The sequence below is a fragment of the Oreochromis niloticus genome, linkage group LG7 (genome assembly GCF_001858045.2).
Source record: "Oreochromis niloticus isolate F11D_XX linkage group LG7, O_niloticus_UMD_NMBU, whole genome shotgun sequence".
NCBI classification, from domain to species: Eukaryota; Metazoa; Chordata; class Actinopteri; order Cichliformes; family Cichlidae; genus Oreochromis; species Oreochromis niloticus.
The window spans coordinates 12,331,200-12,474,078 of record NC_031972.2 but is presented as its reverse complement, the minus strand read 5'-3'; the positions used below and the strand labels follow the sequence as shown (position 1 = coordinate 12,474,078).

Genomic DNA, 142,879 nt, shown 5'->3' with positions numbered 1-142,879 from the left:
ATACTTCACACAAGCTGAGAGACTATTTGTTGACACCCCTTCAAGATTCAAGATTCAAGATTTACTTTATTGTCATTCAGCACTACCTCAAAGACGCAATGCAGAACGAAATTACGTAGCACAAGCTTACATAAAGACATATAAAAAATGTCAATACAGTTAAAAAAAGGCAAATATAATAAATAAATAAATATAAAGTCAGTGGTACATATTTAGAAAACACAAATAAAAAACCAATTCAATTACTGCAAAAGAGAAATGCTGATTGCACTGAAATTTTTTTGTTGGCCGATTAGTAGAGTATAATAATCTAGAGAATAGAAGCTGTTTCTGTGCTTTCTGATGGCTGGTGGAAAGCAGCTTCCACAGAACCACATCGACCTGCACCTCAGGCTAAGATACCGTCTGCCTGTGGGCAGAAGTGAGAACAGGCTGGGGTTGGGGCGGAAGGTGTCCCTGATGATGTTTTTTGCTCTGGATAAGGAGTGTTGTTTGGCTGGACCCTCAATAGATGGCAGTGTGACCCTAATAGTCCTCTCAGCTGACCTCACCTCTCTTTTCAGGGCCGTTTTGTCTGAAGCACCGCTGTTCCGGTGCCAGAGAGAGATGCTGCTTGTCAACACACTCTCAATGGTGCCTCTGTAAAAGGTGGTAAGAACTTCTGGAACCCTGGCAACCTCTGGTCACTTAGGAAAAATGTCTACACCCTAACTAGTTGGCGAATAGTTGTTGGAGGTTGCTATCAGTTACTGGAAATGGACAACATCAGCCTTCAGCATTAAAGCTTCAACCAAAGGTGTAACTAGAAGGCATTCTCTGTTTCTGGTTGTCCTCAAAACTCTTTACAGTTTGATTAGTTGCTTGGTAGTGTTTGCAGACAAATCCACATCAATCAAAGCATTATCAGTGTGCTTTTTATAGCTATGTGCAATTTTCATGCTAGCAGCTGCCAATAACCTCCAGCAACCGGTTGTGGAATACGTACTTTTCCTAGCCATTTCTGGTGGGTCACTGAATGGTCTCTTGGCCTGCGCAGCTGGGGCGTTAGCAATCGCTTTCACAGCTACTGCCAGCAACCATGCGCAACTGGTCTGGGAATATGTTTTTGTTTTTCCACATGACTGGCCTCTAGGCCCTATCCCTGTGTGACTGAAGCCTAAGACTGCAACTATAAAACTTACTGTTCCCGTTGACACTGTAGTTTGTATTCATTTAACCTGACAGTGGTTTTAAAATATGTGGAACATATATGGTGCAATTCAGATGACAGGTGGCAAAAGATTAAAGGGACACCTGCAGATATAGCCTGGTTGGCCATATGTCTCATATCTATATAAGTAATTTTAATGTATCAAGTCTCAAAATATCAGTTACATTATTCAAAGAACCATGAATAATACCAGTAGAGAGAATGCAACAAACACATATGTAAATTATATTTTCAAAAAACAAAGTAACAAACAAACACACACACACACACACAGACACACAAAAACAGGAATTCAGCGATAAACACCTACATTTGCCACTGACTTCCTGTTATCATTCCACATGGGCTGTTAACATTTGTAGCAGGCTATGTGCAGTCAGTTTGTGTACAGTTGCTAATGCTACATAGACTCTACAATGGTTCTCCCACATTAAAGGTCAGCTGGGGCTCAAAGGTCTCTCTGCCTCTCTCTCTCTCACACACACCCACAGCCTGAGGCACCACAGCTTCGGCTTGTGTTGTTTACATCCTTGTTTCCGGCCTTGTTGACGACCCACACTGCATCTGTGGAACTAACAATGACCCCTGCCTTGTCCTGACAGTGACCCTGGTGAATTGAAAGAGGCTGCATGTGTTTTTTTGTGTTTATGTGCAAGTGAAGTTCTGCTCGGCTGCTTGTCCTTTCCCCAGTCGAGCGATCGTAGCCGACCCCTCCACCCTCATCCCTGCCACTATTTCCCTGACTTCCACTCCCCTGATACTCTTGTAATTTCTCCCCATCCCACTGGCGTTTGGAATCTTTCCGTGACATCAGAGCTGACAGTAAACAAGCTGCCTCTCGGGGAGACTATGCTAAGAGGGGAATTCAGTGGGAATGGGGAACTAGTACAGGCAGCATACTGTCCCGTTCCACTCATCATCACTTTCTCTCATTATCTCTTTCCTGTCATTTTCTTTCCTGCAATCTACAAAGAAAAATGCAGAAATCACTGACGGCAACAAAAGAGGCCAGGAGTCAAGATGGCACTGTCAGAAGTTTTGTTTTAGTTGGACTGAAATGCCTAATTGTTTCAATCATTGCATTTGAGTTATGGAACAAACTGGAAATGTGGGAAGTGATTCAGAGGTCTTAACCCAGACTGGTTTAGTGCCTGTCCCCAAAGAAAGGTTACACTGAGCAGACACAACATTGCAGTAAGTAACATTAATCATGTTACAATGCAATTTCCTGTTGGGACAGGGTAGGTCTTGGCATTCATATCCCCCTCTCCAAAATCAAGTGGGATAATGCATCCCACCACATGCTCAAATACAACTTGAGGAACATTAGAGCTGACCATAAGGGTGTAGTAGGAAGCAAGATTAATAGGTTAGTGAGCTTTGACGAGCTTAGAGGTAGAATCTTCTGCGTCATGAAAGTGGCTCCCTTTCTACCTGGCTAAATCACCATGGTAACATATGCTGAAGAGACAGCTGGAAGAGTCACATTTTCATTAACGCTTTTATTTTCAGCATATTTTCTCTGGTAGGTGAATAAGTTTTACATGTACAAGCTGTTAAGCTCTACCTTACTAATGCAACAAATGAAGCCCAGCTGTAAAGTTAGAGGAGAGCAAACTGTTCAGTCCAACTGAAATGCGCATATATTCATTTGGTGATGCAGAAAATGCATGTTTACATGCTAAGACTCTTTATTTCAGCTACTGGAACACAGAATACAAAAACACCTCCTCAGTCAATAAAAAAATAAATAAAAACAACTTAATTTTGATTTCGCTTTAATCTGCTGACAAACTAAAGAAATTTTTCCATCCTTTATTAGACTATGGAACGGTAACCTTCAATGTTTAAACAGATCGTGTATAACGATTCAGAGCTGTAATGGGTAGCTGTCACATACAAATAAAACAGCAGCACAGAGAGTGCACTTAACATGAAAAGAATGAATTTGAATTAAAATGCTTATTTTACCCCTTGTAAACTGAAGATTAACAACTTTCTGCAGCATTAATCTCTTACTTAAATGCATTTTTTTTTACATCCGTTTTGTTCTTATAGATTTTCTTAACACCATCTGATAACAAACTGGAGCAAACTGCACTCATAGTAATGATTTTGTGCAGCAGAAGAGTTATATGAAACCCCTTTATATGTGAATACGCTCAGATCCTGAAAACTAAAACCTGGCTTAACAGAGAAAGCAACCATTAATACATAAATCAGCAGCCTTTTGAAGATATTAATGGGGGAGCTTCTTTAAACTGAACTTTAAACTGAAAGCAAAGCAAGGTTTATGGTTCAAACAGAAATCATCATCTAGGCTGATGAGCCAAGCCACTGCAGTCTTGCTGTTTTGGAAAAGGATAACTGCAGGACCCTGCACACTCACTGACTAACAATTTATGATTGATCCGTTGTTAGCATACCGTGAATAATTCTCCTTTTTCCAATCCAGAAAAATAAATTTTTCCTGCTTTAGAAATGCTTTCTTAAATGGCATGATAAACCTCTCTGTGCAGATCAAAGACTGTTTTGCTGAGACGGTCCTGAGCCACCAGTATTTCCTAATAATAACCATATTTAAGAAAATTTATATGTTTTATTTCAACATGACCTGACACTTGTGACTGACTGCACAAAGTTATTAGGAAAGTGTTTACTGAGATCGCAGCACAAGAGAGCAGAGGGCTGTTTTCCCATGGACCTCTATGTTACCGGAAGTTGTTTTGCAGAGGCGTTGCATCCTATTGGCCAGTGGTCCCCAACCCTTTTTGCACCACCGACCATGTTATGTCCGACTGTATTTTTACGGACTGGCCTTTAGGGTGTCGCGGATAAATACAACAAAATAAAACCAGTACTGGTACCAAAAAAAGGAAGATTTATTCATAACACGCGGGAAAAGACCCAGGGAAACCGAGTTAACGATAACGATAATGCTGTCAAGTTGACGCCTTTAAGGCTCAAAGTTTTGTATTGTTAATTGATTCATTCAAAGCACCTTGAGGCAACTGTTGTTGTGATTTATTGCAAATTATTAGGGGCTTGGCTGCTCTGCGAGTGAGAGGTGGTTGCTGTTTTGTCTTGTTTGGTATATAAATTTACAGTTTAGGATTTTCAGTTGCCAAATTTAGTGTTCCAGTTAATATCAAGTTGATTTATGGATGCAGCTTTCTATCCGAGCTAGCGAGATAGGGGAAGTATTAGCTGATAACTCTCTAGCTCTAATCTCAGTTTCACTCAAATCTGGCCTTTTCTGGCATCCCAAAAACAAACAAACAAAAGAAAAAAAAACCCTTTTAAATGGTGGTCTATGAACCAGTCAGCGACTGTCCAGCTTATATTACTAGTTTTTAACTTTGTCACAGTCTTTATTTTGCAATCTGAGCAAACCTCACCAGTTTCTGTTGATGACAGCGTTGTCGGGAATGCATTTTTGTTATCAATCTCGCATCTACAGAAAGTATTTAGAAACAAGTGAAACAAGACTGCTTGGACTAACAGAAGCAGGCTGGTAACTTTAGGACATTTACTAAAGATTGCAGTCACGTGTAGAATGTGAAACAATTTTCACTTCAAGAGAAAAGATGCAAAAGATCATTTGGGAAATGGTCTGAGTGAAAGCATCAGAGGAATCCTTAGCAAGCAAATGGCTTCTTATGGAACAACAGGTACTTTTGTTCTGTGAAAGTAAACATTTAAACTTGTTAAGCAGCAAGTCCCAGTCTATGATTTATGATCCTGACCTTTTAGCTGCACAGTCAGACTTAATATGTGTGTAAATATATTCTAGGAACACTCCACTCTATTGAAATGGAAACAAAGAAGAAAATGACTAAGAACACTGCGTGGAAAACCACCCCTGAGAGAGAAACACAGAACACAGCTGAATTTTTTGCTCTTACCATCCCAGGCGTCAAACATATCAGTGATGAAGTAGTCTATGAAGGAAATCTGAGATTTGGGGACACTGCAGGTGTTCCTGTCGAAAACGGGCATCACCACTGGCAACCCTTGTCTCTTCTCCTCATCTGTCTGCAGGGAAACACACGTAATTCAATAAACAGGGAGCTTAGACAGCAGGAGGCCATTTATCTAATAAAGTATGCAAAGTGATTAAGCAAAAACAAATAAAATTAAATGAACAGTTGACTATCTTCACAGTTATGATTCTGTTCTAAGCTTTAAACCCGCTATTAAACTAAGCTGTTTTACTGCTGCTCCCACACCTGTGCAAAGTACTCCTCAGAGATCCGTCCAGCCCACTCGATGCAGAGCTCGAGTGGTCTGCAGGGGTTTGCCACATCTGCACACTTGATCAGCATCCTCTTTATCAGCAGACGGTTCTCTGGAGAGTTTCTGATGTTGGCCTGACCCTCACAGTCACTGTTCATGCTCTGTGGGAAAGACACAGCAGATATAAGCATCTGGAACATACAGAAAAATGAAGGACATAAGACACACAAACACATATACTGAGACACATTGTCTCATCACATATCTGTTTTGTAACTCTGATTTCTAATAACTGCCTGGAAAGTTTCCTGGAAAGAGCTAATTTGGCACCATTCGCATCATTTGCAAAAAAAAAGAAAAAAAAATCCTTCAACAGACTAAGCAAACTACTGCTGAGCAGTTAATCAAATTTTAATCTCAGTCACAGTTTTCCCCTCCAGTATTCACTGCATGAGGTTTTGAGAGTTTTTGCAGCAAAAGGATGATAAAAATGAAAACTAATCAAATTTAAAATTGATATTTCATTTCTTGTCCTTCAATAAACACTCCAGTTTCAAAGATTAGAACATTCTGGCTACAATGATTTCATATTTCAGGCTTTATGGGGTTAACACAGATATAATAGTCAAGATAAAACAATTAATGTGAAATAATTCTGTCTTTTAAAAAGTTTATTACATTCAGTATTTTTCCAAAATTTATACACCTTATTATTTGCTCTTACTGAGTGCCTCTGAACCTATCTGACACTTACACTCGTGCTGGTCTCCTCTATGGCAGCCATTGGCTTGTTGATACTGTTCACAAATTTGCTGACGTGCTCAAAGTGTCTGGTCATCTCTGTGGCCAGCACCATGTCTATGATGGCCTGTCGCAGCGTTCGGAACTGAGTCCTGTATGCAAAGGGTAAAATAAGATCAGCATCTATTCACACGCTGCATCGTTGCTGCATACTAATGTATATCAGCTGTGATTAAGAAGAAAACAAAAAGAAAAAAAAACAACAGGTGTGCTGCTTCTACTGACCTGTCGATGTTCTTGAAAATGTTGCTCTTGCTGTCACGGACAGTGAGCTGGAAGGCGAGGGCTGCGTGGTGGCTCTCCAGAACGGCTGTGTCATTGTAGAGTATGGCCAGTTCACTACCTGCGTTACACAAGAAGGAGTTGGTCCTGCCTGGGTGGTCCACATCGTGGACTGCTGCTGCTATCAGTGCTGCCACCTCATCCAGCTGGTCCAGACTGCTCTGAAGAAAACAGTGGAAACAAAAGGCCACATCAGTACTGGACTGCTCTGCATATATGGATGCGAGACAGAACTTGCTGGAATAGGTCCTGGCATCTCTGTTTAGATTGCTCCCCTCGTGTTCCAAAACCAGCAGCAGAAAATGATGGATGGACGGATTTAATTTAATCTATATAATGAATACTATATCTGTATTGCATGATGCTATATGAGGCTTTTTTTCAGTTGCAATTGCAAATAAAATAAAAAAGTGAATTTAAATCCATCCATCCATCCACCATCATTTTCTGCTGCTTATCTGGTTTTGGAACACACGAGGTGCCGTGAACAGAGATGCCCAGTCCTATTCCAGTTCATCTGTATGTGTATCCCAGCTTTTTTGGAATTGGGATTGTACAATGAATCTTTCTTTGTGTCGTATTCATATTTTTTGCTTGTGTTCCTTTTAATAAATGGTGGTATGCAGGCATATCTAGAGTTTTTTTTAATAATATGCACCAGCAAACAACATCCTCTATCAACAGTATCATTACATTTTCTTGTTATTAGCATAACATGTTTTTTTGGGTGTATTTTTGGTATATTTTCCTTAATAAACCTAAATATACAAGTCTTTAAATGTGTAAATATTATTTAGTATCTCCTGTTTTAGATAGATCTTTTCTCATGTGCCGGTCACCCAGTTTATATGTGTGCTTTTCTTCTAACCTTGACTCTCTCTTTGCGTAGGAAGTAGGCTGTAGCGTGCAGCACATCTGCAGCGTGTGTGGAGTTGTGGTAGGAGTTAGAGGAGTGGTAGCTGGCCTCAATGAGCTGCAGCCAGGAGCGCAGTGTAGCCTCCGAGCAGTTTAAGAACTCACACACTCCAAAACTTGTGCAAATCTTCAGGCCTAGGTACGTCAGCGGTCTGCAGGAGATCACACAAAGGACTGGATGAATATGCGTGGAACAGGTTAAAGTAAGAAAAATGCAGCAAAACAGATCACTACTGGATAACGAAATGAATTGAAGCCAATAAGCATATGTAGCTTTTTCAAATCCAAGGAATTTGATATTGTTTGGACTCTCTGGATTATATCATCTTTGTACCTTTTGTGTGTAGCTGCCTCCAGCTCCAGGATGTTGAACTCCCAGCACTCCTCATCATTCAGCATCTCAGCGATGTTTGGAGGAACATCATTCAAAGTGACTGGGATAGCCAGCTGGCTCTGACTCATGTCTAATAGACAGACAGAATCACAGGAACACACACAGACACACACACACATAAAAATGTGACCATAAAAAGACCAAAGAACTATTGTACCAGTGTTGGCTCTGTAATATTTATAACAATGGCTACAGGTAATTGTTTTGAAAATGTAAAGACTGTGGCAGCAAGATAGTGTGCAATAAAATTATTTAGAGAAGCGAAGGAGCACCGGTGGTGTTGCAGTTACACTTACAAAGACACAGCTTTCAAATGATGACAAAACATTCTTATCATAATGACAAATTAGACCATTTCTCAGAAAATTGACTCTTGCTTTGGGTCATCTCTCAGTTAAGTGCTCTTGTGACTGTAGTCATTATATGGGGTTATGTAATAAACTGAGATGGAAAAATACACACTGTACAATGTTACAAGAACATTGCGACTCTTTCATCCTGCCAACAACAACTTCAAACTTAATATTTATTCAAGGGATTCCATCAAGACAACAGACCACATTCAACACCCAAAAGGCAACACCCAAACATATCTCTAGTCCCACATGTTTTTAACCTAATGCTTCATTAACAGCTAGCTACTATGAAGTTATTGTCCCAGTGTTGCCAATATATATATACATATATTTAAATATTTATATATTGCACAGGATTCTTGTGCAATATATATTGATTTTTCACCCCCTTGTTGTGGATATTCACTCATGAAAACACACCAGTGTGCAATAGTACCCGCTGTATTCCTCTCTGTTTCTTTTTCTTTGTTGCCATTGACATTACAGTGCATTAAAACTTACTTTTGCAGAAAACATATTCATTCCCAGAGAGTCTGCGCAGCCCATCCTGGAGGGGGAAAAATGAAGAAAATGATTTTTTGAAAATGATTTTGTTTCTTGAGACAGACAGTGAACCTATTATTCTTAACATCTGACTATTCCACTAGAACCCCAAAGCAAATAATGTGGTAGCCTTGCTCAATATTTCAACTTGCACACACAGTGCAACAAACTGGAGTGAAAGATGCATTTATTGGGGAGAGTTGGTGGATTGACTAAGCATCAAAATAAACCCAACATGGAAGACTAGAAAACTGCTATTCTTTAACTGACCACTCGAGTCTGCTTCCAGAAGTGAGCCACTCCCCATAGAGATGGTGAAACAAGTAAAACTTCCAAGAAGAGAAAGCTTTTTAAAACTTTATTTTGCAGAGTTTCTTTTTTAGTTGTGCCTCTGTACACCATTAAAAGTGTGTTTCAATTAATGTAATTCAGTGCAGAGCTTTAACCAATGGAGTTTAAAAGTACTGCATTAACTGTTTAGCAATTACAGGTATTTTTATACACAGTGCCCAATCATCAGAAAGTCACTTTCTGAAGCTGATTTTGAGTGTTGAACTTGTATTTGGTGTCTTTGCACTGGAACTCTCAACGATAAGGTCCACAGAGATATTGATGCAAGTGAAGGAGGCCATAATTAAACAGTGGAACTAAAATAAACCCATCAGAGAGATAGTAAGAATTTTTGATGTGGCCAAATCAACAATCTGGTACATTTTTTTAAAGAATGAATGCACAGCAACACTAAAAGACAACTAAAGGGGATAATTAAAGAATTATTTTCTTGGTTAAGGCAAACCTCTTGAGAAGAAGACTCTTGAGGAATAGGTACATCATTCTCAAAGCGCTCTTTATAAAGCGATTTGAGTGCTCAGTGAGAGTAGAAAAGCGCTATATGAGAACCAGTCCATTTACCATTTACCATCAAAGTCTTTAATCAAGAGACGCCTTCATAAACAGAGATACAGGGTTTACAAGAAGGTGCAAACCACTGGTTGCATTCAAGAACAAGAAGGCCAAATAAGACTTTGTCAGAAAGAGCCTGTTTTGAAAAAACTTCTTTGGAGAGATGAATACAAGATGAGCCTGAACCAGAACAATAGGAAGAGAAAAGTAGAGCTGGTATCTCCTTTACCATCACATTGTCACTGAATTGATGTACTTTTGGTAGTTACTAGAAAACACAGCAGATCTATACTGCGGAGAAAAAACATACATTAAACATTTTGACTGATAGACTGCATCAGCGGTCTATAATATTGCTGCTGGAACCTAAAACTTGCTTTCAGAACAGAAATACATGCGTGCAGTGACTCACCTCATAGTTGGGATTATTCAACAAATTCAAATTAAATAAAAACTGTTGGCAGTACAAAAACACAAACGTGATTGCTGAAGGCAAACATTTCTCGGCTGAATGAAAATGCCTTTTTATATTTTATACGCATGAGGTAACAGTTTTACACTGTGATTAAAAACAGCGTGTTTCTTATGTCTCCTTATAAAGTGTCTCAGGCATTTCAACTTACGAACCAATATTTAAGTATGTATACTAACTAATTCTTACACTCATAAGCCCGCCAACCAGGTCGCTTGTGTGTGGGTCATCTTCTTTGGAGGCAAGCTGAGGGGAGTAGAGCTCAGTGGTCCTCAGGATCTCCAACACTCGGTCCAGAGCTTCGGCTACCGTTACTGGACTACTCTCCTGAGCCGCATTGATGATGTTTATTACCTGGGAATGAGGAAAAAGAGTAGCCAGTTAGCAGTTAGAACTTCATGTTATTACTGTGAAAGGTGGTCCCTCAAGCTACTGAATCCTTAATATGTTAGATATTATGAATATGTCTAAACACATCGACTTTGTTCCTGAGTTACTTGGACAACAGCTACAACAGTGAAAAACATTATGAAGTCACAATAAAGCTGACTTTGGAAACAAAATGCCACGATTTCCTCTTTTATGATCTGATAAATGTTTCATTTTATTTGAGTACAACGCTGTCATCAAAAGAGTATGAAATTTAAAGGGTTATAACCAAGAAAAAAAAGTGCTTTCTGAGTTTCAGTGACCTTTAACAGGTTAATTTTTCTAAGTTCTTTGTTGAGTCATTGTGGCTTCTTATAATGAAAAAAAAAAAAAAGACCAGATGGATGAACGTACACGATGAGTTCTGAGTTCTGGACATGTCTCTGGCATCGAGGGATAAAAACACACTGCAAGTTGTGACTTCTGGTCGTTTTTACATAGCATTTGCTATGGTACATTTAAGGTTTATTTTACTGTAAATGATTAACTCCACTGCTTAAAGCAGCATACCTTTGTTATTGGAGCCTCGATGGTCATAGAATGAATCCTGGCCACAGAAGAGTATCTTCGATTTTGTAAACTGGGAGCTGCAATGTAGAAAACATTATGGTAATGGTATTGTGATCACTATATTATGGCTTGTGGATTATCATCTATAGTAATGCTCAGTGATAATAACAAGTTTTTGGCTTTCATCAAAATGCTCATGAATGAAAGAGATAAAAAAGAGCAAGAGAAAATATTTTGAGGGTGAGCGGAGGAGAAGCAGCATGCAGCTGAGATAACTTAAAATAGCAGCTGCGTCAAAGTGAGTTGAAGAGGGAGGTATGCATGTCATCAGCCCTCAACATCTCTCTGTACGATCTCTTTAGTTCAAGTACCTACCATAACACAGTCTGACTCACTCTCTCATTTGCTATCTCCAATCATTCCTTCATTCTTTCTTTCTTTACCCACTCCTATTTTGTGTTTTCTCCTTTGCTTTATTCACTTTTTTTTTTTTTATTATTATTTTCAATCTCCTATGGTTGTTTTATGTTCAAACATCTTCTTCAGATGTTTAGCTGTAGACCATGGCTCCCGATACATTGTGTTGTTTAGTTAGCGCTCCACACTTGCTGTACAGCAGATTTGGGGCCTGTTTTGTTTATCTTCCCCTCATTATAATCTTAACTATTACCAGCTTTAGCCAAGCCAATTGAAAAGATGTTTAGATGTCTGCTTGTGCTTTTAGAGTGGCGCAAACTAGAGCTGTACCAATTTAAACAGAGGCTCAAAAACATAAAACGCATTTTAAATATCCTTACCGTCACTACTACGGGAGCTCACCGATCGGTCGTCCATGGAATCTTTTCTTCTGTCTCTGTGCCGTAGAGAATAGCACTCTGCAGATGGAAGTAATGCATGTAATACTATCAAGTAATTTCATCTTTGAGAATAGTAACAAATGTGGACTTGTTTACTTTGGTGACGCCCTTACAATATCCACTGATGGATAGGACAGCGGAATTTAACAAAGTAGATTTACTCAAGGACTTAGCTCGAGTACAGTTTTAATGTATTTGTAGCTTGTTTAAATTTTACTGTTATTCAGCGTTCTGCTTCAACTCCATTGCATTTACAGTGTTTTACTTTATACTCCACCCATTTATTTTAAAGCTAAAGCTACTTAACAGTTTGCAGTCATAAATACTGGAAATAAGGTTACCCAGCAGTATATAAATACTTCAAATCATCTCCATGTGCAACATTAAAATGACATACACATTAATGAACCAAAAGTTATTAAACCAACAGTGTCATTTATATATTCTGCTTAGATAATACTTTTGCTTTAGCTACTTGATTTAATTAAATTTAATACACTTAACAGCCACTTTACTAGATACACTTTACTAGTACTGGGTTGGATCCCCTTTTTCCTTCAGAACTGCTTTAACTCTTTGTGACAAAGATTCAACAAGGTGCAGAAAACAGTCCTCACAAATTCTGCTCCACATGCATTTGCTTTATGTTTGTTGGCTACACATCCATGATGTAAAACGGTTGGTTATAGAATACCTTTGGGATGCGGTGAAATGGGAGTTCTCTATCATATCGAGACTATCTCTCCACTCGGAATATGTGACAGTCTCTCACTCAGAGAACCAAGGTTACAATGCCTGATGCATTTGAGTACAGTGAACTCACTGTCATATTTAAGAAACCAGTTTGAGATGATCCATCCTATTTTCTCATTGTCAGACCATTGTCGATCAACCCTGTTTTAGCACTCTGTAATTTACCTTCTCCAAATGGAGCCTATCCTAAATCATTCTAATACATTCTACATTTATCTATTAGTTCTACTTGCGAGAACCATAAAATACACCTCTGCAATTAAGAGATAAAGGAACTGTAAAAGAAAAAAAAACAACATTGTTGTAAGATACCTGAGTGAGAATGTTCCCCGCTGTATCTCTCCTCCTTGTTGAACTTGTGGAGCTGGTAGACAGAGAACATGAGACTATTAAAACCTAGATTTTAATCGGATATGCATTTACTGTGATGGATATAATCAGACGCATTTGGGGCTAAAGCAAAATGCTGGATTTATTTTAACGTTCTTTATACTTTTAAGAATTTGTTCCAATCTTATTTCAACTGTCTGTATCATTTTTAAGATATAGCAGTCTATCAAAATTCTTGATTTAGGCAAAAGAACTGCAAGGAATATACAGGTTTGTATTACTATAACAGAGCATTGTGAATACAACTTATGTATGACTGGAGAATTCAGTTATGAATACAGTATTAAAGTCGTTGAGTAAAGTAGATAGCCTACAAAGTGATCCAGTGTGTTACCAACGTATTTGATCAGAATGGATTTATGTAATATGTAAAAACGGCATATCATAAAATGTATGTCTGCAGGATAAGATCTTAATAAATATAAAACCACCCTGTCTCTCTGTCAGTGACATAGCACTTCTTAATTCAAAGATTAAAAACTAGTAACTACTTAGCATGTTAGCACACACTATAGGCTCAAGCACAGTGACACTAGCAGTATGCTAATTGCGTTTGATTCTTTATTTAGTGATATTTATGCAGTTCTTCTGAGTCAAGCTACCGGTAACATACATTTCAATGCACTAAATCAAAGATTCATTTATTTTTTTAAAAAAAGGTTAAGAAATGTGTGTTTGGTGGATTATTTCTTTCTTGTAACAATGCTTCTTGGGAATACATTTTATTTCCATTGGAAAACCGGTTTATTTCCTCTTAAATGGACACACTTGTAAGTAAAATACATCTGTGGGTTGAGCAACAGAGTTGATTACGTGGGTTGTGCCCATTAAGAACTTGCAAAATGTCCTCTGCCAATGCCAAACAGCTTATTCTGTTATTTTCTTTTTGTGCTAAGACCACATACGGGAGTTGCCTGGCCATGCCCTGAAGCTCTTGGTACACAGTTTTCATGCTGATGTTAAAGGAGTCTGAAGTCTGCACACCGAAGGAAACTTTTTTTGCGCTGTGCACTTCTTTGCACTCAGCAACTTTACATGGTCTGCTACTTTGTGGCTCAGATGCTGTGGTTCCCAAATGTTTCCACTTTGCAATAATGTCTCTTAAGGTTGATTATGGAATATCTAGGAAGGAAGGAATTTCATGAACTGACCTAGTACCATTGTCACATTCTATTACAGTAACTACAACACATGATTCAGTGAACTCTTTAGAATGACCCATTCTTTCACAAATGTTTGGAAAGGCAGAACTCATGGCTATGAGCTTTTGTGTATTTTAAACTTGTTTCCTGTGTCTGTCTCTCTCTATAAATATGTGTGTTTGCATGCATACATTTAATACAGCATATTTATACAGGTAACAATTTGCACAGTACATCCTGTTAGTCACACTCAGGTTCTTCGGATGGGTAGAGCCTCTAATCAGGTTAAGAAGATTTTCCTTACCCAGTGACTCACTGCACCTATGCAACTTGCTGACAGCGCAACCTGCATGTTTATGTAATCATTTATGCATGTATACAAACACTGTCTATAACTGTAAATCATTTTTACATATTTAGGAAAGTATAATTTCGCTATGGAGCAATGAAAGCTATCCCTTGAACACTTCAGCTACATGTCATTTTTAAAATCCATTTCAATCTCATAGAATTGGCTAGTTGATCTTTCTTTATACCCCCTTTGCTTAAAAGTTGCTATTAGGCATTGAGTGTGTCTCATACTGAGTAAATAGGATTAAGACAGTGTAAACATGTCTAATGACATGCAAAGTTTCCAGATTTAACTGGCTACAATTTAATGTTCTTCTTGGGCTGCAAAGCACAAGCAGACATCTAAACATCTTTTAAATTGGCTTGGCTAAAGCTTGTAATAGTTGAGATTATAATGAGGGGAAAGACAAACAAAACTGACCCAAAACCTGCTGTAAGTCTGGAGTGCTAACTAAACAACACAATGAAACGGAAACCATGGTCTCCAGCCAAACATCTGGGTGGGAAAAGATGAGGAGTAATGTGGGGCTTTAAGTGCTCAGAGGAAAAGATCTTAAGTGAGGATCCAATGTCACATAAATGGTATCCTGAAATGGCCTTTGTGGCCTTGGGTTGTCAAATAGATAATCGCAGTGAAGATGTACTACATGCCTCGGGTCATGATTTAGTTCTAAAACGCCATCAAATGCTAAGCCTTTGTTGCTTCTTTGCATCAATTCACTATGATAATTTGTGGTAAAAAATGAATAAAATCTAGAAATGACACTGTGATAATACCATCCAGTTTGACACTGCACATTTTAGGTTGTGGGGGATGACTAGAATCGGATCAGTCGCTGCCATGCCTAAGGATTCCCAGCCCCGACAAGCAGGAATGAGTGCCATTTGGCTTTGGCAGTCAAATGTCAGTGGCTGACTCACCTTATGCACACACGATGAAAAGGAGCAATGAGCTAAACCTAGTGCCTGTTCAGCTTTGCCCAGGGTATAAATAGCCTTGGTGCCTGGCTGCTCGCCTTCCTTAGGCCTTAGTGGGAGATCCTGGTGCTTAGTTGTAGCTTAGCATAGTATGACGTTATTGGCCGGGAACCCAGCTGAGCGTAGCGACACCTGCTTCAGAGTAGCTGTGCATGGTGCTCAATAGTGCTGGAAGCCTGTGAGCCCACATGTTCTGTTGAGGTATTGAAGTAAATCTGACACTTTAGCCTACAGATCATTTGAAGCATTTATATAGATGTAACTGCCAGCAGAGTTTGCAATCAGTGACTAAGTGCAGTTTGGACTCTGTGGTATATTTCATCACCAGACTTGATTGGGCCAAAATGCACTGCAGTATTAGCGCTGCTGATAGTTTGACATTTGTTTAAGCTCCACAACACAAATAATATTTTGTAGCTGCCCTTTTTCTTCTTCTTCTTCTTTTTTTTTTTTTTTAACTACAAGCACCTGCATGTAGGAGCTGAATATTTGTCTTTTATGGATGGGTAATAACCAAACACAAGAATATGATTTTTTTTCAACAAAATGACTTTGTTGTTGAGATTGTTCTTGTCTCCTCACCCCCAACTTGGTCGCAGCAGACAGCTGCCCCTTTCTGAGTCTGGTTGGGAGGTTTCTTCCTGTTAAAAGGGAGTTTTTCTTCCCACTGTTGCCAATTGCTTGCTCATAGGTGGTTGACCAACTGTTGAATTCTCCTTGATGTGACTGTTATTGTGATTTGGCACTACATAAATATATTAGAACTGAATGATTTAAAGTTGTGGCTTTAGCAAAACCCAACCAAAACCCTAAGTAAGCAAAGAAAGAGTGTCCCACATTAAAATCTTTACCCAAAGTACCTGAATGAGTAAATATTTGCTTAAAACCTTTAACTTCTAGTTTTTATTGCCAAAGCTCCTGTTTCACTCCTTGTATAATGACCTTTCCTGTGCCAAGGTTTATTTAAATAGCTTCTACACTAAGTACAATATTATTAAAGAATTAGCCATGCCTCACCCATACTAAAATTCAGTTTGGTTTTTCTTTTTTGCGCAGTGTTAGTGACAAACAGATGGAAATGATTGTCCCTGCCTTGGGTGGAAGGAAACTTTTCAGAGTAAACGATCAGATGATGATTTCACCTACCTGATTGTTGTTGTCAATATGCGGTCTCTTGATGGCTACAAAATGTCGAATTTTCCTGTGGGAAGAGGACAGGAATCAGAGATTTCTTTCTAGGAGCTGTGCACTAACAACTTTTGCTTGTTTAACTTGGCTTACCCTCCTTGGCCGATGACTGGTGTTATCCTCACATGCTGTTGTATACTGTCCCCTGATTTCTTTCTGGCATAATAAATGCCCTGCCATTCCTTCAGAGACGACAGGCCAGTTAGGGTATGAAATGCTGTCAGATCTCACAGATAGGTTGGATGGAGATGAATGGGTACAGGACTGACCTTTCCTTTTTTGATACAGTTGTTGATGGTGTCCAGCAGATCAGCTCTGTTCTTGTCACTCTTGGGAAGTTCAGTCAATTCTTTCCCAATCAATTCCCCTTTGTGATAGCCCATCATCCGTTCAAATGCTGGATTCACGTACTGGGAAATAACCACAAAAGTAAAAGAAAAAGTTGTATATTTTTCTTATTGTCCTCTTATGTCTAAATTTGCCTGATCATCTCTTCCCGATGAGATAATCTGTCTATAAGGAGGTACATGTTGTTTTGTGGTGACTTGATTTTTTTATGTAGCACTTTGTTGTTAATGTATGTAAAATCTGTAAATGTGTAAATGTGATGCTTTGTTGTATTTCTATTTATTTCACAATTGCTGCAACAACTAAGAGAAAAATAATTTACATGTAGATGTATTAAAGTCATAAACAGTTTTTTTTGGATTAACAACTACATCGACCATACTTTCACTAATTGCTCAGTGGGTAAACATGAAATCATGGTTCAAATGTTACATTTCAATTCTTGATAACAGTCATTTTTTTTGCTATGAATAGAATTAAGCGGGCATTTTAGTGGCCAATCAGGTTTTGCCCAGAAAAAAATCAGGGCATGTTTGGCGCTTGGTGGCTGGGCTTGAGGATGTGAGCCACAGATATTACACAAATACTGACTATCACTAGCTTTGTGATTTCATGACAAAGTTTGAGCTTTTGCTGCATTGGAAGGTGTGTAATATGTCTACCTGTATTATGTGGTCCTCACTGGTGATCTCCACAGCTTCTTGGCAGTGCTCCAAGGCAGTGAAGATGGAATTACAAGCCCTGTGGATGAATAAAGCCACCAGACTAAAAATTAGGAAACTCAGTACCAAAGAACACTTACACAGTATATGTCTGTGCATGTTCACATAATTGCATGATATGATCTAGGTGTCTTTGCCCTCCACTTGTACCTGAGTTTGAACTGGCAGCGCACCTCTCCATGCTCCATCTGTATGAGCTCATTATAGCATGCTGACACACTGTTGTTCTCCACAAACCTCTGGAGGCCAAACAAGGTTAAGTGACATTTGAAGGAGAGAAAGGGGGGGGGGTGGAAAAATTGAATGAGTCAGTAGCAAATTGTATTGAAACATCCAACGTCATTTTTACACCATTAAAAAACATGGACAATAAGTGCCTCTTTCAAAACTGGCAACACGCTGCTGTTTAAGTGTTTAAAATCTTTAGATGATCAATGAAACGCCTCAAGGAGAAACAAGCATAACACACTGAGGGCTGCATCTGATATAAACAAAGTCACAAGCACAGGCAAAAGTTGTTGGACGTACTCTGCTAAATCCAGCGCAGAGGAGAGGAAGAACAGATGGCTCTTCTTGGTCAGACGGTCTATACAGTGACAAAAAAGAATGATTACCATCTGATTTTTCAAAATCATGTTTGGAGTGGTCTGCTCAAACAATGAATGGAAAACTGTGCAGTTTAAACTCTCAAAAGTCAGTCAACTTTTTTTTATGTGAGTGATTGCATTCAAAATGAACAGCACCAAATGAAAACAACAGTTGTTTCAAGGGAGTTTACAATGTAAGGTAAAGACTCTATAATAATACAGAGAAAATCACAACAATCTGACAACCCCCTATGAACAACCACTTGGCGACAGTGGGAAAGAAAAACTCCCTTTTAACAGGAAGAAGTCTCCGGCTGAACCAGGCTCAGTGGGGCGGAGCCATCTGCTATGACGGGGTTGGGGGTGAGGACACAAGAACATTTTCAACAACAAAGCCATATTACTGAAAAAAAAATAAATCATGTTCTTGTGTTTGGTTAATACCCATCCTTCTTTAATAGAAATGTCTTCTGTTTTGATGCTAAACAGAACACAGAATACTAAATTATAACATCATCTCTCAACTGAAAATGTGTCTGTTTACCATGTGACTAAAATAAAATCCAACCATATGCCCAACCACATGTCATTGCCTCAACAAGTTGCTGTTGACCTTGCGGATTTTAAGAGAATTACATAAAAATATATGAAAATATTCTGAGGATAACATTTTTTTTTGGAATAGTGCTGAATAATAATAAGTTGATGTGCTGATTTTCAAATTAAAAGTCTAGTTAAAAAAATGAACCTGGGAGAGTTCATGGTTGCTTAAAATGGTTCTGGTTAAAAAAAAAGTGGAATGCTGTACATGAACAAAACATTGTGAAATAAAATGCCTTTGAAAGACTACCCCATGCAAAGGCATAGCTATCTGTACTAATGGGATACTGTAAACAGCTTTGTTTTGAAGTTGAGCCTTAAGGACCTTAAAGTCTTATGTGAATAATTTTCTAATTAATTAATAATTAGACAGATTATTAAAATTTACAAAAAGATTAACTCAGACTTACTTTTGTGGCACAACAGCTAGAATAACTGTGTTTTCAGAGGGCTTTGTGGCACGGATCATCCTGAAAATAACACAAATACAGATACAAAGTCAGCAGGAGTTCAGGAGAAGTGGCTTGGACCCATGTACAAGACAAACATGTGGACAGATTTGGGGGTTGATGTCATTGCCTCGAAAGGAGGACAGAACATTTCTGCGCTTTACACAGAAACACCAAACCAAACATATACCTCAGAGGATTGGCCACAAAGCCAGGCCACTGGCAAAGCATACGGGAAAGGGGCCTGGAGGTGGAGGAGGAATGAGTATGCAGTGTCAGAGAATGAAAGCAGGAACAGAAGGAATGGATGATGGAAGAGATCCTCACGGTGGATAAGGACGGGAGGTGGAAAAGGAAAAAAAAAAATACATTGAGGAAAGGAGCGAAGGAGGAAACAGGGAGGAGTTGCCAAACTGTGGTATTCTGGAGACAGGAGAGATAAATGGATCTGTTCCTTTACTTGGGGAAATAATGAAGCACTTAAAATAAATCACAAGAAAATATATGGGCACAGCTTTTTACTATAGGCCAATAACTAAAAGGTCTGCAGGAAAACTAAATCAAACACATAAGTAGTAGTCACTTGTCTTGGCTAAAAATAACATGGAATAAAGTTTTTCTTTAAATAGATGCCAAAAAATCGAAGGAACATCCAGCTTCGATTTATTTATTAAAACAAAGAATAAGCTGACTTGAAAACTTGAAAGTCATGTTGAAATGTTATTTAAAAGAAGAAAATTATAGAAATGTATCCAGAACACAACACTACAGGACGTTCTCAGTAAATAAATAAGTAAATGAATAAACAAATGCACCTAACTCTATGACCAGTAAGGATTTAACAGCTGGCACAGGACTGAGAGTGAACGGGATCATTTCGCAGTCGCATATATTTCTGAAAAGCTGCCAGCAGCTTTCACTTTGGACAAATGGGCAAAAAAAGCTTTTTCAGGCTTCTGACTGATTTCATGTCATCAAAGTGCAGACTCACTTTAGTGCCTGCTCAACTATGGCTTCCTATAACTTGGGATGTCAAATATCTAGTACTTCCGTTTGGAGAAAAACTGAATTAAGAAATCTGTAAATATAACTTGGTGCATCAGGTTTCAAGTTGTAGACTTCTGTGTTGCTATCAGCAAACACCAGATGGCACCAACCAGTTCTTCACAACAGTGTCTCAAAGCTATAGGAGCTTCAGTACTCACTGCTCCTTGCTATAACTTTCGACTGATGTAGTTTGATCTATATATTGCACATGATTATGGGCAAGAAGATGTGGATTTGGTTACATCATTTCTTTGCTAGTATTTTTTTCTTTTTCAGTTTAAGGAGATGGTTTCCAAACATGAAAGAAGTATCAGTATTCTCTTAAATATATAATACAACATCAAATTACTTCCTAAATTGTCTTCTCCCAGCTGCTGGGAGGAAACACTCCCCAAACATCCACTGAAGTGAAAATAGAGAAAATACAGAAACTATAGAACCAGTGACTCTGGTCACAAAGACTTCACTCACCGGCAAACAGCTTCAGGCTCAAAATAGCGTGAGTGACGTCCATCAATGATTATTATCTCATGGTGCTTGTCTAGGAAACATTCAACGGCAGACTCGGGCGTCCGTGCAATGTTGCACCTGAAACCAGCACGGTCACAGGCCCACCAGAAGGCATCACTTTGGCTGTCCTCCTTTGCAAACACGAGCAAGACCTGGAGAGAGATGAGGAAATGGACATGGGGGTAAGAGAGTGCTTCTATTGCTGGGATAATTATGAAATAGATATTTTACTTTGTCTACTACTCAGACAGGACACTATTCAGAACACTAGACCAAGAACATTTTATGTGCCGGTTACATTTTTCACAAGGTTACAGGACAAATGAGGCTACTGACATATATCAGTGAATAGCAACAGGTACAAATTCTGGCTTAAATTATATCCACTCCTCCCTTTTTGCAGATTAACATACTGCACTGTTTATGGAGTCAGTAAGTAACTGGCTGCATGAAAGAAAAATTAAACAGCCTCATGTTGACGTAATGCAAAATTATTATGCTCAAATCCACAGTTTTAATTCCGAATCACCACTTAATCTACCATGCATATCTTTGGACTGTGGGAAGAAACAAGTAGAACATGCAAATGGCAAACAGAGAGGCCCCACCCTAATGAAGAAACCAAAAAGCACGAAATACTGCTCGCATCAGGATCGTTGCCTAATGTTATTCTTACTGGAACCAAAAACAGCTCCTTCCTTTGCCTGTGCTTAAAATGTCAGCAAATTTTATGAAATCCAGCCTGGTTGTTTCTTGTCTTTTGCTAAGAACAATCTATATATTATTATCATTATATTATAAGGCTACTAAACATGATAGTACATAGAGAAACGGTTAAAAAAACAGAAATAATTTATTACCTTTAACATGCATTATTTATAAAATAAGTGTGTTATTGTACCTTTAGGGATAGCTTTAGCTATGGCTTGTCATGGGGGCAGTAACCTCTTAAGTCCTACCACTGTACCTTCTTTCAGGGTATTTATAATCTGGTGGTTTGCACACTGCAGGGACTGGTCTTGGACCTATGGTGACAATTTTGTATCTTAATCTTGGGGTCTATCTCAAGAGCCTTTTACAGGCGACATGGAACAAAATGTACGGTACAGTCCACAGAGGTCGGCAGTTCATCACAGGACAAACACATGGAGGCTGCCTTTTCACATCCACACCTACATCTAATTTTAGAACCACCAATTACCCTAACATGCATGTTTTTGGACCGTAAGAGGAAATCAGAAAAACAGCCTCTCGGCACGGGGAAGAACAAAGATCCTAGAGAGACTTTGCTTGGGAACATCTATCTGTTTGGCCCCTGAAATGCTAGTTCCCTTGAGGTCTAATAATGAGCCCTAAGGAGTATATTCATAGATGTACAGAAATCGAATTTTAACCTTTCTGAGAAAGTAATATAAAAGAATGTATCGGTCATTTGTCTCTAGTGATGGCTTTCATTTTGAAATTAGCACATAATGTTCCCTTAGTGTTCGTGTAGGCTTGACAAAACAGGAAGTTTATCTGGATGTAACGAAAAGCTAAAAACCCCAACTTCATTTGTAAAGCTTGCATAACTGTAAAGTAAAACATAGTATTACCACCTCCTTTACTTGTTTAGTTAGTATAATGATGTGAGTAAAATCAAAAACGGAGAAAAATAAACAGCGGGAAAATGGTCAACTGTGTCATCAGTCTTGATTTTCAGTCTCAGCTCTGTTGCTTTTTCTGGGTTGAGTTTTAATTTTCTCTCTGGCGATTTGTGGATTTCCTCCCAGAGTCCCAAGACACGCACGCAGCTTGGGAGAAATATTGGAAATTGTGTGTGCTCATCCGTGTGCTTGACTTTCCTTAGATAAGCTGGCAAACTGTTCATGGTGCCTCTCTATCTTTTGCTAAAAGCATGCTAGGAGAGTCTCCACCCGCCTGTCCACCCCCCCTGATTCTGACTGGGGAAATTTAAAATGGATGAAATGAATAGCTGAATAACCGCCATCATGTAAACGTCATAGTAAAGCCTTCTCCAAGAGGTGAATTACTGCTTTGGCTGAAACTGAGCAGCACAGAATCATGACAGACATGAAACCTGCAGAGTGAGGACATGTTTTTGATCCCACACTGTGCTTTGACCATGAACACACCAACCACCTTTGGTACAGTGGTGAGGAAACACAACATATACACGCAGGCAGCTGGGCTGCAGCCAGAATCAACAGTACTCAGCTCTGCCTCGCAGCAGCATCACCTCCTGACTCCCTCTAAGGACAACAAAGGATAGAGTGACAGACGGAGTGCATGGAAGCACGGCAGAGAGAGGGGAAAGCTATTGAGTGAGTGGGTGAAATAAGCAGAAGAGAGTCCAAGTCATGATTCTCCACAGTAAAATCAGGCAGAGAGCATTTGAGAGTGTTCATATGCTGTCCTTCACAGGTGGCGACAGAAACAATAGAAAATGAAAAAGAAGAGGTGAGAATGCCAAAAGACGATGTCAGAAGGAGAGGACAGGAGGAGAAAATGGGCTCCCATTTGTGAGTGCCTGTGAAAGATCTACAGTCTTTGATCCTGTGCTGGCTTGTGTAACCATGGTGCTAGCATGTGAAATTCCACACACACAGTACCTAGCGTACCCTGGGACAACACAGACCGCACACATCTCTGACCTGCCACCCAAATATGTCACCAATGACAAGCCTGATAGGAGGCGCCGTTGGTCTTAATACTCCCATCTAATATACACACAGTCAAACATATTTAAACACATGGCTGCACTCCATCACACCAACATCATATCTGCCACAGCTAGACGCCTCTCTAAATGCAACTCACTGTTAATGGTAAATGGATGTATGTTTATGCAATTAACTGGTTACAATACCCTTAAAATACAATTTAAGTTTTAAACTTATCAAGCCACCCAAATGACACAGTTAGTCACAGCCTTCATAGTTTGCATGAAAACACTGTTCAGCTAGCACAGAGGCTTATCCTCCTGGACTGCTGCTGTTGCTGCTGCGGTCAGACTCACGTTTTCAGAGTTCAGAGGTTAATCTGCCATGTTTGCACACCCAAGTCAGATGCCATTTAACACTGGGAGACACCCAAACAGATATGTCACTGCGATAACTACCTTGGCCAATGAAGACTTTTCTTTCAGCTTTCAGCATTTTAATTTAACAATCAACTTTTTTGTGATTGCACTGCATTTTCATCCCTTGTTCCCCTGTCCTGACTCTGCCCGCACTGCAGGATGTGCATTTTTATAAAGTCTGGATTTTAGCCAATGGATGTGAAGAAAGTAGGGGAGGTTTTTTATCATGTTCTCAAGCAGGTTAAGCCATCTTCGCTGGCATTGCTTTGCTCAATGGGGGAAGCTGCAAGTCACTACAAGGTCACAAGCTCTGCAGAATTTGGATGAATATGATGGAAACTGCCCCAAAGATTAGAAAAAGAAGTGATAAAAAATGCAGAACAGGGAGACTGTAGTGTGCAGTGATACAGTATTTAAATGTGGGATAAAAATTAGAATTGCCAGGTGTGGTTCGAAAGAAACTCTACGTGTGCATGCCTATTGAGATCCAAGGTAATTACAAGACAGAACAGCAGCTCAAATAGCAGTTAACAACAGTTTTGACTGAGCTAGATAGTACGAGAGTGTAAGATGACTATCATGTATGACTATAACAAAAGCAACTTTCCTCACTATATGGGGGGGGAGGTTACTTAAAAATGTTTTTTTCCTTCATATGAATGATGTCAAAACTCTAACCTGCATAGTTTATTGTGTATATTTCAGAGTACCTCCTGGCTTCGGTAGCATATCCTACATACACACTACACACACATCCCAGAATTAGTTTGAAACTTGCAGACAGTGTTTAGGTCAAGCTGTTAATAAAACACTGATTTCATGCTTTTCAAATATAATTATAAAGTAATGAATTCATTAAAAATTACCTTTCAGTCAGCATTCCAGTCAAAACCTTATTGAGTTTTTCTTTTCTTTTCACTTTGGCATATTTTAGCTCTGCTACTTATGTTGACATATTACAAATGACTTTAAAGTCCCATTTTAAGATGACTTAATGATGATAATTGCACTACTGCAGTTTAAACAGTTTAAAACAAACTCATTACATTTTGCAGTGTACAATTTTATGTCCTCCCATAAGCATGTTTTAAAAATTAATTAATAAATTAAAGAAAAACAAAAAATAATAAGCACAAAATCCTAACACCGCTTACCTAACTAGTGTTAGGGTTGTGGTAGGATTTGGTTAATGGCCATCAATTTTAATTGGATTTGATCATTTTTTGAATATCCAAATGGAAAATCTTTTAAAAAGAAAAAAATTGCAATAAATAAATAAATGTCTGAGGACTTATTTCTTTCAGAAAAATAAATAACCAAGTAAATCTATGTCAAAGTTAGAGGACACAAAGGCTCTATGAGTAAGCTGTTTTTCAACATATTATATCATGATAAACTAGATGTAAATCAAAGGTGTGATGCCTTTAACTTACATATAAAATTGTCAACGATTAATTAGACACAGAAACATTGCTTTTACATTTAACAAGCTCTTATTTTTACTAAACCAATGGTAAAACTTCCTTCCATTAAGGATTCTGCTGACGAACACATGAATTATTTGAGCAACAGCTTCAACTGTAATTGCATGTTTACATAGTTGTGCTTACACACAAAGCGAAGGCATTAAAAGTTTTTAGATACAAAGCGATAAAAGTTTTCAACAACAGAATTAACCTTCGTGTACATCTGCGATATAATTACTATGCACTTTACATTATTAATTATGTGTGTAACAAGTGAAACCACATGAAGCATTAGATAAGCTGACGGAGGAGGTATGTAGCAAATCTGAAACTCTCCAGGGCCATCAGGCAGTAATAGTAAATGTCAAGGAAAACCCACAATATATAACTCTCTCCTGCAGAACATTTTATCTCTCTTTTCATCTCTCTGTTCCTGTGGAAGGAGTGAAGTAGAGGAGGGGCGACTCAGGTCATGGATCCAGCAGAAGGTTGGACGTACAACTAAAAGAGCAGTTTTAGGGTTTTATGGGCCATGAGATGAAGTCGAAAAAGGCTTTTTAATAAAGCCCTCGGTCCCACCACCTGCTTGCATGCTGCCAGAGATTTCAGCTATAGTGCTTTTGGGTTTGGTAAATAAGGAGGAGGGTGAAGGGATAGAGTGGGATTCTTTAGCTCAGCATGAACACGAGTGGCATGCCAGGCCTCTCACATCACAACACTGGAGTGGGAGCTGAACTGAACTCAAAAACCCCTGGAGATGGGTCAAAGCAGCACAGCTCAAACCAAAGCAAATTAAATCAAAGCAATAAACGAGCAGCTAATAAAGTAGCAGAACTGCTGGAATAAGGAATGCTTTGTAATACCTACATCCTAACCAGCTAGTCACCTCCGAGAGCTATTACTTTCTCTGTTACATAAGGATAAATCTTGTTAGCACGTCCTAATCCCTAACCAGAGGATGAGTACAGACAATCCCTGACTCAACCCTACCTAACCCCACAATATTACCCGAGTTCTTGATAGGCAAGATGAAATCTTAGCTAGACCGACATTACAGAGGACAGACAGGTATTTAAGATGCGTTATAGTCATCTAAAACGGCAAACTATAGCCAGAAAACGTCACAGCAAATAGGTCTTAGAGCACTGATTCAAGAATGAATGCAACGCAAGGGATGGAAGATATTATTTCGGGGACATACAAAAGAAAATTTTGGACTAAAAAGGCAAACAGGGTTTATGTGGCTAAGAACTTATTTTACTTTAAATCAAAAAAAGTAAATTTATCTTCAACCACTTTAGTCAGGTAAATCATTATCACAGCAAATACTGTTAACTACACTTTGGATAAAGTCACTTTACAAGTAAAAATCAATCTGCAAAAGTACTCTCGTCCTTTAGTGGAGATGGAATGATTTTTTCTGAAGAAGTCTTAATGTGATATAAACTATAAGCAGTATAAATGGTATTAGTAGCATAGGCAGTGTATTCGTAATTTTTCCCTGGTTTAAATGAAGTCGCATTCACAAATACCAACTGGACACAAACTGGGAATTCATAGTACATCTTGAATCCTTTTTGTTTATCTAGGAGACTAAATTACACTTAGAATAATATTTATGGGGGTGGAAATTTGGTGCCATAAACTGCACTCATCAGTTGTTCTTAAACATTAGATATGAACACGACTCTACGGGCTGTCTTACTCTTACCTGAATTGGCTCTTGAGACAATCTCATGGGTCCTACACATTCTTCTGTAGCTGAAACCTGTTGAAGAAACAGTGACAGCACTGAGAATGCATAAATCACTCACTTAAAAAAAACAAAAATAGACAGAGCAAAAAGCTGTGAATATTTCTTACCATTTTACCATTAATGTCCAGCAGCATATTAGCATATTGCTTTTCCTTCCACAACCTGTCTGCCCCCGCTGCACTTCACAACCTTTAATCGTCTTTCTTACCACCTACTTTCAGTCCCCAGTGCAACAAGCCAAGTATTTCCTCTTACAAGCCAGATGCGTGAAGTCAAACAGGATAGCAAATAGCCTTTTAAATCTACAACAAATATCTGTACGTCTGGAGCCTTAACTACAGATTTTGTGATGACTCTTCCATGCTGCAAACACGCATATTTTCATGCCACAACGCCAATCCAGAATGGAGCCGTCCGCTACAAACTTCTTTAGAAGGTATTAACCACCAGCCGCAGATTGAACTCACAGGTTTACCTGATAATCCCACTGCAGGAGCATCACATTCTGCTCTCTATATGTGTGTGCGTGTGTTTTTGCAGCTTGTCTGGACAGCTTCAGCAGGCTCCTTAACCACATGCGTCATTCTGATGTGAATAAGCAACTCAGCTACATGTGCATCTCTTGAGCATATGCATGCACACACATGCTTACACCACACTTCAAAATACACATTGAGTCAGCAGTGTACCATATCATACTGTATCATAGTGGTCAACATGTGTGCAATACCCAGTTATTTATTTAGTTTTTTGTATTAGTGACTGTTTTTTCTCATTAAAAATGGTACTTGTTATTGAATGCCTTTTGCTGCTAAAGTGTTCATAAACACAGACTTTTAAACACTCAGGGCAATGTTCAGTATTAAAATTCCCCTCCCCATGGAGAGAAACATGTATTCTTTCTGCACGTAAACAGAGAGAGAGATGGAGAAAGAGTGGGAGGAGGATGTCTGTTAATTTCACAAGAAGCACCAGTGCCATAAAAACGCATGCTATACACAAACTCTACTCGCAGTCATACAAATTGTATGACTAAAGCAGTGAAGCAGGCAGCAGTCGATGACTTAACCACCCATCATTACAGCATTATTTGTCAGTGGTGCTTAGGCTTGAAGCTGAACATATTTCTGCCCACATTTCAAGAAGCCACTATCACAAACATCAAGACTTCTGACTTGAAAAGACTTGAAATATAAGAAGCTTAATTTTATTAAAGCAAACAGCGACTTCCAGGACTGAAAACTGAAACTAATGGGGAAAAATGAGAATTTCTCAAATAGCCACTTGAGGTTTTAACATTTATGTTAAAATGCAGCAAAATTAGCATCTCTGACTAATATCATAGGCTGCTGTGTTTTTTTAGTCTGTTTGCTCAGCACCAACCAACAGATAACTGTGTCTTTACATTACATCTGAGTTGGTCACTTCCACACTGGCTGGATGCTACATTCATCCCACATTCTTCTTTCTCTTTTCTTTTAAATGCAGTCTTTTGGGCACACCTTAACCCATCTTTAGATATTTCCATTTAGTGCTCCTAAACCTTTTCAGCCTCATATGCATAAAGTCCAGTGCAGTTTCACCTCTGAGCCACGTAAGCTGAAAAAAACATAAAAGCACACACAGAAAAACACCCATTGTCCATGTTGTCTTGCAAATGACACACAGATATAAAGTGAGCTTTGTACCACAGTTTACTCATGCACAAAAGCATGTGCACTTTCAACTAAAGCAAAACTACTAACTTAAAAAAATAATAAAGCATGTGCACAGAAAGAGACAGAGGGAGAGAGAGTTATATATAGAATGCCTGGTTGTAAGATAGTGGAGACAATATGTTTAAATTTTTTGAAATATGACACAATTTTCTCAGTAATAACTTGGTGAAGTTCTGTCATTTTCCAGCAAATGCAAAGCAGGTGTGGAAAGTGCTTTGTGATTTTTCTCCTTCACAGTAAGAAGAGAACTAGTCACTGTTACTGTAAAGCACCTGTAAAAAATAACAAGTGGATTAAACTTAACATTGCAGACATGCAGGACTGTGTTGTCTCAGACTTGTGGTCCTTACATCAGAGATGTTTGTGTCTAAGCACAAAGACATTCCTGGAAAGCTGAGCAGGGATCACTATCTACAATCATAGTGTGGTCTAACACGGCAAAGAAATAAGGTCAACCAAGTAAGAAATGACCCAACAGAGTTGGTAGGAAAGACTCAGAGCATCTGGTGACTCGGTGTTAAAAGAGCATAAACCTAGTTATAAGAAGACTGAGGGGAATGAGTCATTGTTTAGTGCTTCAGTGACAACAAGAAGCCCAGTCACAAAATATATAATTGGGTTTGTGTGTTGGTTTCTTGAGTATACGAGCAATTTTGTTTTACTTGAGGACGATACAGCCAGATGTGAAACAGAACAGGAAGGAAGGCAGTAGAAATGGGACTGTTAACCAGTGCTGAGAGATCAATTTGGAGAAGGATCAGTCAGCTAAGTTAGTTAGAAGATGATGGAAGAAGTGTTAAGGAAAGCCATCATCGGGGACTATCTCTTCTTAGAATAGCTGACAGAGTCCTCATGAATAGACATGAAGAGGAAGTAAGTGGAAGAAAGTTTTTGATCGAGTGCAGAGACAGATGCTTCTTCGTGTTAAAATAACAGGTATAAATGAGACTATGAAAACTTTCCTGTATATCCACAGCAGGTGAAAACCAACAACCTAGCTAACACAAAATGAAAAAAATAAATAAAGTTGATGCTGATGGCTTATAAATTAAACTTGGTTGAAAGACTGACTGACCTAATGCTTTATGGAGTATTAAAAGAGGCCCATTAACCGTGACATGAGACAAAATCTGTTTTCAAAGAACATAATTTGTATCATCTGTTTTCTGTTTGAATCCAACACCAGCAGATATGTAGAATGACAGAGAGGGAACAGAGGATTCTCAAAGTCACTGAACTGAAAAGAGCCAGGCAACTACAGCATAATATGTTTATTTAAGCTCAGTCTCAATGTAATGGAGCTGTAATACAAGTTGAATTATAACGTGCAGCCAGTGTCCTGGCAGAAAGGTAAGGTAAACGTAAACTACATCAAAGTTTTTTCATTCTTCTTTATAAAGTATTGAGTTGTCATGTCCAGGTTTGTGAAACAAGCCATATAAGCCATTTCCCAAGAACAAGATAAAAGAAATTATTGGTCTTAATTAAATGTCCCATACTACCAGTAGCTGTAAGAAATCAGGCAGGTTGTTTTAGGACAATCTTGTACAGCTCTTATGAGAACTTATTATTTTTGCTCTGTTAAAATCTTTAAAAAAAATCATAATCTACTTTTTTCTTTATGTGGACCAAAGAGTAAATGTTAAAAAGCTGCATGACACAGACATTTTCAATTAAAGTCAATTCACTATGTATATATGGCCGTTGATTTGACTCTCATTTCTCAGTGTCGTCATTAGTAAGAGTGAATTTGATACCACTCGCCTGGAGACACGGGAGGAAAGAGGATGGAAATGTGTAAGTGAATGGACATTACATGTTAGAGATGGGAGACAGTTGAGGGAAGAAGATACTGGTAACACTGTTACAGCAACAAGTCGCAAAATATACTGCAAAGATACACTTTAACAAAATGGCACAAAAATACACGAAATTACAGTAATGTGTTCTTTGTAAACATAGATAAACACTGTAAAAGGACGATGCTGCTGTACAACCTACAGTACAACACAAATTAAAAAAAAAAAAATCAGTCAAGTCATTTCTGTTTATTGATTCAAGCCATAATTTATTGCCAAATTATGCTGCATGTCCCACTACCTCACGCGATGTAAAGAAATTAAGAAACAGATGTTTGTTGATTACACAGACGAATAATCGGCGTTTAAAGATTTATTGATCTACAGTATTTAAACACATATTACATTTTTATAACATCTTATTATGGAGATTACAGTGGAAACAATAAGAGTGTAATAGCAAGAGTTATCAAAATTAAACGGTCACTCAATGACCTCGCTCTGTAACTTTACGTGTTCTGACACTTGGCAGTTTCTGTGGTTCCCAAACTGAAAAATACCATTTACACTTGATTGCAGGATATCTAGGAGGGAAGAAACTTGATTTCTTGAAGAACTTGAAGAAACTAATTTGTTACAATGGTGGAATCCTATTACAGTACCACACTCAAATTCAGCGAGCTCTTTAGAACAACCCATTCCTTCAAAATATTTTGAAAGGCAGACTGCATGGATTCAAAGATTAGGACGTGTGGCCCATATAGGGTATGCTAGTATCTATGATCACAATGGACAAATAAGCTACTTTGCTGTACTGAATTGCTGGTTATGTTTTAAGTGAGCTTTCAATGATACCTGTAACTCTGAAAAACAAACAAACAAAAAAAACTACAGAGTATAACCTATTATAATTGTATATGTACATGTAATATATGTACCCTATCTCCTCCTTAATGGGTGAGCCAATCTGAACGACACTTTGCACAAACATCGTCAGACATGAAGTGATTATTATTTTTTATGTGCTTTTAAAAATCCAATTTCTTTTGATTTTCATGAAAATGTACATTGAGTGAGTCTTATATAGCATTTTTCTACTCTCCTCTACACAACATGCCACATTCACCCACTCACTATCATCTATGCCTTTAAGTGCTTACTAACTACCCAAGGATATTTGGCATGGAGACTAGTGGGAGACAGGGATCAAACCACCAACCTTCCAACCAGTAGATGACCTGCTCTACCTCCTGAGCTACAGCCACCCCAAAATGTGATGTTCTACTCTCCAGTTAACAGTCAATATGCAGCGGTTCTGTATATAGTGTTTGCATTGATTTTTACAACATGACACCAGTGTTCACAAAATTCATAAAAACTCAGCAGTAGATGGATAAGTATACAAATAGTTAATATGAATAATCATTTGAGTCTTTTTTCTTCCAAGCAAAAATGGAAAACAAAAAAAAAAATCCCCTGAAAAGGGAGAGTTTATTGTTTTGGTTTTTTTGGGGTTTTTTTTTTTGGTTTTTTTTTTTTTTACACATTTTGCTAAATTAATTATACCATAAAATAACAAACAACACACAAACACACACAAACCTAATATTTCCCTTTCACGTCACACAGCCCTTCCTTCCCACCCCCCTTAAAAATGCCTTCGGTTTTTAAGCCTATGACTTAGATCTTCGACTAATTACAAACTTCTGAACGTTGGAGCTGCCTTCATCTTGGAATAATTTCAGTCTTTGTTTTTGTGAAGCACTTTGTAATGTTGGCTTTGAAAGGTGCTGTATAAATAACCCCTTAATTGTTTCCTGAGGCCAGGTATATAATGTCATTGCATATACTGTACACACATTGTTATGATACAGATCAAACATTGCTTTCATTGTGAAGGACCATCAAACATTTCGCAGCACATTTAATTGAACAGTTTATTCCCCAGAATGCAATAAACTTAACAAACTTAGTGTATGTTTGATGTGGTCCTTTGAAGGTGTTTTCTCTGTTGATGTTAGATTATAAAGATGACTAGCTAGTTTACAGCATGGCTAGAGAACAGAAACGCTTACGGGCCAGAGTGTAATTGTTTTGAGTAATGACAAAGCGGGTGAATTTCTCATGTAGATTCGACCTTATGAGTGGCTCTTTTGTTGAAAGTCAGACTGTTTAGAAATGAGAAGTGATACAGAATGACGTTACTGTGTCCTTCAGAGCAGGGATAAATCTTTTTTTCTGCTTCTATGCATTATGTCACTTTCAAATTTATCGAAACCAATAAAGAAATGTTTTCGATTTTTATTTTGTATATTGCCAGATAAATACCAAGCACTTGGCGCTTATCGAATTAGGTCCCTCATCATTGTTAACACCAGGCCTTGGTGTCTGCATGAATCACAGTCCTTGCAACAAGGCCTCACCTTATCTGCACTGCAAGTGGCCTTCTTAGAGTGTCTACATGGACTTGAGGTCGGCCTCTGTCTTATCTGTTAGACTTCTGTCCACAGCATGAAGTCAATGATAATCTTACAGTGATACTCTGATATTTTGACGTGACTTAAATCTGTCATGTGAACAAGCTTCTTGACTGCTACCTTCAGATGTTAGGTTCATCCTACAAGTAACAGCATACTGTAGAACTGTAGAGAATAACAGTTCTTGATCACATTTCTGGATTTATCATGTTTGGTTAGCATAATTTAGCATTTTTAAAACATGCTGAGATATTTTTATTAGAATTGTCAATGTTATTAGTTAATGTCAGGGAATAAGTTAAACATTACATGTCTAAAACAGCATGTTAATCTAGTCATTATTAGGACGCAGGTTGGCACTCAAAGAGCCGCCACACAGAACAGCATCTGAGGACATCAGTCAAAATCAAAGCTTCTCAGTATGCTGGGCCTCTATGTAACGATCTAGGTATTTGCCTTAAGGTTGAGTCGGGTTGAGTCCAAAACCTTTCACGCCATGTTGACTGAGGAGTCCAATTTTACTGGAGCTGTAAGTATTAACAGTATCAACATTCACCCTGTTTCAGCTGCAATGGAACTGCGAACTGTTTAGTTTATTCTGTTCCTATTTATGCTGGGACTTAAGGAATTTGCTATTGTAGTGTTACTCTCCAACTTACATGAGTGTATTGGGAACCCAACCTAAGTCCTGCATCATCCTGTAGGTTTCAAGCAGGAGGAGCTTTCAGTCAACTTTATGTGGAGTAAAAAATACAGTCGTTTACCATTTGGCAAGGGAAACTCAATTTCAGTATTTAAGTATGATTGTTCCTGGTACTGCTCAGTCACCACAGAAAAAAACTAAATAAATAACACAGAAAAGCTAAGTACACCCTCACTGCTTCATCTTGCAATTAAATGCACTTGATTAACTGATCATCAGCAAGCATGAGCTCCTCTACAAAAACAGAAGTATAGGTATAGGTTTACTGGTCTCAAGCATTCAGGTGTGTGTTAACACAGTGCCAAGGAGAAGCTAAATCACCAATGACCTTAAAAAAGGAATTTATGCTGCCCATCAGTCTGGTAAGGATTAAAAGTAATTTCCAAACAATTTGAAGTCCATGATTCTAGACGAAGAAAGATTCTTCACAAGTGGAAAACATTCAAGTTCCTAATCTTCCGATGACTGAATGTACCAGCAAATTGATCCCAATGCTCAGAAATCCCAAGAGCTACATGTCAGACTCTACAGGCCTCAGTTAGCATGTTAAATGTTAAAGTTCAGTAGAAATAAGCTAGACAGTACAATTAGAAAAACACTTGAGAAGTATGGCTTGTTTTGGAGGGTTGCCAGCCTCCCTCTTAAAAATAATATGGCAGCACACGTTTGGTGAAAACCAAACACAGCATATTAGCATAAACAGTGTTAATTATGATGATGGTGTGGGCTTGTTTTGCAGGCACAGGTCCCATGCACCTTGCAGTCATTGAGTTGACCATAAACTCCTCTAGAGGCATTCTAGAGTCAAATGTGAGCCCATCTTTCCAACAGCTAAAGCTCAGCCAAAAAGGCTTCGTGCAACAGGACAATTATCCCAAGAAAAAACAGAAAATCTGTAACAGAATAACTGGAAAAGAAAAGAATCACAATGCTGCAATGGCCCAGTCAGAATCCAGAGCTGAGCCTGATCAAAAAAGAAAGCTGTGCATAAATGAATGTCCATAAACCTCAATGAACTGAAGCAATGTTGTAAATCAGAGTTGGCCAAAATTCCTCCATGGTGATATGAAAGACTGATGAAGTCATACAGAAAAAAACTACTTCAAGTTACTTCAAGCTATTCTGCTAAAGGTGGTTCTACAAGCAAATGAATCACAGGGTGTAGTTAGTTTTTCACAGTTTCTGCATTTTGGCTCAGCTTTTGTTAAATAAATAATGACACTACAATACTTTGTGACTATTATTTGGTATTTAGTACCTATAAGATTTAAGATGATCTTTTAACCTTAGAAACCTTAGAAAACTATACCCAATATATCAACTTAGGGTTACCTAATCTTGCTACAAGAGCATGCAAATACATAGCTGCATATGACCACTTACAAACATGATAAGTCTAACGGCAGCAGAGCAGCATATTTTGTAAATAAAGAAAAACTATATTCGAAAAATAGTGCAGACCCAGAGCAAGACAACCATAGCAGTGCTGTGCTAATGTGTGTGTATGTGTATAATAAAAGTGCTGTATTGTTGTGTGATTCTACTCAAATCAACGAAGGAAAGATGAGAAGAACTGGCAAGTAGGCTAACTTCAGGAATGGTGAGACTATGTGCCAGAGAACTGACTGGCCAATTTAAAGTGGTTTTGTATGCGATGATCTCTTATCTCAAGCAAAACCTCTTCACGAGTAGGCTAAACCTGTTACTGTGACGATGCACCCACCTTGGTAACACAGAAAACCCAGGGTTAAAACTGAAGTTGCCTCGCTAAGCCCCTAATCCTGCTTTGTAATGGAGGCTTCTGTTGAATTCTTCTTCTTGAATTTCTGCATTAAGATGTCCAAGAGAAGTAATGACTTAAACAAAAATGCATTACTTTATAGTCAGCAAAAAGAAAATAAGTATGCTTAAGCTACGTAGGTTTATGCTGGGCCCTTTCCATCTGTGACTTGATGATTCACTTGTTCAGTGCTGTCATCCTTACAAACAGCTAAAAAAATTCACTGCTGCATCAGACACTGACATAGGCTTTCCCACACCCTATCCAAAAAAAAGCTAATTTGAATGTTTTTAATCTTATATTTTATATATATATATATATATATATATATATATATATATATACATTGTTATATGTTTTTAATCTTATATTCATCGCAAAAGTTCTTTTTTAGTGTGAAAAATAGGCTCATAACTGAAATAAACAGAGAACACAGAGCTTGCAATGGATGTACGAGTTCTCCTTAATAGCAATATAAATTGTTACATTGTTACTTCTTACTGTTATGCAAGACATCACTGATGTGTGTAAATGAAATCAATAATCTGAGTTAAAGAGTAATTAGAGAGGAGGAGGGACTCTAATGCTTGTAGGGCTCTTGCTTTGGTTTTGATGCATTACAAAGGCCGTGAGGTTTGTGTATGCTTAGCTTTGGTTTGGTGTGCACACTTGCACAGTTGTCATGTGTAAATCAAAATTACAATCTTGAAAGCCAATGTAGCAAAGTATAATGGATCCAGTCTCACAATTTATATGATAAACATTTTCTTGGTTATACTGTGTTTTGTCTGTTTATTAGATATGCTGACTTGTGAATAAATTGCATCTTCAAAAATTATATGGTGTATCTTCTAGTCATAGCACTGGTCTGTTTGTTGCTGACCTACAACTTCATGTATCACCAGCAGCACCATTGTGTTCCAATCCTGATCTCACTTTTGTTTGCCAAAGAAAAAATTTAAAATAGACCTTCTACAAACTGGCATGAGTTTATAAGAATTGCGTTAACTGGGTTTGGTCTGGTTTATTTTATTTTTTTAAGAATACAGAACTTTATCATTGCTGAATTTTTGCATGTTTAATCCACGTTGGACTTGTTAAATATGAGTCAATCCCCAGGGACTACCACGTTATAACATGTAAATAATGCATAAAGCTGGTGCAAAGGTTTTTGGCCTCTAAAGCCGATTTGCTCCATCATAACAACAATACAGAATTCATTAAATAATATATAATTTACAATTAAGGCCTAGAGTTAGAGGCATGGCCTCTTTTGTTAACAGGAGTGCTAACACGGGCAGATGGTATCTGCTATGGCTCATGTCCTCTAATTAAAGTCTCTATAGTTGTGGTTATGATTGTTGTGTTGGTCATTGCGGATGCCAACTGTGACGTCAACCTGTAGAAATGCAGTGCTTGAGGTACGTGGGATTTGCTGCAGTTTTCTTCAGAACGCCTCATCTTCTCCAACTGCAGCAGCACACTCCCTCTCTGTCATCTGACAATCTCTATTCTCCTACCCTGAAATATTATGAAATGCTAGCAAAGACAAATTTATTTGTACATTTGTGTCTCTAACCCAGCCTCACCACATGCACTAGGCTACCAAAACTAAATTAGGTGCCAAAACAACACCAAATGTGTTAGCATCTGCTATTGTGCAAGTTGACATTTGCATGAGCAACAGTCACAACCATAACCTACTAGTGAACTAGCCGTCTTTACAGTGTTTGCGCTGATTTGAGTATTTTTAATGAAATTACCTAACAAATAACATGTGTGCGGTCTGAAACAAACTAAGACTGGAATTCCTGTATTTTAGTTTGTTTCTCTGCACTATAAGCAGAAATGTGAGTCTGTGTATTGCAGATGCACCTTGCTACCCAAGTTTGCTAGCATAAGCTGATAATTTTGCACTTCACCCTATGGTCTGAATATGGTCACTTGTGACCTCAGAAACCATCAGCACCAACAAAGAGGAGCTGCAGACTCCAGAAACCAGTGGGTCACGTCACAGAAATTACTTCCATCTTTTAAATACAGTCTGTGTTCTAAACAAGATGTGGCTGGATGATTGTGAGAATCTGCCAATTCATGCTTTTGTTGGATTATTCCTTTTTTAAATCAGCGCCTTGGCATGAAGCCCTGTGGGGAAACCAGTACAGGTCAGCAGCATCAGCTCCTTTACATGTGACTGTTCACACCCCTGATGTACTGACCAGAGGGGTAAACAAATGACTGGTGTATATAAACATGCACACACACACACAGGAGCGTGATCAACACCGTGGCAGATGATCGAGATCCTGCAGGGTAAGGCAGATGGTTTTAATAATAAATGGCATCATTGATCCTGTCTCAGTCGTGGAGGGGGGTACTGAGAGAGAGCGGTAAGGAACTGCTGACAAACCAGGACACACACACACTGTCTGAGCTACACTTAACTCATGACACGAATCTATAAAAAGTACTCAACTGCTGAACCTAAATGTTATCAAACTGTTTGCTATAATTTCAGCTCCTGGCAAGAAACCTCGTGTTAAGGTGACTTATGTTTTCATTCATGGGAACGACTCATGTCATATCGATGTCTTGTCGTTTCATGTGTGCCAAATTTCTTCCATATTAGGAGCAGACAAGACAAATATCAGGAAAAATGAATGAAAAGTGTTAAAGACTATCGACAAATGTGAAATAAGGACAGTTTTAAAGCTTTTTAATGTGAACAATCAAAAGCAACTGGAACCACGTTAGACTTGGATGATTTTATTATGTAAAAGTGTCTGAATCTCATCCAGGCCTGAATGGGTTAATGTATTCTGAGAGTCTGATGACACGATCATCTGCTAGACTACTTCTTAGCAAAACACAGTTATATCCTCTGGGGTTTGATCATAAATATGAAGAAGTATCTGTTCACATGCTTCCTCATGAGAGAAATCCTTCATCAAGTAAAAAGCACACAAACTTCATGAAAAGATTTGAAAACTGCTAAGCAGAGCAGCGCTGGGCTCAGTTTTGTCTCAGTCTTCACGTGGTTATCAACGTTTTAAATATCTGGAATATGTTTATTAAGTGAGCCGCTTACCTTTTTTCAGTATAAAAAATAGTGTTTATTTTTTTAAAAACGTATTCTCTGAAAACTTTGAAATGCATTTAACGTACTTATTCACAAAATTTGGCGGTTTCCGAAAGCTTGACTCCTGCATTACAGATTATTACATTAAATTAATAGCAATTAATTCTATTTTCCACGATGACTCAAATAATAATCTTCTTCATATTGACTTAATTTATTCGATTAATAGGTTTTTACACATCTTAAAGCAAACAGTGTCATAAATGGGGTATAAATGGGGTATAAAGTTTTCAAATCTGAGCTGATCCTCTGACTTTGGGCAATCTGAAACACACTTTGCATTTTGTTGCTGAAGTACTGACCCACTGGATGTACAGTTGCTCATTTCATGGCTTTGTCTGCTTCCGGGAACCTCTGCCTGGAGCTTTGGGGCTGTACTCAGAGATAATGAACAAACAAGCTTTTCTTATAGCACAGATTTAGACTACAAGAGATGGCTGATGGTGAGAAACACGCAACGTGGGGATTTTAGGGAAAGCTAGACCCGAGTTTGGGGTTTTTGTAAAGTACAAACTTCTGGTAACCCTTGCCTTTAAAACAGTGTAGCACTTATATAGAACATGGTTTCATAACACACTGCAGAGTACATATGTAATCATGTATAAGTGCTTAGTAACGCATTTATGAGCAATTATAACTCTCCTGTGGACACAATGAAGTGGACTGTGGTGCAAACACATGTTATAAAGAAATACTAAATACAAATATGGTCTGTCTTCTGCAGGTACTCTTCAATAGAAACTTAAAATGCCCTTATCTTCTTATTGTGTTACACACTGCTCCAGAGTCCTCAGTCCAACGTGTAAGCTCATTCTTAAGCTTAACACATTTTGTGCATTAAAATACAATTATGCAGCATAACACCCTCCCTACACCAGATCCTTTAGTAAGGCCACCGTCATACTTTCAATTATCATCATTGTTACACACATGGCTGGCTGCAGGCATGGCTTGACACAGGGCGAGTTAATGAGGAGGGATTGAATGAACTGCAGCCAGATTTCTAATCCCGGACCCACAGGTTTGGGCCTCATCTACTAACAAACAACAACAATGGCCCTCTCTCAAGTGTGCTTTTCACTCACGACTCTGCTGATGCGGTGACCATATGCCAGCATACCCACGTTCGGTTCATTCAACGCGTTCCACTGTCACAGACACTGTACCTTGACGCTGGTGTGGCTGGTCTGCGTCTCGGCCTCGATGCGGATGTGCCCTCCGCTGTTCTCCTTGCGATCCCGGCACGAGTTGTTGCGCGAGTGCCGACTCTGGTAGGTGATGACGGAAGGGATGGTCTCGGCCGCATCGGTCTTGATGAAGAGCCCGTGGAGCGTGGTTGCGTTGCCCTGAGAGATGGTGGTGGTCTGGTGGGGGGAGTTGGATTCGTCTGAGTCTCGGCAGTAGATCACCCCGCTCTGAGAGACGTGGATACTGGGAGCGCAGCCCATACCTCAGCGACGTGCCTCCGGAGTCAGATCCCAGATAATAAACACCGACTCGTGGGTACCACCTTCCTGTCGTCCACAGCTGCCTGCACACAGGCTGCTGTTTTCTCCGGGCATCGGCTGCGGGGTCGAATCGCTCTCTCCTCCACACTCCTCCGTTCGAGAACATCAAGGGAGGGAAAACGTGAGGTGTAGATAATTATTTAATGCATGCGACCTACGAATTCGGTTTTGTCCAGAAGCTCCCGCTATTGGCGGATTTTGGACTTCGATTTCATATTGAGGACAAAATGTGTTTCAGGCTATGATCTAAAGCTTCCCGATAACCCGTTCTCCCCGCCGGCGCTTCCATCAAATGACCCGGACTAATGAATAAAATTAATAGATGGTCTAAACCACCTGGCGGCTCTTCATCACCTCTTGCTTCATATCCGGCTTTGTTTCTCCGCTCATCCTCGGTGACATGGTCGCATTTTCGGCCTGTGATGAGTAGGCTTTATGAAATCTCTTCTATCTCTCTACTTTAGTTATTCTGCTTGCTGATCATTGGCCACGGTCCATCTCCCTCTCTTCCTTTCTGCTTCCTAGTCTCTCTCTCTCCTCCCTCTATCTCCATCATACCAACATTGTATAATTTTTGAATCTGCAGAATGAGCCTTCATAACTCCCAAGAGGCCATGCTGTGACTCCAGGGGTCATTTAAAGCCCCACGTGAATTATGCATAATACTATCACAGTAATGGGAACCTGATGAAACACCACTTACTGTTTAAACAGCCTCCCACCTCACCTTTAGGCACGTGGTTAATTTAGAGAACAGGGTACATTTACTCTTCAGCTGAAATCATGGTAGTTTCCAGACATACAGTTTTTTGTTTTTTTTTTTTGGTATGGGGAGGCATGACATAATTGTTTTCTTGAAGAACTTTTTTTTTTTTTTTAATAAAATGTGCTTATAGACCACTTTTACTGCCTTTTGTTAGAGTTCTGCTGCCAAAAATAAACTAGCATTTGACATGTAAGCACAATAATCATTATAACATTTTTATTTAAACATTCTACCATTCTACCACTCAAGATTAGGATAGTTGGTAATAACGTGCTTATTTGTTTATTGAATGTGATACTAACTGGATCAGGAATTCTGTAAATGCCAGTTATTATTTAATATATTATATTTATCCTTAAACATAATTATGTTTTTTAACTGAGTATCTAAGCAGATGTGTCACATAATGCATTTAAACTGTAACAAAACTGCACTCCATTGTATTTTGTATTAAATTGTTTGCTTCAATATTTTGGATTTAAAAAAATATTATTATTTACCATCAATAAAATTAAACAGGCTCTAACAATGTGGGCTTGTTACCAAATCATGACCCGGTGATGGGTGTAATCTTAAATCTCTCTGGTCAGTCATATATATATATGTATGTGTATATATATATGTGTGTATATATATATATATATATATATATATATATATATATATATACACATACATATACATACATATATATATTTATATGTGTGTGTGTGTGTGTGTGTGTGTGGTGTGTTTGTGTGCGTAGGCATTAGGGAACAGGAAGTGAAGTATAGAACTGAATAGAATAGAATAGAATAGTCACAAAGCAACATAAATTCATTTTTGGCACATTTGGCTTTAGAGTAAAAAACTGCAGTCTGTAATAATGCAAGAATATGACATCCAAAAAGGTCTCCAAAATTAGAGCAAAATTAAAATAACCATCTTCCATGACATCTTATTTAAAATATTCACAGCTGTAGGAATAAAAGTTGTTTTGTAAACCCTTTTCTTACCCAAGAGGACTCCATAACACCAATTTGATGTTAACAGCTGAAAGGACTGATGGTGGGGAATTAATCTGGCCTGATGTATAACTCAGAAGTTTTCATGATACTACTTGCATATTGCTGGTATTCCATTACTGAGTTCATGATGGCCATAGCGTCCAGGTCTGAAAATCATAGCCATAGCTACAATGAACATGCATTCTTTTTGTGGCCCCCAGGGGGCGTTACCTGTGGTAGCAAAAATACTCCAGTTTCTTTGGGAGAATAACCCTCTGCCCTGACCTCTGCAAACACTTTCCTGATGATTTTATTGCCTTAATCACACTTTTTAAGTCATATTAAATAAAACACTTAGTCCACATTAGTCCATGTATATCAGAAAAATAGATTTTTCAGTTTAAGCTAACTTGTGACTAACAACTGATTACACAATGAGAATGTGGTTTCACAGTCAGATCCACCTCTACTTTGTCATACATGCTTTCAAAACACCAAGACGGTGACAGCAAGAACACTCAACTTAAGGATTCAAACTGGACCTCACCAGCCAGTTGGTGATGTCATGGTGGCTATACCCATCTTTTATACTTTACACTTTTTGGTAGGCTACCTAATATTACAGGATGCAGAATGACCTTAAAAACAAAATAACAATAACAAAAATAACAATATTTCAGGAAAGGTACAGTGATGATTTCTACATCATTAATAAATGTTATAAGTGCCTGATATACAGTCCATGCACAAACTCTTAACCTTACTGTGACGTTTAATGCATACTCATTCAACATGTGATAAACTTATTTGCTCTTGCCACACAGTCAACTGCATATCATTTATTTAAAATCTAACTGCACAGTTTATTCATATTGACTTATGTTAACTTTGTCCTTCAACAAACTAATTTAATGAGGTACTTTTTCCTGAATTATTTTTTCACATTAGCAGTTAAGGACTTAAACCACTAACACACTTTGGTCAATATTCTATTGTTATTTTCAAGTTTTTATCATTTTAACCATCAAGCAAAATCGATAACAATTACATGAACTGCTTAATAATTTCACAAATGAAAGAGCTTTTGTTTTCTTTTCATTGCCACCTTATGCTGTGAATTTGAAACCACTGGATAACAAAACAAGCAAACTGAAGACATTGTCTTGGAGTCTGGGAAACTGTGTTTCACTTTTTTTTCCCCACTTTTTTTGTGAAGTAAACAATAAATTAGTCAATTAAAATTATTTTGAAGCCATACCCTCCAATATAATTTGTAAAACTTTACAAATATGAATGACATAATCTCAGAACATATAACAAACATTTGTTTGAACATATTCTTACTTAGTGCTGCATTTAGCCGTAAGCAAAACAGTCATATTTAGCTTATTTTTATTTGCAATCACCCACCCTTTATTCATTTAGGCAAGACTCCTAAATGAGGACTGCACATAAATAAAATATTCTTTTTCAAACTATAGTATAATGTTTAAAAAAATTGCTGGTATATTTCATCAGTGGAGGGGGTAGTGTTAAAACCTTTCGAAAGTATTCCTGCTGATAGTGCTTTAAAACAGTTATTCATATAACTGTATTAATATAGGGAAAAAGGCTAGCCATCAAAACAAAGTATCGCTGCAAACATACACAGTTACAGAGTGTTTTCTACATGAGAACATATTAAGAGAAGCACTTTAGCAGTGCCTCTAGAAGCAGGTCTGGTTTATGTCCATGTGGGCAAGCAAAACATATAATTTCAGTGACTGATTCTCTCAGCATCACTTCAGCCGTTCCATCCACATGTACCACATAACTATACAACTGATTTGATTTATTGACCTGACAGGTGATCCCCAGAGACAGACACATAGAAATAAGATATGGAAGAAATGGCCCCATACTTTTGGAGCTCTAATATCCAAAGATGAATAGGGAGAAGTGAAAAAGCTGTATTGATAAAGTTGTCCTTTGTCAAAAGTAGCCACATAGTACAGTTAGTAGTTGTTTTAAGCTGCTTTCCCTCTAATTCATATTCACTATGGGATAGTTTACTTTTGCTCAGAAAAATATGTTTATTCATATATATTTATTTATGCATTTATAATATATAAATGCAAATAATTAATTTATAAATCTTTATAAATCAAGTTAAAAAACCATATAACATGTAAGCACACTAAACATGTGATTTTCCTATAATTTGTGTTACATAAGTAACTCTATTGAACCACTTAACAGTATGTAAAAAACACTGAGCTCTCACAGTTGCAACATTCAAAAGCTGTGTACACATGCTGTCACACATACGTCACTAATACTACAATGTTACATTCAGTTTTTTTGTTATCAGCTGCAACAGCGTAGCACTATTTCCCTGTGTGATACTGTGTGTGGGTGTGTGATCACGACAAAGGCAATTTTGAGCACACTGGCAGGAGTTTATGTGTCTGTCAATACATTTGTCAGCACACTGGCGTCAAAACACTTCAAGATGCAGTCATAAAACTTTACTGGTGTCTAGCTGAGCGCAAAATAAAGATTATGTTTAAAGATGTGTGTAATCCGACCCAGTAAAGAGTGCGAGAAGTGGGGGCTTAGATAAAAACAACAAACATTCTGGAACAGTTTTTGTTTTAATCTGGTTTGTAGTTTGTAAAGTTCAATTTCACACATGTATGTAGTCCAAGAGCTCACTGATGTCACTGCTGTGAAGTGATCGAAATATGGTCTCTGGCTTAAGGATCTAAATAAATAATAAATATATGGATACCTAAATGAATACAACTCCTCTAACACTGTTTTTAAATACAAAATGTCTGGTTACTTGCATCTAAGAGCACTGAACCTACAGTGAAACCTAATATTACTTGCTCGGTATGAAATAGGCTTCTGCTTAGAAGGCCCTCTGGTGGCCGAGCTCATATATGTTCAACTGGTGGTTCAAATGGTAAGTAAACAGAAAGAAACATAGTCAGGTGGTTGTACAGGATAAAATATCCTCATACGTGCTGAGGGTTCGTCATCCCAGCTCCTCAGTTATCTAGGCTATATTATAGGGTAAAATATTGGCTTTTCATTTGCCAGCTTGGCTGACGACAACTACAAACTATGTAGTAGCGATGTTAATGAGCTTTTCTGACTTGGTCTGCTCAGTTTTACACATGACGCGTATAAAGCAAGAAAATCGAATTTATGATTTGATTATTAAATAAAACAACACAACGTTGTTTCTTTCAAGAATTACACTGAAATAAAATACCGACTATATTCCAATTAAGAACAGATAACAGTGCGACCCCTTCCACTTTTCACGGTAGTCAGTGTAATTTATAATCTTAGATTTCAGCCTGTATTATTTGCTCGTTTTTAGCTCCTTGCTACTAGCCTTAAGCTATAGGCAGTAGGTCTGGAAGTGTACGGTGACAACTAACATAAAGTTTTGTCACTTTAAGCCCAAAATAAGAGTTGGATTTACTTCGGTAAGCGCCTACCTTTCGTGGTCCATTAGGGGGGAAAGTCTCTGGTGACAGTCCGCTCATGTTTCAAAACCAAATATTTTGTCCTTCAGTATATAATGCAAACAGCGGGGAGTTTAAGTAAGCACTGGTTTCGCATCTGAGATCTGTAGGAAGAGCGGCAGAGTTACGTGGAGCTCCACAGGTAGAGAGTGCTGGATGGTTAGTTAGACGCTGGCCTCTGAACTTCATAACCTAGGTTCAGATTGCACCGGGCAGGCCCGGTGTCCGTGTGGCCCTAGTGCCCTTTCACCACGTCCTGGTGAAAAGCAGTAACGTGATATTTTGTGAAGTTTACACAAAATGCTGCATAAGGAGATGTAGGAGGCATTTATACTCCACCATCAGGTTATTTAAAAACCAGTATATCTGACAGTTATAGTCAGGATCGCCTGAGCTCACTTTCCCCACCAGTATCAAGCAATATATTTTCAATGTAACTTTATGTTAGTGATACTATCTGTGCAGCCTTGTAATTTCATAATTTGCATTTATCAGCAAACTGCCGTCTACTTTTGGCCTGTCCCAAGTAATTATCTGCCTTATGGTATATTATTATACAGCGCACAGCATATTATATGACTGTACCATTATTTGAAATTAAAATCTCAGAAGCTCAGAAGAGTTTATCAAACACCGTGATTGCATAATTTGAATCTGGAAAGTCATGTGAATACATTTCTTTTACCAGCTGCCGTGATACTGGCTGTACTTCCTTTTATTTGTTTAACAGCTTTAAAGTGCTCTGCTTTTAAAGACCTTGTTATCATCTCATAAAATGTGTTCCTATAGATTAAACTACCAAAAGAGATATTAAGTAGATTTAACTCCACCTTTAGCATCTACATCAGTACAAGACTACTAATGGTACTATTAGGTTAATCAGATGCAGTATTTGATTTGCATGTTAAGCAAAGTTATTATAACTTTTAAAAAAAAAAAAAAAAAATCTTATTGTAATTTTAGTTTACTTTTAGCATGAGTTTGCTCATTTCATACTAAGAGGGATTTTCAGGAGGAAGACATGAGAACTTTAGAACAGAAGACAAACTGTAACACAGAAATGCATAATCAGTTTGTGAAATCCTCAGACTCACAGTCAGGTAGACATTAAAGTCTCAATATGCAACAGGTCACCTTAGTCTCCTTAGACTAAAGTGGCCAACTGTTAAAGGGAATCTAGCTGTCCCCCCACCCTTTACTTTTAGTTTCTTTTGTAAGTGCATAATTTTGTTTCAGTACTTTTTTGTGTGTGTGTCTTCACACTTGCAATAAGTTAACAATAATAACACTGACAGCAAGACACCTGCTTTTACAGTGAGTTAGACAGACTGTTGTTGAGAGTAAAGTAGTAAAAGGATATTCTACATTAAAAAGGGACCTTCAGAACTCAGACTTTCTGTTGAATTATGCATTTAACCTTTCCTGTGAGAAGTAAAAGTATATACAATAATGACACATTAGTGTCCTGATCATGTATTTGTCTGTATGAATGCAATAATTTTCAAGACATATTTAAAAAAATAAAGAAAAAAGACAAGAAAAGCAGAATGTTTTGCATTGCTGCTTGTATACTGGCTGTGGGTTTTTATGTGTGGAGTTTGGAGACATGCATTAATTGGTGATTCTAAATTGGCTATGAATAAATGTCGTCTCTGTTTTAGCTATGTAATAGACTTGGGCCCTTTTGAGGGTGTACATACCCTGCTTTTTGCTCTATGACAGCTGAGGATAGGCTCCAGCTCCCCGTAGCTCCTAAGTCGAAGAGGAGGACCATAAGATGAATGCTTTTTTTATGATAACTGCAGTGGAGATAGACACAATAATTGCAAGCAGAGAGGTTACAGAACAATTCTCCCTGACAGGGAGTGGCCATGTGGTCTTAATCATTGCCGCTCTTGTGCTGTCCCTGGAACCTGAAAAATCATTTGAAACTGAAAAATAACAGACGTCTTTTTGTTATTCTTTAGGCTTTTATCTTCACACTATCCATATTAAGCTCACTGATTAAAACATTATGAACAATATTTTCACAATGCACACAAGAATATTTACTTTCAATTCTGGAGCATGAAATTTGCTAAATGGTAAATGTGCTGTTTTTTTTAAACTCTGTTTGAGCACTCAAACCTCTTTTTATGTTTAAGTGCTTTCTAGCTAACATTCACCTCCTGATGAATGCATCAGGAGCAGGTCGGGGTTCAATATTTTGCCCAACCTGAGAACTGCAGACTGGAACAGCCATGGATCAAACCACCTACCTTCTGATTAGAAGATGACCTGTTGGATGTCCTGAGCCACAGCCACACCCATTTGCACAAATCTTCATCCGCAACATTTCCAGATATAACCAGTATATACAATTTTATTGAAACATTTTATATCTTAACCACTTATCCAGCTGTGCTTGGATGTTTTTAAGTCAGCAGTCATCACAAAGTTAACCAGACACACTCTCACCAGTTACTCTAATAAGCATGCCTTTGGACTGTTTCCTAGAGAAAACCCACACAGATAGAGGCAGAACATCCAAACGTCACACAGGAGGTGGGAACTCAGAGCCCTCTTGCTGTGAGGGTGCCATCTAATGAAATTTATCTCATTTTGTAGATCAGCAACACTGCGTGTGCATTCAGTTTGAACAGAAGCTGAAGTTAGAGCCAGCACATGCATTAAAATATGTCATTTGTAAAGATTGAAAATGCATGATTTAACCTTGCAAACGATAAGTTTCAGCTAACTGTTAAACTTCTGCCTTTTTATTTGCACTGAAAATTCACAGAAACATTAATAAACAGTAAAATATTCAAAAGCTTTGGTAGACAAGCTGAAATAGGTGGATGTGAGTTGCGGGTCCATCATCCAACCAGCAGAGGGCATGAGAAGTACAGTGGATGAGTTCCCATTACTGCAATATATAGTGACCATTGAGAAGTTTTTCTTTTTCTGTAATATGATTACAAATTGTGAAGACCTGTGTGGAAAACAGCATGTGCAGTAATTATAATAAATATAAACACACGTAAAGAGCTATTTAAAAAGACTTGCATCAATTTTGTCTGCTTATAAAATGAGGAAACACCTTTATAGGAAGACACCTACAAGCTAAAGATGCTGAATGTGCTCTCATCCTGTTTACCAGGAAGCTGGATTTTAGTCTCTTCTGCCTAACGTGCAAGAATGTGTAGCTTAAACTGTTATGACATAAGCAGGCCTTTGTTTTTCTAAATCTGAATTATGCATGGCTGAACTGAATCCTTCTCACACACACACACACACACACACACACACACACACACACAAAAGCCTACTTCATCCATCAAAGTGTGCTAAACATAAGCCTTTGTGTATGTGTGTGTGTGTATGTGTGTGTGTCTTTGTATGCATGTTTGTCCAAATATGCATGAGTCCATGGATACATACCTTTCAGTTCAATCATTACTTTTCTCTGTGGATGTACTGATATCACTGTTTAGGATTGTTTCATAGAAAGCAAATGTATTTTAAGATTATTACATTATTATTATAATATAACATTGCTGATGTAATAATACATATTCTAACAATTTATCACCCCAGAAATAAATGTGATATGTATGTTCAGTGGTGTAAAAAGTGTAATATTTCTCTGAAATGAAATGTAAGTATATTAGTATCATGAAAAGTAAACACCCAGGATGAATACAATACAAATGTGTTATTAACAGTGTTGGGTAAGTTACTTTAAATTAGTAACTTAGTTACATTACTAGTTACTTCTCTAAAAAAGTAACTCAGTTACTTCAAGTTACTCGTTACTTTCAGAGTAACTAGTTACTAGGGAAAGTAACTTTGGTTTTACTCAGAATTCTCTTGTTAATGTGTTGCTTCCGTAACTGGATACCCACCAAGATTGCCAGTCTTCTAGCTTGCTTACTTGCCACAAGTGCACTGTGCCACCTACCAACAGAAAGGAAAAAATAATGTGCACATTTCCACGAGAGAAATCCCACGCCTGGACCGTCGTTGACCGCCATGATTCTAGCCTGCTTTTTACATCCAACACAAAAACTGCAGTCGTGGTGCTTTTGATTGTACTCAGAACTTGGAAATTCTGCCTTCTGAATAGGAAGATGTAGGTAACACCAGACTGCAGATGAGCTGCATACAGGGCTGGACTGGGACAAAAAAATCGTCCCGGGCATTTTGACTAGAGACCGGCCCGCCATTATAGGAAAAATCATAAAGCCTTTGAATGATAATAAACACTGTTGTGACAGTGATGTACACTGTTCTGATGGTATATATGTATCAATCTATCAATTGTTTGTTGTAAGACTCAGATAATTATTTTTTTTAAAAGCGAGACATTTTAAATGAGAATAATAAAGAAAAGTATTTCCTTGTGTCCCCCTTTCTCTGTTAATGCCCTACCTGGCCCCCTGGCAACACTTTGCTAGACCCGCCCCTGCACAGTTACCAGCTGTCAGCTACTTAGAAAAGGATCCTGGTGTTATTTGTCTCTCAGAAACAGTTGATAACTTCCCTTCAACTCATTCATGTCACCTAAAAGGTAAACCTGTTTCTACATCACCTGTTCAGCTCTGATGATTCAGTAAGGACATCTCCTGGTTTCATCTGCATGTTTCCCTCTCACCACATATCCAAACCGATATCATGACCAGCAGTTTTACAGCTGTGGCTCCAGCAAACATCAGCTGATACTAGAAATTAATATTAAATAAATTCTAACAACAGCTGATCAAGCTTAAACGTGCTGCTGTTGTTTAACGCGACATCCGCTGGTTTCCTCTTTCTGGCGCAAAGTGGGCAATAAATAAACAAGAGAGAAAAGCCGATCAGCTGATCATTGATCAGTTTCGTGATTGAAGTAGAAACGGGAGAGAATGAGAGATGAAGAGGCAGCTGTGCAGCTTCAGCTTTGTGTCTTTTTCATTGTAGCTGAAGTCCGGGACAAACTGTGTTCCTTTTCACCTCAGTACGAAACGCGTAATATTTTCTCTGGATACCAGACGACTCTGTTTTTTAGGGGACGGTTGGCAACTGTAATAATTAACCGTATGAACAAAATAAAGTTCAACATCAGTAACATAGCACCCACCCAGCTGTATAGAAACTCCGTCATGCTAGCTAGCACGCAATACGAAAATGTCAGCATACCGAAAATAAACTCCACCTAAACTTGGTTTATATCTGACTCCGATAGACTGCAGGTCATAACTTCTTACCTGAAGTTCAGTTCACCTGACACTCGGACCGGCGGCCGCTTCGGGTCTCTCCTCTTGCCTCCCTTTTCCTTCATCCACCTGCTGGCCTCCACCACTTGCTAATGTTATTGAATCTGTGGAAGCTCCGCGATATCCACCACACGAAGTAACGAGTAACGAGCCTATCTAAATCCCAGTAACGAGTAACGCGTTCCTGGTTTTGGCATAATAACTAGTTACCGTGCTCGTTACCACAATAATAACGTAGTTACTGTAACGCGTTACTTAATAACGCGTTAGTCCCAACACTGGTTATTAATATCCCTCCAAAGGTTGTCATTTTTTCTTCACTGTTTATGTTTGTGTACACAAATGAGCCTTTAGCATATTTTTTTAGTAACAGGGTATTATCAACAGCTGTCTCAAGGATCCATAGTTCATTGTTTCTCTACACAGAAAAGCCATGACCAGATGGTGGATTTGAATGAAGGACCTTCTTGCTGTGAGGCAACAGTGCTAACCTGTACCATCACACTGCCCAATATATATAACATTTTTTTTTCAACAACTAAAAAAACAACAACTACATTATACAGCTGAAAGACAAGCTATGTTATGCTTGAAATAATATCACAACAAAGTGTGTAATAGACACGCTGGTCCACCGTGTCCATTTCACTCTTTGCCTCTCCAAAACATGAAATGTGCACTCATGCAGAAGTTGTACTAAACTGGAATAACAGCAGAGGGAGGTATTTTATTTCAAGCAAACATGAAAATAATCATAAGAAAGTGTTTAAACAGAGTTATTAATACATTTACATGTAAATATATATTAGCCCCGTAGCTGATGGTCAAGTACTTTGTGGCTTTAAATATATTATCTCCCCCTGCTGCTAATGCAACTTCTCCATTTCATGTTTTGGAGAGGCAAAGCGTGAAATGGCCACAGTGGACCACTGTTGCCTTAATGCTCTGTGTACTGCAAAGTAAAGAGCCTACATTATTAGCCCAACAGTCTCATTTGGGCTCCACGAGCAAGCACTTGGTGAGAGTGGGAGGGAAAAACTCCCTTTTAACAGAAAGAAATCCTGCCAGTGGAAGTAGTCATGACTGAAAGAGAATGAGGGAAAAGAACTGTCAACAGTGATGCTGACTTATATTCAGAATACTTGTTTGCTTACTACATGTATAGCAAACATTTGTTGCAAACTTGTATTCTGTGCACTGAAACACATTTTTATTATTTGTGAGTGTTATGAATAATTGTGTATTTGTTTACATGTATGAGCTTTAGAATAACAGTTCATGTAAGTTCCAGGAGCTGCTTCGTGGTTTAATTCATTTATGGATATCACTTAGGATAATTAGCAAAAAGAAATCCATACAGTAAAGCAGAATTTTTTAAAATCTGTTATCAAGTTCTCTATAAAGAGGGTCATTGTTCTCAGTATCTTCCACTGAAAATTCAGTTTAATTAGTGCTAATTGAGGCGGACAACACCACAAAGTCACAAAAATATGGATATAAATTGTAGCAAGATTATGCATTAGTGGCAAAGTTTTATCAGTGACATGAACGGGTACTGTAGTGGACCTAAACTGGGATACTATATGCTAATGATCCATCTTAAATTTAGTTTTTAGAAAATGATGTTAGGATTAAGGATAAAATTACCCTTTAGTTTCTACTACAGTTAATATGACCAAGGTCAATTAAGTTCTAACTGATTAAAACGAAACAAACAATGATGTTCAATGTTTGCTATTCACCACTGATCAGTTTAATTGTCAGCTATAACTAAAGCTCTGTATTGGATTGTTAACTATTTTAAGACAGACAAACCAGGTATTTTTATACCGATATATTTTTATATATAGCCTTGAGGAGATTCATACCAAAATGATCAAAACTTGTTGTTAAAATGCTCCTTGGAGTTTCAATTTATTTTGGTGTCATCATTGTTATCCTGTATATGATATGTGATGCATAAAAAGTCTGAGATGAATTTATTATTTTTAAGATTCCAAATCAGTAACTTGGATGTCAAGACAAGGATTGGTAGACGTGTTTCTGCATGCCCCCTCGACAGGCGGTGATTGAAGAAGATGGCACTGTGGCTTAACAATAAGCTCAGAATGATATGATCAAACCTGGACCTGTTCAGCCATTTATATTGGCGTGAGCATCAAACTGTAGAATCAGGACACTATCTGTAAGGTGTGACAATTTATGGTGTGATGAGAAATGCAATTTTCTTATTAATGAAAATATGTTAGTGCCAGAAGAACTGCAATTTTGCAAATGATTTAAGTTTTCATTAACTGACTTTCCAATGATTGTGAGGCCTATTCATCAGTGTCAGAGAAGAGCAGATACAAGACAGTGTCAGAGTCAAGTCACAGCGTATCAGTCACACTGTTTGGCTCCTGTGAGGCAACATGTTCAGAATTTGTATTGGCACATTGAGTGCTGTTATCTGTACTATGCATTTATCTGTTTTGGCACATTAATCTTCCCAAGAGAATGTGTTATAATGATTTGTCCTTTAGCTCTACCAGCAGCTCATGGTTTCCACTGACCTGCACATTATCTACACACAGTGGGTTAACACAGTTTTTGCACACAGGAAGAGTTTTCAGATAATTAATCCTACTGACTTTCACAATGCCCCGAATTTTCCACCACGTAAGGTTTGCAAATCTTAGTGAAACATATCACCATCTGGCAAATAGACTGTGAGAAAATAGAAAATTTGACTTTGATGTCCTCCACAGTACGAATTGTGTTGATTTCACCAGTACTTTAGTTTTGAATAAGAAAACCCCATCAGCCTGAAGCGGGCATTCAGTTTAGTGTGAATGAATGAATTCGATGATTTCAAATATTTTTAATTAACACACACACACACACACACACACACACACACACACACACACACACACACACGTTGTGTAAAATGCAGATAAAAATGAAAGAGTAGCTTTTGGCAGAAAAGAACATAGGGAATGCATAAAGCAGGGCTTAGACCCTTAGGAATTGCAATTTGAACACAAGGTTATAGATCTAGGGAAGATTTTTTTTATCTCAACCTCAACGTGTACAACTTATTTCTTTTACAACTTACAAAAACAGACATCTATTACATTAGATATTCTTTCATGCCAAATGCTACCTGCGGCCTTTAGAATTAACCAGTATTTTTCTCATTTGTTTTTAACGCATGACTCAACATTGTTAACCTTCTCTTACTCTGCCTCATATCCTGAGAGCTTCTAAGCACTTCTTGTTAATGTTCGCATTTGTTGTTGTATGTTTTCAGTGCTTTGTTGTCTTTCAAGGATATTATCAAAAAACCACTGAGCTGGTGTTGTGAAACTTGGAAGAAAAATGGGGAACAAGCAAAAACTGAACCCAGTATATTTTGGTTTGGATCTTTAAAGCTGCCATAGCTCATTTGCTTTGTTTGATGATGTGGTTTCCAAATGCCCGTCTAATTATTATTGTTAATAATTTGCCATTAATTTGCCATTAATTAGCTCAGCAAAAGACTATTTCCACACATGGCTTAAAAGTGACAGAAGATATATTTAATGATTTTTCAAATAAAAATATCTGTATGCAAATGCTAGAACGATAAAAATTTGTGTGCTTCGTGCAAAGTGTATTTGCGATTGAAAATATATGTTCTTTGCAAATTATGTGCATGTAGAATTTCTACCATAGAAACGGCCACAGTATTTTTACAATAATGAAAAACACTTTCCCTTGTTAGCAGTTAGGTCCCAGCTACCAGGTGAGATGCATATAGCATTTGACATTTATTACTATTTACAATAATAAACAAAGGATAAAAGCCTGCCTGTTACACTCCATTTAAAATAAATGGTGTGTGTCTGTTCACTATGCATAGCAAGATAAAGATTTAATTTGTTTGCATTTTAGATACCCTCTATGTTTTTACTTAAGCGTAATACAGCCAACTAGCAACAGCTTGACCACAGCTCTGCCTCACAAGAGAGTAAAGACACAGTAAATTAAGCACCTTTACTGTTTGAAAGGCACTTAGATTAAAGTTTTATTTGGTCAGCATGATGATAGACATCAGTTTATAAACTCTGTCTGGAGAAATTAAAATCCCACCGAATAAAACTTAACTTGGATATCTCTATGATGCTCTTTTATAAAGGCAAGGTTTTTCTGGTTTCTTCGTCAAAGTTTGGATGGTAGCCTTTAGCTTTAATGACATTTGCCATATACCTAATTGCATTACATAACATTTAACTAATAGTCCATTGACAATATGTCGTTTGAGCCAAACACAGTTGTTTTGTATGGATAACTTTAAAAGCTAAACCATGCTGCTTACAGATTACTTCAAATCACTGAGAAGAATTTAGGGGAAAAAAAAAACAAATACACAAAACATCTTCTTGAATCTCTTGCTGTAGGAATATCTTATACAGTTACCCATCACTTTATTAGGTATGCCTGTGTTAACATCGTCAAGACAAGTTCAAACTGAATGAGGAAGAAAGATGATTCGAGTGACTTTGAAGGTGGCATTGTTGTTGGTATCAAGCAGGCTGGTCTGAGTATTTCAGAAAACAAAGTATTCCCTCTCATTATTATTAAAGGCATGTTTATATCAATATATTACTATATTTGCTTTTTAAATAATAACCTTGAATAGTGGGGGGAAGGGTATGCAATTACTTTTACAAATGCTATATTGCAAAAACATACATAAAAATTCAATTTGCCTTCAGGGTGTGTGAAAATACGGTAATACATTTTCCAGTTTCTTTAAACATAGTCTTATCTTGGAGAAACAAACATGTTGTTTTGAGTGTGGATTACACCGGCATTAGAATGGATTGACCTTTTCAACAGCCAGAGGCACCTGCAGACCTCAGGGACTGAGCCCAGACAGGTGGGAGACGAGTATTCTGTGTCCTTGACTCTTAATGAGAATGCAACTTGAAACTTTTCTCTGCAGTTATGCACTTTATACAAATAATGTGTGAATATTCCTTTTCAGACCTGGAAAATAAGCAAACATCCTTTACAAATGTAATTTGTTTTTCTGTTAAAGCATATTAATTAACTATGGTATGAGTTTCTCTTGGATGAAAAATTGAAATTTCAAGAAACTGGGTGGTGTTTGTGTTTGGCTGGAGTTTTCTCACCCTAAAAAAACAAGTCAGACTACAGTGCTGAAGGCCCCCAGGGTTTGTTATGACTATATAACACGAGGCAGGCGTGAAAGCAGCTTAGTGAATGAACTCTGGGTGAGAAGCGAATGGTGTGGAAAACATCGAAGGTTGTTACATGAATCAATGTTTTTTTGGTATAAACTTCCCATCAACCAACTCTACTGTGAGACAGAAACAGAGACAATCATCCTCTGTTTCAGCCTGTGTTATTGTAGTTTCTGTTGTGTTTGACATTCTCTACATTATTATTTGAGTTAAGAGTAAGCTACACTGTTAGTTTAACTATATATTTGTGCTTAATCTACTAATAAGTAAAGACGGTTTTTGCAGACATTAAAACAGTCCAGAGTAAGAATTATATTATTTATAATTCATTTATCATTTATTATGATGATTATATGAATATGCAAAAAAATATCCCTTACACAATTATACCACCGCCAGCAGCGTGATACAAAGCATGTCACAGTAAAAATCTAGACTCATCAAACCAGCTAATCCAATCTGTTTTTGTGCATTCAGAGATGCTCTTGTGCATATTCTGATTGTAACAAGTGGCTATTTTAGTTATGCTTTGATTATACTCCAATGCAGAAGCAGACATGGAAACCTGAGAGTTGAGTAATCATTCCCATTATGCTTCTTAGATGTCCCTCGCCTGGATGCATGAGTAGTTGATGCATTTTAATGTAAATTCTGTGCAGACAAGTCTGAACGGTCACAAAAAACAAACAAATACATGGATGCCCACATTAAAGATTCTACAATATATTTTACCTTGACACGACCAAGGCCATGGTTGACTACAACTGGTAATTTCTCTTTGCCAGGGAAAAAAGGATTTGTTTGAGAGTGCTTATTGTTTTAAACAATACTGAGAACAATGAATTTCAGTGAAGATCTAAGAAGAATTGTAGATTTATACAAACTGGGAAGGTCTCTTGGAGCCATTTCTAACCAACTGCAGATTCCAAGATCTTCAGTTTAAGAACCTGCAAGTTCAAGTTATTTGTATTTATAATGGTGCCGACCAAGAAAGAAGGCCCTGCTCCAAAACTGACACTTTCAAACCTAAGAACACTGTACAAATGTCAAGCATGGTGTTGGTAGTATTATGCCAGCATGGGGTTGTTTTGCTGCTTCATGGTACGGTTACCTCCAGGAAACCACTTTAAATGACTTCCATCCATCCATCCATATTCTGATGCTTGTCCAGGTGTTTTGATAGCATAATCGTTTCTTGTTTGCTCCCAAATAAAATTTCAATTAGAATTTATTGACATAGGTCTTAGAAATTGTAAAAGGAAAAAAGAGTATTCAGTGTGTCACATTATTTTCATAAAGGATAACTGCTGTCATCAATATTTTGTCCCACGAAGAAACAGTGCTTTAATTTGTCACTTACAGATGTTTGTGTATGAACTTCTGATTCATCAATGAAAGTATCCATAAAGCAGAAAGGGGAAATAGGTAATGTTTAGTTAAGCTCAAGTAATGAATGTGTATTTTGATTAACAACACCATATAAGAAGTTATGCTTTTGTGACCTGGACAGTGACATTTTAAAATTTTAATATTTCCTATAATGAATGGGCAATGCCTCACGTTTCCAAACATGCATCTAAAGTCATTTAAAAATGTTAAAAATTAAAATGTGCAATAATGTGCAAAAGTCTTAAGCAACCCCTCGTTTTTTTTTGTTTTTTCTTTACATTTTGCTCCAAGGAGCTAAATGTTTTTTTTATTTTTGTACAGGGAGAAAAAGTTTGAGGAATGCCAAATAAAAAAACATGAATGGGTCTGAAAATCAGTGGCAACAGGTCTTATGGAGTGACTTTTTTGTTTTTTTGTTTAAATCATTACGATTAGGTATTGACGAGGTCAGGGGGATGTACAACAGTGAGTGTCTGCAGCCATCTGTAAAACCCAGTGAAAGCTCTATAATGGTAGAGAGATGCATTTAAGCCTGTGGTTTTGGGGATCTTTCCAAAATTGATGGAATTATTAATGTAGAAAAGTAAAGACAGATTTCAGTCCACCATACAATACCATTTGCATATGATTGGCTTCATTTTTTAGCATGACAATGATCCCAAACATACGGTCAATGCTGTGAAAGCACGTGGATTCAAAAATGCACAATGGAACACATCAGTCATGGACCATGGATTGGCCTCTGAAGAACCCAGAGCTTAGCAATATTGAGAACTGAACAAAAGGTAACCAACATCCAGAGAAGAGCATTGAATGTCCTCTGAGAATCCTGGAGGACTTTTTAGAGCTAATTCTGAAAACTATTTAAAGAAACTGCAAGAAAGCATGAAGGGTGGTCATAATAAACACTGCACTGTTTTTGTCTTATATAGTTCATGTTCGTGTGTGTTTTCACATTTCTCAATAGATCGTTGCACCTGTGTTCAATAATCCTATCTAAATATTTTTAAAAGGAGGTGTGGCTCAATACTTTTGCACAGTACTGAAAGGATTTAATATCCTTTTTGTTACATAGTGTAAAAGGCTCTTGTGCATGGATCACTCTTTTCACTTTTTATTTAGAACAAAGAGAAGAGGGCAAACATCTTCAATTTGAGTTGTTTAATGATCGGTACGAGTCTGGGAGGGCTGCAGCAGCTACCTGAGTCGCTTTGAGGGAAGATGAGTGGGAAGGGAAGATCAGCTTTCCCCTTTCTGTCTTTGTCTTTCCATCCAGCTCGTCCCTTGCTCTCGTCACAGCTACGCAATTGGCTGCTTAAGGAATGGATTTAATGGGAGGGGAGGGCGTCCACGGTGGGCGAACATGTCACTTGGTCCTTACAGTATTTGCTCCTATAAAAAGCAGCGCTTGTCGCGGAGGAGCTCAGACTTTCTCCGCTCAGGTGAGCCTCGCAGACAGAGATGCGCGTTATGGAGCGCACTTTCCGGGAGCAGCTCTTCTTTCTGGTGTTGTGCCTGTCCGTCCTCAAGGGAGACTCCAGGTATATTGAGGTAAGTGTCCGGACAGATACAGAAACTTCTTAGAAGATTCAAAGGTACAAACGAGACGCGCCAAACTTCTCTCCCACTCTCTGTAGAACAACGAAATCACAAAAGATGAATTATATTCATTTTTCAACTCGGAACTCAAGAGAGAAATACCCGAAGAGTTGATGTATCGCCGACCTTTACGTAAGTCACGTGACATCTATCTATAATATTTTAAATAAACATATAATTGATGGTTTATGCTGTTTTTTTTGTTTTTTTTGTTTTTTTTTTAAAAATTTTTGCAACTTATGCATTTGGAGGGCAGATAAAAGGGGAGGTAGCGTTTGTGTATATTTTTGGTAAATTAGACTTGTTTTCTGTCTCTTAATTTTGGTTTTACCAAAATTGCTCTGGATAAACACCTAAGTATAAAGAATAGGCTAAAAGAGTTGAAATGTAGAGAATGAATGAAAAGGCAGCAGAAAAAGATATTTATATTAAAAACTGATAATAAATATAATAAATAGTAATTAGAGTAGATCAATCTGTCTTCATTTATTTATATTTTTCATATTTGGTTGGCAAAGTTTTCAAATTCCTTTCTGGAATGCTTTTCAGGTTGTCTGGACATGGTTGCAGTGGAGGGCCAGTTCACCTTCACAGCAGAGCGCCCTCAGCTCAGCTGTGCCGCTTTCTTCATGGCAGAGCCCAATGAAGTGATCAGTGTGGATTATGACAGCGTTGACATTGACTGCATAGGAGGAGACTTCATCACTGTAAGCTAACAGCGCTTCTCGTGAAACACCTTTCCTCTCCTCTTATATTGAGTAAAATATCACAAGGTGGGGAGATGCATTTGGTCCCGTTGAGCTTTAAGGGCTTGAAACTTTATTTTATTGCATGATTTTTGTATAATTACAGGTAATGACATAAGACTTTTTTGTGCTTTTGTGATAAAGCTTTTGCTCTGTGTTTCCTTGTCACTAAACACTGGAGTCTGTTATCTTGGTTCCTAATTAGACAAAATGCTCTTTAAACATAAAGTAATTGGGCACAAACCTGCTTCCTTTAGGTGAGCTACCTGAAAATCACTTCCCCAATGATTGCATACTGATGCTGTCTCCATTCTAAACAGATGCTGATGGTTTCAGCCTAAAGAGTTTAATATTCTTTCCCATCATTAGTAAAAACATCAAGAAATAATTTGTGATTGAATATAAAATTCTATTTAAAGCTTCTGTCTTTTAATATATATCCCATCAAGGTGTTCGACGGCTGGGTGATGAAAGGGGAAAAGTTCCCCAGCACCCACGATCACCCACTGCCTTTGTTCGAGCGCTATGTGGATTACTGTGACTCTGGATCGCTGAGGAAAAGCGTGCGCTCTTCTCAGAACGTGGCCATGGTCTTCTTCCGCATTCACAGTGCCGGCAGCAGCTTCACCCTGACAGTCAGGAAACACACCAACCCCTTTCGTATGTAGACGATCATTTTCAGAAGTAAACTCTAAAATTCCCTGCATGCACATAAACGTAACCATTTGAGCTTTCAGCCCATTTACACTGCAATTAGTGTGTAATTCAGTGGTGATACTGGCAGCCTGGCATGGTGCTTTAGTCATCACTTGCACCATTAGTGGACAGTTTGCCACCACTGTGTTCCTGGATGAGGACCAAGGACAGGCTGCAAATGCTCTCCGACAGTAACATGAAAGGAAAGGTCAAATTAGATGGCTATACTGAACCCCAAATTATTTGATGCTGCTTTTTAAGTGTTTTTGAGATTGACCTCAGTGAAGGCATTACAGTTTTCTTCATTTTCTTTGTAACTACTTGATCTTTACTAATTAGATATAATAATAATAGTGAAATAGTCCTTTGAAAAATGCTTGTGTAACATACCACAACCATATCATTATTTTGACCTTTTGACATTTGTCATTCAATGCAACAAACTGAAGAGGTACTTTACCACCATGTATATATGAGTCATGCCCGTACAAACCCAACCTTTAGGTTATGTGTACATTCCTATGCTTCTATCTGAACATCCATCAAAGTGATCACATTTGCAACATCTACCCTTGTCTATTTTTTTTGCAGCCTGCAATGTCATGTCACAGTCACCAGAGGGCAGTTACACAATGGTGATCCCACAGCAGCACAGAAACTGCAGCTTCTCCATCATATATCCAGTAGAGATCAGCATCTCAGAGTTCAGCCTGGGCCACTACAACCACCTCCCCAAGGTGAAGAAAGTCACTAAACACTCTTGAATATTGCCTCAGTGCTTTTAATTCATCTTCACACTGTTTGCTACTATTCAAATACAGTGTTACAGGGTTTCTCAGTTTATATAGCAACTGAAACCTTCAGTAAAAAGTGATTTTTGCATTGGTAATATTAGTGATTTTAAGTGACCAGACTTCTAAAATCATAGCAAATTAAGATCTCATACTAAGGTATAAGGTATATAAGGCACAAGGTTCAAATCTATCAAGTTATGGAGTGATTTAAAGGTGAGTCACAACAAGGTGTAGCTCCAAGAGATGAAGTGGCAGCAGACTGCACTTTCTCTCAGCTCTAAAGAGAATATCATGAGGGTAGCGTTTAAGATTTAGGAGTTCATGTTTAATGTTGCAAAAAAAAAAAAAGAAAAAAAAAAAAAGAAAAGAAAGAAAGAAAAGAAAAAGAAAAAAAGAAAAAGAAATGTGTTTGCAATATTTAGGCAAAGTTGAAAACTGAAACACCAGCACATGTAATTAGCAGCGCTTCAGTTTGAATGTATATGACTGGTACAGCCAATACAACCAGCTGATTTGAGCACTTTTTATAGGAATAAGAATATCAGACATCCACTTTGTTTTGCCCCTTTGTTTTAGATACAACAGATTTTAGGTAAAAAGGAGAAAGACTTGTTTTGCTTTTTGTTTTTTGTTTGCTTTGGTAAAAATGTAAATAGCTTTTAAAGTGTGCCAGTTAGACTGTTTTCCCTTCACTGCAAAAACCTACTTGGTAAAACAATTTTTTTACAAACTTAAAATAATTAATCTTAAGATATTATATTAAAAAAGCATATTCTGATAGTATAGGTTGTTCTTAAAAATTCACTATATGTACCTTTATTGTGCAGAATAAGTATTTAGTATTTGTTAGTATTTGTATCACACTCTATGTTGATTTCCATAGAGATCCATGCCCGGATGTGCAGAATCAGGGGACTTTGTACAGCTGCTGGGGGGAAATGGCATTGATACATCAAAGCTGCTTCCCATTACTGACCTCTGCATCGCTTTCACTGGACCAAGTAAGTGCACACCATCTCTCTGCCTCCCCCTCTCTTTAAATAAAACATCAGTCAAGACTTAAGATTTGTTTTTGCTCTACCTGCAGCCCACATGAAGATTGGCTGTGATAACACTGTGGTGAGGATGGTGTCCAGCGGGAAGTTTGTCAACCGAGTGTCTTTCAGCTACAGGCTATTAGACAGCCAGGAGCTACAGACCATCAAACTCAACAACGTGGAAGATTTCTGTTTCAATAACTGATCCTAACAGGATCTTATGTGACAAATGTAGCATTTGACTGCAAAAGTTTTTAAAATTACTTTAAGTGAAAGTAACAGTCAGTCCCTCTGGTTAGATAAAATGTCTGAGGACATTGAAATAAAAGTGTATGAAAAATAAAAGATAAGTGTCATAGGACTATTATGATATTACACACTCCACTTTACATTTTATTAAATATATTTTTCTTTTAAATTTCAATCATCTTGTCGTAAATAAATTTAATTAAGTGTCCTTTTGTGTTTGGTGGAACCACACTTGTTTTTATATGCTTTGAGCGCCCTTTGTGCATTTATCAGAATTAGACTTATGATGTTGTTTTGGGAGTTTGTCATCGACATTCTTGTTAAGGAATGGTGCTAAAATGAATGTCACCTTCTGTTTGTGTGAGTACTGGTGATGTGCTGAATCATGGACATGGAGGGTGAACGTAAAGCGAGGGAGTATGCCATTGCCATTATGAGGGCATTTGATTAAAAAAAAGACCAAAAACGTTTTTTGTAATAAAATGATATTGCATGACAAAGCACTCAACTGGGGTTTTCTTATTATCAAAAAAAAAAAAAAAAAAAAAAAAGGACGCTCTTTCAGTTCAATTCATAAAAAAGTGCTGTATGAGTTTGAACTGTATTAAATATGAAATACAGCAGTTAGCTTTCAGGTTTTAAGATATTATCTCTATTTGACCTTTTGACCTCTACTTTGACCTTGGATTTGACCTTTCTAGTAGCAGGAAATCTGTAATGCTACAATTTTTTAAGCATATTAAAATATCCCACAGATAATATAAGCTGTTGAAGGTATATAACGTTTGCATTTCCTCTAGCTGTGCCCTGTAAAAAAAAGCTGCTGATGAAACCAACTTACTACATGACATAATATTCTAGGTAATTGAAGAAACTGACATTTCTCCTTGGGCATAACATTACACCTTAAAATAACATGTTGGCATCATAACATAATAATAATAATATATATATAATATATGTCACTGTCTCTGTTATTTTAGTGCATTTTCATCGACTGGTTATTTTCCTAAATGCTATATTTCTAATGCCTCTTTTTTGAAAGAACTCATGTTCACCCTCTAGCATTCAGTCATCTGGAGTGTTGACAGCATGCTAGCATTTAGTGCTGTTAATCCATATCCACAGCATAGAAACATTCATGGCAAATGTAGTTTTCCAAAAACAAAAACAGAGGTACAGTAGGGTCTGAAAATCTTAATAAAATGTGTCATCTCTGTCACTACTACAGTGATGAATGAGTTATTTGCAAAGATATAAGAAGAAACATGGATTCACTGTTGAATGTAATTACGTGTCACGTGTTTAATGCAGGAGATTTAGGGCGTAGCAGGTGAAGTCAGACATTGTGGGCTCCTGTCTTTGCAAACACATGTCTGCAAAACCATCATGTCTTCGATGGAGTACGTGCTTCTTCATCATTACCTCATATGTGGAATGATGTCACTGCCTTTGATGACTGTCTTGGGTACATAATGAACTCTTGCTGTTACTACAGAGAAAACAACAGGCGCTATCTCTAAAATATAAAGGCCTGAATCACACAAACCAATGGGGCGACCTGTGATTAAAGGCCTGAAGGTGTATTATCATTGAGAGACATGTGCAGGCACAAGCTGGTGATGAACGACTGCCCAAGACTTTATAGCCGACAACTGTATGTGTGTATGAATGTGTGTGTGTGTGTGTAACAGCGTAGTGTATTGTATTAATAAGCCACACTGGTGGTCTTTTACTTATCTTATTTGAATAGTGTGGGAGAAGGTATGGATACAAAACAGATGTGCAGCTGCTGCTATTGCTGGCTAAATAATACCCTTATATTTATATTTTGTGAATCTCAATGAAGAAAACTGTCACCTGTGCAACAGTGTGCTTCACAAAGGTGTTGATCTTAATAGTTTGTGGATTCAAAAGCAGTGAGTGGCAAGACCATTAGGATCTCAGATGCTTTACACCAGAAAATCCTTTTTGTTAAAGCCTGTGTGTTACATGTTTTTCAAATTGCAAAAGTGTACGTTACACTGACTGTACCATCATTATCGATTATGTTTATATGCTTGAAAATGTGTTCTGTTGAACTGTGTTACTAAATCAAGCAGCTTCTTATGTATTCTCTCTGTGCTCAGTGATGTAGTTAATGAACAAGCCTGATGACGCATTTACTCCATGACACAAAGACTCTAAGACAACATGTTGTATTGGCTATTTCCCGTCCTGTGCGTACAGTATGATAGACATTGAATCGTCAATCAAAGCTTTGCAGCAGCCACATCACATTCTTTATATAAAGCCGTAGTTTAGTTCAAATGTTCCTCATGTGTGTGTTTTGGACTCACAGGTTGCTTTTGATGCTGTCAGTCATCCTGAACTCCTCTGTTATTCTACAGAAAATTAAGCTTGACATTTGAATCTGGCCTTTCTCAGCGAAGATTATTAATTATTTGTCAATCACTCAACAGGAGATTAGAGCAGATACAGGCACTCAATATTTTGAGTGCAGTGCATCTCAAAATATCACAGCTGCATAATCACGAAGCCACTTTTCAGCAATATTTTTTGCTTTTATAATATCCTGTATTGCATTAAATCTTTACAAGAAATTCAAGAGTTTTGTATCTTATACATACACACATTTCGGTTACACACATTGTGGATCTTGAACCACAGTATGGCATGATGAGGTACTAAAAGTGTTTCTTACATTTCCATACAGGTTTGGAATTAAACATTATACATTTAACAGACCCACAATTCCTTAGCATCTGTTATAGATGAACATTTTATGGACACATTAGCACTATCTTGAAGTCCGGAGTACTTCTCCTGGTCGTGTAGTTTCTTCAAACCACAGTCAAAGGAGTTTGCAAAGAAAAGCGTCTGGACTTCTTTAAGTTGCTTGAAGACGTTTCACCTCTCATCTGAGAAGCTTCTTCAGTTCTAAGGTCAAATGGCCGAGAGTCCCAGATTTAAACCCAGTGGGAGTATCCCCCCCAATGAGGGACAAAGGACCCCCTGGTGATCCTCTAATCACATGCGCCAAGGTGTGAAAGCGGGTGTGGGACCTAATCAGCCAGGGTTTCGGGTGAGCCCATTGTGAAACCTGGCCCCACCTTGTCATGTGAATTCCTGAGGTCAGGACCTTAGAACTGAAGAAGCTTCTCGGATGAGAGGTGAAACGTCTTCAAGCAACTTAAAGAAGTCCAGACGCTTTTCTTTGCAAACTCCTTTGACTACGATGACCTGGATGACTGAGAACCTTCACAGACATTAATTTATGTCCTTAATTAATCATTAATGACCTTACTGTAATTAGAAAGGCCTCCTGGGAAGTTTAGTTCAAACCCGTCTTGAAGCAGTTTCAGTTTAAAATCTCAGCATCAGTTTAGCAAATTCTTGACTAAAACAATTTCAAATCTCATTTCTGTTCATTTTGACTAAAAAAGTATTTTCAGTGAAGAACTGCACCAGTAAGTGACACAAAGACCAACTGAACTGGACTATCAGTGAGAGACAGATCAGGGCATACATGTTCCAGCAGGGGCAGCAGGAAAGTGTTTTTTCTATTGTCCTCTTGTCATTCTCTGATGAGCACACCACTTTCCCAGATAAAGCAATCTGTTGTAGAAAGTCTGTCCCCTTATTTGTTACTAAGCAACACCAATATGTGTTTAAAGTAAATATTAATTTGTTCTTTACAAAAACAAAAAAACAAACAAAAAAACCCCTGTCATTTTCATTTTCTGGCTGAGTCACAGGGGAGGCTGACCAAGCAAACATGACCAGACTTCATAAATGAAGCTAACTATACCATTTTAATAAAAATACATTATCATCATACATTAAGTACAAGGTTAGTACACAAAGACAGCATGCTTTATTCCCCTAAATACAATCTAATAATCTGTTTTTACTGGATTATTTTGCTACAGCTTCCTGATTTGACAAGTATAGAAAGCCTGTCTTGTTTTACCTCATATTGCTCAATAAATATATTCAGATTCATTCAGAATTATAGTTCAATGCAAGTGTCTTCTGATTCATCAGTGAAATCCTAACCTGCAGAGAACTCATTACATGCTATTACAGATATTTCAGCAGACTGTGGAAGGATTCAGGTTCAGCTTCATGTCCTCCTGAATTACAGCAGGCTACTTACCCCTCATGTGTGGTGTCCTTTCCACAACCGAGTTCTCATTTTCTTGATTCACCTAGTTATACGAGCACCAAGAAACCAAATGCAAAACACAAGCATCTAGTCATTTTTATAAATCTGTGGTAGTGGGAAATAAAACATCATGACTTTTTAACAGAAAACAACTTGGACCTTTGTTATATTTGCAAAAAAAAAAAAAAAAAAGATTAAAGAAAAAAAAGTGAGCCACAGTTTGCAGGTGGGTCAGAAGTGGGTGGGTGGGGTCACAAGCCACAAGCTTGTCTATTCCCACTGATATTCCCTGGCCCAATAATAGGGATGTTGCTTCAAGAAGAGTGCCTGGTGTAATACCCTGTGCCAAACCATGGATTTTATTGTTAACCTCAAAGAAAATCTATTGAATCATGTTGCCTTGATATTTTGAGTTTTCTTAGACTTTGAATTTAGTTTCTGTCATATATAAATAAAATGTTGCTACTAATAGCACACAGTCAGTATTAGCAAATAAAAAGAAATCTCTAAAAGGGGATTATATATTATATTTAAATTATCTTCTCTTATCAATTTATGTCTCATTATTACAATATTTCTTTACAGACGTAGAGAATAAATGATTTCAAATTTAAATGCTCTCTTCACAACGTTTTAAATGCTGATGAGAAAATTAAGAAACTGAAAGCATTACACACACACTCACAAACACAGGTCACTCCTAATGAGGAGTTCTGACACGAACGGTGACGCACAGAGTGACGAAAAGGGGGAGCGGACAGCATGTGGGAGATAAGGGCTCGAGGCATATTTTAAAGACGTCACAGGTAGCAGCTACATTTGGATGGCTGACACTTGGAGTGAGGAGAAACTGTCCCAAAAAGCTACAACTGTGCTAAACTCAGCCAATAGAAATCCTAATTTTTGTGCCATATGCATATGTTTGGTAAAACAGAAAATACTAATGTGTTTCCAGTTTTATCTAGAGTTTTATAAACAACAACAAAATGTGTTCAGGGAATGAGTCTTGTACTTTTGCCAATAATACTAATAATATTTCACCAGTTAATATCCCATTATCTCTCTCTTCGAAGTGTCGAAAACACTCTTGTTTTTTATTGTCACATCTTTCTTTTTAACAATTGTTTTAATTTTTTTTCTTTTTTGTTTTCTCCATCCTCTTACATTATATTAGGAATAGATTAAATTATGCTTTTTGGAATGATACTTTTTTAAACAAATAAGAAAATACTAATACTAATACTAAATCATGCAAAATTTCTGCTTTAAAAATCTCTTTCTAGTAATGTCTTTGTGATAGAAATATGCATTTGTGCTTTAGGTGCAACCGCTTTTATGTTAACAATTTCTCAGTTGCCCCATATAATTTGGATACATTTCCTCCCACAATAGCTGAATGAATACACTGACACAGGACACGAAGATCTGATCACGCCTGATGACTCAAACTTTGTGTGATGGGTAGGTTTTTTTGCTCTGCTAGAAGCCAGTTCCTGAACATGACGCTCACAGGAAATAAAGAGACAATCACATGAACATTCGGAAGAGGTTTGTGAAAGTGGAGGGCAATCACACGAGTGAGAATATAAATATCCACATTTAAAAATTATCAAATGACACTTAGAATTGATTGCAACCTTTTAAAAATTGAACAAAACGCATAATTACGGCATGGCATCTTCCCATGGGGTGATTATCCTGCTCGATTACAGCCAATCACAGACAAATTGCATTGTCGTGGTGAGGGTTTGTGCAAGCACCATCTGCTCACATAAAAGCATCAGACTTGCCTCTGGATTTTGTTTCAGTAATTTTGTCCACATCACAGCTGAGAATATCACTGCAAATTAACTGTCTAGTTAGGTATTTTGGGAAATGGGCTGAGAGCAAGAGCGAAAGAGAGAGAGAAAGAGAGGAAAACCCTTAGAAGATACAGCTTCAGTGAACACTTTTGTCCTTCCCAAGGTGAGAAAAATCTGCATTTCTGCTTGAGGGGAGGTTGTATCTGTGTGTTTGGCTGATCCAGCTGGACCCAACTTGGGATCACCATGCGTCATAAAGACACAGTCATTTCCCAAAAGTACAGCCTTTCTGATTCATAAAGCTGAATTAGATTTTTTATAGCTGTAGAAAGCATATTTACTCAGGTAGAAACTCGTGCTAGAGTATTTCAGTTTTATGCTAATTTAAACCATTTGCTTGACCGGATTCAGTTTGTATGCGTGTTATATACAACTGCACTGCACTAAACTGCACCCCATCTGTGTAGTCTTCCTTTATGTCCTTAACGGGCCAGGATCAGAACAGCTATTTCAATTCAAAATTGGATAGAAATTGAAACAAAGTTAATCCAGTTGTGCCACAATAAAGAGCTGATAACCCCTCAGCTTTGTATTGTGAGCCTTTGGAGAGGTGTGGGTTCACTGCAACCTTGAAATTGTATATTAAGTATTTAACATTAACAGCTATCGTTAAATGCCTGATGCTTTTCACATATATTAATAAAACCAATTACCTGTTTTCTTATGATACAATTTTTGTTACAGTAGTGCATTTACTATAATAGTAATTTTATACTGTAACAATTTACTGTTTTAATGGAGTTTTAATGCACTGTAAGCTTTACAGTGCATTAAAACTCCGTCAGATTACATCATTTAATTGTTTTCACAAGGAAGATTGTGAAATTTCTTCCATTTTAAGCAATTTATTAGTGTGTGTAATAAAAAATAACACCTTTACTTTTGCACCTTAGAATTGTTTACTTTTACTTAAGTAATGTTTTGAATGCAAGACTTGTGCAAGACAGTGGATCAGCACAAAATAAGTCACACAGGATAGATTTACATTTATTAAGTGCATTTACATTTAACATGATGTCTCCAAGAATCTTTAGTAAGTTTGATGCCGAAGTCAAATCTTGTTCAAAAGTGCACAAAATACCACACATGGCATATCGCAGTGAGACATTTATTACTGTCACAGGGGAACACTTGGCTAAATCACTGTGGGCCTGGGTATTTTTCTACGACTCTAACTTTGTACCAGGAAAAGGTATTTCCCCTTAGGGAATGGAGGCTAAGAGCAAATGCGAAACCATTCATTGCATCATCAAGATATTAAATAAACATATGACCTTTAAAACTGAGCAAGTGGGAGAGTCAACTGGGACATCTGTTGGAACAAAATCTTGTAAGGATTTAGGAAAGGTTTTTAGATGACCACATTATCGTTTTTAAGGAAAATGCCTCTGAATGAATCAACAGTAAGTTATTCTATTCTTTCTTTTGCAGACTAAACTAAAAGAAAAGCAGTTACACATTTATGCACAAAGGTTTGGATGAAACACTTCCATACACAAAAAACCCAACAATAACAACACCATGGAGGGCTTAAGGAAAGGGCTTTTCTAGTTATATATATGTAACAAAAAAATAAAATTATTTGTAAAAATGGTTTAACAGCTCCAGTCTGTAAATTGTTACGTTTACATCTACAAATGACAATCCTATGTTCTGGGAAAACTACGACACAATTCAGCTTCAGCTTAAAATGTGGATGGACATTGGGGTTTTTTGGACACCTATTTCTTTTTCTTCTGTTGCTCTTGGAAGAAGTCATTGCAGGCAACAGTCAGAGCTGCCACCAACACAACAAACTCATTGAAATCCACCTCGTTGTCCTTGTTAGAGTCCAGGTCATTCATGATTTTCTCCACCAGCATGGGATCTTTCTGAGACTGAAAACAAAGCGCAAACAGATAGTGATTCAACAAATATGCAATCGGACTGATTATGTCTTTGTGGCTCTTGTAATGCCTTGTAATGATTTTCCCATAAAACAAACTTGTTACCAATATTATTGACTTCTTAGCCAAATACCTTCAACACTTCTAAGCTTCCGGTAATACTGCAGAAAATGTGACTGTTACTCTTGGTTGATATTGACTGAAGGCAAAACCCCATGTCCGGTGAAGAGCAGAGTGCTGCTGCCACTAAATGACCCGTGAGCCTCAGCTAATCAAATGCGACATTTATTACTTTGCTCATTTCCTCCATGACTGAGAAACAAGATGTTTTTCTAATTCATCCTCTAATCTCCAAGGCACCGGTGATCTTTCTGTCGTGGCACTAAAGTCAGCATTTCTCTGAAGGTTAAAATTAAAATCCACACTGGGGGTTTATTTAGATTAGAAAAAATATCACCACAGCAGTTGTGCATTTTCTAATGTAGTTTCAATTTAAATTTGGTCTGAAAAGCTCAAAGCTACGTTAAAATACAGAGTCACCTTGAGTGAGAGTAAAAATCGACAGTAGACATGAACATGAAAAATGCAAGACTAACAGCAGCATGTTTTATCAGTAAATAAACCTAACAATCCTAATCAAGAGCACACTTAATTTGAATTTTGTATTACTTTTTAAAATTCTATCAATTCTATCAAGACAGAACATGTAGTAGTAAGTACTGTATCATGCTTTGGCTGTCAAGTGTCAAAGTTTCCTGTTGGCAGAAACTCAGGGTGAACGCCACTGTGTCTATTCTCAGAGGTGACTATAGCCCACAGGGATGTGATGACATCACGAGGGTGTCTATATTTGGAGGTGATATGGGTCACTGATGATGATGATGATGATGTGTGAGCACCTGAGGCCTCCCACCCACATGAAGGGGGACGGACAGTAACAAGAAAGATATCTGAAGGCATCAGGTTTTAGACCTTGGCTGTTTTGTTGATGCTGTGGTCTCAATCATTTGAAATTGCAGGCTTGTACGCACTGCTATCACACAGACTCAGGGGCAGGGATTTATCTCAAATGACCTTATCTATCTCTCTCCTCGCATCATTTATTTGCCATGGTGGTTTCATGTGAGAGCCACAAGCAGTTACACTTTGACAGCAAGAAAGCAATCAATGAAAAAACAATTTCCTCCAACAAGGTCAGGATGTTACATCATTTGAACACGTCACTCTTAAGATTGACTTTTAAGTGAATAAGACAACAGCAAATCATCCTTCAAAGTGTTCAAGATCCATAAGCCAATTAATGTAATTACTATTGGTCATTATGGATCAGTTAATGAAATGCACAGTCATACTTCAGCACACCAGGATGTTCCCATTAATTTAAATCCGTACAGGGATTGTGCTTCCTTTTGAAAATTCTGCATGACATCAAATCTTTGTCTAAATGCCCAACAGATAAAACAAACAACAAAATAATCATTGCATTTAAACATCAGCTTTACCGTGAGGAAGTCAGTGAGCTCACTGTTCAAGAGTTCCTTCAGCTCGCCCTTGTTGAGCTTGTATTTATCTCCATCGTTCCCCGAGTAATTGTAGAAAACTGTCATCAGTGCATCCATTGCACTCTCAAGCTGGCTTGGCATTTTGCTGGAGAGATTAAAGGTGTGCTTGCAGTTTCCTGAAAAATAATGTAAAACAAATAATACAAAAATACACATGCACACACACACATATGAAAAAGCATTACAACAACTATTAGCTCATAACAGTGGTGTTCCTACCTGGTTAGAGTCCTGCAAAAATGAAATCACAGACTCTTCTGAATGGCTTGTTTATCAGGAAGTCAGAGGATGCAACGTGGGATAATTAATTCCACAGGTGAGACGCCCATGGTAACAGTTCTTTCCAGGTTTTAATCAGTGTAGCTAAGTGAAAAACAAACCATGTATCATGGGTATTCATCAAATCCTGAGCCAGACGTGAGCTTTGACGCATGTGTAACTTAATATATCCCTGAAGTGAGTTCAGTACTGTGCAATATACTTCATTAGAGACAGAATAGGTTAAGACTTGCCTACCTGCTCTGATGTGTTACTCATAAAAGGTCAGCATGGAGATACTACTTAGAGCAGGTGCTTTCTGATCATAACAATGATAAATGAACATGAAGCATCTCATGGCTTTTATGCCTAACCTTTAAATATTCATTCATTCTTTTTATTTATGCATTTGCATTTTCTAAGGCATTAGGCATTGGTCTTTTAGCTGGATTAGCTACGAATGTTTACACAATGAAAGATACACTTTTGCCCAGTTGCAACTAGACACACTTTGTTGTAAAATTTGCAAAAGTTCTTCAGCCTTTCTGGACATTGGTGTTTTTTTCATTCACTTTTAGTCTAGTCCTTCTGCCTAACCAAAAAACCCAGGGCTAACCAAAAAACCCAGCTCGAGAGCAGAGACCAAGACAGGATTATAGCTGTAATAAATACTTTTATTGCCTAGAATGGTTTGGGGCTCCATTTCAGTCAGTAGTGTTTGAGATTTTGTCAAAATTGATAGAATTCTGAAGAAATAAAAATACTCTCAGATTGTGTTCCACCGTGCAATACCATCTGAAAAAATTCAGAAGCAAGAGCTTCATTTCACAGCATATCAGTCATACCAAATATACTGCCAATGCAGTAAAAGCATGCCTGGATAGAAAAACACAAACTGAAAAACTATCTGTTATGGACTGATAGCAGTGTGGGAACATCTTGACAGCGAGTGAAACCAAATGCATGTTGACATGGAAAAAAAGGTTTGAGTGTCCTTCAAGAAGGCTATTCCTGAAGACTGCTTAAAGAAGAGTGTTAAAGTGTTAAAGAATAAAGTTGGCTATACCAGATATTTACTTCCAAGCTTTCAGGAACTGCAGAAATTCCTTTTTTGCCTTATAAACTGAATTTCCATGTGTGGAGATGTTTCAGTAAAATGCTATACCTATTTTTCCATTTTCCTTGAAAAATATAAAGTGAGGTTCATTTGAAAGCTTCATTTCAAAGTGTGCAATATTATCCCATTTAATTTAGGTAAATGTATTTTCCTTCCTGTTGAATTGTCTTGATTTTCTAAGTTTATACAATGAAAGTTGCATTGAGTGACTTTGCCGCTTTTCTTCTTGTTCTCTCGGGTTGACCTTGCGATTCAAATGTTTTGATGTTCTCGTTCTTGGGTTTATTTTTAGTAACTGCAGCTTTCATCCTTTGTCATTCTGTGTCCCTCTCATACACAGTCGCCCCTCCTCTGTCACCGTGTCATAAATGAGAGAGGAGAATAACACTCTATTCAGCTCCGAGCCCTCGTGACAACACCTGAGAGATGTTCGTTGTCAGGTGTCCCTGCAACTTCTCTCCCACTTGCAGCCACTGTCACAAAGAAAATGACTTTCCATTTGTTAAGGTGATGAAATTGTTTCCTTCACAGCTGCTGTTAGTAATGCTGGGCAGAAGGTGCCCTGTAAAACCATAAACTGGCATTGCATCAAACACTGCAATATGTCTCATTATACAATTATCTTTCAATAAATACAAAATACTTGTATTTTCCACAAGATAATCCATGTCTATCATGTCCAACTAAACAGATGTAGAGTGAAGGTCTAAGCAACAGTCACTTTGATGAAATGATGTACATGATCACAATACTCATCGCTATAGGTCATTAAATGATCATTTCATTACCCTGTGATAAACCAGCAATCTTGTTGCTATTTGAAAATGAATTTAAAGACATGCTTGTCTCCTGCTTACTTGGCAGATGCTCTCCCACTTTAAATCCCCTCATGTAGCCTATCATTTGCAGCAGATTAAAGATCACTACAAAGAGAATATATGTCTCCATTCTCTTTGCAGGTAAAATTTGACCTTTTCCATTACAATACAGAAAACATGGCTTCAAAATAATAACTGTTTTCAGCACTAATAATGTCAAAAGTTATGCATTTAAATAAAAGGCTAAACTATCATTAACCATTCTCAGTGAAGGGCGCCTAACATCTTTAATTGAGGAGATAGGAACTAATAGCTAAGATAAGAAGAAAATGTGTACAACATCAATTCAGAATACATAAAACTAGTTTAAGTATGATATTAATTATTACTATATGCATTTTTATATTTGCTCTGTAATAACAGACTGCATTTCACAGCATTTTACAGATGGTACACCTTTACAAATAGTCAATATAACCTGATTTGAACACATACTTCAGATTATTCTTGTTAATAAAGCTTGGCTTATGTTATGTGAAAAAAAAGAGTTTTCAGTGCACCAAGGCCAAGTCAGAAATTTACCAGTAAAGTCCTATAGGAGCATACTGGGGTTTTTTTCCCAGCTAAACCTATCACCCCCAAGTGACTATCAAAAATAATGTAGGTTTAAGGCACAAAGTATTTACTGTAATTGCAGACATGCCAGTGGAGAGTCAACAACATTTTGTTCTGTTTTATTGTCAGAAAGTATATGTAGTGTTATGTACTGTCAGTGTTGTTGACCCAGTGTTTTCAGTTTGGACTTTTGTCACTGTTTAGTTCTATTTCCTGTGTCAGCCGTGTTCTCACCTGTTTCCAGTCATCATTGTTATCCAGTCTATTTAAAGATGGAAGAAAAACCGTGTGAAAAAAAAAAAAAGAAAAAATATCTGGACTATGAACAAAAGTTAGAAAAAAAAATATAAAACAGAAGGAAACAGAAGGAAAGGCCCATCATCACTGACTAACATGTATAACTGTGAATCGAGGTTGCGTTTAGAAGACAAGCCGCTAGACCCAGAGAAAAAAAAAAACTGATAAGGAATGAAGCAGAAGTGCAGAGGAAAAATTGTTTAATTCTTGAAAAACAGAGAAAAAGTATGAAGAGCTGAAGCAAAGTATGGTATGCCTGGTGTCTCCAGAGAGATTAGAGGAGATCCCAAAATGCTAGTGGAAAAAAATGTTGTTGATCATTTTGAGAATAAAGTTGTAATTTTGAGATTAAAGTCGAAATAGTATTTTGGGAAAGAAGCTGAAATATTGTTTTGAGAAAAAAAATTAGAAATGTTGAGATCACCGTTGTTTCTCAAAACAGTGCCATGTTTGCAATTTCCTCTACAAAATGCCCTGTTTAGAGGAGTGTACATCATGATTTTACAGTATACTTACAGAACTTTAAATACGCTAAATTCCTTTAAGCATCAAAGCGATCTGGGAACTTTCAGTAGTTTATTTAAAGAAAAACTTTGAAAGAATTTCAGAAAGCCTGGAGTTCAACAACAATTTGTTCAAGGTCATCCGTCCATGCATTTTCATCAGTTTATTCAGTTCAGCATCACAGGGGTAGAGGGTCTGTGCCAGCTATCACAGGGTGGGAGAACAGGTCGCCAATCTGTCACAGGAGCAGATTACTTTAGACCACTCAGCAGAGAGACGTAAACTCAAAATCACAGCTTTAATAGCTGGCAAAATTTGAAGTAAACAAAACAATAAAAATACAAGACAGAAAGAAACTAACTGGTAAATGGAGATTCCTTAAGCTGGCAGCAGATTCCAGCTCGCCTCTCCTGTGGAGCATCTGTAGTGCCTCCTGCACAAACTGCTTCAGCCTAGTTCGGGATCCTAAGTCCATCATCTTCAAATCACAACCTGCCTGCCTGCCACTCTCCAGCATTGCCACTAACCTGCTCCCTGGAAAGGAAATATTGTACCTTTCTCAGAAGCCCCCATGGAAAAAGTAAGACTGTCATCCAACACAAATTCTATTAATCAACACCCTGGAACCAATTAACCTTCTCCTCTCCTTCTCTTCAAGATCAGCCCCTGAGTTGCCTTGTTTTTCTCCCCTCACTGTCACCTTCTTAAAGATGATGACAGCATGGGAGCCCTACTGAATGAAGCTGCAACAGACTGGGAACAGGACCTTGCGTCGCTCCAGGATCTCTTTGGGGAACTGGTTATTTACACTAGTCTGTTCCTTTCAGCTCCCTGCCTCAATTCTTCGCCTGCTCCTTCTGCTTGAAATGGCTGAAGACTGTCTTCCATCATAGATTCTATTAATGTATGGCCTGGAACCCTGATTAACCTTCTCCTCTGCACAATCTCCAGCTGGCCCCCGAATTTCCTCAGTTTTTCCCCTCACTGTCACTTTCTTAAATAAAATTTCTGTTAACTCATCAGTTTACTGAGTCTTTTGAAATTTGGGTCCTAACTTCCTGACATTATGACAGTATTTTACTGCAAGTATTTCCTCTGCGTTCCCATTATTGGTTCTCAGTTAAAATGATCCTAGCTTAGCTGTAATGTACAAATTATTATAATAGTTTACTGTGTGTCTGCATCCTGGAGCAGAGAAACATTCCCTGAGTCGTCTGCAAACTTGATTATATATCTGTCCTGGTAGAGACTCTGACACTCATTTTTATTAAGGACAAATAAACGTGGGGAAAGGACGCACCCTCACATGGAAGATAAAAGTACATCTGATAAGATATTGTAGACTCTCACTTTCTGAGGTCTAGCCATTAAAAAAGCCAATGAGCCAAGAAATCAGATCTAAATCAAGATTAAATGTACTGATAAGACATCCTGCTAAAATATGGAGCTGGATACAAATAAAAACAGATGAAAAATCCATAAAAACAAACAGGAAAGGTTTTGTACACCATCCAGGTGCTTCACAACCATGTGGAGCAAGGTGCACACAGCTACCCCTCTACCTGTTCAGCGAATTGGGGGGTCCATCCAAAAGTTCAGTTTTTACAAGTTTCTCGGATAATTTCATCACAGGGGAAGTCAAAGCAAAAGGCTTTGCAAAATCATTTAAAAATTAAGTGCTTTAACTTTAGGCACAGGTGCAATAGTCCTTCCAGATTTGAGGGACTCGGAAATCAAGAGACTTTAATAAATGAAGAGAAAAAAAATCCCAGCCAACTGCTCCACACAATTTCTTTATTTTATCTGGGCCTGCACCTTTCCTCTGTTTCACCCTCCTTCACTAAAATCATGAACAAAATCATTATAAAAAAACTGTTCAAATAGTTTGTTGAAGGTTGATTTAGTTCTCCAAGACATGTTTACCGTGAAGGGACAATGCTGAAGAATTTCAGCAGGTAAATCGACCATGAGCTCCAGGCATCAGGGTCCCAAAGGAACAAAAGGGACTCTCGAAGTGCATCATGATCCATGATTCAAAGATCAATAATTATAAATTCATTTCACAATCTCGATTATTCTTCATATGTGTGTGGGGCTTTCACAAGCCCCGAGGATTAGTCAACACTAATACATATATTTCTTCATAAAAGACAAATGATTAAAGTGAGACATTAGTTAAGTGTTATTGTCCAATAAAGGTAAATTATTCTTGAACTGGTACCTGTTATCCAACTCAAATCTGTAGGAGACAGTACCATCAGTAATGTTTCTAAACAATATTACCATTATCATTGAATGAGACCCTGAAGCACGCTGAATATTTTTGGAACATTTATTGTATCATTTGCCCTGTTCGAGGAAGGTGGGGCTAGTCTTGTCTAGGCTCAACTGAAGAAGCGGCAGAGTCGTTCTTCTGGAAAAACCCAAAGTGCTTTTTCTTCTTTTTCAGGCACAGTTCCTGCAGATCTTTGTTCTGTGCTATGAGGTTTGTCATGTCACTAAAACGTTATTCATGCTGCACCTCAAGTTTCTTACACCTTTTCCCCAGTTCTTCTAATTTTGTCTTGCTTTTCTTCATGTTTTTCTTTTGCATTTCTTGATATTTTTCTTCCCGTACTTTCCTCCCCTCCTGCATGTGGTGTTTGTTGTAGACTGCATGTCCTCATGTTTTTTTCTCTTGTCTTCTTTTTTTCTCCTGCATTTGAGTGTTTGTGTACTGGACTTTGTTATACAGTCCTTGCAAATGAGTGTTTTTGCTCACCGTTGCTTGGATTTTGCTCTGCATTTCTCTACATATCTTCTGCAGTTCTTGTTTCTCATCCTCAGTATTTCAAGATTTTTGTACTTTGCTGCATTGCAAAACACTTGCAATTCAAAATCTTGTAGAACTTGTTGCATCTCTCTCTGCATCTCCTCCAGTTGTTCCTTCTCTTTTGGCAGTTGTGTATTTCTTTACAGCTGTTCCGTGGACGTTCAGGTGTTTTTGCCTTGCTGAGTTCACCAGTGCCTTCTTTATTTCTCAGGATGTACCAAACTGTAGATTTTGCCACTCCTGCTATTGTAGCAATTTCTCTGATGTTTTTTTTTTTTCCTTTCTGTTTTTGCAGCTTAAGGATGGCTTGAACTCCTTTGAACACATTGTCTGTTAACAGCAAAATCTTCCTAATGAAAGCACCACACCTCAAATCAACTCCAGGCCTTTTATCTGCTTAACTGATAATGACATAACGAAGGAATTGCCCACAGCTGCCAGTGAAATAGCCTTTGAGTTTTACTTTGAGTACTTTTGGTCCATTTAAAAAAAGGGTGGCACTTGTTAAGGAGCAGAAACTGCTTCATGCAATTTGAATGTGGATACCCTCAAATAAAAACTGAGAGTCTGCACATTATGTCCATGTCCATTATATAACTATATTTGGAATATGTTTCAGTGAACAGAGATTTTAAAAAAAACTTGTGTCCTTGTCCAAATATATATGAATGTAAACGGTCAGTTTACTGCTGACAACTACTCTTTCAAAAGACTAAACAAATATCAGTAGTTATTAGACTTGCTGTACTTAGTGGCTGGTCTGTGGGAGAGTGGGAGTGGAAATTGAGTACAGGGGAGCAAGACGACAGGTAAGAACAACTAAAAATATTTTTTTGACTTTGTCAATAAGGGTGGACAAGGCTTAGAGTCAGGCCTTGAAATGAATTAAAATTTTGTCTGGGTCTTTGGTTGACTAATAAGCTAGAGTGAAAGATTGCTGCCACCTGTGCTTTGAGGATTCTGACTGTTAGGATGACTTGTAGGTGTTGATTTATTTAAACTAATATAATCATCCTGCTGTACCCAGGTTTCTGCAATGCAGATTAGATCAATATGTTGATACATTATTAAATCATTTGCTAGCACAGAGAGACCTAATGCTTGATACTCCATATTTAATTGATTTACTCTTTGATGCAATGGTAATGGTAAATGGACTGATTCTTATATAGTGCTTTTCTACTCTCAGGGAGTACTCAAAGGGCTCTCTTCAGTTTAGGTAGTTATAATATTATGTCTTTGTGTATTTTTATACTAAATCCATTTTTTTATGATGATGTCTGTGATTATTTGGGGTTTGTCTTTTGCGTTTTGGTCCATGTATAGTGGGTCATCTCCTCATAAAATCAGGTTTTCCCCAGTAAGTTTTTCAATTATCTATGAAGCGCATGTTGTCTTTGGGACACCACTCACACTGCCAACATGTGAAAATGTGGCTAAATGTGTCAATCTTGATCTGACTTGGAAGTGGACCAGACAAAAAACTACAGAGTCCGAGACTATTTTAGCAAAATTACATGCTGACTCAATGTTAATTTTAGTGATGCAGCCAGATGTTAATACTGCTGATGTGAATTACAGTCTTACCAAATCTCTGCTTACTCTTAGCCAGCAGCTGCGGATTTCCTGCTCTGGCCCCAGGAATAGATCCCATTAAGGTTTCTGAAGACATTTTTCAGAACAGAGTGACCAATAACCAGGGGTTTTTTCCTCCGCTGGTTTTTATTTTGTTATGGCTCATACATGGTTGCCCAAATAAACAAATATACAATAACACTTTCAACAAACCTGCTTGAAGGACAAAATCATACGATGACACATTGACACATGGAATTAGCCTCTAAATAAACATATTGATGCCTCCAGAATGATATTCAGTTCTTCTCCTTTGTTTGGCAATAAACTGACTGGAGGCTTTGCTTTCCACTCCAGCAGAATCTGTTACAGTGAATGTAAACCTTCACCTGAAGATGAGGCCAGACATTAATCTGTTGCTGCAGATGTAATCCATGTTTTCACTGGTGTCAACACATACTATCACACAGCCCCCAAGAGCAGTTACACAGAGAAAGGATGATAAAGAAAAGAAAAGATAGCCCTTCAAACTGCTCAGCCCTCAGGTGTTTCCAAGAGATTTGGTGTTGAAATTATTGTTCTGCGTATAATATTTACACAAATTCATCGATGCCGGCTTATCTACGTCAACTCCCTTTGAGTAAGGCATCAACCTTAAAGCTTTGTTTAAGTTTTCCCTAAACCTTTGTATTTGTTTCCATTTTTGAGTATTGCAAAGAGAAAAAAAGGACTTTTTTGCTTGCTAATTTCTCTTACTAATTACTCATTTCCAATGCATTTATCATAATCTACATGACGACTAAAACACTCCATCCTTCTTGTAAATAATTCATACATTTATAATTCAGTAACCATTAAAAATCACTATAAAATGTTTAGTGAATAATTTCTACAAACTTTGTTCTAAAATGGTGCCATTTAGCTACACTGAGGTTGTGTTTTACTCCTCAGTGCAAGTATTAGCCCAAAACAGTGCTGGTACTGCTGTGGTTGTTGCTATTCGACTTGAGTTACATTAGGATCAGCGGCTTTTATCTATTTTATTTTATTGAACTTTTTGTCTTGATTTGTCTTTCGTTGGGCAAAAAATCGAGCTTGCCCAAAATGTTGCAATGGTAAATGGCCTGTATTTGTATAGCGCTTTACTAGTCCCTAAGGGCCCCAAAGCACTTTACACATTCAGTCATCCACCCATTAACACAGAAGATGGCAAGCTACATTGTAGCCACAGCCGCCCTGGGGCACACTGACAGAGGCGAGGTTGCCGGACACTGGCGCCACCTCTGACCACCACCAGAAGGCAACGGGTGAAGCATCTTGCCCAAGGACACAACGACCGAGACTGTCTAAGCTGGGGTTCGAACTGGCAACCTTCCGATTACAAGACGAACTGCCAACTCTTGAGCCACAATTGGATGTGGGATAATGTGGATAATGGGATGTATTCTATCTTTGCTGTGGTCTCATAAAAACAGGGATAGGAACCGGCTGGTAGTATGGCTGGATGTCATACTACCAGCCGGTTGTCATAAGTAGATATTTATATATGCAGGTTCAATTGGTGTGGCTGTCTTTCTTCTCTTAACTTTCTCTTTGTTAAAAGCCGCAGGTAGGTTTCAAAGTGGCTTGCAGATGCACAGCAACTGTGGACAGGCTAAAGGAGCTTAAATATATAGAACATGTGAATAGGATTTGTGGGGACAATAACGAATTTCAATGGCAGGGACAGTGGCTCATGCCAGCTAGTGTTTAATTTATCAACCCTGCTCTAATTATTCTATTTATGTTCATTTAACATTAAACTTTTTTAGTTTGATACATTCATGGACCCAGAGATGCTTTATGATTTCTATGTCAAAAGCTAATAGAAATTTCCTAAAACAAATAAGCCACTGTTGTGGTTTTTTTTTTTTTTTGTCCATTATACACCAAGAATAAACGGGTCTTTTAACACTGATCCAAAAATGGTTTGTGATTAATTGTATCTGCTGAAAGTATTGATTACTATGTCACTAAAGCAACTATCCCAGTCAACACACATATGTGGGGCCCAAATAGGGAGCAGCAGGGCTAATATTTGGGGCCCACTTGGGAAACCCAACTGGGGCCCAGCTAATTTTGTCCTCAGTTTCCATGGTGGCCCCAAATGTGTTTGCCCACATAGGTTAATGATGGGCCCTGGATGGGCCCCAAATCAGGCCCAGCCAAAAAACAAGTGTGGGACCCAGATGGGTAGGAGTGGGTCTGATAGTTGGGGCCCATTTGGGTTACCCACCTGGGACCCAGCTACTTTTGTCCGCAGTTTTCATGGTGGCCCCAAGTGTGTTTGCCCAGATGGGTTAATGACGGACCCTGGATGGGCCCCAAATCAGGCCCAGCCAAAAAACAAGTGTGGGACCCAGATGGGTAGGAGTGGGTCTGATAGTTGGGGCCCATTTGGGTTACCCACCTGGGACCCAGCTACTTTTGTCCGCAGTTTCCATGGTGGCCCCAAGTGTGCTTGCCCAGATGGGATTTTGGATAATACAGTAAGCTAAAATTTAAATCACCTGTACAACAAAGTCAGTTATTCTTTTTTATTTTACAATACTGATTAATATACTATACAAATAATTTTTTTGTTTAGAGAACAAGTTGACAAAAAAGGTCCCTAGTATACACAAAACAATAGCAAATCAATGTTATACAGTTTAAAAGAAAACAAAATGCACTGAAACACAGCTTCTCACTCATTTACTGATCCATTGGTCTTGGAAAAAAAGTGCATTTTTTCACAAATAACATCAGATTTGAAATACTACTGGAGTTGTTTTGAAGGTGGGGCTGATCAGGTTGTTTGACCTCCTACGTCTTCAAGTATGCTGCAAACCAGAGAGAACATGTACAAACATGCTGGTATTGGTGGCTTGTACAAGTTGTCTTGGAACTGCTTGTGAAGGAGTTGAGGGTGGTGGTAGCCGAACAAATGGATGAGTGATGTTCTGGTGGGGAGTTTCACTTGAATGTCTATTCTCCATTGCTGATGGTGATGAGTTCTCTGGCTGTTCCGCAGCGTTGTCCCAATCCTCATCTGAGCTTGACTGGATCACTAGAAAGCTAAAGCTTTTGGTTGAGTTAGTTATACATCTTCACTCTGTGCTGTGCATCTTCTATGCTGTGTTTTCACTCCTGATTATGTTTATGCTACACAGTGCAATTCCTCATCCATTTGAGGAGGATTTCCTTTTAGTCATTGCTCTCTTGCACTATATTCTATGACTTCTCTGCTCAAGACTTGATGTTACTGCCCTCTATTGGCTGGTATAAAAAAGTGTGCTGATCACATAAAAAATGAACATTTTGTGCAATTGGACTCATGATGAAGTATTACGATGATCTTCTTAATATTTTGAATTTTCTGTTATGTTCAGTGAGCCGCTAGGAGTTCATCATCATTTTGCTCTTTTTTATTATACGTTTCAGTATACACAGTAACATTTGTTAGCTGTTATTACTGAAAAACTAAAATAGGAATTTATTTAATGCACTGCACTGTGTGTGGAAAAGTACAACCTTATTTTGCATCCACATGAATAAACAAATCCACTGAAATAACTGATTGTCAGCAAGTGACCATAAAAGCAGACGTTTTAACAGTATGCTGCAGGGAACACATTAGTGTGGCGGTTAGCGTCATTGCCTTGTAGTGAAATGTGTTAAAATTCAAATAGAACACTACTTTCTGTGTTTTCATATTCACACTGTGCCATGGGTTCTCTCTGGGTCCTCCAGCTTCCTCCCACACTTTAATCATGATTTTAAATTGGCCGTAGGTGTGAAAATCTCTGTTGTGTCTTCTGTGATAGACCGGTGTATCCTGCTTTTCCTTTTGACAGCTGGGATAGGTTCTAGTGATCCTGAACTAGTAAGAAGATGGAGGTGTTGTACAAGGAACATGCAGCAGGCCGCATTTAAGAAAGAAAAAATAAAATATGAGAAAAAGTCTTATGGAATATGCAGTACATACAAAATAAATATTTCAGCAAGTCTTCCATTTACTTGACCTTGCTCTAAAAATACAAACTCTTAAGATTCTAGCCTAACTGCGGCCCTGAATTGGGTAAGTGGAAGAGGGTAGAAGGATGGCTTGTTTGGGAGAAGATTCTTCTTCTCTCTAAAAAGATCATAGAAGCATGGGTGATGTTTGCAAAGTTGCATCTGAAAAAAACTCTAGACTTCTGGACATCTCCAAAGTAGAGATGTCAGTTGATGATTTAGGCTTGTTTTGAAGCCATGACACTTGGGCACCTTGTAATCATTAAGTCAATCACAAACTCCTCTGTATACCAAAGTTTTAAAAATTTGAATGTGCCGTCTGTCTTGACAGCTAATACTTAAGTTGGAGTCATAAAGCAGAACAGTGATCCCAAGCATGGCAGCAAATGACAGCAGCTGAAAAAAAAAGCATGTTACATGTTACTTTCAGCCAGTAAATACAGCTCATGACTGAACTCTGGAGAGATGTAAGCAGACTGGACTATGACAACATTCACATTTAACTCACGTAGTTGTTACAGAGTGGAGCTCTGTCCATTGGGACTGCAGGCAAACAGGCAGTTGACTCGTGCAGTTTAATCATTTTTCAGGTGATTTTTCAATCTTTATTGTCGAATAGGTGCAACCTGAAATGCAGTAAAGTAAAATATTTGAGATAATGGACAATTACAAGGAGTAAATAAATGTTTTCGTTCTACAATGCAACTGCTTTTCCAATGTCATCAATTTTATATGTTTTGTTATCTCATGCAAATACTTTTTTTTTAATTTAGCCTTTGCAAAGCTACAAAATTTGTTTGTACAGGTCAAGATGTGTGCATTTTGATGGAGTTTAGTGAAACATTGTTGTTGAAGGCAGAAAACTGACCAAATGTATGCCTGCAGAAACCTATTAAAATCTCTGCTATGCAAAATTATTTTATCATACCATAGAAGCAAGATCTGTGGTCTCTGCCCCTTATGAATAATAGCATCATTTCTTTTCTGTAAACAAGCTGAAACTGAGCAACAAGCCAATTACTATTCAGCATCAGAAAGGAAGTGCTTTTGAATGCATGTCTCATTTGACAACTTTTCAGTGATTAATTACTGTTTTGGTTCTGATGTTGTGTGTATTGGTGTGTATGTGCATGTGCGTGTTCCCTGTCTAATGATTTGAGAGTGAGGGAGCAGAAAAATGAAAGGGCTGATTGTTAACATACACTAGTGTAAATATCACTTGGTATGGTATAATTAATTTTTTTTCTTTTTCTGGGAACATTAGGAGCTAAATGACATCGTCCCCGAGTCAAATTCTCAAGAAGACGGAAGCTCTCTCCATGATTTGGGTCAAAAATGAGAACTGTTGAGGCCCGGCTCCTGAGTCCTGGCTGCAGTCCTTGTGCCCATGAAAAAGGGCCTTTAAAGAGCGCCTTCTTTTAAAATGCACGGGGGTGGAGGGGATGGTGGAGGTGGGGCTTGAACATACATAAGAGGCTAAGACAGTCCACCAGTCCAATTTGGCACACCATCACCAGGCAATTTGCTGTCGCTTAACCTACACGAGGAAGCTTGGATCCCTCTTTTCATTCAGACCCTCTTTATCCTCTTTGGTTGCTTGTTAAAAACAATCCTATTGGATCAGCCATCTTTGGAAGAGAAACGCCATATTAATGATGAGCGTGGGCGGGTTACTCAGAACTGAGACTTTATCTTGGATGTCAAATGTAGACAATGTGACTGGGGATTATTCCCAGGACTTGGTCCTGCAGCCTATTTGGGACTATCTCCGTCAGAACTACCACGACCTCCTAAGAAGTCCTCTCTTCCCCGTGGTCCTCTCAGTCACTACCTATTTTCTCCTGGTCGCTCTTTACACTGTGTTGGACCTGCTTGCTCCCAACTGGCCGTGCATCAACCGCTACAGGCTGCATCCAGACAGACCCATCACCTGGCCTAACATCTGGACCACCTTGGGTGTCACCATTTACAATCACCTGCTTTACATCTTTCCTGCTGCAGTTGCACAGTGGTTGTGGAGGCCACCAACCCCTCTACCCCCTGAAGCCCCCACTCTCTTCAGTTTTTTCCTGGGCATCCTGGGCTGTATGGTGGTCTTTGACTTCCAGTACTACCTGTGGCACCTGCTGCACCACCGGGTTGCTTGGTTGTACCGCACTTTCCACGCAATCCACCACCAGTACAACCAGCCTTTCAGCCTTGTCACCCAGTACCTGTCTGGCTGGGAGTTATTTAGCGTGGGATTTTGGGCCACAGTAGACCCCATCCTGCTGCAGTGCCACTGCCTCACAGCATGGAGCTTCATGGTATTCAATGTCTATGTTTCCACTGAGGATCACTGTGGCTATGACTTCCCTTGGGCCACACATAACTTGGTGCCCTTTGGCCTCTGGGGTGGTGCTCCGAAGCATGACGCTCACCACCAGAGACCTGGCACTAATTTTGCCCCATTCTTCTCTCACTGGGACTGGCTGGGGGCACCCACACTGTGCCAGCTGCCTCCAGCCACTCTGCCACGGGAGAGCCAGAAGAGATGAAAGGAAGAAAAGACTAAAGAGCTTGAATTAATCTTTCAATGACTCCATCGCTAGTTTACTCAAACTGCCTCTTTTGTTGATGCTCTCATTCCAGCATACTCATTTTTCCTCTCTACTCTCCTGCAGACTAATTTCACTCTTTCACGTCTCCCACTCTTAACTCTCTCTTTGATCATAACGATTCCCACTATGTGGCTATCTTTCACTGCATGGATATTTTTCACATTTTACGAGCTGATAATCAATCTAACATTGTTTGACTGTGTGGTAAGTTGTCAAAAGATATTTTTTTATGTTTGTATTTTGTACAATGATAGTATAGAATATCTTGTACTTTTGTGCAATGAGCATATATCTCTTATTCATAGAGATTTTTCACTTATGCCAGTGAATTGATGTGCTGTTAATTGTCTCCGTGGCATTCTCAGGTTGGGTACCTTACATGTGTAATTTGTTTGGAGCTACCAGAAATATAAAATAAAATTTAAAAAACCATTTGAAATCCTTCCTTGATTTGCCGAACGTCACTGAGTCGCTCTGAGTCTTTGCTGACGGAGGATGGTGTGATCTGTCAGAGTGATTACACAGAAGTTTGCACGTACATTCTCCCTCTCTCCCTCCTCAGCAATGACCCTCTCACTCCCACGCATGAATGGCTGCCTTTTAGCTGCATCCCAGTATGATGCGTGGGCGCAATACTAATCCATCATTCTCTCTCTTTGAGACAAAATGGTCCTGCAGGAAGAGCTAATTAAAGCCCCCGAAAGAGAAACTGCAATACAAAAGTGTCCGGTTGCAAATGCAGGTGCTGTTTCTATGAAAAATTTTTTATGACTAATATAGAATCTTATTTGGTTTTATGAACATCAAATGATTTTTCTCTCTTTTTAATTATTATTATTATTATTATTATTTATTTATTTTTTTTTTACCAATTATTTAAAAGCCAAATCACTACCTTTTTTTCAGGTCCAGTTTTTCTCAAATAACTTCATGTTTAAATAAAATCCTAAAATTCTAGTTTATTATTTTACCAAAAAACCAGTAGGGGTCAGTCTTTTTCCAAAACACAAGAAGAACAACAAGTGTACAAATACATGTAAGGCAAAAATTACTTCCCACTGGAAAAAAACAAAAAAAAGACAAAAAACCCCCAATGTGTTTTCCCGTTATGCTCCTGTTATATCACAGTTCTAGGTGATATAACCTCAGGGATTCATAGTTCTGCAGTGACAATCTATGTGACTTATCTCTCCTTTTTATTCATCACTGTGCATTACTACCTGCAGTCTGAACCGGTTTAGCATGTTTTTTGTGGTACAAGGGAAACAACTGCTCAACCATATTGCGTTTACTTTAGAAACACTGCAGACAGGAGCCTCGGGCACAGCTGAGTTTTTTGTTAATCCTGTTCTAATACTGGGACATGCATGTCGAGGAACAATATGAATAATGTGTGTATTTTTAACATGAACTATATTTTTTTTAATCTGAAATGAATATATGTAACACAAGAGTAATATATGTATTTTCTTTCAGGACAGTATTGAGGTTTAACACTGATTTGCCTCAAAGTGCAGAAGTTGTTCTTGTTGTAATATTAAATTCAACAAGGTTGTGTTAGGTCTGTTGTCTTATTTTCCATATGTCAGTTAGAGCACGCTTCAAAAACAGTATGCAAAACCATGAGATGTAGCATATATAGAGCAATGACAAGAAGTGACATCATCATATCTTTTCATTGTATTTCAATAAGGAGACCTCATTAGAAGGAAACAAACAGGATTTATTGACATATGGAATTCAGTTAAGCTATTTGGCGATTAGACTCAGAATCCCTACTGGTGGTGGAGATGAAGATGGATGCTCGGATGGAGCCTGAGTAACATGGAGATGGGGAGGAGGTGGGTTGAACAAAGTTGTCTGCAAGGTGGAATGACAGATGTTGGCAGTATGCAAAACAAACCATGACATGAGTGGAGCAATGACAAGAAGTCAAATCAGTGGTGGAAAAATTATTCAGACATTTGTTAAAATTAAGTTCATTCCTACAATCACAACTTTGCCATTAAATTAACAGCTCATATTGAAGAAATTACTCAGCCTACTTCACTGCTGAGTGCTGTATTGGACAGACATGTATTATATTCTTTCTCCTCTCGTAGTGTGAAGATATCTCTAAAAAATGGATATCTTTTCATTTCACAGTGTCATTTTAGAGTGAATTAAACAATAAAACAGTGACTTATATAAGGCCAAATGAGTTAGAGTAAAAATAATACAAATAAAAAAGTGTCCATATGGTGGATCAACCTTTCAAAGTGTGTTTAAATGTGTAACACAAATACAATGACTTCCTTTGGTTTAAGCAATTTTTTTTAAATTCTTTGTTAAATGAGCTAATGTTTTGTCACAATATCCTTGTGCTTTACAATGTAATTGTTTAGTTCTAGGTGACATATTATTTAATTCCCTTTAATTCTGTTTGTCATATGTGAAAAGTCTTTTGGCTCTGGTCTCTTCGGGCCGTAATTAGTTCCAACTGTGATCTCACCTGTTTCCCATGCGCTTGTTGACCTGTGCGTGTGTGTTTAAGTCATAAGCATCACCCCTGCTGTTTTTAACTTAAAGTCCTAGTTTGAAACCTGCAAGATAATTGCTGGTAGTATATTTATACAGCAAAAGTCACAGTGGTATAAGCATGCTACGTAAAAGATTACAGATGTACAAAATGTGTTGTATTTATAACTAGATGAGGTGTACCTCTTCCTGTATAGACAGAGGCCTACTTCAAATAGATCATTTGCTTTTGCTTTGTGCATTTGCTCAGCACAGGGGGGAGGCGGAGTAAAGTGCATGACTGCTATGAAACAACCTCCTTTATTATCGTCAGGACGGGAACTTCCTAATTTGTAATTTCCTCCCAATACATCAGTCATAAAGTCAAATATTTGTGTCCTAGATGTTGTTAAAGTCAAATTAAAGCCATACAACTATGACAAAGTTACGTGTTACCTGAAACCCTGCATCTTCAAATACCGGTATCTGTATTGTAGGGAAATACTGACCTTGCTATATCATGATTGTGTTCAGTATTTACAATCAGCTTAATGAAAGATGTAATAAATATGTCCAATAAATATGCTATGAATACAAAAGTATTCTCTTCATCACAGTAATGTGGAGGAGGATACTGTGTTATCTCTTCTGTGATTCATATTAATGATCTATGAAAATTCATTTATGTTGGGTTTAAGTCAACCCTGCTGGTAAACAGAACCTGTTACTGAAAGCAACCACACAGACACCAGTGTACATTTTACCTGCAAGGGGAGCGTTGGAGAGCAGTGATGCGACTCGCCTTTCCAAGCAACTCCAATTCCTCTGCGTCCGCCTCACTGTTTTATTGACAACAGTTTACACATAATTCAGTTAACCACGTGACAGTTTTAAGCACGGGTATCTGAACAACATCAGTGTCTGTATTCTGTGTGTGTGGGTGTGTGTAGGTGCATGTGTGTGTGTGTTTCCAGCTATACCATACATAGACATACGACCTTTCAATGAATTTAAACTGTGTATGAGGTATGAGGTATGTCTTGATAAAAACAGAAACTTGCAAAAGGTAACATTTAAAGATGTGAAGTCTTGCACTTTAAGAAACAGAACAGTCTGGTTTCTAAAGCTATAATGGAAATTATAACATCGAGGCCGCTCCCTGTCATCTCATGGTACACAAGTGCACACAGAATCTTATCAGACCTAATAAGGATACGATATTTTATCAGCATACAAATGATTATATATTTCTAAGCATAAAGGATTATATGTTTCTAAATATAAATGACAATATAAAACATATCAATCCTGACAATTTAGTAGATGACTTTGTCATGATCTTGGGTCTGTGTCGCCCAGGTATCTCTAGTCTGCCCCAGTGACCCTTCTGTGTTTGTGCTTTAGTCTGTCTTTTGTCCTGTTTCACAGCATCTTTAAGTTCTTTGACTTTTTGTTTTAAACTTGATTAAAGGTCAGTTTAACTTCACCAGTTTGGACATTTCAAAATGCTAAATCTTCATGCATTTTGAACATTTTGTACATTGAAAGACCTTGTTCAATAGCACACTGTTTTGTAACATCCAACACTCCTGTGTTTTATTCAAACCAGGTCCTGGTGGTTAATTCTTGCGTCTTTTTGGTTAAACTATCTTCCTTTCCTTTCTTTTTTCCTTTTTTTTTGTGGCTTACCAATATTATGCAAACTCGATTTCTGATTCTAAGGTGTGAAACCCATGACACACCAACAAATGGTTTAGTCTGGGCAGACATGTAATACCTGCCATAAAAATGTAAGTCACCCCTTTACTGATGAATAGCAAATTGAGTCGGGGCCTAAGAAAGAGCCCTGGGGAACACTGGGGACGACTGGGGAAGCTTGGGATGTAAGATGTTTTAACTGTACATACCTGATTACAATCTGAGATTACAATCTACAACATGACATGCGAAGTGCCTTATTTAAAAGAATATCATGAGAGACGATATCAAAGGCAGAGCTCAGATCAAGGAGCATATGGTTAACAGCCCAGTGTCAGCTGCCATCAGAAGATCATTTGTGATTTTGACCAGGGCTACCCCTGCTCTATGAAGTGGCTGAAAACCAGATTGAAAACATTCAAAAAGATGATTGCTAGTAAGTTGAAGTTAGATCTAAACAACAAGAGTTATTTCCCAAATTTTTTGAAAAAAAGGTAAATTAGCATATGGACAATAATTATTTGAAAGGGTCTGTATGGGGTTTCCTAAGAGTTGGCATTATCGTTGTTTTAAGCAGTACAGGAAAAAGCCAGATATTAGGGAAGAGTGAATAATATCAGCCAGACAGAGAGAAGATAAACAGGATTTAGCCACTTGAGTGAGAAAGAGGTCTTTATTAAGATTTCTTAATAAATCCAGTCAGGAGGAAAGAGTCCTAGTATTCCCTTGAGCAGACCTGATGAGTGTTGTATAATATTCAAATTAAGGTGTAGACAGGGCATCCTTATTGTGGTGCATGTGTTCCTGATACATGAACCAGGGAACATAGTGGATGAAAGAGAATCTGACAGTTCTGTGAATTTTCAAAGGAGTGAAGTCCATAATTGTATTAAGACACCAGTTTATCAGGAGTACATAAATTATCTCTTCTAGGCAGACTGTCAGTTACATGGGAGAAAGTAGTTATGTCAATGTTCTTAATACTTCAATATGAGAGAGTGAAAAGAGTTTGACTTAAATATACAGTTCTTAGAAGTAACACAAGAAATACAATCAAGATCAAGGATATGGCCCTTAGAGTGAGTTAGGAAATTATTGAATTCCTGTTTACTAAAATGATCAAGACATAAGAAAGAATATTGCCCCTGTAAGAGTATCTGTGACATTTTCCACATTTACAGCGGGTAAAATGAGTACACATATAAGAACACATGAAGAAAGCAAGGTGCAAAAAGGCAATACTTTTTCCTGTGTGATTTCTCATTATTACACATAACTTAATTCACAAACATCTGTGATTTTATTTCTTTACATGTGTGGAACGCATGGTTTGTTACCAACATCTGGTGAGAATTTTATGTTAGTAGCACCGTTAGAAATATATTTACTAAGAAAATTGATGACATGTTCAAAACTTATTTTACCCGCTGAATATTAGTCACTCAACAAAATAGCAGTGTGGGGTAAATAAGGATGTTTATATTAATAAAAGGCATGGTTTGGCGACCATTAGCATAGTTTCAAAGAAACTGAGACTCTAACTAACTTTTGATGTACACTATAAGCAGACCTGTAATATGAAAGAAATTGCTCAGTTTAAAAAAGTTTTAGGCTTTCAAGGGGTTAAGAGTTAAAGGTGGCACTATTTCAGCGTGAGAATTTCATTTTCACCATTTTACAGCATGTGAAACAAAGACTGCTTTGTCTGTGGTTCAGCATGTCATAACCACAATGCCACTGGTTTTATTTGGTCTCACGCACTGCTACTTCACTGCTAGTTAAATGTAGCAGTAGTTATTGCCATTATTCCAGCATAGGCAGATCATTCAAAAAAAAGTCTTACGCACAAAGAGGTTAAAGTGAAATTTCCACCGTGCTCACTGTCTGCATTCTTTGTTTACTTTCTGCTGTGTAATAATAAAATAAAGCCGGACTTCTGCTAAGCGGTAGACTTTTGGCTTAAACCACAGGCTGCATTTCCTCTTTTCTGCTTGGCCCAGCTGGAAACCGTGAGGTCTTTCGGTAAATAAAATGAGTTGCAGGATAAACAGCAACCAATAACAGTCTTTTACATATACAAATTCACATGAAAATCTGGCTCATTGGAAGCAACATATTCAAAAAAATAAGTGGCGACTCAAGACATTTGCAGAGTATTGTACATCTTGCATATTGTCTGATATCCACCACTCTAAAGGTCAACAATGGAACACATCGTACTGTAATCATATTAAACAGAAGTACAGACTCACTGCAGCCATTTGCATTGAGACTGAACCTGTGCACTGAACTATTCGGAGAGCAGCTAAATGTAATGTGGAACAAACCATCATAATTGGAGCCTTTCCAGCCTTTTCTACATGAATTCTGCTTCAGTAAATGTGAGTCCTTTCATAGGTTCCTAATTTTAAAGACTCACAACCAAGTCCTACCTTCATGAAACCAGTAATATAAAATATAAAAGAGCTTAAGCTAATAATCATTTATAGAAGCTGAAGCCATATCCATAAAACCCATCTTTGAGTGCTATTTTATTAGCACTTTTCCGTACCAGTCACACTACGCTTTGTTAAAAATAATTTTGCTCAGAGGAAATCCAACAAGTGGTTCCTGAATCAACGTGAACTGTGCCTGTCTGTGGAGCTAAGTGAATGCAACCAGGGCAGGGTGTGTCCTGTCCCTGCCCCCAGCATGTGCAAAGAGTACTAACAAACGGTAAGGTGACACTCCATAACAATCATTTACCTCAGAGCGCTCCCACAACCAGTTGTTAAATGGGAAGCAGCATTCTTGGCCTGTTTGTGTGTGTACGTGTACCTGGGGGGGATGGTGGCGGGTAAATGGGTGGGGTCAGTGTTTGAAACACGGCACTCTTTATCTACAGAGAAAAGACTGCAGTTTTCTCTTTATACATTTGTTGACCATATTGTCTTTTAGAAGCTGGCAATGTTGACTGAAAAAAGTGTAACACTGTTGACCTCTAAGAGGACTGCACACCATTAAAAAAAATAAAATAAAATAAAATACAAAACACTAACTGGGTCAAACCAAATGAATAAAGATGAAGTGAAACTAGCTATTTATGTTTCAGAGGTGAAACTAGTCTGCCACTAAAACCACTCGGTAGAAAATGCAATTATACGTAGGTCGTCCTCACTGATCTGTTAATCATTCCTTAACACTCACCAAGCTAAGCTCATTTTCCGAACAGGAGTGAACATTAAAAGTGCAAGCTTAAAACACTGGCCTTTACACTGTGTAAAGTTGCACCGAGTTTCTACACAACAACATTCCAGGAATTACTGCCAGAGACTCATCAATGACACTGCGTCTCATCCAGCTGTGGGACGAAAATAAGAATAGTGACTCACGGGTCACAGGAACGTTATCAGTTACACAATAGCACAAAAGGAGTTTCACAGATACTAAATCCTGTTGTTTTACCATTTATTTAAGAAACTTTGTAACAATTTCAACCAGTCTCTCTTCATTTTTTGTTTTTGTTTTGAATAAGCAAAAGTGTGATAAAAGGGCTTTAAAATGACAAAAATAAAACTTACTGGATGCATGAATTGTGTATGTATATGAAAAAAGCAAATTTTATCTCTTAAATCAATATATTCACAAGCTCTCTGAACAGGTTAATGTGTCTATAGTATAAATGTCATTCATATTAAATTACATTTCTATTGACATTCAAAGATAATCAGTCCAACCCACAGGAAGAAGCACATTAGTCCATTCAAAGCTCTGCATGTCAGTCTGAAGCAGGTGTGGACCCGTAACACAGGTGCTCATGTACATTTCACATTTTAATGCTAAGCAGCTCAAATTAAAAAAAAAAAAATATATATATATATATATATAATAAAAGTTCATCTTTGGTTACCAGAGTCTATCTGGTATGTGATTTCTTGTTTACAGTGTTTACACTGCAAAAGCAAAACCAGGCCTGGAATCAGAGTCTTTCCTCTCCTTTTCTCACTAACAGGTGCTGCTCTGTGTGGTCCCAACATCCGACACGTATGCTTTGCTCTTCTTGGAATATTTCATGGAACTGAAGGAAACTCTCATTTGCTCCACAGCCCTGCTGCTCCTACACAGCAGAGTGTTCTTCACATGGTTTCTGAAATCTTCAGACACAAAGTAGTAGATGAATGGGTCCAGGCAGCTGTTGAGACTTGCCAAGCACAAAGTAGAGATGTAAATGTTGTAACCATGATTTCCTATACTGTTCTTTTGTAAACCGTAATGCAACAGGAGCATGATGTTACTGGGAATGAAGCACACAAGGAAGGTCACCAGGACGATTCCGATCAACACCACAACTTTCTGTCGGTTCTTTGATGCTGTACTTTCCTCCATGCTTGTCCCCAGAGCCTTCAGCAACATAGCATAGGCTACAATGATCACTATGCAAGGGATTAGGAACACAACTGTTCCCATCATGATAAAGTAGATGAATGGCAACCTGATAGACTCGAATGGATTTTCTAGGTCCCTTATGACAGTCACATCATGACATGTGGTTATGTTGGGGTCTTTTAGCTTGGTCGTGTGGTCATACAGGTACAGAGGAGTGGTGGTGACCCAGATAAAAGCCCAGATAGCTACAGAGACACCAATGGCAATTTTATTATTCTTCCTCTGCTGAGAGAGCGGATGAGCCACAACCCAGTACCTCTGCACGCTCAGGCAGGTGATGAACAGAATGGAGCAATACATGTTCCCGTAGAAGAAGCTCACTAGGACTTTGCAGAGAGGCTCTCCATAGATCCAGTTGTTGCCGTTTATGTGGTAGTGTATTTTTAATGGAATCCAAATGACAAAGAGCAGGTCAGCCAGAGCCAGGTTGGCCATGTATATTGATGAAGGGTGCTTCTTTTTGGTCCTGAAGAGAAAGACCCAGATTGCCATGCCATTGGCCGGAAGTCCAACTGTAAATATGATGATGTAGACAATCGGGAAGAAGACTGTGGTGAGGCTACTCTTAAGCGTAGCTGATACTTCCTCATCCACGACAACTTGGTTTGAATTTTCAGGGTCCTTGTGTCCGATGAACATCCGGTTTCTATCTGAAACACATATACAAACGGAAATAAATATTACAGTTTAAATTACTGATTAGCAGACAGAACACCAATTGACCTATCATTTAAGCTGTTATTACAGACACCCCCCCCCCAAACTAAATTTGGGTTTAGTTCTGTTATTTGGCTGAGCCAAACAAGTTATTTGAGGCACCACAATGGCCTCAGACAGGAGTCATTTCATTGCGTACAGCTACCTTTTGGTTAAAGCATACATGATAATAATAAGGATCCGAGGCGATCGTGGCTCAAGAGTTGGGAGTTCGCCTTGTAATCGGAAGGTTACCGGTTCGAGCTATACAAATACAGGTCATTTACCATCTGTATGTCTCAAGTATCTTCTTAAGTTTTGAAGAGTAAGCCTTTATTTCCCGAAAGTTTTCTCTTTTGTGAAGTTATTACAATCCCAAATTTAAAAAGAGCTCGGTTAAAATATTTGCTCTTTAGACGCCCAGCTTTACACCGTAACAACAACAACAAAACAAAACATGAGCCGAGCTCGGTATAACAACACCCTGGCAGTTCGAGACAGCGCAGGGATTTTGAACTTACTTGATGAGACGGAGCCGCAGCAGAAAATAACCAACAGCCACAGTAACCGTGTTGAAGCCATGTTTCTATCACTGAGACTCTCTCGGTGCAAACTCTCCTTTTCTCGACGTCTTAACAGCCAGCTGAGTCTTAAATGTCCGACGACTTCTCCAACATTGAAGGACACACCCCGAGAGTACCTGTTCCTACACTTGCGTCATGTCCAAACCCGCCCGCCCGGTCCGCCCTCAGGTGCATTTCCTGTTACGGGTTTCTGTGGCGCTCCGTGGATTCAGTGACAACAAAACACCCAGCAAATAAATAAGTTACAGGCACCTTTACCACACATTATGAAGAATTATTTTATTATCATTTTTAAAATTCCGTTGTCAGTGGTAAATGAAGGGTGGCTGAATTTTACCACTGAAGTAGAAAGAAGTAGAAACTCTTATTTCAAATCTTACATTAGTTTTTTGAGTGTTTATCCTTTAGAAAATAAGAGAAAACATGGCCAGCAAACAGGCATAAAGTCAAACACGTTAAGTTGACGAATGTTCTGTTAACTGATGCCTTAACTAGTCATTTGGTTTTATTTTCAGAGTTACAGAACCTACAGAGCACCGCACAGCAGACAGGAAATATAAACGCTGTGAATATGTAAATGAACTGTAGGGAAAAGGTGGGTCTTAAGTATGTTTTTGTGTGGCTGAAATTATGATTTTGTGAATACACACTGTTTGTTTTTTAATATCATGCCATCTCTCTTCCTCTTGGTATCTAGCCATGTAAATAATTAGTTAAATTATATGAAAATAAGTGCAAAAGGGGCAAAACGTGTAACTGTGTAAGTGATATGATCTGTCTCTCCTGTGTAGGTGTGCCGAATGCTGTGGTACATTCTGTACAATCCGAGCTTGTAGATGAAAGGAAAAAAAATAGTATGAACTCATAGTTCCCTTTGTGAGGGACCTTTTGAGCTACTTCAGGAAACCCAACTCTGCTCAAAGGCAAAAACTGCATATTTAAATGCAGGAATTCTCACTGTACTGTAGTAAGTGATCATTATTTGGCAGGTCATGAAAACAAGAAGACCAAAATGAAGCTCTTTAGTCCTCCAATGTGATATTCAAAATACATGATTTGTAAATATATATATATATATATATATATATGTGTATATATATATATATATATATATATATATATATATATATATATATATATATGTTTACCCACCAAAAAGAACAGCGGCGGAAATTTCTGGAACACAAAGCTGACTGCGTTTTCAAAATAAGGAACATCAAGCTTGACATTTCTAACTGTTTACCTGATGATACAGTCAGAGGAAATGTTGATGACCAAACAGAGTGAGTAACATAGAAACACTTTTAATGCCACATGCAATGGCATTTATGCAACTGCATACTTGTTTCACAAACTGTCACAAGCATAATGGAAAAACCAATAAAAGAAATATCATTTAATAATATATTACATTTTCCAGTTTTATAAAACATTCTTTTTACTTATTAAATTAATGGCACCGACATCGGAGAGCTTCAACTAATTTAAAGAATTGTGCACAAATGTAACCAGTTCGGTTAGCAATAGTGAGCTGATGGATAACACCTAACAAGTATGCAGTGAGAAAGCACAATAAATTGAGATGATACTTTTATTGAGAACCTTTTAAATATAGTAAAAAGATTTACCAAAAAACAAACAAAAAGTGACTTCATCTTCTTTGATATACGCTAAATGTTATTTATAAGCAAGGCAGCAAAGCACTTTAGCACAAGCTGTCAGAGAGTTGCTCTCAATAAAAATTATGGCACAATTTTGGACACATTTGTAATTTCTAAAGCAATTGTTCACATTCTGGATAAATTAAATTAAGGCAGCTTTAAGAAACGTTACACATTAAACAACAACAAAAAACAAATGAAAGCAAAGATTTTACAAAACTTTAAAAATCAGTAACATTAAAAGTCAAACTGTTCACCTGTAACAAACCAGGAAGTCCTTTTTACATTTCAGCAAAATGATAAAAACAAGTCTTAAAAAAAAAAATCAAGAATTCACTAACAATCCGTGCTCCTTGTGTTCCCTGACCCTGACGTATATGAGTTGCTTTTTTTGGAGAACTTCAAAGCGCTGAAGGAGACCCTCATCCTCTGCGCTGTCCTCTCACTTCGGCACAGGAATGTGTTCTTCACGTGCTCCCTGAAGTCTTCGGAGATGAAATAGTAAACAAAAGGGTCAAAACAGCTGTTGAGACTGGCCAAGCACAGGGTCGTGATGTAAAACCCATACAAGTTGTTGTCCGCCCCTTTAAGCAGGAGGATGTAATGCACCATCAGCATGATGTTACTCGGGGTAAAGCACAATAAAAACATAACAAGGACAGTGACGATCAAGACCACAGCCTTTTTGCGTCTCTTGGCAATGGCAGGATCCTTCATGCTGTTCCTGAGAGCCTTCAGCATGAGAACATAAGATACGATGCACACAATAGTGGGAATGACAAATCCCAGCATTCCCATTGTCAGAAAGTAGCCTGCTGCAATCTTCTTCTGAGAGGGCTTGGTGACATCATGGCAGGTCAGGATTTTGGGTTTTGCTATCTTAACTTCTTGATTATACAGATAGAGAGGGATGCTGATGAGCCAGACCACCACCCAGATAGTGACGGAGACAGAAACAGCTACACGGTTTCTCTTCTGTTGCTGAGACAGCGGGTGAGCCACAGCCCAATAACGCTGAACACTTATACATGCGATAAAGGCAATTGAGCAGTACATGTTGCCGTAGAAAAATGCTACCAGCACTTTGCATAATCCTTCTCCGTAGATCCAGTTGTTGCCGTTGAAGTGGTAGGCGATTTTTAAGGGGAGCCAGATGACAAACAGCAGGTCAGCCAGAGCCAGGTTGGCCATGTAGATCGAAGATGGGTGCTTTTTCTTGGTCCTGAAGAGGAAGACCCAGATTGCCAAGGCATTGGTGGGGAGACCCACCAAAAACACAATTATGTAAATGATTGGGAGAAAGACGGTTGTAAGGCGACCGCTCAGGACTTCTTCGTCATTTAGATTGATCCAGAGGCTTCCATTTTTCTCTGTACCTGTGAAGCCTCTGGTTTCTGTGAAGTCACAATATGAAAATATATGAAAAGCAGAAGAATGACAGGCTTACAGTGTGTATAGGAACAAATGTCACACCCAGTTCCTTAAGCTTAGGGCACTTTGACCCGTTTGTGTTAGTATGTTTATGAATCACCTGTATGCATTACAACATCCATTACACTTTGGCTGTTTCTGCCCGATCACACTGATGCAAACAAATGAATTTATCCAAGACTAAAACATCAAGCACTGACATAAGTCTTCAGCACTTTTAGAAAAGATGAAATTAAACAAACAAAAGATCCAATTATTTTCAAAATGAACAGTTTGCCAGTCACGAAGGTAATAATGGCTGAATCAACAGGTTGAAACATTACCTGAGTGTGTCAGACAAGTTTGCGTAAAACACAAAATCAGGAACAGTTGAATCGATCCTGTAGTCCACGACATGACAGTAAAACTTAGTTTAAAACACAATATTATAGCGAAGCCGGTCTATCGGTAGCGACCTTAAACCGTGTTTTAACCGCTAGTGCCGGTGAACTAGCCGACAGAGCCCACAGTCAGCTAATTTACATACCAGCGTGATGTCAGGTGACCTTACAGGCGACCTTGCGTAAGACAGCCAGCCCTGTCATGCCTGGGCTTGACTTGCGCTTCTAGCCGAAGCTTTATGGCAGTGCTTTTCCAGCTTTGCTGATCATTGTTCAGGGGCATGGCGTGTTATTTTGAGAAAAGTAATAAAAAAATAAAAATAATAGATATCCCTCTTTTAAAAGAGAAATCCGCGGAGAACTTCACGATTTTTGTATGATACTAAAAGCACTGAAAGTTACATTGAAGATTTTAGGGACCTAAACAATAGTCAGCGAAAGACAAACACTATCATAAAACCTAGAATGGAACCGCAAGAAAATTTAACCTGCGGGTGCCCTGGCTACTTACGCATCCTCTGCCGCCCCAGACTGTGATGTGAAACGCAGTCTCGGTATATGTTGTTGAAGGATGTCTGAATTCCTGAAATGCATCAGAAGGACAGAAGAGGAGTGTTAATAAATGTGTTTTTTGTTTGTTTGTTTGTTTTTAGCCTTACAGAGCCAGGTAATCTGGTGGGAGATTAATCTGAACAATTCTTCTTTTTTAAAAAAGTTGTTTAAGTGATTTAAAATGTAAGACGATCAAAGTTTCTGCCCTTTACTACTCCCGTATTTAAAATGTATGCCCCGTCACATTACGCGAATTTGAAAAATTATTGGCCCTGAATATAAAACAGAAGCACCCTTACGTTGGACATCGTTAAGTAAAAATATAGTTGCGATAATAAAACTATTTATGATGGATTTAGGTGATAATTCTTTGTTTGTGCCCTGGGTTATGACCAGGTTGACATGATCAAGACAACCGGCTGACGTTCAAACCGAGCATCAAAGTGCGGAAGTATTGTTTGCAAGTGAGTTTGAACGTCACGCGGTTGATGGTGTCGTCAGCAGTTCTCTGGATGAAAAAGCCTTGGTGATACCAGATAACAGATAAGGATGGCCAGACTGCTTCAAGTTGATAAAAAGGCAACAGTAACAATAACATCATCACAACTAAGGTATGTAGTAGAGTATCTCTAAATGCACAACACATTCAGAGATGCTCCTTGAAGGAGATGGGCTACAGCAGTAGATGACTACATCAGCTAACAACAGAGGCTACAGTTCTCCCAGGCTCACCAACAACAACAGACAACAGAAGACTGGAAAATCATTCCCTTTTCTGATTCTGACATTTGGCTATTAGGATCAGAATTTGGTGTAAAGAATGTGAAAGCATGGCTTCATCCTTGGATCAGGAGTTTGGACAGGATGGAGGATAATGTATCGTGTCACAAAGCTCAAATCATCTCAAACTGGTTTCATGAACATGACAGTTAGGTCATTATACACAAATGGCCTCCACAGTTTCCAGATCTCAGTCAAGTAGAACACCTTTGGAATGTGGTGAAATGGAAGATTTGAATCTTGGATGTGCTGCCTGCAAACCTGCAGCAACTGTTTGGTGCTATTATGTCTATATGGATGAAACTCTGTTTTCTAAGATAAGAATAACAGACACAGGATTAAATACAACCACTACAACCACAGTTAATAGGAAAGCACAACAAAGGACAGTGTGAGAAATAACAAGAGAGCGAAACAGTATAATCATTATATTTTTGTTGATTTATTATTGAAGATATATATGATGCAGTGATATAATCCATGTTTTTAATTTTTTAACACATCAATAAACATCAATAAACAACTGGTTCTTCCCATTGTGATTCTTTAAGGTCTCCAATTAGTCTCCAATGTCTTCAGGTTTTGGATTTGGATTTAATTGCAGCTTGACAATGCAGAGTGTGTGTAGAGAGTTACTTAACTGTAATGTAGCGCTACCTGCTGGAGAGAAAGGCACATGGACATTGCTGCTTACTTACAGCTTAAAAAAAATATCTCCAATGTGTAGATATTTATTCTACAAGGTTTTGCATGTATTTCAATACAAATAAAAAGTGAGTATCCCAGATACTCTGCCTAATAAAAAGGAAAAAAACAGAAGACACAATTTTTTAACCAGATTATCTCGTTCGTGCAAAGATGAACAGCCCAAAATGCACAAAATGACCTCCAGCAGGACGCTGGTGTGAATGTATCTGACCAAACAATCAGAAAGGTCTCAGGCCTGAGCTCCCGATGTCCTCTCGTGGGCACTGTGCTCACTGCCTGGTGCCATGGAGCCAGATTGGCATTTGCCATAGAATACCAGAAATACCAGGTCGACCAATTGCACCTTGTGCTTTTCACAGATGAGAGCAAGTTCCTATAGAGAAGCCGTGGAGAAGCCTGTAATTCCTTCAGCATGACAGATTTGGCAATGGGTCAGTGATGGTCTGGGAAGGCATATCCATGGAGGGATGCACAGACCTTCACAGGCTAGATAACCTCACCCTGTCAGATGCTATATTACAGTGTAGATTCTGACCAAGCAGTGCAGTGTAGGGTTCTCGTGATGCAAGACAATGTGAGAATATACAGGCAGTTCCTGGAGGATGAAGCAACTGATACCATTGACTAGACATCATGCTCGCCTGACTGAAATCCAACAGAATACCTCTGGGACATTATATTTCTGTCCATCTAATTCTAGATAGCTAGAAAGAAAAATATACATAATAAAAGATTAAAGTACAATTTATTAAACACAGAAAAAAAATAAACTGCCTTAGACCAACAGCTCCTGAACCACAAGTTGTCTTTATTTTCTAATATGCAATTCTCATAATGTTAGCTTTGCGAGAGACTGGCAACTTGTCCAGGTTGGACCCCACCTCTTGCCCTATGAAATGTGTATTGTTTATGTGAATGCATATTTTCTTTCCTGGTGTTTTCTTTCTTGTTTCTTAAAAGGATCTCTCATTGACTGTGTGTAGCCATGACCCCAAGATTTAAAGCTGTTTCTGTTGACATGACCGGTTCACAAAGAAGTGGAAGGTATTCAGTTCCTTCTAATCATGAAAATAGAGAATTTTAAATCTTTCTGTTAGCTACGTGCTCTTATGTCAGCAGCTTTGGCAAACTATGACAAATTGCTGATATTATATTATAACTTTAAAATAACAGTTCAGAGTCAATGAAAATGTGACAGTCAGTCAGGCCAGTAATTTCTTGTTTGGCTTGTCTTGTTTTGGCCACTGAGGCTTGCTTGGAAAGAGCCCGCTCTGGTAACTGATGTCTTGATTCTGGACTTTTCTGCATGACTGGATTTCAGCATTTCTCTTTTGCTGAATCTTCATAAATAAGATGGTGAATGAGTGATACTATCATTTTTACGCTTCAGCATATTGGATAGTTGTTTCCGGAACTGGGAGGATCCAAAGTAGTAGAGCAGGGGATCCAGGAGGCAGTTCAGGCTTCCCAAACACAGAAACACCAGATAGAGTGCGTAAGAGCCATCAGGTGCCCCCTGGCTCTTCTCTGTGTTAAGCTGCAGGTAGTGTGCAAGCAGCAGACAGTTTGTAGGCATGAAACACAGCAAAACTATCACCAGCACAGTGAAAGTCATTACCACTGCTCTTCTTTTCCCGTGTGATGTTTCTGGAACATCATGTTGGTCTCTGCTCAGCGAGCAGATGGCTCGAGTGTAGGACACCACTGTGATGAGCAGAGGTAGGAAGAAGAATATGCAGCAGATGGTGAGGAAGTACTTCTTTAACCAGATGATCTTATCTGTGGAGTGGACATCATGGCAGGTGGTGATGTTCAACTCACTGATGTTAAAAGTCTGGTCAGAGGAAACAAGAGGCACAGAGCCAGCGAAGGATAACACCCACATGGTTATGCAGGCTATGACTGTGTTCCGTGAGCTCCTCCAAGCTAGAGAGTCAATGGGATAAACTACAGCAAGCATACGGTCCACACTGATGCAAGCTATGAGAAGAACAGAACAATACATGTTCCAGTAAAAGGCAGCAGTGACCACACTGCACATGGATGGACCAAATTTCCAATTGTTGCCTTCAAAGTGGTAGGAGATCTTGAAGGGGAGCATCAGTGCAAAGAGCAGATCGGCTAAGGCCAGGTTCAGCATATAGATTGCAGCTGGCATCTTAGGACGGATCCAACGAGTGAAGGCGATTATGGCAAAGATGTTAATTGGCACACTGATGGAACAGACCAGCATGTAGAAGCAAGGTAAAAGGATGGTGGACACAGTGCCAGTTAGAAACTTCAGTGCCTCTTCTGAAAGTCCATCGCTTAAAAATCTTTCATTTGATGATTTAGCAGCTGCTGTCTTATGATATCGAAAACCTGCTCCAGATGCCCCTTCCACTCCTGTAGTATTGTTTGAAGTGCCTAAAAGGGAGAGAGATTTTTTTTTAAATGTGTCACTTTAACATATTTCAACTATGTAGCTTATATAGTTGATAAAAACTCTATTAACAGAAGGTAAGAATGTTATTATGAATCTATGTGATTTAAGAAATGGAATGAAATGCAGATAATTTACTGGCTGATTTCAGGTGTAAATATCTGAATATTTATTATTATTTTATTTTTGTATTAATCCTTTATTTTTCCAGGTAAAAATCTAATTTCCAAGAGAGATCTGGCATCATGGCAGCAAAAGTTTAAACGTTGCAAATTTAACAACTACTCACAACTGAAGGACTTTCATTCTAACATACCTATTTTATTTTCTTGAGTGCCTAAAAGGAGAGAAAACACTGTCACTTTGATCTAAGATATAGATATGGAAGGTTCATTGAAATGAGTCCACTAACAGTGTACTCACAAAACCAACACAAAACAACTGCAGACAGTAGTTTATTTCAGATGTAAAAGAAATTTTTAAAAAGTTCAAAGTCACATCTTCACTTTTCTATTTTGCCCAACTAATCACATAAAACACAGTGAAACAGGGGTGTTAAGAGGAGCTTTGAAATTTGTTATGGTCACAGGATCTGTAGCGATTGTGAGAGGTACTAAATGCATACATGTGGAGACAGAGCAAAACTGAAAATGAGCTGTTCATTTGGTTTTTGGTGGGTAAATGCAAAAAGGCAAAAATATAAAGTACAAAAGTAAACTGAAGCAGAAACATGAATAAACCAAACACAGAAGACAGGGCACAGAAGGAAGAAACACTCAAGGAGGAATTAAACTAAAGAAACTGAGAGCTATAGCAAACACACCAAGAATGCACAAAACAAATGTGCTGGAAATATTAAACAAATCATAACAGAATATTTAAATAAAAAAAAAAAACCTTGAAATTTAAAAACTCAGAAACAAAAGGTTAAATGATCCAGTGCCATGACGGCATTTTACTGAAAAGTTAGTATCTTGGCTGTTATTCTGAAGCGCCACAGTAGCTTGTAACATGAGCCATAACTTTTTGACACTTTTTCGCCTTAGACATTCATGATAATTATAAGACACGATCTACAGGCAACTGAAACTCAGGAGGTTGGATTAATGAATTCTTAAAAAATAAACCTGTTGCTAGAATAGACTACCTTCATGTTAATATTTTAAAACACACGGTACATCCTGAGATTCCTCCCTTTTGTGCACTGACCCCAACCAAGCTGTTGTGGCTATGTATGATTACTCCATACTGAGGTCCTGGATTGTTAAAAGTATAAGCTGTTTAACTGCCAGTGTGTGTTGTTACTTCGGTCATCCAGTTCAACAAATGACATTAAACAAGAGCAGCAAATGCTGTTCACCATCAGCATGAGTACAACCCACATACTCAACTCTGTTGCTCAACCAACAGTACATTGCTCAACCATCAGCATGAGTACAACCCACATACTCAACTCTGTTGCTCAACCTAAAAATGCATTTTCCTTACAAATGTGGCATTATTTATGTCAGGGGGTTGTGTCATCAACCCAGCATTTTGAGTTTATTCTGTATTTGGTTCTTTCTTTGTATTAGAATGATGTTTATACAGTTTAGTCTTTAGTTTAGTTCTCTTTTATTTTTCTGAGATTATTTGTATTTGATGTTTTTTTGTTGCTGTTTCATCCTGTGTCTCCTGTGAGAATCTGTCATGTCCTCTGTGAATGTTTCCGCAGTCATGTATTTGTCTCCCTCTATGTCTCATCTCCCTTTTCTGTTCCGATGTTCCCCTCCTTGTGTTTCATTCCATGTCCATGCGCGTTCTCCCCAGCCGTGCGTTTTCCTCTGCCCGTCTTGGCTCTCGCCCCCATGTGTCCTCCACTCTCTCACCCTCTCCATCTCCTCAGTTTGGAGAGACCCCCAGTGCTGGCTCTTCCCTCCTCACCTCTCTATGTATTTATTGTGTGAATTTCCCTTTGTTCATTGTCACATTGTCTGGTCTTCTCACATCACGGTCCAGGTTCCCGTGTTCAGGTTTTGTTTTGATGGATTCTCAATCATCCAGGTAAGTAAATCTCTAAAAGTTTATTCTGTTCATCTGGACGTAGCGTTTTCAGTGGGAGAAACGTTTCGTCACTCATCAAAGTGACTTCTTCAGTCTCAGCTGACTGCAGGTTTCAGTCATTATGCAAACAGTACATTGGCATAATGACTGAAACTAGCACCACTGAATGAACAATGGGCTGGGAGGTTAGTTCCTTCATCATAATATATGCAAATTCTCATGACCAAACGTCCAAATGAACAGAATAAACTTTTGGAGATTTGGGTTTTGTTATGTCACAGTTTCGTGTTCTATGTCCTTAGCATTTAGTATTTGAGCTCTTCCCCGTTTGGTTCTTGTTAGTTTTGTCTTAGTGTCTTCCTCCCTTTTGTTTTGTATGTTTCGCCAGCCTTATTAAGTGACTCACTTTTTGTTAAGAGTTTTTTCTTCCACGGATCTGCAGCTGTGGACCATGTTTAGTTTAGGGGGGATAGAAACATAAATTGTGTGTGCAGGGAGGAGATTGGACCCAAAAGGCAGGACTCACCATGCATGGGAATGAACTCAGAAAATGCAGCTTTACCTGCTAACTTAGGGAAATGGTACAGAACTAAACTGGACTGGGAAAAATATAAACTAAACTCCATAGAGAGGCACACAAGGGATCACACAGCATGAGGGACGACGCGACACGGAACTGAGGGATATTCTGACATACACAGAAAACAAACAAGGAACATAGGAAATAAATAAATAAATAAAAAATACTGACTCTGTGTAGGATACTGAGCTTAAAATATTAATAACAACAGGTAACAAAATCTTATTAATATATTAATATTCCCTCTGTATACGAGTAGAGGGCAGAGACTGAACAGTTCAAGACAAAACAGTGTTTTCAAACTTACCTGAGGTATTTGAGGCAGAAATGCAGCAGAAATTAATGAGAAGGAACAACAAGAAATGTGGTAAAGCCATGTCTGTAGCTCTGTTGCGGGGAGACTCTTTGGCTGCCTTAAAGTTTTTGGTATCCTTAAATTGCCAGCTTTAAAGAACACACCTTAAAGCAACCTGTTTGTACCTGCTGCTTGAGTCATATCTGCCATGTGATCTGATTCAAATTTCTCCGGAGCTCCATTAACTCAGTGGAAAAAAAATTGTCGGTAGCCAGATACATGAAGAACACATACTGAAGAACATTTGACACACTCACATATGTATCTTATTCTGCTGTAAGTGGCAAAGAAATTGTGCTTTTATTTTATTCAAACTAACGTGAAACTCTTAGTTTCAGTCTCAGTAAATTCGGCATTACCATCTTTAGTTTATTTATCATTTATTCATGTTTATTTTTTAATAAATGTTTATTTGTGATCTCACTTCTTAAATTAAATGAAGTTAAATTAAATAAATAAGCATGTAAGCATTGACTTTGGCATATTTTAGTTTATGAAAGAAAGGACAGATGATCTAATCCCATTTTCACAAAATGTGAAAAATGTGATAAATATGCGTTTGCCCTGCCGACACAGCCTCACAATTTACTACTACTGCTCACTGGGGGCCTGCACAGGTAAGTTTCCTGGCAGGTGACTTTAGGCAATACCATTAAGGGGAAATGAAGTGACTGTTGTTGAAATAATTAAAATCTCTTATGGTTTCCAAATCCTCCTGTGCTGACTTGTCCTTTCCATTTGTCTCTCTTCTTTGTTGCTCTCTCTCTCTCTCCTGTCTGTGTGAGTGTGTTTGTTTGCGAGCAAGTTAACTGCATTTTTTTGTTTTGTTTTTTGTTTGAATGCAAGGTCTTCCCCTGAGTTTCTGCCCTTTAATTTTGTACACCTGGAGGAAGAAAGTTCACCTGTTTGCAATCATGTCATCTCCTTGCTCCTGTTTAAAGTTGAGGAAGCCTTGCAGCTGGTGGCTGATTCCTGCACTGATCCGGATAGTGAAACTGGTTCCTCTTGCCTGAATCTTCGCCATTTCTTAGAAGCCTTGTAGATCTGAGAGAGAATCTGAACACTGATGATCCAGACCAAAAACCTCTCAGTACCTATATTTTTCATATTAATGATAACAGTAAAGAATCCAGACTGTCAACACAGTCATGCACAGTCGAGGAGTGTGTCAGGATACATTTCACTGCGTGTTGTACTCGTATAACTATGCATGTGACAAATAAAGAATCTTGAATTTTAGGGAGGAGATTTCCAAATAAAACCCTTCCCATTCACCTTCCTTTTACTACCTCCAAAGCCAAAATAAAAGACAAGAAAAAGAAAAAAAGGATGATGAGCCATGGATGACAGCAGAGAAATATGACATTATTCTTAAAATGTAATTAATCTCGTGAATAAACACAGCTTCAATATTACAGTTTTTTTCAATCGCTAACAAGCGCCTACCCATACTTCAGATACTTTTTCTAAACTCTTAACACAGACTCACACCTACAAAACACAATTGGCCAAATGGATAATTTTCTTCTCAAAAATACATTTTGTTAAATATATACTAACTCTTCATTTCAAAATAGAACACATCTTTCTCTGCACACACTAACTGTACAAAAACACTATAAATCTGACTCAAAATGAAATTAGTCTGTCAAAGAATAACACTTGTTTTCACTTCACAAGGTACATGCAGTCAATCAAAGTACACCAGGTTTCAAAATACTGGCTATTATTGACATTACAAAAACTGCATAGACTTTTATGTTTCAGTTTTACAGGTATTTGCATGCGAAACATGCAATCCACCATTTTGACACCAGAAATGTCTTGGTTGGTAACTGTATGTCCACATGTACAGTAATGTTCACATTCAAAAGCATTCCAGTAAAAAGCAAACAAGTTTTTGTTTCTTTACTGTTCACTACAGGAGGTACAGTAGAAACACGGTATGATAGGACAGAGAAAGTTTTACAGTATTGCTTACAGTGAACAAAATATCCATGAAACACACAAGAGCATTCTGAACAAAAAAACAACAGCAAAAAGCCAAGATAAAAAGGGGGGAGGGGGCTAAAAAAAGGCAAAAAATTTGCATCTAATCTCTGCGATCTTCAGGGTTAGGCCACATGTTTTCATCAACATCCCATCTGATGTTATCCAAGTCGATGCACCTGGGATAAAACCGCCTGGTATGTCGGATCCACCCTTGGCAATCGTCAACTGTGATGTCCCTGGAGCCAGCATCCATTGCTTCAAGGAGGGACATCTGGTCATGTGGCTGATGGTCATAAACCTTCCACCTCCATGCAGAAAAGAACTCCTCTATGGGGTTGAGGAAAGGTGAATAGGGTGGAAGGAAGAGACTTACCAGTCTTGGGTGGACTTTAAACCATGTTGTTATTGCTTGCGAGTGATGGAAAGCCACATTGTCCCAGGTAATTACAAAGGTCCTCATGTTTTCACCCTCCTGACCCTGCTCTGGAACCAGGCGCTGGTGGAGATCATTGAGAAAGGCAAGCAAGCGCTCTGTATTATAGGGTCCAACCTGACATCTGTGAAGGAGTAATCCTGCATTTGCAATTGCTGCACACATGGTAATGTTTGCCCCTCTCTGTCCTGGCACATCAACTGTGGCCCTTTTTCCAATTACATTTCGTCCACGTCGACGCCTTTTGGCCAGATTGAATCCTGCCTCATCGATGTATATGAATTCATGAGGGGCCTGGTTGGCCTCCAATTCCATAACTCTCTGAAACAAAGTTTATGTAAGTCATGTTATTACTGTATACCATACTGTACTGTAACCTAGTATTGTGTAGGTTACCTACTTGCAAAGTGCAAAGCTTATAGAACTGGACATTGGATTGAATATACACTATACCTGGACATATTGTCGTCGTAGCTCCTTGACCCTTTCACTGTTCCTCTCAAAGGGAACAGTGTAGAGCTGCTTCATCCGCACTCTGTGTTTGGACAATGTCCGCGTAATGGTTGTGAGGCTGATTCTATCGATATTGTCAAATATCTCATGGTCCGCCACAATTCTAGTTTGAATTTCACGCAGTTTTATTGCATTATTTGCAGCAACCATTTCTACAATGGCAAGCTCTTGATCATTACTGAGGAGCTTTCCTCTTCCCCCAGAGGGTGGAAGACGTTGACATGTCAAGTGAGAATAGAAACAATCCATGTAAAATGCAATACTTACCTGTTGGTTTGTTGAAAGATGCGTATAATGGAGGCAACCGTTGACCGCCTCAAATTGGGCTGCACTCTTTCACCAGCCTCTCTTAGTGAAAGACCATGGTTGATTACATGGTCAATGATAGTGGCACGAATTTCATCACTGACTACTGTTCTTGCAGCCCTTGGAATGCCACCACCACGCATTCTTACACCTCTACCTTGCCCTCTCCTTGGGCCTGCTCTTCTCCCTGGGCCCCTTGCTCTTACTCTTCCTCGACCAGACATTGCAGTGTTTGTCTTTTTTTTGTTTCCAAAAACATCACTCCTCAAAGTCTTGCCTTATAAACCCCACTGAGTCTAAGCCAGAATGGAATAAGCTGTGGTTGGCCCAATTTACCCAACATAAATCAGCTGTGTGTCAATTATTCAATTGTTTGTTTATTATCAGCTGAGATATATTTTTGATATTGATATTGTTTTTGTACTGATATCATTGCAGAAGCAGAGGTTTTTATACTGTATCTAAGGTTTGGAATATTGTTTTTGCTATTGTGGGATGTTGTGTGTTAACATTCGTAAATACTACAAAAACAGTCCATAATTTTGTTGGGAGGTATAGCTTGTCTGTTAAGAAAATGTAAGCATTGTGGAAATGTGTTCACTGACTGCATATTGGGTGAACACGACATGAAATGTGTGAATGGTATGGCCACAACAGACCGATGCTGTGCTAATTGTGTTTAGAGTTTTGCAAATGTGACAACTGTTTGGACAAACGCTTGTTAGCGACTGAAAAAAACTGTAATGCAAGGTTGCCAGCAGAGGACAATATACAAAAACTTATCAGCAAAGATGTGTCACTGCTTCTCAGTCCTTCCTTGGTTAAACCCCGGAAACAAATAAATGTTTTCAAATGAATGTAATGTCTAAAGCTTTACTTACAAACTAGTATGTTTTTACACAGAAAGCGCACATTTTGTTTATATGTTCTACATTTGGCTCTACTACAGTATTAACATCCTCAAGTGCAAAGGTTTTCACTTCACTTCACATGCAGCAACCAAAAGCATCTGTCATTTGGGGGAGGCATGAACTGGGCCAGCTCTGTCTTTAGGGTCAGTGGGTAACCTGGAACTGCACTAACTGAGCTAGATAACTGTATATAAATATGCATACCATCAAAATATAAGTAGGGAAGATACTTCTGACTTCTGGTGTCCCTGTTTGTTTGTATTTCTAAGTTCTAAAAGTGAAAAAGTACAGACATTCTGAGGTCTAAATACTTATGTACTTATAAATACTTATGTTAAAATGTACTCTGATAAAAGTCTAAGTACTGATTCAACTTCTTTACTGAAGTAAAAGTGGAAATGTACAATCTATGAAATGTACTCAAAGTAAGAAAGTAAAAAGTGGCTCTTTTGTTGACATTTCGACCTGCTTTTTTGTGTGCAAAGATAACTGAACCTTGTATAAGTTAATTTAATACAACTATATTAATAAATTACAGCCCCTAAATTGTTAGTACACAGTTCATGCTGTCTTTATTGTAAATGGTAAAAAGTTGGTATGTGTGGTAGATGAGAAATTTGTCTCATAACATAACTTCATTGTTGTTTTAATTGTTGTTTTGACCGTGTTACTGTAGGGAATACGCAGTGGGAATGCAAAAAGAAATGAGTAGTAACACTTTTGCCTTGGTTGATTCTGTGTTGACTGGTTGTAATTGCATTAGGGTTCAAGAGTGCGACAGCTGCGTGTCAGTGTGCTCATTCATATCCCTTTCGTATGTGAGTTAAGAAGTCATATTTATTTAATGTTACAGTTCATTTTTTTCAACAGTTTAAACAGAAAAGAAGGTAACTTAGTTTGGACATTGAGCGCAGCATTTCAAATGACCTGGTACTCATGGATTCTCAGCAGAGCTGCAGATTTTTTTTAACAGTGTATTCTCAAAATCATAACAAATAAACTGCAGATAATAGTTTATATGAGAGCTAGAAGGAATTTGAAAAAGTCCAAACCTACAGTTTTTCCTATTTTATTTTGTCCATCTAATCATACAAAACTCAACAAGTGAATTGTGACGAGGCTAGCCTTCTGTTTATTTGATGCTTCACTATCCAAAACAACTCAGTTTGACTTTTCTGTGCTTAAATCTGTAAACCCTTCCCTTAAACTGTTCCTTCTTGTTCTCCTTAAAACCAACAGTGTGTGAAATGTCTGTTAACAACCTTGAGAAAACAGACCCTAAACCTACCTGTTGTACCTGCTGATTTAGTAATATCTTCCTGGATGGCCTGTTTCCAGGTTTTTTTGGAACAGTGAAAAACAATATTCTAAATAAACAAACAGACGATTAATTCAACATGCATTCTGAAGGAAAATTGACACATGCAGCATAATAGACCTGTGAGAAAAAACAAAAAGCTTCTGTTACTGTTACTGCACCAACTGGTCTAGATAACTAGGAAGAAATATTCACATCATAAAAGATAAAAGTAGAATTTACTGAAAACAGAAGTAAAGCTTATAACCTGGGCAAGACTGCTCCTGAACCAGTATGAGTTTTTGGGTTGGTGTTAGTGTCCCTTTGTGTTTCTTTTTTATTTCTATGTCTTGTTTTATAAACACTTAAAATGGTTGCCCTAGAACAGAATGGTGACTTGCCCAGGGTTTACCTTACCTTGGCAGCTGGAATAGGCTGCAAGAAGGAGACAGTATTCACTTTTAGGACTTCCTGAGCGTTTACAAGTCCAATCGACTGCACAAAGTCGCACAGTGGAGAGGCTAGCCTTTAGTGTATCTGATGCTGCACTATCAGATAAATATTTGAAAAATTCTCTGAGATTCTCAAACATTTTTTTTTACATTTTGAGAGCTCGAAATTATGTTTTGGGTTTTTTTTCTAGTGCTTTCAACCCTATCGTAGACATAAATTTGAAAGACAAGCTGGAGTGCACCTCACCACATGGATCCTGGACTTACCTTACCAACCGCCCTCAGTATGTAAGGATCCTGACTGCGTGTCTAATAGAGTAGTAGAGTAGTCTGCAGCAGGCACTCCACAGGGAACAGACCTGGCTCCATTTCTATTCACGATATACGCCACAAGACCTCTGATAGCCACTTCCTTCAAAAGTTCTTTGATGACTCAGCAGTTGTTGGCTTAAAACTTTCCTTTTTGCTAAAGCATATAGTTAGGGCTGGACCAGGTGACCCTGAGTCCTCCCTTAGTTATGCTGCAATAGACGTAGGCTGCCGGGGATTCCCATGATGCATTGAGTTTTTCCCTTCCAGTCACCTTTCTCACTCACTATGTGTTAATAGACCTCTCTGCATCGAATCATATCTGTTATTAATCTCTGTCTCTCTTCCACAGCATGTCTTTCATCCTGTTTTCCTTCTTTCACCCCAACCGGTCGCAGCAGATGGCCGCCCCTCCCTGAGCCTGGTTCTGCCGGAGGTTTCTTCCTGTTAAAAGGGAGTTTTTCCTTCCCACTGTCGCCAAAGTGCTTGCTCATAGGGGGTCATATGATTGTTGGGTTTTTCTCTGTATTTATTATTGTGCTATCTACTGTACAATATAAAGCGCCTTGAGGCGACTTTTGTTGTGATTTGGCGCTATATAAATAAAATTGAATTGAATTGAATTGAATTGAATTAATCGTCAGAGGGGAGAGAAGGGAGTACAAGGAACTGATCGAAAGCTTTGTCAACTGGTGCCAGTGGAACTGCCTCCAGATCAGCAATGGGAAATCCAAAGAGCTAGTGGTGGACTTTTGCAGGCACAAACATCTTCCACCTACACCACTGAACCTAGGTGTTCACATGACTTGACTGGACACACCCTCTTGACCCAGTGGAGGTAGCCAGTTATAGGGGAATGGTGGTCAAACTGTCATCCCTGCTGGAGAACACCTCCCATCCCCAGACAGATCACCCGGACAACACTGAGCAGCTCCTTCAGTGACAGGCTGCTGCACCGAGCAGTGAATGTACAGATGTGAAAACATGCCACACATGCACACACTGTGGTCTGTACATATCTTAGTGTGCAGTACACAATACCTGCTGCTAATAACAGCCAACCACTGCACTGTGACACAGTCTGTTTTACTGCTACTAGTAAACCATATCATTGTATCATATACACAAAAACACATTTAATGTTTATGTACATATATTTAAATTATATATCTTCTACCCCGTATACTGTATATTTTCTTCTATTTTTGCAATATATTATTGTTGTTAGGTAAGTTGCATCAATTTATTTCTGTCTACTTTGCTGTTGTAACAACTTCGCCATGTCTTGGGCTAATGAAGGCTATCTTTTATCTCATCTTGTCATTGATAAATTAGTATCACTGGGTTTGGTACTGTTGACTGAGCCAGATGGGTTATTTTGAGGCACAACACTGGGGTGTCTTTTCATTTCTCTCTGACACATTTTAGCCTGAAACATTGATCGTAATGCTAAAAATCATCCACAGGGAACTGAAACCACAACACTAGATTAAAAATAACTGTTAAAATATATATCCACAATTCTAAAAGGAAAATATAAAAATTATGACCCACTATAAAATGTAAATAACATTAGAATTATGTCATTTTGCAAATCTCATAAACCCATAGTTTATTCACATTGAACAGCTATCAAATGTTTAAAATGAGAAAAATTTGGAAGAAAAGAAAAGTCATGTTGTGTTTGATGACAATTAAATTAAATTAAATTTTATTTATATATCAATTTTATATTTTCTTTTTTGGCTTCCTTAAAGCCAACAGTGTCTGAAATGTCTGTTAACAGTTCCAGCCTTGAAGAACACACCCTAAACCTACCTGTTAGTACCTGCTGTTTCAGGCCTGGTCCCAGGTTTCTTTGGAACACTGTTAATCTAGTGAAAAACAATACTCTAAATAAACAAACATACAACCTAAATTCAACATGCACTCTAAGGAGCATTCCAGGAAGTCTTTAGCAAGCATGATTGTTCTAAACTGGAAAATCCTGTGTGTGAAGAGAGATAGCGTATGATGCACACAACAGTGGGGATGATGAATCCCAGCGATCCCACAATTAGGAAGCAGACTGCTACAGTTTTTTTCATTACCAGGCTTGGTGATGTCATGTGCACAGGCGAGTTTACATCCACACAGTATCATCCATAAAATGAAGTATAGAGATATTAGGAATTGCTCTGACATCTGCTTTCGCGGTTATATTTTACTTCCTGATTAAAACGGGTCACCACAGCAGGTAACCCCACATGTGGTGACAAAACAAAACAAGAAACCTCTGATTAGAAACGGTTTATTATGAATGGTATAGATCCCACATATTTATCTGATTCTAAACTTGATTGGTGACACTTTAATATTACTGCATTTGATGATGATAACCCTTTATTTCGAACATATAAAAGAAACAAACCAATATATATATATGCATACAGTTACACAGATACCTGCACATACATATGTGTACACATATATGCACATTTGTACTCAAACAAAAGAAAAACTTAGTGATATAAAACAATATCCATACAAGTCCAAAATGGAAAAAGAAGAAGTACGTACATACATTTTAATCCCTACCCCAGCTCAACACTGTTGATTTACCTTATTCATCATTACCCCCACTTCCCCACAGCACTGGCATACATTTGCCACAGAGAAAAAACAAGAAAGGAAAATATATGTTTAAATGTAGATATAATGATAAATATAATTCAGATCTAAATTAGCAAATGAAACTATGAGGTAAGATGGTTGAGGCTTATTTTTGTATGCAGTGGAAAAATCTTTTATTATATATCCTAGATTTGGATCTGTTTTTAACATATGCCAGAGGTTTTTTACTTAATCTGCACTAACTGGTCTAGAAAATTAAAAATAAATATTCACATCTTAAAAGATACAATTAGAATTTATTGAAGACATAAAAACACATCTCACCTGAGTAAGACTGACTGCTCCTGAACCATCATGAGTTCTCCTATTGAGGATTGGTGTCAGTGTCCCTTTTGGCATCTGTGACTGATCATGTGTGTCTATGAAACAAAGATTTAAAGCTGTTTCTGTTGAGATGGCCGTGGAAAGTATTCAGTTCATTCTGATCATGAAAAAAGATATGCCCAGAATTCTAAACCCTCCTGCTAGCTACGTGCTCATGTTTATAGCTACTTAAATTTCATGACAAATCACCGATGTTATTTCATAATTTTAACCGCTAAGAGTCATTTAAAATATCAGCTCAGAGGAGTAGTAATTTCTTCTTTTGGCTTCTGAGGCTTGATTGAAAAGAGCTCGCTCTGGTAACTGAGGTGTTTATTCCAGACCTCCAGAATCTCCTAGAAGAATCTGATGACTGAGTGATATCTCTGCTCTGTGTAATGCTCTTACACTTGACCAAGTTAGATAGTCGTTTCTGGCACTGGGAGGATCCAAAGTAGTAGAGCAGGGGATCCAGGAGGCAGTTCAGACTTCCCAAACACAGAAACACCACATAGAGTGCGTAAGACCTATCGGGTGCCTCCTGGCTCTTCTCTGTGTTAAACTGCAGGTAGTGTGCAAGCAGCAGACAGTTTGTAGGCATGAAACACAGCAAAAATATCACAAGCACAGTCAAAGTCATCACCACTGCTCTTCTTCTCCTCTGTGATGTTCCTGGAACATCATGTTGGACTCTGCTCAATGACCAGATTATCTGAGCGTAGGACACCACTGTGATGAGCAGAGGTAGGAAGAAGAGGACACAGCAGATGGTGAGGAAGTACTTCTTTAACCAGATGATCTTATCTGTGGAGTGGACATCATGGCAGGTGATGATGTTCAACTCACTGACGTTAAAAGTCTGGCTGATGGTAAAAAGGGGAACTGAGCCAGCGAAGGATAACATCCACATGATTATGCAGGCTATGATTGCAGCCTGTGGGCTCCTCCAAGTAAGAGAGGCCATAGGGTAAACTACAGCAAGCAGACGGTCCACACTGATGCAAGCTATGAGAAGAACAGAACAGTACATGTTCCAGTAAAAGGCAGCTGTGACCACGCTGCACATGGAAGGGCCAAATTTCCAGTTGTTGCCTTCAAAGTGGTAGGAGATCTTGAAGGGGAGCATCAGTGCAAAGAGCAGATCGGCTAAGGCCAGGTTCACCATATAGATTGCAGCTGGCTTCTTGGGACGGATCCCCCGGGCAAAGACAATCACGGCACAGATGTTAATTGGCACACTAATGAAACAGACCAGCGTGTAGAAGAAAGGTAAAAGGATGGTGGACACAGTGCCATTTAGAAACTTCAGTGCCTCTTCTGAAAGTCCGAAAGATGTTTTATTTGATGAATTATTTGGTGAATTATCATTATCATCAACGTTAAAAACTGCTGGAGATGCTCCAGATGCTCCTGTTTTAAAAACAAAATAGACTTGTCAGTGTATTCTAAAAAACAGAAATGAAAGGTTGTTAGCTGGGTATAAAACTATAATGGTAACATTTTCTCAGAGTTTAAAGGTCAGAAACAGACGCAGTTTTAAATCTGTTTGTCCGTTGACTTTCCTTTTCAAACAAAAGAACTAAAACACATCCAAAGTCACATCTTCTCTTGTCTAGTTTTGCCCTAAAACTTGCACAAAACTCAGCAACTGGGATGGTTTGCCAATTAAAAGTCTGTCATCTCAGTTGCAGGCAACTGCAACCAATAAATAAAGCTTATCCATCCATCCATCCATCCATCCATCCATCCACCCAAAATAACATTGATGAGGCTAGTCTTCGGATGCTGCGGTTTGGTCACAACAACTCAGTCTGACCTTTACGTGTGCACAAATGTGACAGACCCAAGAACATTATCTCAAATATATTTTAAAAGGAAATGCATATCAAAGTTTGAATTTCTGAACATATGGTGAATATAATCTGATCTAAAACTTGTGTATACCTTTCAACACTAATGTTCCCTTCCAGATGTGCAAGCTGCCAGTGCCATAGCCATCAGTGCAAGACTATACTTGCAGGCTTTTGAACTGAGAGCTGATAACAAGCCTAAAACAAAATTAATCCCCCTCTCGACACTAACTGACATTAAACAAAAACGTTTAAATGAAATCTTTTAAAAAATCATTAGAAAATATAAAAATATAACTCTTGTCTGGAGGATGCAGTATTTTGTTTTTTTTAAAAAGATTTTGAAATGGTAAATTGTCTCACCACAGAACCGTTTTGTCCATTTTAAAATGTAACATTTTTCTTGAAATAGTACACTTTTTTAGGTTATGTCATGATTTCTATTGAAAATTATTGCATTGACTAAAACATTTTTTTGAATTAGGCTTGTATTTGTTCTAACACAGATAACAACAAGTAATTTATTTGGATTTTATGAGTAGAGACCAACCAATTCAAGACATCACAGTGTTTTCAAACTTACCTGAAGTGTTCGCAGCAGAAATACAGCAGAAAAAAAACAGAGGTAACAACAACTGTGTTAAAGCCATGTTTGCTTCTCTCTCTCTTTCCTTTTTGGCTTCCTTTAATTCAACGGTGTCTTAAATGTCTGTTTTTGCAGACAAGAAGAACAAGAACACGCCCTTAATGTACTTGTTTGTACCTGCTGGCTTTCTGCCTGGCATAATTCCAGGTTTCCTTGGAACTCTTACACAGGGAAATGAAACTTCCTGGATGTTGGATAAATTGCTTCTCAGTTCTACATAAATAAGGTTAAAGAGATAAAGATTAAGCCAAATTTCCCGACATTCCTCATTTTTGTGGGCGGACTGTTCTTAAAGTCCTCCCCTGGAAGTTGTTTATTTAATAAATTATTAAAGGTTTACAGATAATTAAAACCTTCTCCATTTACTTGTCTGAAAAGGGTGGAAAAAAGTGTCTGTGTGGTCTAATATATAGAATAAAAGGTTCATTGCTGAAAATAATAGTTGAATACATGATCATCAGAAAGATGAGTATTTTCATTGTGAATCAAGCAATTTAATAAATCAAACATGGTTTCAAATGCATGGGGTTATATACTAAAATTAACTTCAGCATTTTTCTATGTTTACAGCTTATAGCTCCAAACCTTATAAAAACATGTTTTTTTGAGTCAATTTTTACAACATTTACAACAATATTTGTAACTTTTTATATTTAAATCTAAATGTTAAGTCTAAATGTTTAGCTAATATGCACATCTATTCTGCTGGTCAGAGGAAATACCAAAATAAACGCTTTATGAAAACCTGCTCTAAAGTGTGCCTGTAGTGGCGAGGACATGTGACTGTGGTCCCCTAACGGTTACTTCTAACCGCCATATGTTGCTTCAGTTATTTCCCACGAGCATATCTGGCGATTTAACTGAAAACATCAGAAGAGCCATTTTGGCGGTCTTTCAGCAGTAGTGCAATTTTAGTGGCTGCAGTCTCCACAATCACCAAAGCACTTGGTGAGTTTATTGTATAGCCTGGTGTACGGGTTGCAGTGTTAGCTAAACTAGCATTGCTAAGTTACTTTGCTAGCCATCAGCATCCAGAAAGCAGTTTGTTTTGTTTTGTGTTTTGTAGCTAACGGTCCTTCTTGATGTAAAATTTCCTTAGGAATCCAGCAATGCATCTGGACCAACTACATAGACCTACTACCTCCACTGGAATATCATAGCGCTTGGTAGGCTTTATTAGTCATGTAAATTAGCTGGCAGAATTTTATATTTCCGTGGTATAATATTGCAGTTGATTCTCTTTAAACTCACATTTTTGAATTAAATTAGCTCGTGTCAAAGTAGTAATTCTGATTCAGTATACATTTTTAACTTCTTACACCTCTAGCATGAGCAGTGTCACATCAGCACCAACAACATTAATCCCACTCACGTGCCCGCCTAAAATACAAATCTCTAGCTAATCTGTCACAGTTTAATTATCTTGAATTGCCCATCTTTTGTTACAGAACTATGCTTATTGGTATAATATTTGCTGTGTTCTAGGATGGTTACCAAGCAAACCAGGCGTCAAATTTCCAACGTTTCAAAATGTTAATTCCCTGAAACCATCTTTTACTGAAGCAACATCTTGTCATGGTCGGGATGAGTGCAGTGTTTTTCCATAGCCCTAGGGCTCCACCTCAGGCCAGAGTCTCCATTAAGCCATCTCACCTGTCTGCAATCAAGCTACCCGTATTTAAGACCAGAATACTCAGAAGTTCTCCATCAGATCTACAGCTAACCAGTGTTAGTGTTAGGCTGCCAAGCTCACTTGTGATTTCCTCAGTATTCTCTCTTATTGTGTTTTCTCTGTTCTAATAACCTGGCTGGTCATCACGTTGCTCTTTTAAACAATACTCAGCTTCATTTTGGATGCTGGTCTTCCTCCAATCACACAGTCTGGTTACGCTCACTTCCCCGCTGCACTCCACCTGCCTGCCTCCCTGCCACAGCTTCTGGAGCAGTACATTTTGGATTCACTCAGGAGTGAAACCTCACCCAGACCTTTGGACTGCCCTCCTTCCACGCCGTACTCCACCTGCAACCTGTAAGCCATTAGAAACATTTCCCATCATACTTACCGTTAATCATTGGAACCTAGCAGACTCCCTGTTTACTCTCATTCTAGTGACTCTGCACTTCTCCGCCCGTGTGACAGCCCCTTCTTCACCCATTGGACCACTTTCATGGACTTTTGAATTTAACATTAGTTCACAAATTACGCTTCTCGTTTCTGGTTTAGTCTCATAGTTCACAGTTCATCGTCGATACCTTAAAAGTATAGGCATAGTTCACAGTTTATAGTTGTCACCTTAAAGTCTTGTCTCACTTGTAAAGTAAAGCACTGTTTTCACATCTACTTGTGCCTCTGTCTGTGTCTGGCCTATAAGTCCTTGCACCTAGTCCGACCTCTCAGTTGTGACATGTCTATCCTTTCCATCTCAAGGCCAACTTTCTAAGAGTTACTGCAAGACTATAATTTCTGAGTCAAAATTCAATATAATCAGTGACAATAATTTGGATCAGATAGTGTTCAAGATAAAAACTGAAATTCCAAATTATAGAGAAGTGATGCTGAGGCGACATCTGTGTTCTAAAAACATAGTGGTTCAAAGACAGCATGTAAAAGAGTCACTGTGGAGGGTGTTCTATCTACAGAAAAACTGCAATAGTGAGTTTATTCTGTGCCTCATCCAAATTCCATATTGCATGTAGATGGACATCACAAGCTGATTTGTTGAATGTTTGCTGTTCACGGTGCATGGCTATAGATGTTTCTTCAGTGCTGCAAGAATAATCGAGCTGAAACCATTTACTGCAATTGTTGGAAAATTTAGCAGACCCCTGCACATCAGGAGTGATCATGGAGGAGAGAACCCTCAGATATGGAAGAACATGTGAGCAAGCAGGGGTGAAGGCTCGGTCTTAATAGGAAGTTCTGTGCACAACTCGAATACTCGGATCGAGCATTTCAACCGACACTTAAACAGCAACTGCAGCCATATTTATGCGCCTGTATTTTATGAATTTGAATAGCTTGGTATCCTCAGATTCTCTTTCACTTTTACCAGGAAGAAACTTCTTGACAGAACCATTACGATGACAGGAGCCTAATTAACATGCTTGTGCAGGCATGGTACCAAACAAGCTATCCTGATTTTTGAGCTTGGGAAAAATCGGGTGATTTCCAGGCAACAGTTTATGTGAAGAGAGGCAGTTGAGGCTTCTTTTCCTTGTTTGGAAAAAAGCTTTCCTGCATCAAATGGAAAGATTCATGTCAGGGGACTTGAACGGGCGAGAAGACCTCTATTATGTAAAAACAAAAGTCATCCAAAAATAACTTATTTCTAACAACTTACAACTTTTTAAAGAAACAATACTAACATGTTTGAATATAAATAAATATCAGACATCTAGCTTAATCATACCTGATATAGAAGGAGCTGGGAATGTGCTTCATACCTTCCTCCATCAGTAGCACTTTGTTGACTTTGTCCGTTTGTACATTCTTGCCTTGACGTCCACCTAGCGTTCATGTCTCATGCCAATTACGTCACGGAACGCTCGGACATGTTGCTATGACAATAACCACGCACATTAGCTTGCACTCTTGGACAGTGATATAACACCAGAGTAAGAACTAACTAAATGAAAACTAAAATAATAATATTACTAATAATAAATTAATTGAAAAACACGGTATACCATTATTTTAGGTTGTTTTTAATATTGTGAAAGAAGCTAAGGGGACAATCATCTTGATCCTGATACTACATGTTTATTGAAATTGTCTGCTACCTGTGAACGTGACTGGCTTTCATCATGAGTTAAATTTGGAACGGTTAACGGTTGCTCTTGTTACAGGCTCTTGGACAAAAATGAAACTCTTAGTTGCATTAAAAATGATCATTAGGTATGATCAAGACAAAACACAAACACGCCTTGTTTAGACAAGGAGGCTACAACAATTAAATTAAATTAATGCACAAGATTTTTGTAAAGTACATTGCATTTTAAGTGTTGCCTAACTTGTGAGTGAAGTCTCGGGTGCATCTCTCTGCTGTCATTACTGCTGTCAGCCAGCAAAATAGCCTTTTTTGAGATGATATGTAACATGACTTTCAATTGTTTTAGTCCCTGTTGATTTGACTTTTGTTTTTCTCTGAATGTTTTCTCAAAGATTAAACCTGTTTATGAAATTGCCGGCTAATCACGTTCACCTTAACATGTTTTGTGCATGGAAAATAAGTTTTCTTAATAAATTATAGTCAAGAATATGAAATGCATTTTTCACATTCATTTGGATAACGTTAGTCTAATTTGAAAAATTTTATGTTCACCATTACTCACCATTAATCATTGCCATTATTCATTTATTCGACATAAGGCAGGATTTTTGCTTTAAATTCATGTATAACATAATAATATATATATAACACATATTATTAGGCAATTATTAGGTAGGTAATTATTTAGGTAACTATAGTTTTTCATGTTTTCATGGTAGTAAAGTGGACGTAAAATCATCACATCAAAAATTAAAAAGAAGTGGCAGTTCCGATGGGATAAAGAGCCAAAATAAAGACGCCTGTATACTAGAGAAAACATGGAGTCAGAACAAGTCAACAGGGAACATCTGTTTATTTTCTTGCAAGAGAATAACTCACAGGTTTAAATACAACCATGCATTTAATACGAAAACACCAAGCAAGCCATTTAGATGAGACTCATACAGCATTACATTTTAACTGATATTTTCCTTTTTTATCTACATCAAGGCTTTTATTACATATTTGCTATGATCGTTATGCCCCATGCTGCCAGTAGCTGTTGAGCTTGAATAACTATGATGTAACTTATCAAAGCTTTTGAGGTTTTCATGCAAATGTAAGAAGGATAAATGGGATGAAAGAATAACATCCTTTTATTTTAGTTATTTATTTTTTTGGGTGTCTAGAAATGTCATATATCATTTGATGGTATCCCAAGGTTTCAGTATAAGGGTGTGGTTTGGTGGTTGCACAAACAAAAACAGCTAAGGAACTGCAAGAGAAGATAACTCTTTTTTCTGCTCTTTCACACAGAAAACACTAAATATCCATTACAAATATTCATTACTTGCAGCCCAGCACAGACGTAAGAGCTTCTCTGTAAGATTAAGAGCTTAACTGCATCTTGATAATGGAGATCGCTTGGGTCACTCTCCAGTTATTTAACAGTAATGTGGCAATACCTGCTGGACAGAGAAGCAGAGAGACAGTGGTGAAAATTCACAGCATAATAGCATATCTCATTTCTGTCATGGATGTATCTTCTACAAAGATTTTTATGTATTCTAATATATTAAATAGAAAAAAGAAACCTAAGCAGAAAAAAATTATCTTGAATGGAGGATATTCCACAAATAGGCAGCCTCACTTATGATACTACACTTTTACATATCGACATATCTATGAGCATTATTTTGATGCTCATATTCATACATTGTGTTATTCCAAATAAATCAATTCATCAAATAAAGAAGCTTGAATTAAATATACATTAATTAATGTAAAGTTTGCACCAGCAGGGGGAAGCATAAAACAAACTATGAGGGCAGATATTTCACTCCATCTCAGTACTTCAAGCTCAGTAACAGTTTAATCAATAAACATACATTCAGAAAGAAAATCATTAAAGAATAGAAAAATTAATTTTACAATGAACTTTCACTTTAAATAAACTTTAAAATTAGACATAAGAGTTAATTAAAATGTCAGCACAGTGTGAGAGTTAGTCAGACTAGTAGTTTCTTGTTTCAGTTGTTGAAGATGGAAAGAGTCCACTGATGTGTTTAATTCAGAGTGTTTGGTATTTTCCAGGTTTCTGGTTTTCAGCATTGTTCTTACACTTAACCTCCAGGAATCAGTTGTTGAATGAGTGATATCTCTGCTCTCTGTCACCTTCTTACACTTCAGCATATTGGATAGTTGTTTCTGGCACTGCGAGGATCCAAAGTAGTAGAGCAGGGGATCCAGGAGGCAGTTCAGACTTCCCAAACACAGAAACACCAGATAGAGTGCGTAAGAGCCATCGGGTGCCTCTGTGCTCTTCTTGGGTCCTTCGTTTAATTGCAGGTAGTGTGCAAGCAGCAGACAGTTTGTGGGCATGAAACACAGCAAAAATATCACCAGCACAGTCAAAGTCATTACCACTGCTCTTCTTCTCCTCTGTGATGTTCCTGGAACATCATGTTGGACTCTGCTCAATGACCAGATTATCTGAGCGTAGGACACCACTGTGATGAGCAGAGGTAGGAAGAAAAAAATGCAGCAGATGGTGAGGAAGTATGTCTTTAACCAGGTGTTCTTATCTGTGGAGTGGACATCATGGCAGGTGGTGATGTTCAACTCACTGACGTTAAAAGTCTGGTCAGAAGAAACAAGAGGCACAGAGCCAGCGAAGGATAACACCCACATGGTTATGCAGGCTTTGACGGTGGTGTGTGAGCTCCTCCAAGCCAGAGAGTCAATGGGATAAACTACAGCAAGCAGACGGTCCACACTGATGCAAGCTATGAGAAGAACAGAACAGTACATGTTCCAGTAAAAGGCAACTGTGACCACGCGGCACATGGACGGACCAAATTTCCAGTCATTGCCTTCAAAGTGGTAGGAGATCTTGAAGGGGAGCATCAGTGCAAAGAGCAGATCGGCTAAGGCCAGGTTCAGCATATATATTGCAGCTGGCTTCTTAGGACGGATCCCCCGAGTAAAGGCCAGCAGACCACAGATGTTAATTGGCACACTGATGGAGCAGACCAGGGTGTAGAAGCAAGGTAAAAGGATGGTGGACACAGTGCCATTTAGAAACTTCAGTGCCTGTTCGGAAAGTCCATCTCTTAAAAATGTTTCATTTGATGATTTATTAACTGCGAGCTCAGGATATTGAAAACCTGCTCCAGATGCTCCGTCCGGTCCTCTAGTATTGTTTGAAGTGCCTAAAGGAGAGAGAGAGATTAAAAAAAAATGTTTCACTTTAACATATTTCAACTATGTAGCTTTAATATAGATATTAAAGCTACATCATTGAGATTATTGGATGAAAGCTCTGTTAACAGAAGGTAGGAATGTTATTATGAATCTAGTGATTTAAGAAATGAAATGAAATACAGATAATTTACTGGCTGATTTCAGGTGTAAATATCTGAATATTTATTATTATTTTATTTTTGTATTAATCCTTTATTTTTCCAGGTAAAAATCTAATTTCCAAGAGAGATCTGGCATCATGGCAGCAAAAGTTTAAACATTGCAAATTTTAACAACCAGTCACAACTGAAGGACTTTCATTCTAACATACCTATGAACAGGTTGTTAAGTGGGCTCTAAGTTTAACATATGATGAGTTAAAGCTTTCTTATCATTATTGCCTGCAGGAAAGATACACACGGTTATAACAGAACCCAAAGAAAACATTTCACAGAAAGCAATTTTCAAGCCAGATTTCAAGTGTAAATACTTCTTTTTGCCTCTTTTTATATAATTCAATAGTCTTAATTTAAAAAATTCAGTATAAAAACTATGATGGTTGATCTTTACAATTTTTTTCACAGGTTACATGACAAATAAATTAGTTGAAGCTCTGAATCAGTAAAAAAGAAACATGCCAAATATTCTGTTTTGAACTTGTTGAACAAGATTTTAATGTTGCATACTTAACAATTCGTGAAAATACAGAGAATTGTTAGAACAAAATGAGAGACTGACAGATAAAAACACTTTGTTTGTGTTATTTTTTAACGGTTAACACATGCAGTAAACACAAATAAAACACAGGTAATCATTCATTTATATGAAATTTAAAAAGTAAATAAATATAAGTACATCACAACTAGAAACACAAAACTCACTTACCAGGAATGTTTGTTTGTTTTTTCTTTTGTTATTACTATTATTATTTTTATTTTCCTGCTATTTTCTTCTTAAATATAACTGCACACTTTCTATATGCTCATGTAAAACTGAGGAACACGAGCCAAAGAATTTCATTGTGGGTAAATGTGGCTACACTGTATCTGTATATGACAATAAAACTTGAACCGTGAAACTATTATTTCTGCTTGAAAACTGTCCAATTTAAATTTGTTTTAGAAAAAACAATAACATTATGTAGATTGACAAAATCATAAAATATTCCGATTTCATCTCTAACATATCCATGAATTGTTTTCTAAGTGTACCTGTGGTAATTTAACATTAAATAACTCAAAGCTTTCTTACCATTGTTGCCTGCAGGAAAGGCACATGCACACAACAGAACCCACAGAAAATGTTTCCGAGACACTAAAACCATGGCCATTAGGACAATGGTGTTAAATTCATTCAATCTTCGTTCACGTTCCTACTGCTGAATGTTCATTTCAAGTAAATGTGTTCTGCCCGAAGTCCAACCAGTCTGTTCCAAACGTGCTCCTCCACCAGTCAGAGCAAACTCCACTTAGAGACACTGTCTGCCTTTTCTCATTTCACAATCTGCACATCCTCGATATTCTCAGTGAGACTTTCACGTCCCTCCCTTTTAACAGGAAGAAACCTCTAGCTGAACCAGGCTCAGGGAGGGGCGGTCATATGCCATGACCAATAATTTACTCATAAATTATCATTTACTGATAATTTATAATGTACTCATAAATCACAATTTACTCATAAGAGTGAGGCCTTCTTTGGAAAGACACACACACACACACACCGCAAAAACAAAATTAATAATAATATCATATCACAGTCAGAGGTGGGGAATGGAAATGTTTATTTAAATATTTATTATGCTTAAAGTATGAAGTCATACCATCTTCTTGAACAAGGCCCATTTAAACCCACTTAGCCTTGCTCAAGTTAGGACATTTGTAATGTCTCTCTGATATGGGACAAATGAGAGAGGCCAATGAGCAAGGGGTCACTGTACCAAACAATTCTTTAATTACGGTGCTTTTTCCAATTCTTCATTTAGTATTTCGTTGTGAATCGAACCACCCCCAAAATGAATCAAAGCACGCCCAAACGTTTCTTACTTTTTTTTTTTACAATATTTGCTGTTTGTGTGACACACTACTAAAAATATAAAAAGCATACAGTACTTGGTTGAGACGCAATATTTTAAGCCCCCCCAAAAAATGGTTTGTTCCAGCTCGCCTCTCCCCTACTCTGGCTCTAGCGCCCTTTCTGCCAGAGGGATGGTGGCTGAGACGCAGCGGAGCGGAGGTGTGAATGGGAGCTTGAGGATCCTGCACAGTATCTTAGCTGTTCCCAGGACTGCGCTCCTCTGGACAGAGATCTCCGATGTTGTTCCTGGTATCTGCTGGAACCACTCGCCTAGCTTGGGAGTCACTGCACCTAGTGCTCCGATTACCACTGGGACCACTGTTATCTTTACCCTCCACGTCTTCTCGAGGTCTTCTCTGAGCCCTTGGTATTTCTCAAGCTTCTCATGTTCCTTCTTCCTGATTCTGCTGTCTTTCAGTATCGCTATGTCGATCACTACGGCTGTCTTCTTCCAGCCACCACTATTTTGTCCATCTGTATCTGGAAGTCCCACAGGATGTTAGCTCAGTCGTTCTCCACCACCCTAGGGGGAGTCTCCCATTTTGACCTCGGGACTTCCAGGCCATACTCAGCACAGATATTTCTGTATACTATGCTGGCCACCAGGTCTTGCCTGGTGTGGTAGACCCCAGCCTCTATGGATCTTGTACTCAGAGCTTGCTCCTGTGCTGCCATGATTAGTGCCTCTGTGCTGTCTTTCAGTCCAGCTTTGTCCAGCCACTGGTAGGATTTCTGGATGTCAGCCACTTCCTCTATCTGCCAGTGGTATATACCACGAAGGGGCTTGTCCTTCCATGATGGTTCCTCCTCTTCCTCCTTTTTCTTGGGTTTCTGCTGTCTGAGGTAGTAGAAACTGTTGCAGAGATTCTGACCTTCAGCTCGTAATTAGGGATGGGTATCGTTTAGGTTTTATCCGATACCAGTACCAAACCGGTACTTTTGAAACGGTGCCGGTGCTTAAACTGTGCTCGAACCGGTGCTTAAAGAATGAAGAACACACACTTTAGCTGTGTCCCAAAACATCGGCTGCATCCTTCGCAGGACCCGGCCTTCGCGGTCTACGTGGGCCGGGTCCTTCGAAGACCGAGAAGGCCGGAAGTGCGAGGCTGTGAAATGGTAAATAAATGGTAAATGGCCTGTATTTATATAGCGCTTTTCTGGTCCCTAAGGACCCCAAAGCGCTTTACATATCCAGTCATTCACCCATTCACACACACATTCACACACTGGTGATGGTAAGCTACGTTGTAGCCACAGCCACCCTGGGGCGCACTGACAGAGGCGAGGCTGCCGGACACTGGCGCCACCGGGCCCTCTGACCACCACCAGTAGGCAACGGGTGAAGCGTCTTGCCCAAGGACACAACGACCGAGACTGTCCGAGCCGGGGCTCGAACTGGTAACCTTCCGATTACAAGGCGAACTCCCAACTCTTGAGCCACGATCGCCCCAAAATGGGACGGTCTAGCCTTCAGATTTGCATCACCGCTGTGTCTGTGGAGTTTAATAAACTCAGCCGTCTGCTCCTTGCTATCTAAAATACAACAGGACACTGGCATAAATTATCGACCGTCTCACACTTCTGTTTAATCAGTTTTCTGTTTGACGTTTATTCAGCTGTGTGAAAATCCTGGAGGAACCCAGCCGATGGATTAATAAAGTTTTACTTAATCTAATAATCTAATAACTTTGATCTCAGCCAAACCGATTTACTCCAGAACAAATAAAACACCGAAAAAAGGCAAACAATTACATTTTTAAGTTATCCGAGTGACTTATATATCATGTTTAACCTGAGTAGCGAAAGAGCGGGGGTCTGAAAACGATGAAGCCGGGAGTCCGCTGCTCTCGCCGGCTCGAGTTACCATTGAACCCCCCGGCTTGCTATCGAGCGGGTGGGTAACAGACGTCTCCGAAAACGTCGGTGCACTTTTGCAAATATGCGATGTCTTGATAAACCAAGCAGATATTTGAAATTTACACAGCTACTTTCTCGCCTGAAAATATGTTGAAAGTTTATTTTGTGACCCAGAAAGATTAATAAGACTAATTTTAAAACTTAGTAGCGGCCGCCATTGTTGCCAGCTGAAATTTGGCTGGGCCGCGCTATGAATTCTGGGATATGGTGGGCCACGAAGGACACACCTGACCCATCCTTCAAATTCGGGGAAATGAAGGACGCATTTGTCAGCCGCATTTGAAGGAGTCGACGAATTGGGACAGCCTTCGTCGCCTGGCTGTGACGTAATCGGCCTTCAAATGCGGCCTCCGGAGGATGCGGCCGACGTTTTGGGACACAGCTTTTGTCCAAAAACCTCTCATGTTTAGCTGTTTTTTTGTAAAAAGATAACAATGTTAGCCTTTTCTGCAGCTATAGGGCATATATGGTATCACTCTTGGCTGGAAGCAGTGCTTAAACAACTGGAAAACACAAACTTACTCCAAAAACCTCTCATGTTTAGGTGTTTCCCACTTTTTCTTTGGTCATTTTAGCCTTTTTGGCCAGGGTGAAGGGAGTATCTGCCATCAAACAAGAAGACAGCCGCATGTAACTACGACGGTGTTTGCTAGTTCACCTTACATGCATTAATTTAATAACGTGGTTAGCCTACTCAACGTAAATTACACACGAACAACATTAAGCTACTGACCCAGAGAAGAATGGCTGCTGCTGCCGTCATCATCCGTCATCATTCTGCTGCACTGGCAGGGCTAGGGGCCAGGACTCTACTCTTCGGGTTCCTAGGGGATGTTGCTAACTCCGGGTCCGATAACAGGCGCCACACCCGCAGTAGATGTGCACGGTGTGAGGTCTTGCAGCAAGCTATCAAATACAGTGCATTTCTCGGCTTTTAAAAAAACGCTATGCGTCGCCAGGTGTTTCATCAGATTCGAGGAGTTACCTCCTTTGCACAGTATCAGCTTAAAGCACTTGTTGCAGGCTGCTAAGTTTGCATCTTTTGCTGTGAAGTACAGCCAGACTTTTGACCGCTTCGCCTTGGGCATTTGTAATCTGTAGCTCTGCTCTAAAAGAACGTACATACCTGGGCCCGCCTACTACGCTTGCAAAGGTAAAATGATTGGCTAGAATCCAAAGTGTATGACATCTCAGTTAAAAAAAAACACCGAAATAAAGCACCGAAATGTGCGCTGCTTTTCGGTCTGGTTACTACCGTTCATTTCAGAACCGGTGCCATTACTGGTACCCATCCCTACTCGCAATCCACCTAATCATGTCAGTGCCAAGAATTACTTCCTGGAACCCTGTCGCACAATCATGTCCATGCCACTCAAGTTCATGTAACCTGTGCTCATTAGGCATAGATCCCAGCTCTTGTTCATGTGCATAGTTTTGTTTAGTTTTAGTTTAGTTTCTACATCTATAAATAGTATTGCCACACTGTTGTATATAGTGCCCTCACTCACCCCCCTGTAAATAGCTCCTTGCCCATCTCAATAGTGTCTGTGTTCTCTCGTAGTGATGTGTCGGTCGAACTAAACGGCTCTTAGAGCCGGATCTTTGAAGTGAACGACGCGAGCCGGCTCCCAATGGGTTTTTTTTCTTTCTCTCTCCCTTTCTCTCGCACTTTTTTTCCCGCTTCACTTCACACACGATCCTTGAGCCTTGTGGGCAGTAGCGGTTTTTGATACGGGCGACAAGGGCGGTTGCCTGGGGCGGCATCGTGGTGGGGGGCAGCATCACAGGCATCGGCAAAAAAAAAAAAAAAAAGTTGCTTGTATTCATGCTGCCCCGACGTCATGCCTGTGCATATTGGGAATAGCATAGTGCGCCTGCTGCTTGCGGCACAGGGAGGAGAGGGCGGGGCAGCGGGGATTCTCTGGCTGGCTGGAGCAGCATCTAATAACCAACTCGCAAAATAAAACAAAATAAAAACAAACCAACAAACACGAAAACACCAGACATTATGATACAGCCTTATAATTTGCACCGATGTTTTTTCAAAATTCTATACGCGAAAAGTGAGCGCGAGAGCCCTCGGTGCGCCTGCTTGCTGCTGAAGTCAAAGTAAACTTTATTGTCATCTCCGCTCCAGTTACAGCAGTGCAAGTAAACAAACAATAAATATAAGAAGAGTAAGAAAATAAATCTACACTTTAGGACTAGGGGTAAAGGGATCAATAACAATTTATAATTTACAGTTTGATGACTTAAAGTCTCACACACAACCTGTCGAAAGAGGAGGGGGCCGGCTGCTTCCAAATAGAGCACATTTCATTCATAATGTTGTAAATCCAAGCCCATTATGTATTCATGATTGAATCCTGGGTTGTGAGAAATCCCAGAAATAAACCCTAGACAAAGCATATCTGTGAACTAAGCTGTAGGTCTATTAGGTTATGTTGTATTGATCCTCGAGTTGGGGGATGGGTGTTCTGGAGTGCAAAATTAAAACCAATGGAAGATGGACAAGAAAAGTTCAAAGCCATCAGGTGCTCAGTTTAGAAAAAAAAGAAAAGAAGAGGAGGAGACACAAGCAAAAGATAGGCTACAGGTAAGCAGATGTGTCATTGGATAATGGCACGTCATGTATCCTGAAACAATCAGAATCAGAATACTTTATTAATCCCTAAGGAAATTATGCGGGTTACAGTTGCTCCAAGAAGAAATGGTAAAAATAGCAACAGTAACAGACTAAACTCCAAACAATACATTATGTTACCGATTTAAATATTAATTAGTCATTGTCAATTATTGTCAATTGTTGATTTATCTTGTTCTCATTGTATGACGAATTCTGATGGCTGTTTGGTAGCCATTTGCATATTATGCATACTCTCTCTCCCTTCATATGTGTGTGTGTGTGTGTGTGTTTTTCTGGTGAAATTCAGTATGGTTCCAACAACAGTTCTATGTTAATGTACAATCCTTAATATGTTTTGTTTGTGTGTGTGTGTGTGTGTGTGTGGGGGGGGGGGGGGGGGGGGGGGGGGGGGGGGGGGGGGGGGGGGGGGCAGAGGGAGTGCTCGCCCAGGGCGCCAAACAGGCTAGGACTGCCACTGCTTGTGGGCGGTAGTTACACTTTCAGTAGCAAAGGAACAGAGCAGGAGGGAAAGAAAGAGAAAGAGAGTCAGGGACAACGTCACATTAGAAAGGTATAGTAATGGTCCACAACTATTTTCAGTTGCGGATGATAAAGGATTCAGAAAATTTATTCATGCAGGCCCATATGACAAAGAATGTGCATCTTCGTTTTATTTTCATATTTTAATTTATATGTAATTGTGTTGTGGTTTGCAGTGTTAAAACTTTAAATTTGTTTAAAAGGAAAAAGCTGAAAATTTAAATAATTAAAAGTTGAAATGTAAATAGTTGTTTGTTGTATTATATGATATATTTATTACATTTTATATGGAGTGAATAAATAAAAGTATATTTACGGTGGCCGCTAGAGACAAAGCACATAAAAACTCAGAAGCACGTACAAACTCCGAAGGACGTAAAAACTCCAAAACACAAAAACTCCATAGCACATACAAACTCCAAAGCACGTACAAGCCCCGAAGCACGTACAAACACCAAAACACGTAAAAAACTCCAAAACACGTAAAAACTCAGAAGCACGTACAAACTCCAAAACATGTACAAAACACAACAGAAGTGCTGCAGGATGCTATGCGCAGTGTTGAGCTTTTGTTACCTAGTGGCTACACAAGCCAGGAAGTACCAACGACCGGATTTGGTGTGTGGTAGTAAAAGGTAAATGAACATTTTTTTTAATTATTTGAGTATATATGAGTGCTTGTGTATAAATACACAAACAATACACATATGCTTTCAATTGTGTAATTTAAGTAATCTAGGTAGCTCTGTTTTGGAAGTTCAGTTAACCCTAGAAATGTGTTTTGGAGTTTGTACGTGCTTTTTGGAGTTTGTACGTGCTTTGTCTCTAGGGGCCACCGTATATATTTTTTTAATAAACATATATAAATAAAAACACAGGTTTCTTTTTTACATTAGTAATTCCTTTTGTGCATAATTTTATATTGTTGTTAATAATAAGTTAAAGCAACAAAACAACCTGAAGAGCCAGTTGGGAGCCGAAAGAGCTGGCTCTTTTTAGTGAGCCGAGCCGAAAGAGTCGGTTCTCTAAAAAGAGACGGAAATCCCATCACTATTCTCTCGTCACTGTAAATAAATTAATTCACGTCACACTTTGAGTACCTGTGTGCTGAATCTGCCCTTTTAGTCCACTCTGCCTGACGGCCACCGGCATTGTCAACAAGATTGGAATGAAACTCAAAGTCTCCAAAAGTTGATTCTGTTCATCTGAACATAGCGTTTGATTGAGCATGCATCAAGACGAAACTCAAAGTGTTGATCTATGTGATGGAGAACTGGTTAAGAACTAATGGAAAACAGGAAACTAGAACCCTAGAAAAGAAGTCTCCTGGGCATCTGAACCATTAGTCAGGCAATTAAGGTAATTTGCCGAGAATTACTTTGTGTCCATGTTTGTTGACATTTATGGGTGAGTGTTATATTACAGACTAAATTTTCCTGAAAACTATAAACAAACAATGGTGTAGTGGTGAAATAATGGCTAAATGGCTTTGATAACCACATTCAATCACACCCAGGCCAGCTTGGTGCTAATCTGCAACCTTATGAACAGACAACAACCCTTCGAGTATTCTGTCATGGAAGGTGAATACAGTCTTATTTCTAGTTATGTCATGTGACTTGATTTTTTTTTAATTTAAAATTTTTTTGGTTAATACTCAGTAACTGGATTACTTAGAGCAGGGGTGTAAAACTCACGGCCCACATAAAATTATGTCCTGCTCGCAAGATAATTTCATATATCAATTCCTAATGGCCTGTCGGTATGTGGGAGACAGATCTTCAGCCCTGCTGAGAATCCAGTCATTGGGTGGGACTTTATTTTTATAGGAACACCATAGGTCAATCACATTGTGTGAAAGAAGGAAGGGGGGAGACCTTTTGAAGTGTAGTGGTATAGGGCAGGTTTGCAGAGAGCATACTTGCCAACCTTGAGACCTCAGAATTAGGGAGACATTCAAAAGGGCTGTTGGGGGGGGGGTATACATATACATATATATACAAAAACTTGAATTTTACAGTGTTTATTTGTCAGATAAAATAAGTTAAATGTCACCGTTATGATTGGCTGGCCGGAAACAGCGGAGGTGTACAAATTCAGAGGCTGCCTCCGAAAGCCGGGCCCGGTTAGACCGCGAAGGCTGGGTCCTTCGAAAGCCGGGTAGGCCAGAAGTGAGCGACTGTGAAATTGGATGGTCTAGCCTTCACATTACACATTACACATTACATCACGAGCTCCTTGCCGTTTACTCCTTGCTATGTAAAATATAACCGGACGCTCGCATAAATTCTTGACCTCACACTTCTGTTTAATCAGTTTTCTGTTTGACGTTTATTCAGCTGTGTGAAAACCCTGAACAAATAAAACACAGAAAAAAGCAAAAAAAATTTCATTTTTAAGTTATCAAAGTGACTTATATATCATGTTTAACCTGAGTAGCGAAAGACCGCGGGGGTTTGAAAATGATGTGCCGGGAGTTTACTGTTCTTGCCGGCTCAGATATTTGAAGTTTACACAGCTACATTCTTGCCTGAAAATATGTTAAAAGTTTATTTTGCGACCCAGAAAGAGTAATACTAGTAATATTAAAACTAAGTAGCTACCGCCATTGTTGGAAACTGGAATTGGCTGGGCCGCACTATGAATTCTGCTATATGGTTTTTCAATTTTGTTGTCTGGGTGGAAAATCGAGAGAAATTCGGGAGAATGGTGGCTCCGGCACATTTTCGGGTGGGGCACTGAAATTCAGGATTCTCCTGGAAAAATCGGGAGGGTTGGCATGTATGACAGAGAGGTGGGGAAAACCCTTGATTTAAATACAAGTGTTTCAGGAAAAAGTGAAATAAATGAGCAGCACCTGGCTGAATTTCAATGATACTGGAGACGGAAAAGCTGAGTGCTGAATTTATAAAATTAGGAGCTTTCTAAAGTGATACCTGTTTTTATTTTCAGCCATTTTCCATTGTGGAGGACAAAAGGTTTCAAACTTGTCCAGGCCTTGAACCTAATATGTGTTCTCCCTGTTACTAATAATTGCATAAAAATAAGACTCTTATGAAAACATTGAATAAAAAAATTCCTCGAACAAGACTACATTTACAGTCCTGTATTGAATATTATATAAAATAAACTATATACAAAGTGTCTTTGAATGGCTGAGATGCTGAAATTTCTGCAAGTAGCACAGAGTCATGGCTCAGTTTCTGAGTGTCTGCATGAGTCTCACAAGCCTGAATGTGCGTCTTAAACCATTTATAGTTCTTATGTCACGTTTTGCAGGGCAAGCCGTGTGGTGTTATGAGAAAAGGACCCAAGATGCAGGCAAAGGCTGTGATGCGAGTGAGCTTTATTACAGTTTTTTCTGAATGCTTAAACCCTAACTGTGATTCTTATAGCACAATTTCTAAAACTATTAATACTTATAGCAAAACCACTCACTGAGTTTGCAAAACCAAAAGCACAAACACTGCTTTGCACTCAGTTTGCCATTTTGTAACACACACTTTGCAAACCTGTAGCTACAATCCACTGCACAGCACTCTTTTTGCAGAACTGTAAACACAACTCACTCCTTTACACTCAATTTGCAAAGGATCAACACACTCCTAGCAAAACTATACACATTTATGGCCATTATTTACACTATTTTGCCAACTGTCTGGCACACTGTCGCATGTGAAAACTTTTTTAGATAATTAGTTCACTTTGCAATCAGCCTAAGCACTATAATACAGGTAAGCTGTGTGTGTGGAGTACAGTGGAGGGAGCAGGAAGAGTGAGAAGTAGAGGAGGCCGAGGAAGAGGACGTGGAGGTGAAGAAGTAGGATGAAGAGGACAACAAGGACAAGGAGGAGCAAGAGGAGGACGAGGAGGGGGGAGAGGAAGGGTAAGAAGAGTAAGAAATAGAATTGCTGATGACATCAGAGCTACAATAGTGGACCATGTAATCAACCATGGAGTGACCCTGAGGGAAGCTGGCCAACGGGTTCAGCCTAACTTGAGCCGCTACACTGTAGCAAGCATCATTAGGACATTTTGAAATGAGAGTCGGTTAGTACAGTCACTTTGCACTAAGATTTGTAGCACTGCCATGCTAATGAGAAACACAACAATACCATAGATGTAAAATTCCAGAAGATATTTTCCCCTGTGCCTTGGACTAGAGCAGCGCTCCCCAACTCCCGGGCCTCGGACCGGTACCGGCCCGTGAGTCGTTTGGTACCGGGCCGCGAGAGTTGAGGCTCAGGTGTGAAATGTATGATTTTCAGGGTTTTTATCGGTTTTCAGCGTTATTTTGTTATCGTTTTTATCGTTAACTCGCTTTTCCTGGGTCTTTTCACATGTGTTATGAATAAATCTTCTTTTTTTTTGGTACCGGTACTAGTTTTATTTTTTTGTGTTTATCCGCGACACCTTAAAGGCCGGTCCATGAAAATATTGTCTGGCATAAACCGGTCCGTGGCACAAAAAAGGTTGGGGACCGCTGGACTACAGGACATTTCATGTGATGTAGACGAAATTTTGTGGCCAGATCCACAGAGATGACACAATGTAGACTGATTTCTTTTTTTTCCTCAGTGAAATTACTATTTCGTTTTGACTTGGAAATAAACACTTGTGTTTGTTTTGATGTGTGTGAATAAACACCAGTACTTGAAGTTTGGATCCCTCTATGCTTACGGATCTATGACAAAAGTATGAGCTCAAACTGACATAGCCTACCTTGTGCACAGAGAAAGCAAAAGCCAGATGTGTTTTTCATTCATACCATCAGTGTGTAGTTGGTGCATTGTGTGCTTATTAATTTGATGGCTTGTGTTTACTGTCTGGTACAAAAATACCATTTTTACAAAGGTGTGGTGAGTTAAGCAAAGGTTATTCGCTTTTACAAGAAAACTACAATGTTTTGCTGATTGGGTGAAGAGTTTTCTTATTTGTGTGTAGAGTTTTGCAAAAATAGCCAATAGTTACAAAAAATGTGCTCAAGCCATCAGAAAAAACTGTAACAGTGAGTAATAACGAACAAAAGCAAGGATGGCAAGGCCAGAACTAAGACACAGTGTTGGGAAGGATACTTTTAAAATGTATTCCACTACAGATTACAGAATACATGCCCCAAAATGTATTTTGTAATGAATTACGTTACGTTACTCAATGAGAGTAATGTATTCTGAATACTTTGGATTACTTATTATCATGCTTTTTACAACTACATGAATGTACTATTGCTGTGTGATTTATTACTTTTACTGAAGTTTACTCGCCATAGCAATACCACCTAGATTTTTAAATCTTACAGTTTTTCTCGATTGCTTAAACACTATAACCAGGCCTCTAAACTAAAATTTCAAAACCATAAACGCTATTGGTCAAAAAGCTCACCCATTTCCCTGAACTATAAACACTATTCCCTGCTTTGACACATGACTCAAATTTGGTGAACTGGTACTGCAAAACTCTACACACAAATCCCTACATTTTACAGTGCTTACACCATGTAGTCATGTAGAAAGCACTAGCATGCAATAATGTTAACTTAAGTCAGCATAGCTTGAGCCCAATTAGCACACAATTAACCAGGTGGAAACACTAGGAGTCAAAATTTAGCACACACCAATCAGAACCTGCGATGGATAGATAAAAGGGCCAAAGTCAGCTCATTCAGGTTTGAAACAATGGATCCAAAGAGATGCAAAGGAAGAGGACGTGGTGGAGAAAGAGGACGTGGTGAAAGAGGAGGACGTGGTGGAGAAAGAGGACGTGGTGAAAGAGGAGGACGTGGTGGAGAAAGAGGACGTGGTGAAGGACGAGGACGTGGTGGAGAAAGAGGACGTGGTGAAGGAGGAGGACGTGGTGGAGAAAAAGGACATGGTGAAAGAGGAGGACGTGATGGAAGAGGAGGAGGAGGTGGTGAAGGAGGTGGAGGTGGAGAACGACGGCGACAAGGAAGGGGAAGAGCAAGGGCACGAAGACAGTCAGTCTCGGATGAAATTCGAGCCACTTTAGTTGACCATGTCCTTGTCCATGGGATGACTATGAGGGAGGCTGGGCAACAAGTACAACCAAATTTGAGTCGCTTCACTGTTGCCTCCATCATCAGAACCTTCAGGGAGGAAAACAGGTAGGTGTACTTGCAGTAAGACTGCTTTGTACAGTAACGTTTAAGTTACTGAATTTATGTGTCTTGAGTTTCAGTATGTTTCCATTATTTTCCTGTAAAATGAATGTGTGACAGTTACAGTAATGAGTGCTTCTATTTTTGTAGGACAGAGACGACCACCTGGTGGAGGCAGGTTAAGGCTTTTGTCGGAGGAGCAAGAGAGGGAACTTGTAAACATGGTAATTGCAAATAATGTAATCCGCCTGCAAGAGATTCAAAGGAGAGTGATTGAGGATGATCATCTTTTTCGAGGCATAAATGCCATCAGCCTCTACACAATTGACCGCATCCTCCGAAAGAATCAATTCCGGATGAAACAGGCATACCGAGTCCCTTTCGAACGAAACTCTGACAGAGTGAAAAACCAACGTGTGGAATATGTTCAGGTATGAGTTTTGATACTGTATAAGGTATTGTGTACCATCACAGCATGGCAGTTTATGCTGCCATTTCAGCACTCTTGAACTTTGGTTCACGGTACCGATTGACTCTACTGTGTTATGTGTTTTGCAGAGAATCTTTGAGATTGAAGGACGGCCTGTTCGCCATGAAATGATCTTTGTGGATGAGGCAGGTTTTAACCTGACCAAAAGAAGGAAAAGGGGGAGGAACATAATTGGCCATCGGGCTATTGTAAATGTCCCTGGTCAGCGTGGGGGGAATGTCACTATGTGCGCAGCCATCAGCCAACGAGGGGTACTCCACCGCCATGCCGTACTAGGACCCTATAACACTATGCTTCTCCTTGCTTTTCTTGATGGTTTAAGACAACATATGTTCCAGCTGGACTACAGGGAACCATCACAGCCAGAGCAGCCTCACTACGTTGTTGTGTGGGATAACGTCAGCTTCCATCGCGCTGCTCTGGTTCGTGACTGGTTTACCAATAACCCAAAGTTTTCTAATATCTTTCTGCCTGCATACTCCCCCTTTCTAAACCCGATAGAGGAGTTATTTTCGGCATGGCGGTGGAAAGTGTATGACCGAGAACCTTATGTCCGTGTTCACCTCCTTCAGGCCATGGAAGAGGCCTGCCTAGACATATCAGTAGATGCATGCCAGGGGTGGATCAGGCATGCAAGAGGATTTTACCCCCGCTGCCTGGCTGGGGCCAATATAGCCTGTGATGTGGATGAGATTCTCTGGCCTGACCCAGACCAAAGACAAGATGCTGTGGTGGGATAATGTTTCTGGTGTGTGTTGTACTGTATAGTACATGAATGACAATGTGCCACTGTACATACATTGGTTGCGTCTTTTGTGTTTATCATGTGACAAGGGTTTTGAAGGGGAGAACCATAAGCAACCTAATTGTTTTGGAACTATTGTTTTGAATTAATTGTACCAGTGTGCAAAACTCTGTTGTAGTGTGTGTGTTTTTGAGGGCTTGTGTTTGATGTCTGAGGGCAAAGTTCGGTTTTTCAGCAGGAGTGAATAGTTTTGGGTGTAGAGCTTCATTTTGACCTGGAAATAGGATGTTTGGGGAATTGAGTGAGATGTTATGGATTTGTGTTTACTGTTGTGCGGATATGAGGCGTAGTTTCAAGAAATGTGTTTTAGCAATCGAGAAAAACTGTAATACTTATAGCAAAACCACTCACTGAGTTTGCAAAACTAAAAGCACAAACACTACTTTGCACTCAGTTTGCCATTTTGTAGCACACACTTTGCAAACCCGTAGCTACAATCCACTGCACAGCACTCTTTTTGCAGAACTGTAAACACAACTCATGGCTTTACACTCAATTTGCAAATGATCAACACACTCCTAGCAAAACTATACACATTTATGGCCATTATTTACACTATTTTGCCAACTGTCTGGCACACTGTCACATGTGAAAACTTTTTTAGATAATTAGTTCACTTTGCAATCAGCCTAAGCACTATAATACAGGTAAGCTGTGTGTGTGGAGTACAATGGAGGGAGCAGGAAGAATGAGAAGTAGAGGAGGCCGAGGAAGAGGACGTGGAGGTGAAGAAGCAGGATGAAGAGGACAACAAGGACAAGGAGGAGCAAGAGGAGGACGAGGAGGGGGGAGAGGAAGGGTAAGAAGAGTAAGAAATAGAATTGCTGATGACATCAGAGCTATAATAGTGGACCATGTAATCAACCATGGAGTGACCCTGAGGGAAGCTGGCCAACGGGTTCAGCCTAACTTGAGCCGCTACACTGTAGCAAGCATCATTAGGACATTTTGAAATGAGAGTCGGTTAGTACAGTCACTTTGCACTAAGATTTGTAGCACTGCCATGCTAATGAGAAACACAACAATACCATAGATGTAAAATTCCAGAAGATATTTTCCCCTGTGCCTTGGACTAGAGCAGCGTTCCTGTTAAGGGAAAATCTCCCAAATAGAAGGCTGCCAAAGTAAAACAGAGACACAGTGAGACAATATAATCAATCACATGTACATGGGGTGAACGTCTCTAATGAGAGTCACACAGTACTCTTCTTTATTGCAGGTTATATAGGCATGTAGGTTACACAGCAGACGGAGGCAGTCTCCGCCTGTTCTCAGAATATAGATTGCTTAACTGACAAATGCATATCTTACTAAACATTCTGTCCGTACTATACTAAACGTCTGCTTAAGTGGCATTTTCCGTTGCTCTTTGCACAGGAACTTGTCTTCACAGGCATTTGATAAGCATAGGCAAGGTTTCATGTTTTATCAGGGTGAATCATCATTCAGAGTTTACACAGTTACAAGCAAAGCATATTTGAATAATAAACAAAATCTTTTCACATTTCCCTCCTGTTGTTTAACTTTCACACTAGTTAAAACACCATTGGTTTATTATCTGTGCATGATTTCTTGCAGCGCATTTTTAATCAGCACGTCATACATTGGTGTATCACAGCATTTCAGTGTCAGGGGGATTATCATCATCTTCGTCCATGGGCAGTGTCAGGTATGCCTGCACATGAACTGCAACAACTTTATTAATCATTGATTGTACACATGGCAAAATACAAGAAGTAAAACAACAGAGTAGGAGTAGAAGAACTCCTACAAAAACCAGTCCTTTTATTAAAAGAGATTTCCAGGAACCACTCAACAGCCGGGTAAGCCAATCTTCAGTGTTCGTGACATAGTCCTGTTGCTGAGCGTCCCTGAGTTGTTTCAGCGTGCGTAAGGCGTCGGTTATGTTGGAAGAGTGAACATTATCTGGAATGTACGTCCTCCTTTTTCAGCCAGAATCATGTCCAGTGCGACTCGGTGTTGCATCACAGTTATGCGCAGGGCATCAATCTCTTCATTTTGTTGATTGTTGATTTTGCATGAGGCATTCAGGAACAGTCCAAAGCGGTA

The 142,879-nt window shown here is 38.6% G+C and overlaps 10 protein-coding genes and 1 long non-coding RNA gene across 17 annotated transcripts in view; 4 read left to right on the top strand and 7 right to left on the bottom strand.

The window, feature by feature from the left end:
* Positions 1–45,838, bottom strand: part of pde8b (phosphodiesterase 8B) — a 50,897-nt gene extending 5,059 nt beyond the window's left edge. The window contains exons 1-21 of one of the 3 annotated variants that reach the window (XM_019360675.2): positions 45,645–45,838; positions 27,233–27,289; positions 20,935–21,125; positions 19,378–19,437; positions 18,309–18,366; positions 17,931–18,019; positions 17,721–17,799; positions 16,980–17,120; positions 16,804–16,892; positions 16,669–16,723; positions 12,974–13,025; positions 11,849–11,926; positions 11,052–11,128; positions 10,302–10,466; positions 8,696–8,741; positions 7,779–7,908; positions 7,398–7,596; positions 6,473–6,690; positions 6,201–6,339; positions 5,440–5,607; positions 5,116–5,245 (exon numbers count right to left, since the gene is read on the bottom strand). In XM_019360675.2, coding sequence (XP_019216220.1) covers positions 5,116–5,245; positions 5,440–5,607; positions 6,201–6,339; positions 6,473–6,690; positions 7,398–7,596; positions 7,779–7,908; positions 8,696–8,741; positions 10,302–10,466; positions 11,052–11,128; positions 11,849–11,926; positions 12,974–13,025; positions 16,669–16,723; positions 16,804–16,892; positions 16,980–17,120; positions 17,721–17,799; positions 17,931–18,019; positions 18,309–18,366; positions 19,378–19,437; positions 20,935–21,125; positions 27,233–27,289; positions 45,645–45,692 — 2,269 coding nt within the window. In that variant the 5' untranslated portion in view covers positions 45,693–45,838. Of the gene's footprint in view, positions 1–5,115; positions 5,246–5,439; positions 5,608–6,200; positions 6,340–6,472; positions 6,691–7,397; positions 7,597–7,778; positions 7,909–8,695; positions 8,742–10,301; positions 10,467–11,051; positions 11,129–11,848; positions 11,927–12,973; positions 13,026–16,668; positions 16,724–16,803; positions 16,893–16,979; positions 17,121–17,720; positions 17,800–17,930; positions 18,020–18,308; positions 18,367–19,377; positions 19,438–20,934; positions 21,126–27,232; positions 27,290–27,384; positions 28,150–40,059; positions 41,582–45,644 lie in introns of those variants that run through there. The other 2 variants (XM_025909056.1, XM_005459699.4) reach the window with 2 other exon arrangements.
* A 13,077-nt stretch (positions 45,839–58,915) lies between these two features.
* crhbp (corticotropin releasing hormone binding protein) lies at positions 58,916–62,821 on the top strand. Its single transcript, XM_003455162.5, has 7 exons — positions 58,916–59,076; positions 59,163–59,256; positions 59,674–59,831; positions 60,320–60,530; positions 61,158–61,303; positions 62,244–62,361; positions 62,448–62,821. Exons 1-7 carry the CDS (start codon positions 58,987–58,989, stop codon positions 62,600–62,602), a joined length of 972 nt encoding a protein of 323 aa, XP_003455210.1. The 5' UTR covers positions 58,916–58,986; the 3' UTR covers positions 62,603–62,821.
* A 6,802-nt stretch (positions 62,822–69,623) lies between these two features.
* s100z (S100 calcium binding protein Z) lies at positions 69,624–72,375 on the bottom strand. Of its 2 annotated transcripts, XM_025909280.1 has the most exons (3): positions 72,344–72,375; positions 72,065–72,240; positions 69,625–70,553 (listed from the first exon to the last, which is right to left on the bottom strand). In XM_025909280.1, exons 2-3 carry the CDS (start codon positions 72,203–72,205, stop codon positions 70,398–70,400), a joined length of 297 nt encoding a protein of 98 aa, XP_025765065.1. In that variant the 5' UTR covers positions 72,206–72,240; positions 72,344–72,375; the 3' UTR covers positions 69,625–70,397. The 2 variants fall into 2 exon arrangements, with proteins under 2 accessions (XP_013132984.1, XP_025765065.1); XM_013277530.2 differs by lacking the exon at positions 72,344–72,375 and having other exon boundaries at positions 69,624–70,553; positions 72,065–72,237.
* Positions 72,376–79,038: 6,663 nt separating this feature from the next.
* On the top strand, positions 79,039–86,918 carry ch25hl2 (cholesterol 25-hydroxylase like 2). The gene is made up of 2 exons (XM_005459697.4): positions 79,039–79,354; positions 85,420–86,918. The coding sequence occupies exon 2, from the start codon at positions 85,808–85,810 to the stop codon at positions 86,690–86,692; it is 885 nt and encodes a 294-aa protein (XP_005459754.2). The 5' UTR covers positions 79,039–79,354; positions 85,420–85,807; the 3' UTR covers positions 86,693–86,918.
* A 7,461-nt stretch (positions 86,919–94,379) lies between these two features.
* Positions 94,380–96,783, bottom strand: LOC100696301 (proteinase-activated receptor 2). The gene is made up of 2 exons (XM_003455136.5): positions 96,592–96,783; positions 94,380–96,024 (listed from the first exon to the last, which is right to left on the bottom strand). Exons 1-2 carry the CDS (start codon positions 96,650–96,652, stop codon positions 94,934–94,936), a joined length of 1,152 nt encoding a protein of 383 aa, XP_003455184.1. The 5' UTR covers positions 96,653–96,783; the 3' UTR covers positions 94,380–94,933.
* Positions 96,784–98,231: 1,448 nt separating this feature from the next.
* Positions 98,232–100,673, bottom strand: LOC100696035 (proteinase-activated receptor 2-like). Its single transcript, XM_005459696.4, has 2 exons — positions 100,070–100,673; positions 98,232–99,709 (listed from the first exon to the last, which is right to left on the bottom strand). Exons 1-2 carry the CDS (start codon positions 100,140–100,142, stop codon positions 98,652–98,654), a joined length of 1,131 nt encoding a protein of 376 aa, XP_005459753.1. The 5' UTR covers positions 100,143–100,673; the 3' UTR covers positions 98,232–98,651.
* A 1,208-nt stretch (positions 100,674–101,881) lies between these two features.
* Positions 101,882–119,311, bottom strand: LOC100695510 (proteinase-activated receptor 1-like). Of its 4 annotated transcripts, none has more exons than XM_019360676.1 (3): positions 119,189–119,311; positions 117,591–118,165; positions 101,882–103,976 (listed from the first exon to the last, which is right to left on the bottom strand). In XM_019360676.1, the coding sequence occupies exons 1-3, from the start codon at positions 119,253–119,255 to the stop codon at positions 103,509–103,511; spliced, it is 1,110 nt and encodes a 369-aa protein (XP_019216221.1). In that variant the 5' UTR covers positions 119,256–119,311; the 3' UTR covers positions 101,882–103,508. The 4 variants fall into 4 exon arrangements, 3 of the variants coding, with proteins under 3 accessions (XP_019216221.1, XP_005459752.1, XP_005459750.1); XR_002062658.1 differs by lacking the exon at positions 101,882–103,976 and adding an exon at positions 116,054–116,413 and having other exon boundaries at positions 116,717–118,165; XM_005459695.4 differs by lacking the exons at positions 117,591–118,165; positions 119,189–119,311 and adding an exon at positions 107,519–107,709 and having other exon boundaries at positions 101,882–104,572.
* LOC109202744 (uncharacterized) lies at positions 108,956–113,910 on the bottom strand. Its single transcript, XM_019360677.2, has 2 exons — positions 110,445–113,910; positions 108,956–110,312 (listed from the first exon to the last, which is right to left on the bottom strand). Exons 1-2 carry the CDS (start codon positions 110,751–110,753, stop codon positions 109,659–109,661), a joined length of 963 nt encoding a protein of 320 aa, XP_019216222.1. The 5' UTR covers positions 110,754–113,910; the 3' UTR covers positions 108,956–109,658.
* Positions 119,312–120,632: 1,321 nt separating the features above from the next.
* LOC102081814 (uncharacterized) lies at positions 120,633–121,650 on the top strand. The gene is made up of 3 exons (XR_002063011.1): positions 120,633–120,979; positions 121,132–121,280; positions 121,362–121,650. It is a non-coding gene; the product is annotated as an uncharacterized LOC102081814 (long non-coding RNA).
* A 2,207-nt stretch (positions 121,651–123,857) lies between these two features.
* On the bottom strand, positions 123,858–127,755 carry LOC100695247 (proteinase-activated receptor 1). Its single transcript, XM_005459694.2, has 2 exons — positions 127,495–127,755; positions 123,858–126,212 (listed from the first exon to the last, which is right to left on the bottom strand). Exons 1-2 carry the CDS (start codon positions 127,571–127,573, stop codon positions 124,981–124,983), a joined length of 1,311 nt encoding a protein of 436 aa, XP_005459751.1. The 5' UTR covers positions 127,574–127,755; the 3' UTR covers positions 123,858–124,980.
* Positions 127,756–139,295: 11,540 nt separating this feature from the next.
* On the top strand, positions 139,296–141,140 carry LOC109202749 (uncharacterized). Its single transcript, XM_019360717.2, has 2 exons — positions 139,296–139,945; positions 140,073–141,140. The coding sequence occupies exons 1-2, from the start codon at positions 139,643–139,645 to the stop codon at positions 140,742–140,744; spliced, it is 975 nt and encodes a 324-aa protein (XP_019216262.2). The 5' UTR covers positions 139,296–139,642; the 3' UTR covers positions 140,745–141,140.
* The last annotated feature ends 1,739 nt before the right edge of the window (positions 141,141–142,879 follow it).

What these genes read in the sequence shown, in the direction of transcription:
- LOC100695247 (XM_005459694.2), bottom strand. Translation starts at nt 127,573, where the DNA reads ATGGCCATGGTTTTAGTGTCTCGGAAACATTTTCTGTGGGTTCTGTTG. An exon ending in CTTTCCTGCAGGCAACAATG is followed by an intron (nt 126,213 to 127,494) that starts GTAAGAAAGCTT and finishes TCTCTCCTTTAG; the next exon opens with GCACTTCAAACAATACTAGA.
- s100z (XM_025909280.1), bottom strand. Translation starts at nt 72,205, where the DNA reads ATGCCAAGCCAGCTTGAGAGTGCAATGGATGCACTGATGACAGTTTTC. An exon ending in AGCTCACTGACTTCCTCACG is followed by an intron (nt 70,554 to 72,064) that starts GTAAAGCTGATG and finishes CTTTGTTTTCAG; the next exon opens with TCTCAGAAAGATCCCATGCT.
- LOC109202749 (XM_019360717.2), top strand. Translation starts at nt 139,643, where the DNA reads ATGAGTGCTTCTATTTTTGTAGGACAGAGACGACCACCTGGTGGAGGC. An exon ending in AACGTGTGGAATATGTTCAG is followed by an intron (nt 139,946 to 140,072) that starts GTATGAGTTTTG and finishes TGTGTTTTGCAG; the next exon opens with AGAATCTTTGAGATTGAAGG.
- LOC100695510 (XM_005459693.2), bottom strand. Translation starts at nt 119,255, where the DNA reads ATGGCTTTAACACAGTTGTTGTTACCTCTGTTTTTTTTCTGCTGTATT. An exon ending in TTCTGCTGCGAACACTTCAG is followed by an intron (nt 118,166 to 119,188) that starts GTAAGTTTGAAA and finishes TTTTTAAAACAG; the next exon opens with GAGCATCTGGAGCATCTCCA.
- ch25hl2 (XM_005459697.4), top strand. Translation starts at nt 85,808, where the DNA reads ATGATGAGCGTGGGCGGGTTACTCAGAACTGAGACTTTATCTTGGATG.
- crhbp (XM_003455162.5), top strand. Translation starts at nt 58,987, where the DNA reads ATGCGCGTTATGGAGCGCACTTTCCGGGAGCAGCTCTTCTTTCTGGTG. An exon ending in GAGACTCCAGGTATATTGAG is followed by an intron (nt 59,077 to 59,162) that starts GTAAGTGTCCGG and finishes CACTCTCTGTAG; the next exon opens with AACAACGAAATCACAAAAGA. An exon ending in GAAACACACCAACCCCTTTC is followed by an intron (nt 60,531 to 61,157) that starts GTATGTAGACGA and finishes TTTTTTTTGCAG; the next exon opens with CCTGCAATGTCATGTCACAG.
- LOC100696035 (XM_005459696.4), bottom strand. Translation starts at nt 100,142, where the DNA reads ATGTCGTGGACTACAGGATCGATTCAACTGTTCCTGATTTTGTGTTTT. An exon ending in AACTTGTCTGACACACTCAG is followed by an intron (nt 99,710 to 100,069) that starts GTAATGTTTCAA and finishes GTGACTTCACAG; the next exon opens with AAACCAGAGGCTTCACAGGT.
- LOC100696301 (XM_003455136.5), bottom strand. Translation starts at nt 96,652, where the DNA reads ATGGCTTCAACACGGTTACTGTGGCTGTTGGTTATTTTCTGCTGCGGC. An exon ending in CTGCGGCTCCGTCTCATCAA is followed by an intron (nt 96,025 to 96,591) that starts GTAAGTTCAAAA and finishes TATGTGTTTCAG; the next exon opens with ATAGAAACCGGATGTTCATC.
- LOC109202744 (XM_019360677.2), bottom strand. Translation starts at nt 110,753, where the DNA reads ATGGATTGTTTCTATTCTCACTTGACATGTCAACGTCTTCCACCCTCT. An exon ending in TACGACGACAATATGTCCAG is followed by an intron (nt 110,313 to 110,444) that starts GTATAGTGTATA and finishes ACTTTGTTTCAG; the next exon opens with AGAGTTATGGAATTGGAGGC.